At 44.9% G+C, this 144179-nt stretch overlaps 2 protein-coding genes across 7 annotated transcripts; one reads left to right on the top strand and one right to left on the bottom strand.

Annotated features, from left to right (window-relative positions):
* Positions 1 to 21858: 21858 nt before the first annotated feature.
* Positions 21859 to 47871, top strand: NFYB (nuclear transcription factor Y subunit beta). Of its 2 annotated transcripts, XM_040344259.1 has the most exons (8): positions 21859 to 22020; positions 30084 to 30177; positions 33692 to 33825; positions 37370 to 37429; positions 41566 to 41763; positions 43551 to 43632; positions 43786 to 43865; positions 47420 to 47871. In XM_040344259.1, exons 2-8 carry the CDS (start codon positions 30084 to 30086, stop codon positions 47450 to 47452), a joined length of 681 nt encoding a protein of 226 aa, XP_040200193.1. In that variant the 5' UTR covers positions 21859 to 22020; the 3' UTR covers positions 47453 to 47871. The 2 variants fall into 2 exon arrangements, with proteins under 2 accessions (XP_040200193.1, XP_040200194.1); XM_040344260.1 differs by lacking the exon at positions 37370 to 37429 and having other exon boundaries at positions 21864 to 22020.
* A 19293-nt stretch (positions 47872 to 67164) lies between these two features.
* Positions 67165 to 134883, bottom strand: HCFC2 (host cell factor C2). Of its 5 annotated transcripts, none has more exons than XM_040344254.1 (15): positions 134643 to 134883; positions 124860 to 125008; positions 121887 to 122047; positions 119494 to 119702; positions 117620 to 117704; positions 115682 to 115788; positions 115369 to 115554; positions 115031 to 115282; positions 110337 to 110434; positions 93396 to 93543; positions 88850 to 88914; positions 88448 to 88588; positions 86428 to 86607; positions 72470 to 72752; positions 67448 to 67544 (listed from the first exon to the last, which is right to left on the bottom strand). In XM_040344254.1, exons 1-15 carry the CDS (start codon positions 134806 to 134808, stop codon positions 67531 to 67533), a joined length of 2244 nt encoding a protein of 747 aa, XP_040200188.1. In that variant the 5' UTR covers positions 134809 to 134883; the 3' UTR covers positions 67448 to 67530. The 5 variants fall into 5 exon arrangements, with proteins under 5 accessions (XP_040200191.1, XP_040200192.1, XP_040200188.1 ...); XM_040344255.1 differs by having other exon boundaries at positions 67448 to 67541; XM_040344256.1 differs by having other exon boundaries at positions 88850 to 88908.
* Positions 134884 to 144179: the final 9296 nt, after the last annotated feature.

Here is a 144179-nt window from a genome sequence, read left to right as displayed (position 1 = left end):
AAAGCAGTGGCGGTTTGTCCATAGAGGGCGCTGGAGCGCCGCCCCCTCTGGCTCTCACCGCCACTGAGTCTAATAACATAGATTCATGCATTGCACGAATCTATGTTATTATCGCCGCTGCCGCTGTTCTATTCAGATGGTCGGCGCTCATGTCCGGCCATCTGAATAACGACAGCTGGTTGGCTGTACGAAAGTGCCTATCAGAGCCCTCGGGTCCCGGAAGCTTATACAAGGAACGCACTAGGAATGCACTCCTTGTATAAGACTGACAGGCGTCTCAGCCAATCAGGTTGGCTGGTTCTGGCTACCGGTAACCTGATTGGCTGAGACACCTTTCAGTCATCGAGGGTGGTAGAAGACATCGAGGGCATGGATGGCTGACTCCAGTAAAGGTAAGTGCCAGGCGGGGGGCACAGCGGCGACATCAATGGACACAGTGGCGACAATAGGCACAGTGGGGACAATGAGCACAGTGGGGACAATTAAAAGGCACAGCGGTGACAATTAAAGGGCACAGCGGTGACAATTAAAGGGCACAGTGGTGACAATTAGAGGGCACAGTGGTGACAAATGATGGCACAGTGGCTGTGTTCGATGGCATGGCACAGTGGCTGTGTTTGATGGCATGGCACAGTGACTGCGTTTAATGGCATGGCACAGTGGTGCAAATTGATGGCAGAGTGGCTGCGTTTGATGGCATGGCACAGTGGTGACAATTGATGGCACAGTGGCTGCGTTTGATTGCATGGCACAGTGGTGACAATTAAGGGCACAGTGGCTGCGTTTGATGGCATGGCACAGTGGTGACATTTGATGGCACAGTGGCTGCGTTTGATGGCATGGCACAGTGGTGACATTTGATGGCACAGTGGCTGCATTTGATGGGCACAGTGAGGCTGCAATTTTTTTTCCGTTTGCGTCCCCCCAAAAATTTTGAGCACCAGCCGCCACTGCTTTAAAGGTACAGTGCCTTGCAAAAGTGTTTTTTAATCTGAATTATATGTGATGGAACAGAACACAATAGTCTAAGTTGGTGAAGTAAAATTAGAAACATATATACATAAAACTATTTTTCAGAAATAAAAAAATTATAATTGGCATGTGCATATGTATCTGGTGCAACCAATTATCTTCAGAAGTCACATAATTAGTGAAATGATGTCCACCTGTGTGCAATCTAAGGCCACGTACACACGACCGGTCAAAACCGATGAGAATGGACCAAGGTTCAGTTTCATCGGTCCAAACCGACCGTGTGTACGGCCCATCGGTCTTTTGTCCTTCGGACCAAAATTGTAAAACTTGCTTTAAAATCGAACCGATGGACCGCTGACTGATCGGGCCAAACCGATGGTTAGTACACAAAAGCATCGGTTCAAAACCTGCGCATGCTAAGAATCAAGTCGACGCATGCTTGGAAGCATTGAACTTCGTTTTTTTCAGCACGTCGTGTGTTTTACGTCACCGCGTTCTGACCCGATCGGTTTTTGAACTGATGGTGTGTACACACATCAGACCATCAGGCCACTTCAGCGGTGGACCAATGAAAACGGTCCGTCGGACCATTCTCATCGGATGAAACGGTCGTGTGTACAGGGCCTAAGTGTCACATGATCTGTCGTTACATATACACACCTTTTTGAAAGGTCCCAGAGGCTGCAACACCTAAGCAAGAGACACCACTAACCAAACACTGCCATGAAGACCAATGAACTTTCCAAATCAGTAAGGGAACATGTTGTTGAGAAGTACAAGTCAGAGTTAGGTTATAAAAAAATATCCAAATATTTGATGATCCCTAGGAGTATACCATCAAATCTATCATAACCAAATGGAAAGAACACAACAGCAAACCTGCCAAGAGACGGCCGCACACCAAAACTCACGGATCGGGCAAGGAGGGCATTAATCAGAGAGGCAGCACAGAGACCTAAGGTAACCCTGGAGGAGCTGCAGAGTTCCACAGCAGAGACTGGGTGGCCAGAAGAAAGCCATTAATTTTTAGCAAAAAACAAAATGGCACATTTTGAGTTTGCGAAAAGGCATGTGGGAGACTCCCAAAATGTATGGAGGAAGGTTCTCTGGTCTGATGAAACAAGAATTTTTGGCCATGAAAAAACGCTATGTCTGGCGCAAACCCAAAACATCACACCCAATCCAATTTCTATCCCCACAGTGAAACATGGTGGTGGCAGCATCATGCTGTGGAGATCTTTTTAAGCAGTCGGGACTGGGAAACTGGTCAGGGTTGAGGGAAAAATGGATGGTGCTAAATACAGGGATATTCTTGAGCAAACCTGTACTGCTCTGTGTGTGATTTGACGGAGGTTCACCTTCCAGCAGGACAATGACATCAAACACACTGCTAAAGCAACACTTGAGTGGTTTAAGGAGAAACATGTAAATGTGTTGGAATGGCCTAGTCAAAGCCCACACCTCAATCCAATAGAAAATCTGTGGTCAGACTTAAAGTGGGGGTCCACCCTTAAAAATGTGTTATACTTACCAGAAATGGCTGTTGCTAGGCAGATTGTTCTAATCTGCCACTTCCTATTCCGTGGTGATCTTCTCTCTTCTCCCCCTCACGTTGCCTCCTGGGAAATGGGGCACGCTGTCTTCTGGGACCTGTGTGTGTCCCAGAAGGCAGCCGCCCATTCACAAAGCACTGCGTGACTTGCACATGTGCAGTAGGAAACGGGCAGTGAAGCTGCAAGGCTTCACTGCTTGTTTCCCTTAGTGAGGATGGCGGCCCTGGAACACTATTCGGAGGATGGATTGGCGGCGGGCGGCCGACATTGCGGGCACCCTTAACAGGTAAGTGTGCTTATTAACAGTCATCAGCTACAGTGTTTGTAGTTGCTGACTTTTAAAAAAAAATTACACAGCTGGACCTCCACTTTAAAGATTGCTGTTCACAAGCGCAAACCATCCAACTTGTTTGGTGCAGTTTTGCAAGAAGGAATGGGCAACAATCCCAGTGGTAAGATGTGGCAAGCTCATAGAGACTTATTCAAAGCGACTTGGAGCTCTACAAAGTATTGACTTTAGGGGGGTGAATAGTTATGCACATTTACTTTTTCTGTTATTTTGTCCTATTTGTTGTTTGCTTCACAATTTAAAAAAACATCTTCAAAGTTGTGTAGCGCTAATTATAAGTGAAATGGAGGATTGGGTATAATGATATTTAACCAATCATAGAAAAGTGTCCATATGAAACACATTGAAGTAGTCCATAAACATAAACTGTGAAAAATTGATACTAAATAGATCCTCAAAATTCAGTTCAAAGTGGATAAATGTGCAAAAAGCTTCAATAAAGAAATGATAATAAATCTTCATAGGTAAAAGATGTGTGAATCCAGCACCAAAGTAAATGGAGGCTTACCAGAAGCTGTGGACCCAGAATAGGCATATACCTAATGGGTCAATTGCGCTTAAAGTTGATGATACCAGCGAGGAGGTGAAGTCCAACACAGGATCAGGTGAAAGTCGGTTCAGAGGCACCTTGTATTAGGTTGTAGACTTGGGTCCATATGGAGGTTCAGACACTCAATACAACGGAAGTAGGAAAAAAAAGGCAAAAATGCACATAGTGTAAATCCGTTTAAAAGTTTACTTGGTAGCAAAATCAAAAAAAGGGGTTACACTCACATTTTCAGCACTGGTAACAGGCATGTAACAAAAAGCAGTATTGTCAGCAAATTCCCTTTTTGGAGTATCAATTTTTCACAGTTTATGTTTATGGACTACTTCAATGTGTTTCATATGGACACTTTTCTATGATTGGTTAAATATCATTATACCCAATCCTCCATTTCACTTATAATTAGCGCTACACTTTATGTTTTATTTTGTTTGTTTTTCGGAATTGATCTATTCTGTGGTGTTGGCTGCATTTTATAAGTTTTTCATAGTAGCGCGGTGTTTATCTATACTTCCAGTATAGTTATTTTCCACATCTTCAAAGTTGTGGCCATGTTCTGTAAATTAAATTATGAAAATCCTCAAAACAATCCATGTTAATTCCAGGTAGGTTGTGAGGCAACAAAACACGAAAAATGCCAAGGGGATGAATACTTTTGCAAGGCACTGTATGCCCCCCATACCCATCATCTGTGCTTGATTAGCTGATTAACTGCAGTGTAGGGCAGAGAAAACATTTGGGGTCTAATAGACCCCCATTCCTCTAATAGAGAAATGTGAATGTAGTGCAGCTGGTATTTTTGTGTATTTTCCATTCAGAAGTTTTGTAGTGCTGTCTATACGCTGTGCAAGTGATGTGTATGTAGCACCCTGTAATGGCTACCCGGGCTAATGAGAGGGTATCAGCCGTTGGAGAAGTCCTTTTCCCTGGCAAAGTGCGATATGCAAGTAAAACCAGTATCATTCCATCCCCAAGATCCAGAGAGAGGGAGAGTCCCCCTTCAAGAACGAGACAAGGCTGCGTTTGAAGGGTCAAACAAGACTGTTTTAATGGGACATTTCACCTAGCTTATATGTGCTTACAACTGTTACAGGAACAATGACAATCTCGGCCCCCCCTTCACACAGATACTTTGAAATAATGACATCTCCTTGAATCAATCAGTCTCTAGACGTTCCGGCACCGAGATCCACTTAACATGACCTGGCCGGGCACATTCCTTTCTCAATAGAATTCAATTAACCTTTAGAACAATACACACTCACAGATGATCACGTTAGCATACACCTGGCAGGAGGCTGTTAACTGGTAATACACAACAGAGAGTCAATTAGCATTTAGCAGTGAAAGAGCTCCTTCTACAATTAACCCTTTGAGCTCAGAATATAATGTGATAAATCCAATTGTAACAAGTCATGCAGTTCTTTGTAAGCAGAATAGTTCATAGGTCCGTTACACACCCTCTAGTGTACAATCTAGTTATGATGAAAATGTATTCTGACTCAGAGTAGCCTGTGTGAGTCTGCAAATTGGTTGGAGTTACTGTAGATCAGGTTAGAGGGCTCTACAGGTCAGGCCTCTGGTACCTCCCCCTGGTTCTAGATACTTGGAGAAGTTTCTAGAAGCTGATGGGTGGAGGCTGAGATCTGCATATTCATGGACATCTTGCCAATCCCCAGGCAGGAGGCCTGGCAGAATTGTTGGGTCAGCCCATAAAGTCTTGCCAGCAAGGGAGTTACTGTTGTTGGGTGCAAAATAGAGTTCTGAGGCTGTGTCGTGGAGCCTGGGAGGGGACCTCGGGGCTGAGGGGGCTCTGACTCCAGGCTGTAAGCTGAGGAACCTGAAGAGAGGGATCTCTATTACCCTTCATTCTCTTCTAGGAGACACCCTGGCTAGCATGGGAGTACCTGGACAGCAGAAGGTCTGAACAGCAGTCTTTTCCACAACAGCAGGATTTCAGGGATGGTGTGAGTACCTCTACACCCTCAATGCCTAATAGGGAGAAAATATATGAATGGGGTGGTGGTGCTGTCTGCCCCTAACCCCCTAAAGCAGGTAGGGTAAAAGAGGGCCCAGAAAAAGGGTCCAATAGTGTGAACTACTAATAAGTGAGCTTATTAAGAATATTCAGTATGTGAACATCCACATCAAATACCAGTGACTAAATATTGAAACAAATATATAATCATCAATTAATATAGTACTGTGACATATAAGTGAACCTGTATCAATCCTTATACAGGTGCGTCCAGTCCTACCAGCTATATACCAACCACAGTGACAGTCCCTTATTAGCACAATATAAAGTGTCATAAAAAACGTATTATCCAATGTGCCCTATCAAGGTATGTAAATAAGAAATATAATAAAGGTGATAATCATTAAATAAAACAAGAAAAAATATTAAACAATTGCGACCTCAAAACATCAAGGCTATATAATACATCGCATAGAAGGGAATGATTTTCTCTAGTAAATCGAGGAATAAAAGTTCTATTATTTCCAATCAGGACTTTATAGGTGCGGATTCTTGCAGTGAGGAGAAGTGTTCCTATACCACAGATGGTGGATTTGCAGTGGTCCCGGTGCTCCCCCACAAGGGTTCCCACTCACCAGATCCAACTACCCCACCAGGGGTGTATAGCATGTAGTATAGATATCCCAAGATTCCACTGCTCCAGGCCTCTCTTTGGCAAGTCAGAACCGTCCGCGATAGAAGCTTTCCAGCACCAAGTTGTATGGTAGTCCCTCAGAAAGAAAAAAGTTTGTCTCCCATAGTGTAGTACTCAAGTAAGGTTTATTGTGGCCATAAAATGCCAGTTAATACAAAATGTTGCGGCACTGTATAAACACAGTAGCGGCTCAAAGTTAAAAGATAAACAAAATAAAAGAAACTAAAACAAGTAAAAAAGACTGTTCTTTACAGTCAGGCTCATTTAAAACCATCTATCCGGGTATATGAAATCAGCGCCTATACTGGGGACTGCAGCGTGCGCTCCAGCTGCGTTCCACCTTGCGTTTACCCGGAAGTGACGTAAGTGCGCAACTCCGCCTTACGCGTTTCGTCATCAACGTCTTCTGAGGCGGTGTCACACACCACTTACTTACGTCTTGATAAGGGAAACACCGTGCAACAAGGACGCCCACTCCCCTGGGATCTGCCAATCAGTGGGGTCTGATGTTAGAACTCTATCCCCCTATTAAAGCTGATCAGGAACGGGATAACTTGCGGCCCTTGGAGTTATTATAAAGTTGCATGGTGATGCTCACCCTTCATATTAGATCATAACATAACTGAGCCATTAATACAACGTCTTTACGAGAAATTCTAGTGAAATGCTCCTGATTACAAAACATTTCCAAAATAGAGTGACATTGTTAACAATAAAAGAAACAGGACAGAAACGTCTGCTGTATATACAAAAAATAATTTTTGGACTACAGTTAACCTTAGGTGTAAAGGATCAAAAATAAAAAATGAAAACAAAAATAAAAAGAACAGTGAATATAAAATTGTACATGAGCAGGTTGCCTCCACCAGCATGCCCGAGTAGGGCCGCACCACATGTACATCACCAGTTGCTGCTGGTCACCCTACCAGGGTGAATTATATCCATCCCTCCCAGCCGACAGTAGCCCACCATAGGCGGCATGTGCGCACATGGGATGGATGGGAAGAATACTAAGTATACGGGAAAGGGGGACAAAATAAGACCGAAGAGAAAAAAAATCCAAGGACTATAGTGAGATAGAGAACTCATATGCCTACATATCTAAATCTAGGGACCTAGTGTATAGGAGGATATATTCTCTTATTGGGATCCCCCACCTATGACGCCTGTCATGTAGTGTGTTCTAGTTAAGGATTAGCTAGGAAACAGTTTAAGTCAATGTCCGGAATCAAACCATATGGTACCAAAGATCCTAAACGATATATCCAGCTAGTTTCATTTTGTGATATAGCTGTCTGTTTATTGCCTCCCCTCCAATTATCCTTGACCATATCGATCCCATAGAAAATGAGGCCAGTAGGATCTCTTTGGTGTACCTCATCAAAGTGATGAGACAAGTTGTGTTTTGGGAACCCTTTACGGATGTTTTTGATATGTTCGCGTATTCGGATACATAGTGGTCTGGTGGTCCTACCCACATATTGGAGGTGGCATGGACATTCTATAATGTAAGTAACATGAGTGGTATTGCATGTTATAAGGTCCTTGATTTTATATTCCCAATGGTCTGTTCGGGATTTGAAACTATTTTTCCTGCGTGGTTGCTTTTTACTAACCCTACATGCCAAGCACCTTTGGCACTTGTAAAAGCCTTTTAATTCGGGACAGATATTATTACATTGTGTACGAGATGATGTCTTATGCCGCGTACACGCGATCGGTTAAACCGATGAGAATGGTCTGATGGACCGTTTTCATCGGTCAAAACCGATCGTGTGTGGGCGCCATCGGTTATTTAACCATTGGTTAAAAAAAAGCAAACTTGCTTTAAATTTAACCGATGGATTCCTAACCGATGGGAAAAAATGATCGTTAGTAGGCACAACCATCGGTTAAAAATCCACGCATGCTCAGAATCAAGTCGACGCATGCTTGGAAGCATTGAACTTCCTTTTTTTCAGCACATCGTTGTGTTTTACATCACTGCGTTCTGACACGATCGGTCCGTCGCGCCATCGTGTGTAGGCGCGACGGACCATCAGTCAGCTTCATCGGTTAACCGATGAAAAGGGTCCATCGGTCCGTTGTCATCGGATGGACTGATCGTGTGTACGCAGCATTGGGGATGGAGCCCTTCTGTATATAAAGGTAGGTTTGTTAGGCAGAATTTTTTAAAGGGTGTGATCCTCTTTAAGGATTGGCCAGTACTTTTTGAGTAAAAGTTCAAACTCTTTATACTGTGTATTAAACCCAGTGATAAAGGCCATGCTTTGTTGGCTATTCGTTGTTCTACTTTTCTGTACCAATAGATTCTTTCGGTCCATTTTAGTGATCTCTTCTTTCAATTTCACCAGTAATTCAGAGGAATACTCCTTTTCTATAAATCTATCAATAATGATGTCTGCTTGGGTTTGGAAGTCCTCGACCGAATCGCAGTTTCTGCGTAACCTCAATAATTGCCCCTTGGGGATATTCACCTTCCATCTTGGATGGTGGCACCTAGAGATAGGGATATATCCATTGCGATCTGTCCCCTTAAAAAAGGTTCTGGTGTGCAGTGAGGTTCCATTTTTATAGATTTCCAGGTACTCAATGTGTTCTGGGTCACATTTTCCTGTGAAAGAGAGGCCGAATCTATTGGTGTCTAGTCCCCGAAGAAACTGTTGAAACTTATCAGCTGAACCATCCCAAAGTATCACTAGGTCGTCTATGTATCTCCGATACAGTTTAAGTTCTGGAATATTCTTATTGTAGATGTATTCTTCTTCCCATAGATTCATGAGTAAGTTGGCCACACTGGGGGCATAGCGAGCCCCCATGGCAACACCCTTCGTTTGAACGAAGTAGTTTTTGTTGTACCAGAAATAGTTACATTGCATTGCCATCTGCAGGCCTTCCAAGATAAACTGTATTTGTTTGTTTTTTTTACCAAACAAGGACTGGAGTCCAACAGCACCATCTGGTGGATGGGCCAAGATCGCCATAGGACAGGAGATCACACACTTGCCCAGGAAAAACAAAAGACACCCAGTGCTAGGGAACAGTACTGCAGAAAGCAACAAACTCCAGACCACAACACGGGGTAATTAGAATAAACAAAACCAATTAATAAATATATAAGGAAATAAAAAGGTAATGATATAATTATAGAGAAAGGTTGATGAACTAGTGTCAATTAATTTTTTTGGGGACACATAGGCTACAGTGATCATCCAGTCCCAAAGAAGATTGCAAGCGACCAACCAGCAGTCAGGAAAGTATTCCATAGCAACAGAATTAATCTCAATCCAAAAAATTGAAAAAGTGGAGAAGAAACTGTGTATATACAATTGAATACACAGCATTTAGAATACCAATGTGTTTTTATACAGTACTCCCTCACCAGCCTCAAGCTCTCGAGTTCCACCTTCTGAGATCCTGCCCCTCAGGCCTCTTTGCCATTCATCTTATTTTATGATGAACATCTATTGGTGCATATTACCTATATGTACACTTAATATACATTGTTCTGGGTGTGGCTATTTTCTGCATTTTGACAATGCAATTTGCCTTACATTGTGGTTGCAATGATGCGATTTTTGTCTTATTAGTCATATATCCTTTTTTACCCTTGACAGTGTTTTTATCTTGTGTACTGTGACCTGGCTTCCACACTCGCCCAGGAAATTGCCCCTCGGGGCCTGAGATATCCTTTGATTTGTGCCAGTCCTGCATTGGTAAGCTTCATATGTTTGTTCTTGTAGTGATATCCACACATAAACTCTGAAGTATACTCCTGAAGAAGCGGTCCCATCCCGAAACATGTAGAGGTTGAACGGACAAGGGATGAATATCGGACCCCCCCTCATGGATGGATACGCATCTACTCTTGCAGTTCTTTTTTCAGAGATTGAGGCTTGTGTGTACAGTCATTTTACTTCAAATTACTATTTTAATTATGTCTTGTCTTAATAAATTATATATTCTTTTTATATCTGCATATGTGAGTCTTTACCGTACCATGAAAGTCCAAAGTTGCCTCAAATTTTCTGCCATCTTTTCTTGAATTGATAGGAAGAAGGTACTGTACATTACTATATAATTATTATTGTGTTCAGTAGTGATAATTAACATACTCCCAGTATTACGGTATGTTTCCCTTAGTTTCCTCCCTTCGTAGCTCTACCCATGAGGATTCCACCACCACCCTTGCTCCCTTAGTTATGTCATCTCTCACATTCACTTGTACATCATTTTTGATATACAGGCATACCCCTCCCCCTTTTTTACCCTCTCTATCCCTGCGATATTGAGAATACCCTTGAATGGTTGCCAGCCAATCATGAGAGCTGTCTAACCAAGTCTCTGTATTTCCTACAAAATCTAAATCCTCCTCGTACAACAGTAGCTCTAGTTATCCCATGTTGTCCGCCAAACTCCTAGCATTGGTGAACATAGTTTAGACCGGTTGTATACTATTTCCTTATTGGGTGCTCTGGGGTTGCAAATAGGACTTGTTGCTATACTTACCTTGGGTTTAGGTGCTTTAGTCAAACTATTACTAATGCCCCCAATACTACCCTCTGGAATATGTTCCACACTATCTCTACCTCTGGACCACCCCCCCGTTGCCTAGTTTAAAAGCCCCTCTAACTTTTTGCCCATCTTCACTCCCAGCAGATCTGCACCTTCCCTGTTTAGGTGCAATCTGTCCCTTCTATAGAGCTGGTAACCGACTGAGAAGTCGCCCCAGTTCTCCAGGAACCCACACCCCTTCTTTGTACACCAGCTCCTTAGCCACTTGTTTACTTTCCTAATCTCCCTCTGCCTTTCTGGTGTGGCTCGAGGTACCAGTAGTATTTCTGAGAATACTACCTTGGAGGTCCCTTTCCTCAAATTAGCTCCTTGGGGCCTGATCCACAAAAGGGTTACGCCGGCATATCTACTGATACGCCGTCGTATCCCTGTTTCTATCTATGGAACTGATCCACAGAATCAGTTTCTCATAGATAGGCAGAAGATCCGACATGTGTAAGGGACTTACACTGTCGGATCTTAGGATGCAGTACCGCAGCCGCCGTTGGGGGCATTTCTCGTCGAAATCCAGCGTCGGGTATGCAAATTAGCACTTACGGAGATCCACGAAGCTTTAACGCTTCGTTTTTTCTCCGTAAGTATTAGTTTGCCGTCGTAAAATTAGGGCTGCTTTTACAAAGTGTAAAGTTAGTACACCATGTAAAAGTAGACCCTTCTTTCCCGCGACGCTGTCAAATTTATTTTTAAATTTATTTTTTCCCGCCGCATCTTTTTTTTTTCTCGACGCAACTTTTTTTACCCGGCGCGATTCACAAAATTCGGCGTAACATAAAACCGCGCAAAGCACGTCGGGAAAATAACGTCGGGAGCATGCGCAATACGTCCGGCACGGGAGCGCGACTAATTTAAATGGGACTCGCCCCATTAGATTAGGAACGCCTTGCGCCGGACGCATTTAAGTTACACCGCTCAAAATTTCTAGGTAAGTGCTTTGTGGATCGGCACTTAGGTAGAGATTTTGCGGCGGTGTAACTTAAATGTCAAAAGTTAAGTTACGTAGGGTTTTTGTGGATCAGGCCCTAAGTCCCTAAAATAGTTTTTTAGGACGAACTGTCTTCCTCTGACTTTGTCATTGGTGTCAATGACAGCTGGGTCTTCCCCAGTCCCTCCCAGTAATCTGTCCACCAGATCTGTGATGTGCCAAACCCAGCAGTAGTTATCCCGGCGGATCCCAAACCTTGTGTTCTAGGTATCCTGGACAATTTGCAGGTAAAGGAAGTTACAAAACAGACAATAGCAAAAGCTCTGTTCCAAGCACGCAAACGTATTCTTAGACACTGGAAGTCGAATGACCCACCCTCAACCAAGAATGGATAGCCCAAATGGGCAACATATTACACTTGGAAAAATAAATATTTCAACATAGTGTGCATTCAGGTATACTCCAAGTGGTTTGGTCCCCCTGGCTAGACTGGGCACCTGTTGAATTGGTCCTGAAAAGAATGCTATCATGATCATGTTTAACCAATATATTTGGTTGGCTGAATGGAGGTTGCGGGGGGGGGGGGTGAGGGACAGATTGGTTCTGGTTCTGAGTTTTGGTTCTGTTGGAATTAAGGTAATGTTTGTCTCTTGATCTATTGTCTCTGGTTGATGATTCTGTATGTTTTCTGTTTGTATTCTCAATAAAGCTTTGTGATAAATAAAAAAAAATACAGCTGCCCTTTAGGGGGTAGCACTACATCTAAAAGAAGTTAGTGTAGTTAAATCCAGTAATCGTGGTAATTATTTGGTGGGTTTTGGTCTTGATTCTAAGTTAAATACTTCCACTCCCAAAAATGTATTTTATATAAATTTCATTAGTTAAACACCTATAGGTAAAGTTGATTGTATAATATATTTAAATGTTTTGAAGCCAGTGTTAAAGCTTTCTGCTATATCGGTACATTTATACTACAACTCGACAATCAAAAGGTAACGTTTCTGTTTTATGCTCTTAGTCTCTGTAACTGGAGCGCCCCAGTCCCCCCAGTGCTTATATTATTTCTGCATGTTGGTAGGCAGTAAGTTCAAGTATAACTTCTTTGTGCATTTCTCACAGTTTATCAGCAGAAACCTTTCACTGATTGCTATGTCTGGCCCATGCAAGTCAGGTGATCGGGGTTCTGTGCCACCTGGACCGCTGTCAGGGTGGATGTGTTTCGTATTGCCTCAGGCTGCTAGGCCAGAAATCTAGGCCTATCCCAGGGACATCTGGCTGCTAGGCTATATGAGAGCCTATCCAAAAGCGGCGATTCAGAAGTCCAACCAGAAGCAACGATTCTGCTGGCTGTGGAACCAGTCATCGTCGGAAGTAGAGGGGAAGCTGTCGCCACTAAGGGACCATCCACCTTGCTACCGGAGACCATTGTGAGTAAGCTAAGGCCAGTACCAGAGCAGAATACTCGCCCAGGCAGGGACGGTAATGAAGTGGGAAAGCATCAGCAAGTGCCGAGTCAGGGACCAAGCTGGACAGCAGAGGTGACGCTTATGGAGCATCAGTGAGTGCCAAGCCAGAGACCTAATGTGTCAGTGGGGGTGAAGCTTGAGGAGTATCTTTTGAGTGCCAAGCCAGGGACCCAGCAGGGAAGCGGGGTTGACGCTTGAGGAAGATACTGAGTGCTAAAGTGGAAGAGCTCAGGGGATCCAGTGGCTAGTGGATCTGAAGTCTAGTGAAAGACTGGGAGCTCGTTGAGTGAAGACCCACAGTGAGAGAGTGTGGGGAAAGCTGAGAACTGTTCGTGTTGCAAATAGTTGAATACAATTGTAGTTAGTAACAGCTACAAGATTGCATCTACCTAAGGGTGTCTGGGCCCTAGCCTCTCTTCCCCAGTTCTGTTTAAGAGACAATAAAACTCTTTTTGCATCTCATCTTGCATTCCACCCACCATGCCTTGCAACCCACTCTACATGGAAGGATGTCAGCTGTCCCCAACTCTGGAGGTCACCATTAGGCCTTGAGGGGCCCCCGGACTTTGCTACACCTGTAACCAAGACTGACCATGCAAAGGGATAGACAAATACAGTAGATGAGTATCATGTGCTGGCCGTGCATGCTTGGACTTTGTTAACCAGAAGAAATAAGGAGATAAACAAGTAATTTTGTTTAATTTTACACATTAAATGCACATTACATTTAATATAATTAAAGTTGGTTTATTTTAATTCACTTTATTCTTAAATAGTTTATAAATTAAAAGGAAAAAAAAGATTACAATTATTCTCTGAATGATTTGCAAATGAGCAAACAATGAGGAACATTTGTAGGGGGCATAGGGTGGTCATCACATCATCCAGGTTTCCCTCCTCATTGGGTGCCAAGCAAGGGTCACGTCAGAGGCTTACCCTGGGGTGGTTTCTTCTGGGCTATGCTAGGTATCTGTAGCATGATCACTTCTACTACACATGAGGTATCTTTTCTTTTGTGCCACTTCTATCAGTGCCCTGGGATAAGGCTGAGGCCACCATGGGGGGGGGGGGGGACTCGACCTTAAGGCAGGCCTCTACTAAGGCAGGCCTCTTGCTGCTCATGGGTGCAGTTCTCCGATCCTCTCCCTTATGGGCTCACCTATGGGCACTAGGCCTCCATGCTTGGGGGCTCTTTTTCTCCACATTACTCCCAACTACAGGCTCCAGACCACTGTCCCTCTTTTACAACACAGGAGCAGTGGGTCGGACTCAAGGAAAACCTGTCAAAACCAAATAATCAGGAAAACATTAACTCGTATACAGCACCTATCTGACATATTTTTAACCTGCTTACACATTTATTAATAGTGGTGCAATGTGTGCACGAACAAGTGACATAAATGTTTTCATCACTTAAACGCTTTTTTTCTTTTATCAAATCAAAGTCCATAACAGATTTAGCACCTTTTCCTCGGAGGAGCAGAGGTGTTCAGCCCTGTTGGGAGCTTGTTAGAGGGCGCCCTAGTGTCCAGATTGTTAAGCCCATTTCCAGATTGGGGCCCATGCAGGGGTGGTCAACCAAGGCTCTGACTATGCCCTGCTGACTCTACACTCTACAAGTTAGATTTGCCCTAGGTCTGATCAGAAGTCAATGCAGTTTGTTCATGAAGCCTCCACTACTCCATAGTTCCAGATCTAGTCCACGGAGAATCCTGTTCAACATCTGAGGCCCATAAGAACATAGACACAGATGGTCCATATGTGCACCCAGAAGGAACTTCATGGTTACCACTGCTAAAGGACCCTTAGCCACTAAACCACCACTTATTTCTGAGCTGAATCAGAGGCTATGTTTGGCAATATATTGTCTGTAACAATTTCACTTTACATACTGTTTGTCTAAACCAAACACATGAGAAATATCTTGTTTTATATGCTTTTGTACTGCATGCAAAAATGTGTTTAAAAGTAACCAGTGACACAAACTGCACAAGGTATAGTCCAGAAATATTGTAGAAGTATCTCCAAAAGTTATGGCAAAATTTCAAAAGTATGGTTGCTAACTTATTTGATTGTCCCATTAGTCAGTGTCTTAAGAGGGTGCTGCAGTGTTCTGTACAATTACAAGTGCTATTACTTCTCCAGATCCTTGTGGAATCTGCAAGGGCCTCCACACCTGATAGGGCAGGACAAGATAACAGGGCAGTAACCCCTTGTTACATGCTACTGGTTTATTTAAGTTGGCCATAGATGGCTCAAATTTTTGTCAGTTTCCTGACGAATTGGCTGGAATTCAAGCCACGCATGGCCCTCAAAGTACCAACTGACTCAGCCAGGTGGAACATTATCTGCTGAACAGTGACTGCATTCTATGAGATGGACTGGACTGGGGCACTCTCCAATCTCAGTAGGGCGCTATCACTGGAAATATGTATTAGCCTTGGCTCAATAGTGCAAAGTCCTTGGAAATTTCTTCTTTGGGGCTGGGTTCACATATGTGCGGCCTCGGTTCACAGCATGGGGTCCAGTGCATTTCTGTTCCCCTGGTTTAGAGGCAATTCAGGTCCAAATTTTTGCCTGACTTCACACCTGAACTGGAACCAACAACACAAAGGTCCCTTTTGCAATACAGACCACGGCCACCCGAACCTGTGTGAACCAGCTCCATTGAGAGCAGGTCACATCCGCCTGTCATGCGTATTGGATGCGGAGTAACTTGCATCCAATTGGCATACTGTATATTTAAACCCAGCCCTAACCTGGCTGAGCTTTCCAATGGCAGCACAGTTGTATTGAACACTGCAGAAAAATCCAATCTACAAGGTTAGTTTTTTTTTCTCCATTTTAATTCAATACAATTTGTTTGCAATCTTCCTTTCCTTTTTCTTCAAATAAACTTTATTGATGATGTCATTCCAACTATATGAAAAATAAATCCTGAGCCCCCTATCCCCGTTGCTCTTTGCCCTACTAAGGCCCCGTACACACGAGAGGATATCCGCTGGAAACGGTCCGAGCATGCTAAGAATTTTTATCCGCTGGGAATCCGTCAGCTGGATTTTTATCCGCCGGGAAATGTCCGCTCGGACGTACACACGACCGGATCTATCTGCTGGAACTGATCCGCGGATCAATCCCAGTGGATAGATCCGGTCGTCTGTACGAGGCCTTATAGCCCTTAGCACAATTAATGACATGTGATCCTGATGTCAAAGGGATATAACTAGGCATAGAACTAGGTGGTCACCACCATAAACTTTGTCTCTTCACAGACGATATCCTTATCTTCTAAACTCATCTACACGTGTACAATATCTCCCATATTTAGGATTGCAACTCACAACGTCACTAACGGACCCTTTCGCAGCTAATTATCTCCCATTGCCGAAACAAGCCACCGGCCTTATGAAACAGTGGTCTTCTCTTCCCTTATCATGGGTAGGGCGGATCAATGCCAATAAAATGTCGATACTACCGAAATTCTTGTACTTGTTTAGAGTACTCCCCATACCAGTACCGTCATATTTCCTACGACTCACGCAACGCAGCGCAGAGTTACATCATTTATATGGAGCACTACCAAGCCCTGTATACCTAAATCAACGCTCTACCTTACTAAACTAAGCCGCGGGTTAGGCTTACCGAACTGCTCTTCCTACTACTAGGCGGCACAACTATCACAGCTATCTAAATATCACGCAACTGTGGAAATTCCCCTGTGGGTTGCTGTCGAATCAATTGACAGTGACCCCATCTCCGTGACCAATATGCTGTGACTCCAACCCAAAAATAGAGCCTACCTCTCCAATCCCATTACTAAGCATTGCCTGGCTACCTGGGAATAATTTAGGAGTTCCCTCAATCTCTAATCCCCACACAACCCCCTCCTTTCCTTCCTCAGGAATCCAGCCTTCTATCCTGCTTGGGAATCTCCACTGTCGTTCGCAGGCTGGACTTCTGCAGACCTGTTGTAACTGGACAAAGTAGTCTCTACCAACACTATTCACACATTTCCTACACAATGCGAAACCTTTGGGCTACCTAGAACCAAACTTTTTCGCTACCTACAAATTAAGATCCTTTCTCAGGACAGTCTTGCCACTAAACCAAATGTCACAACTCGAACGCATATGTAAGAGTGACCCACACATCGGAGGACTGATTTCACTCCTATACCAACACCTCAACACAATTCCCAACAAAGCACTACCATCTTACGCTGCCAAATGGTCGCAAGACATGGAATGCATATTCGACATAGCAGACTGGGACAGTATTTGGCTAGCCACCAAAACATCCTCCCCAAATTGCTTAGCACTAGAAACCAATTTCAAAGTTCTGGCACATTGGTACTAGAATAGCAAAATTTGTCCCGTCCTACCCAGGGACCTGCTTCCGAGGCTGCCTAGCACAAGGTACCTACATCCACATTAGGTGATACTGCCCGGTGGCCCAAGAATTCTGGAAAATAATATTCAATATGACCTCCAAAGCCTTGGAAACCGATATCCTTCCGGACCCAGCCAAGGCCCTCCTGAATCTTAAACTGGCTCAACTCAATGGACTCAATGACAGCTATTGAAGATGACAAAATCAAAAAAATCTGCAAGATCTGGCAAATTTTTAAGCATTGCCAATGGAGATTTTTAAGTGCCATAGTTTGTCGCCATTCCACGAGCAGGTGCAATTTTGAAGCGTGACATGTTGGGTATCAATTTACTTGGCGTAACATTATCTTTCACAATATAGAAAACAATTGGGCTAACTTTCCTGTTGTCTTATTTTTTAATTTAAATGTTTTTAATTTTTTCCAAACAAAATTGCGCAAACACAGTGTGACATAAAGTATCGCAATGACCACCATTTTATTCTCTAGGGCAGGGGTGTCAAACTCAATTTCATCGTGTGCCGCATCAGCATTATGATTGCAATCAAAAGAGCTGGTTGTATCTCTAAGAGTAGATGTCCAGCGCATCGCCCTCCCCTTACATTAGATGTGAAGTGCCACCCCACCATCAGAAGTTGAGTCCCCCACTCTTCCTTACATCACAGTGCACTCCTTTTCCTTATGCTGCTGCTGGCAAGAAGCTGGATGCTTCTTGTACTTGTTTAGAGTACTCCCCATACCAGTACCATCATATTTCCTACGGCTCACGCAACGCAGCGCAGAGTTACATCATTTATATGGAGCACTACCAAGCCCTGTATACCTAAATCAACGCTCTACCTTACTAAACTAAGCCGCGGGTTAGGCTTACCGAACTGCTCTTCCTACTACTAGGCGGCACAACTATCACAGCTATCTAAATATCACGCAACTGTGGAAATTCCCCTGTGGGTTGCTGTCGAATCAATTGACAGTGACCCCATCTCGGTTACCAATATGCTGTGACTCCAACCAAAAAATAGAGCCTACCTCTCCAATCCCATTACTAAGCATTCCCTGGCTACGTAAGAATAATTTAGGAGTTCCCTCAATCTCCAATCCCCACACAACCCCCTCCTTTCCTTCCTCAGGAATCCAGCCTTCTATCCTGCTTGGGAATCTCCACTGTCGTTCGCAGCCTGGACTTCTACAGACCTGTTTTAACTGGACAAAGTAGTCTCTACCAACACTATTCACACATTTCCTACACAATGCGAAACCTTTGGGCTACCTAGAAGCAAACTTTTTCGCTACCTACAAATTAAGATCCTTTCTCAGGATAGTCTTGCCACTAAACCAAATGTCACAACTCGAACGCATATGTAAGAGCGACCCACACATCGGAGGACTGATTTCACTCCTATACCAACACCTCAACACAATTCCCAACGAAGCACTACCATCTTACGCTGCCAAATGGTCGCAAGACCTGGAATGTGTATTCGACATAGCAGACTGGGACAGTATTTGGCTAGCCACCAAAACCTCCTCCCCAAATTGCTTAGCACTAGAAACCAATTTCAAAGTTCTGGCACATTGGTACTAGAATAGCAAAATTTGTCCCATCCTACCCAGGGACCTGCTTCCGAGGCTGCCTAGCACAAGGTACCTACATCCACATTAGGTGATACTGCCCGGTGGCCCAAGAATTCTGGAAAATAATATTCAATATGACCTCCAAAGCCTTGGAAACCGATATCCTTCCGGACCCAGCCAAGGCCCTCCTGAATCTTAAACTGGCTCAACTCAATGGACTCAAAATGACAGCTATTGAAGATGACAAAATCAAAAAATTCCACAAGATCTGGCAAATTTTTAAACATTGCCAATGGAGATTTTTAAGTGCCATAGTTTGTCACCATTCCAGGTGCAATTTTGAAGCGTGACATGTTGGGTATCAATTTACTTGGCGTAACATTATCTTTCACAATATAGAAAAAAATTGGGCTAACTTTACTGTTGTCTTATTTTTTAATTTAAATGTTTTTTTTATTTTTTCCAAACAAAATTGCGCAAACACAGTGTGACATAAAGTATTGCAATGACCACTATTTTATTCTCTAGGGCAGGGGTGTCAAACTCAATTTCATTGCGGGCCGCATCAGCATTATGATTGCCCTCAAAAGAGCCAGTTGTATCTGTAAGATTTGATGTCCAGCGCATCCCCTCCCCTTATATTAGATGTCAAGAGCTGCCCCACCATCAGAAGTTGAGTCCCCCACTCTCCCTTACATCACAGCGCACCCCTTTTCCTTATGCTGCTGCTGGGAAGAAGCTGGATGCATTGCTTGAAAGCAGAAAGTAGAGGTCTGGAGGAGGACCGGAGGAGGGCTGGAGCTCTCCTGCAGCTGCAGGAGAGGTGCGAGGGCCACATGAAATGGTCTGGAGGGCCGGATTCGGCCCACAGACCCTGCGTTTGACACCTGTGCTCTTTGCAGCACTTTAGGAGCGGTGCACTCCTAAAGCTCCCCTTCTCATTGAGGGGCTTTTTTTAACGCCAAAGCGCCTGAAATAACGCCCCAGTGTGATAGGAGTCTTAGCGGCGCTTTACCAGTGTTTTTCGGGCGCTGGCAGTATGAAAGGGCTCTGAAAGCACTCTGACATTCACATTGGGATTGCAGATGAGGCTTCTTTCAGGTGCTCTACAGGCGCTTTTCTTTAACACCAAAGCTCCTGAAGAAAAGCCCAGTGTGAAAGGGGCACACTTAAGCAACGGCACTTAAGTGCCGTTGCTTCAGTCAGTGCGCCGTTACCGGCGGCTCCCACGTGCATGCATGGGAATGGCGTTATCGCGGCTCCCGCGATACCCGAAAGTGATTCCCGGGAGAGATGTCGCCCTGTGGAGGGAGGTACGAGGACCGCTGTGGGGGCTTCGATTGTAAGGTAAGTAATTCATAATGAGCTAGTATGCTATGCATACTAGCGTATTATGCCTTTGTCTTGCAGTTTTTTTTTATAGGGTTTACAGCCACTTTAAGTGGTTAACTCAGGGGGGCCTTCATGGTTTATTTCACAGGGGCTCTTAAAGGGGTTGTAAAGGTACCATTTTTCTCCCTAAATAGCTTCCTTTACCTTAGTGCAGTCCTCCTTCACTTACCTCATCCTTCAATTTTGCTTTTAAATGTCCTTATTTCTTCTGAGAAATCCTCACTTCCTGTTCTTCTGTCTGTAACTCCACACAGTAATGCATGGCTTTCTCCCTGGTGTGGAGTGTCATGCTCGCCCCCTCTCTTGGACTACAGGAGAGTGAGGACGCCCACTAACACACAGCTCCTTTCTCTATCTACAACGTAGAGAGCTTTCTTGACTCTCCTGTAGTCTAAGGAAGGGGGCGAGCACGACACTCCACACCAGGAAGAAAGCCTTGCATTACTGTGTGGAGTTACAGACAGAAGAACAGGAAGTGAGCATTTCTCAGAAGAAATAAGGACATTTAAAAGCAAAATGGAAGGATGAGGTAAGTGAAGGAGGACTGCACTAAGGTAAAGGAAGCTATTTAGGAAAACAAATTGTACTTTAAAGCCCCTTTCACATGTGCGGACCGTTCGTCCGTTTTTTACAAGTCCGTTTACGGACTTGTAATGCATCCCTATGGGTTTGCAGATGTTAGCCGATGATGCATCCGCTAACGTCCGCAAAAACCCTATTTTTCTTCCGTTCGGCGGATCGGATGAATACGGACAGACGGTCCGTATTCATTTGATTCCCCATAGGGGAGAGCGGAAGAAAGACAGGGCGGTCTCTGCATAGTGTGTGGGGACCGCCCTGTCCGCCGACAGCTCAGCGGGGATTACGGAGCGATCCCTGCTGAGCCGACGGACACACACGGAGCGGACACAAAAACGGTCCGCTCTCCTTGTGAAAGGACCCTTACAACCCCTTTAAGGTTCTGGTAACACCACTGGTGTCATATACTGCCTAGGCTCAGGGTACAAACAAGGGAGGGCTCCCAAAAATAGAATGGCAGCTTTTGGAGAACTGGGAGTGCAGCGTTCTATGGTATGTAAAAGATCTTGTATTGCACCGTATTAATCGCGCCCACTGAACACGGGATGTCTATCGCCTTTGTGCAGCAGTAGTGGCGGAGGGGATAACACCTCATGGATAGAACAGCCGTACAGAGACGTGTGAGCCGTGCCTCCTACTCAGTAATAACCGCGGAGGGGGGCACCCGCTGTACAGAGAAGAGCGCAGCTGGGGGAAGGAGCCAAGGCGCTCCTTTCATAGCCGAGGCAGCTGAAGAGATGGAATCCATCGCCTTGGAACAGCCACACACGAGGGAGGGGCGCTCGGCTCATAGAACAGCAGCGGCTGGGCACTGGACTTCTGGCGGCATAGCTTAGCGCTTGCGCAGTGGCATCAGCGGAGGGGGGCGACTCCCGGCTCACGGAACAGCAGCCCTGGCTGACGAGCGGAGGGCGGAGAGGCTGAGTCCTGGAAGCGCTACTCCGCGCTGGGACTGGCTCCTTCGCAGCCATTTTCTGTCCAACCAAACAGCCGATTCGTGCAGGGAGCCAACCAGGGCCGCACTGGAGGTTTGTGCCTGGCTTCGGCCAATGATTGCTAACCGATTCCTCCCCGCAGCTCAAATGAAATGTCCGGATCCGGCAGTGTGTGTGACGCCCGCCTCACTCCCGTTCCCGAGGCAGCACCGAGCCGCCCGGTCTCTACGGCATGTCTATAGCCGTGCGCCCCTTGAACAGCAGCTGCCGCGCTTTGTCTGCCGAGCCCAGGGCCGGCCGCCTGCTTTACACACAGTACTGTGTGCGCGCGCCACAGGCTCCGGACAGGCCGCATACACACTGCCCGTCCTCGGAGGGCTCACTGACCGGGCTGTGTATGGCGGCCACCGGACCTGATAGAGGAAGGCGAGGCGGGCTGTGTATGTGTGTGACTGAGGGTGATGGAGGATAGCTGAGACTGGGGGAAGGGCTGTGTATGTATATATGTGTGCATGCCACACAGCCCTCCATACATGTATGTGATATGGGGGGGGGGGGGGCATGTTGTGTGTGTATATATATGTATATATAATCACACACAACGTGTAACCATCACACTGCCCTCCATGGGTGTATGTGATATCAGGGAGGGGTTTATATGTATGTTTTTTTTTTTTTACAATGTCATATTATATATTGCCTTCCATAGGGATGTGTTGTGTGTGTGTGTGTGTGTGTGTGTGTGTGTATGTATGTATGTATGTGTGTATATATATATATATATAATCACACACTCCTATGGAGGGCAATATGGCATTGTTAAAATAAAAAAAAATACACATATAAACCCCTCCCTCATATCACATACACCCATGGAGGGCAGTGAGATGGTTACACATGGTGTGTGTGTTTTTTTTTAAATAATACATTTTTTATTTATATTTTTTTTATATATATATATATATATATATATATATATATATATATATATATATATATATATATATACACACACATACATACATACATACATACATACATACATACACACACACACTTCTCACGCTCCCCTCCCATGAGTGTATATGATCTGAGGATGCAAGGTGGTCAATGAGGTATATGTATCTATATACAATGTATACAGCCCTCCTCTCCTCTATAGTGTGGTATGTGAGTCCAGGATAAATGGTGTTAAGACACCGACTCTCCTTCCCCATCATCCTCTGTTCCTGGCAGCAGTTTTCTCTGACATCCCGCTTGTTATGTTGGTTGGACACCACCGGAGTAATACAGTATAACACAAATATCACCACTGTTGGCAGTATAGCTGTCATTTTTAAAACCTGAAAATAACTTGTGTTTGTTTTTGTTTTGTTTTTTTCTTGAGAATAAGGATCTTTATCTGGGTGTGTTCGCTTTGTGAATGGAGCCTTTTGTGTGCTCATCCCACTGATCGCTTTCTATGCAAGTTCATGCAGCGGGCTGTACACTGCAAGGAGCATATACCTGCATCTGATAATGAGGCATCTGTGTCCAGCAGCCTGTACAACTCAACGATGGACTCGGATGTAGGCACGTCCAAGTCAGTACATCTGCACAAGGATGCATGAGTGGCGCTGAATACAAAAGGGTTGATTTACTAAAACTGGAGAAGCTGTGCGTAGAAAGCAATCTTCCTCCCAGGTTTTTGTTTTCAAAACTTAAGAGTTGTAAAGTCTCATGTTTTTTTATGCATTAAGGTGAAAAACCTTCTGTGTTACAGCTGCCTCCCTTTTTCTTGCTATGAGCACGAGCACAAGCCCAGCAGCTCCAGCCGCTGTCTCGGGTCCTCATTGGATAGATTCATAGCAGCAGGAGCTATTGGCCAAGTCCTGCTGTATGTGTCAATGGATGCAGCAGCAGGACTCAGGAGCTTGCCCCCATGGAAAGCTGCTCTCCGTGGGGGTCCCCGATGAGGTGGGCCAGGAGCGCTGCTGGGGGACCCCAGAAAAGGAGGATCAGGGCTTGCACAAAGCAGGTAAGTATAACATGTTTGTTATTTAACTGCTTGCCGACCAACCATCATTATACAGCGGCAGGTTTGCAAGGCTTCGCAAATTGCTGTAAGTTTACTATAGCCAATTTAAGAGCTATAGGGGCACGCACCGCCAGAGCTGATGTCCACCGGCGACCCATGATCGCTTCTCAGCGCCAGAACGGGGATCTGTCAATGTGAACAGACAGATCCCCGTTCTGTCAGGGAAGTAAAGAGATCTGCTGTTCCTAGTAATCAGGAACCGCAATCTCTCTCTTATAGCGTCTACAAAATACTCCATTGGGTCCTAAAAAAGTGTCCCACCCGTCTGATGCAGTATCGCAGTCCCGCTAAAAATTACTAATCGCCACCATTACCAGAAAAAAAAAATGGCATAGATATATCCCCTATTTTGTAGACGTTATAAATTGTTTTCTTTTCCCCCACAAATAGAGCTTTCTTTTGGTGGTATTTGATCACCTCCTGCGGTTTTAATTATTTTTTGCACTATAAACAAAAATAGAGCGACAATTTTGAAAAAGATGCAATATTTTAAACTTTTTTTTTTTTCTTCAGTTTAGACTGATACGTATTCTACATATTTTTGGTAGAAAAAAATCGCAAAAAGCATTTATTGATCAGTTTTCACAACATTTATAGCGTCTACAAAATAGGGGATAGTTTTATGGCATATTTTTTGACTAGTAATGGCAGCGATTTTTCTATTTTTTTTTTTTTTTTATAACTGCGACATTATGGCGGCCTCATCGGAAACTTGACACATTTTTGGGACCATTGTTATTTTCACAGCGATCAGTGCTATAAAAATGCACTGATTACTGTAAAAATGACACTGGCAGTGAAGGGGTTAACCACTAACTGTAGGGGGGATGGGATGTGCGTGACACCACAGTGATCACAGCTTCCGATTACAGGAAGCTGTGTACACTGTCCTGTCACTAGGAAGACTGGGGAAATGCTTGTTTACATAAGCATTTTCCCCCTTCTTCCTCACCGGGACACGATTGGGGGTATGCCCGCGGACATCGAGTCTGCGGGACCCAAGGTCGGGGTCACGGAGCTCCCAGCCGGTGCGCGCCCACAATGCCGGCTTCTTAAAGGGGGCGTATATATAAGTCCTTCTGCCTGTCCGTGCCATGCTGTTGACGTATATAGTCGTGCGCTGGTCGGCAAGCAGTTAATTGAAGTTAGAAGCTGGTTGTCTACTATGCATGGCTGCACCAGATTCTGAGTGTTCCAGTTTTAGTAAATCTTTTCTCAAACTGTCTATGGATGTAACTGCTCAGATGTGTATACAGCTTTGGGATCTGTTGACCTGTTATTAGTTTGTACAGGCTGCTAACAGAATGTTTCTTCCTGACAGTGTATGGCCCTCTGCAGCTATGTGAATGAGCCCTTAGAGGTACAGTATTGTAGAAGTGGTGCTGTGCAGCAATGATTATAAGAGATTTGTTCATGAGAATATTGCCAGCGGCTATAACCGCTAGCGATAATCACTGTGTTCTCCCAGCAGGGCAGCATTTCTAAACCTTTTTACCCAGTACAAAGCCTAGAAAAATTGTCAGGTTTTGTGGGACTCATGAAAATTTTAGATTTGAAGCTCCAAGTACATTAGCACGCTTAGCAAGTTGTAGATATAGAATAATTGCACCCTTTAAAGGGAAATGAAACCCATAATAGAAAAAAAATGTCAGTTCCTTGCAGAAGACCTGTCTCTTCTGCAATAAGACACGATAGACTGAGAGAAGAAGGCAATCAATGTACACTGAGCTGCATGTTCTGGCTGTGCCGGAATGACCGATTCCTGTGCGCATGCCCGGGATCACGTTATCCCCCCCCCCATTATTATGTGTCAAGCAGCCTTACATTTTTCTGTTGTGTCCCCCCCCCCCCCATCTTGTTTAACAAGTATCACCAGACGTGTTAAATCCCTCAGGGGACCCAGTGCACATAGCACTGGGTCCCTTTAAATCTGTGCAGTGGTTGCTGAGCAGCATGATTAGCTTGCCACCCCTCTCCCTGCAGCTTTCTGGTCATGCTGCTAGTGCCTGAGGAGAGGCAGCATGACAGTGCACAGAGAGCCTGCACAACTCCTTGCCCCTTACTTCACTGAAATCTGTCAGTAGGGACATCTACAACCCTCTCTTGTAATTGCGCTTGCCTCTGTCACCTTCTTTATAGTGAAAAAAACTGATCTCAAACCTGCCAGTTGCCTGCTATTTTGAAGGAGAGACTGGTGTAGTGGCATGTTGGCTTGTTTTGATTGATTGTAGCTGAAGAGAAATGCCATTGTTCACAAAAACACAAGCCTGAAACACCAACCGCCAGCTACTACTGCAGTCTCTCTCCTCTGAACAGTTGGCAGCTGTCTGGGTTCAGGTGTCTGTTGAAGCAAGCAGAAAAAGTAAATATTCCGAGTGGAGATAAGTTTTCTCAAGATAAAATGGAGCAACCCTACTTAACCAGGTTTTTGGTAGTCTACCTGTCATCCTGTCCAGCCAGGCATACACTTTTACACTCCTTGGAGACAAATAAAGCAGTCCTTGAGTTTTATTGAGAGGTATTAAACTTGGATAGGGATGGGGACGTTTGGGGTGCCCAAGTGATCATAACATTGCAATTTGGGACTATATATACATCATCTCCTGTACATCACTTCCTTGCTTCTTCTCTTAGGCCCCGTACACACGACCAAACGTATGCTGAAACTGGTCCACTTACCAGTTTCAGCATACATGTTTGGTCGTGTGTAGGCGCGAGCGGGCCGAATTCCAGCAAACATTTGCCCGCAGGGCCTTTTCCCAGCAGACAAATATTCCTGGACGTGTTTTAAAACCGTCCGCTGGAATCCTGCCCGCTCGGACATGTACGGTCGTCAGTACAGACCTACCGTACATGTCCGAGCGCCCGCCGTCCCTCGCATGCGTCGAATGACTTCGACGCATGCGTGGAAGCCTTTAAATGGCAGGCCCGTCCACATCGCCGCGTCGACGACGCGGACACGCCCCGCGTATTGTTTACGCGCAGACTTCTGTACGATGGTTAGTACAGCCATCGTACAGAAGCCCTCTGGCAGACATGTACGGTGAAAACGGTCCGACGGACCGGTTTCATCGTACATGTTTGCCCGTGTGTACCGGGCCTTAAGACTAGCAAGCACTGACTCAGCCAGGCCCAATGTAGATGCCCTTTGCAGGTAGGGACAGCAGGCCCTTTTTAGTGTAGCAACAAAAAAATAAGGTAGTTTTTTAGGCTACTGAGCCCAGTACCACATCTTCAGGCCTTGCCAGCCCTCCTGGCTGCAGCTGCCTCTCTCCACTGACCATGTTTCCAGAGTTCTCTCGCCTGGTTCTGCACCCATCTCAGACTGCAATCTTCCAGTCCTCTCAACTGTGCTTCACTCCTGGCTGCGACCTGTTGTTCCTCCTTGGAGATTTGCCTGGCAGTGCTCTCTCCTGCTGCCCTCTCCTTGCTCCTCTTGGCCAGTACACCTCTGTGTGATCTAGGAGGGTCCCGTCCGCACCCGAGCCAAGGCCCCTCCCCCAGACTGGGGAGCTCCCTCCAAGGCCACGACAGCCTAGCGCTCCATCTCCAACTTCTCCCGGAACAACTCCCCACAGCTCAGCTAACCCTGGGTATTTAAGGAGGCCTGCCCCCTGCCAATCCACCTGAGGTGGCTCCATCTCCGCTACAGCGTCTCTTTTCAGAAAACACTAGAACATTCTAGGATGAAGAAGGTCCTAGTGATGCCATCTGGGAGTCACCCAGCACTACCCTGAGCCACTCCCAGCCCAGATCAAAGCAAACCGGCCTAGCTGCCAGCCAGGCCTGCCAAATTTTACCTATTCTGCCAACAACCTATATACATACTCTAGCAACCTAGAGGGTGATACAGTAGGTTGTATGTCTTTTAATGGCATAGTTCACACCACTGCTTGCAGTTCCAGTAAAAAAGTAGGACATGATGAATTTTTCCTACACCGAACTGTACTGGAACGCTGTAAAAAGCATCAAAAACGTACTAAAACATGTGTCCTTTTTTTAAGGTTAAGAAAAAAGAGGGGGGGAAATGCAATGGAACGTGTTAAAAATACACATGCAGAAAAGCATCTGGAACGCATCTGGACTGCGTTTCTGTGGTGTGAACTGGCCCTTCAAGTGGTTAATTTTATATTACTGTTTTTTCAATAAAAAACATTAAAATAACAAAAGTAGCATGTAAATAGAAACCAGTTCTCGGATTGTCACTATGACAAATGCACATACATGAATAAGCAAAAATAACATGGTCTAAAATGGTTCATTTTAAAGGTAGTAGTATAGCCAAAGCCTTTTTTGGCTATACTTCTATGGATCGCAGGAAAGCAGTTTGTTCTACACTCCTGTGACCTGTTTTGACATCACAGACCCATTCCAGGCTCTGAAGAGATTCTGACCAATATAGTCTGGATCCACCCAGAACCCTGTACTGGCACCTGGCTCAGCTTCTCGGAGATCTGCAGAGCCAACCCCTCCCACCACCTCCACAGCCCAGCGCTTCAGTGAGCTCTGGAGGGGAGAGCAGAGAGCCATTGACTGACAGTCATGGCCCTGCTCAGAGCAGAGGGGGAGAACTGAGCAATTATCGGTGTTTGATTGCTTAGTTCTCATTACAGAGACAGCCGGGAAAAGATGCAGCATTGTATTGATATGCATCCACCTAGGTGACTATTTTTTTTATTTATTTTTTTAAAGCCATACTTCTCTTCTAAAGTAGAACTATAGGAAAAACTTTATTTAATTTTTTTTCCATTTTTGGATAGAGCAAGGGAGCATTATAACCCCCGTCATATTTTTTATTTTTTTTTTGTTTTGCCATCTTTCTTATTGCAGAGATTTCCCTTGATTGCCTGCCCCATAGCTAAGGAGGAAGTAATTTGTAAATTTGAATTCCTTGGGGGCCCCCAGGTCATCAGAACTAATGTTCCCATTCGGAAGATTTCCCTTCCATTACTTTTCTGGGGACAACCCAAAATGTGGTATTTTCTTTTACTTTCAAATGATGATGGTAAACAGGACAGAGAGAGTGAATCTCCTTATAGGAGAGTGCTTTCACACTGGAGCGGTGCGCTAGCAGGACGGTAAAAAAAGTCCTAGCAGCATCTTTGGAGCAGGGTGTATACCGCTCCTGCCCATTGAAATCAATGGGGCACCGCGGCTATATGGCTGGCAAAGCTCCTTGCGGTGGGTTTAACCCGCTCTTGGCCGCTAGCGGGGGTAAAAACCTGCTGTCAATGAGAGAGGGAGGGGGCAGGGCCGAGCCGTGGCCACAGAGCAGCAGCTTGGCTCAGGTGCCCCCATAGCAAGCTGCTTGCTGTGGGGACACTTTGTCAGGTGGGACTAACCAGGAGTGCTGGTGATGGACCCGAAAAGAGGAGGATCGGGGCTGCTCTGTGCAAAACCACTACACAAAGCAGATTTGTATAACATGTTTGTATTTTTTAAACAAAAGAAAAAAAGACTTTAGTATCACTTTTAAGTCCGAGGCCTTTTCTGACACTTTGGGGTTTATTTGCTAAAGCTGAAAAAATAAGGCTGACTTCTGCATAGAAACCAATCTGCTTTAAGCAGACTTTTGTTTTATTGCACAGAAAACAGTACCTGACCCTTTTTTGATGGCAGCACACTGCAAGGGGGAACACATGGCATGTGTGTTGTGGTGCACTGCCTGCTACTTTAACTACCAAAATGAATGGAACCACACCATAATGTGCAAATTCAAATGGGTGAATGGATACATGGAGCTTTGACTCGACTCGGTTGCCGAGAACTGCTGGTCTATGGCGGTACTCGCCAGGAGCAGCGAAGAGGGACCCGACAAGAGGAGGAACTGGGCTGCTCTATGCAAATCCACTGCAACAGAGCAGGTAAATATAACCTATATTTCTTATTTATTTATCTTAAAAGCGAGACATTTCAATCACTTTAATGCAATTTGGGGTCTCACTGAAAAGAGTAAAGGCTATGTATTTCTTCTGTCTACAAATTTCAGGGGAAAAAAACTCACTCATAAACATCTAACAACCCAGTTCATGAGTTATAGAAAATGGAGTAAGTGTATACATTTTACTACTATTTGCAGATGGACGGTGATAGCTCTACAACAGATACATCCCAGTTAGGAATTTCTGCAGACTATATTGGAGCAAGTCATTATGTGATTCAGCCACACGATGGTAAGTCTTCAAACCAAATATTATTCAGATAATTATGTGAATGGTGTACAGTGATATATATTTTTATTTATTTTTTAATAAAGTGGTTCTAAAGCCAGAAGGTTGTTTTTACCTCCCGATATATGTCCTGAATAATGTGCGCACTGTGGTTTAAGTTGTGTCGGGGCCAACTTATACAGTGTGTTGGATTTCAAGGGATAGATACCATTTACATTTTACTTTTGCTTACAAAATAGAGATTTCATCTGTCCAGGCCAGTGTTTCTCAACCTTTTTCCAGTCGGGGCGCCCTTGAAAAATATTTTCAGTCTTGAGGCACCCCTGTCCAAGACTTGGTTCACGTCGCTGTGTGTTGCGGAACACGCGCAAAATCGCGATCGTTCTTGACACACAGACAAATGCTCTGCTCTTTAGGGGTGCCATTAATTCTTAATGGTGCCCCATCCATTGGCAAACATGGGTTGCTTTTGTTGTGGCACAATTTAAAAAAAGGGTCCACACAGAACCAAGAGCTTGTTCACATGTCAGGCTGGAGGGGCAGTAAAACCACATGGTTGAGCTGTTTTTACCACCCCCAACTTTTGCCCCCTTTAGCTGCAGAGGCAACAGCTAGGGGTGTAAACATATTGTGGCTGCAGCTAGAGGTATACCCAGGGTGATTGGGGCTGCACTGCAACTACCCCGCAACTGTGTGCGTTGCATTTACGGGCTTAAAACAGGTGGTGAGGAGGCAAGATATGCCTCTTTACTGGCTGACAAATGCCCCTGAAAAGTGATATGAACACAAATTGCTTTTCAGAGGAGCAGCAGTCCTTGCTGCTATCTTGAACAAGCCCTACAAAAGTAGTTCTGATGGTACAGGAATAGGGGGGGTCAGGATTAAATGTAACATACAGACAGACAGATGCGCACGCACACAAACGGACACACGTACAAACACACACAGTGTGTGTGTCTGTGTGCGTGCGCATCTGTCTGTCTGTATGTTACTTTTAATCCTGACCCCCCCTATTCCTGTACCATCAGAACTACTTTTGTCACACACACTAACAGACATGTGTACACATGCACACATACACTGAAAGAAGAACTGTCAGAGCTGCACAACAACCAATCAGATCCAGAGTGCTGTAGCCATGAATGGAGGATGTGGGGTGTCAGTGACTGTGACATCTGGTTATTCATAGCAGAGTTCCCCCTCACTACCTTACCCTTGGCCTCGCAGTCAGCGCAGTACTTGTTGTCCTCCTCCCTCAGCATACGAGACAGGATGGCTTGGTGCTACTTATTCAGCTTCAGGGCCTTCTCCCTCTCTGAGCGGGTGGCCATGTCTGCGGGCAGGGGAGCAGTGTCGGTCACGGTGGCTCTACTCTTTCTTCTTCCCCCTCAGGGAAAAGCGCGCCAGGCAGAGTTCAGGACAGTCCCCGCAGCTCTCACGTCACAAAAGCAGTGCGTGTATCCGACCCTCCCATAGCAACCGGTGATGTATTCGGTTGGCAAGACGCGGTCGGGAGGCCCGCACAGCTTCCTGAGTACCGGGAAGTGAGTTTTACACAGCGGACCGGTACCGCTGTAAAGACAAATGCCCAGCAGTAGTGTTACAATATTTGGGGTCATTTTGCCGCGGCACACCAGGGGAATCTTCACGGCACATCAGTGTGCAGCGGGACATTGGTTGAGAAACGTTGGTCCAGGCACACACTACCCATTCTTTGGCACAGGCAGGGACATCGGTAGAGGAGGCATGTAGGACACCTTCAAGTGTTTGTTTTTTAAAAGCAAGGCCTATGTTTTGGCAGGAAAGTATTTGCCTCTCCTGTTGCTTCCCTGGAAGATGATTTGGGAAATTTCACATTAGTATTGCTGATATGTCTAGGAATCCTGAAGGAAACATACCTAATGCCGCATACACAAGACTGTTTTTCATGATGTGAAAAATGATTTTTTTTTTTATGTCATTAAAAACAATCGTGTGTGGGCTCCAGAGCATTTTTCATGACGTGAAAAATGGGCATTAAAAATTTAGAATGTGCTCTATTTTTTCCGCGTCGTTTTTCACATCATAAAAAATGGTTGTGTATAGGCTTTAACGACGTGAAAAAGCTGTGCATGCTCAGAAGCAAGTTATGAGACAGGAGCGCTCGTTCTGGTAAAACTAGCGTTCGTAATGGCACATTCGTCACGCTGTAACAGACTGAAAAGCGCGAATCGTCTCTCGCCAAATTTTTACTAACACGAAATCAGCAAAAGCAGCCCCAAGGGTGGCGCCATCCGAATGGAACTTCCCCTTTATAGTGCTGTTGTACGTGTTATACGTCACCCCCGCTTTGCTAGAGCATTTTTTTTTTACGATCGTGTGTATGCAAGGCAGGCTTGACAAGAATCGGGTTGAAAAAATCGTTGTTTTTTCTAGACCATTAAAAATGGTCGTGTGTACGCGGCATAATTGCCACCTTTTTGGATTAAGTTTTAATTATTTCTCCTCCTGCAATGTTGGAGGTGATCAACTTTTAAACTGAACAGAGGGAAGTGAAGGGAAATTTCGGAATCCCCAACACTAAAAGCATTTATCTTGTGCAAATTGTACAACTATATATGTGTGTCAGTTTAACTCCCATGAGAAGCTGCTTGTCCTTTATCAGCGAAGGCCTCACCATGGGCAAGAAGTGTTACTAAACCCACAACAACACTAATCCATCTGTATATGCAGTCATGCATGCTTGTTATGTTTAGACCCCTTTCACACTAGGGCAGTGCCACTACTTTTAGTTGCGCTTTAGCTCCGCTTTTTGTCCGGTAGTCGGGCGCTTTTAACCCCCTGCTAGCGGTCGAACAAAGGGTTAAAAGCACCCGTGTTGCAGCGCTTTGGCAGTGCTGCAAATTTATTTCAATGATCAGGGTGTTTTGGGAGCGGTGTATATTTCCTATCCTGCAAGCGCACTGCCCCAGTGTGAAAGCGCTTGGGCTTTCACACTGGGAGGTTTTTTTTAGGCGCCATTTTTAGTGCTAAATCGCCTCAAAAGTGCCTTCAGTGTGAAAGGGGTCTCGCTGTTGAAGGGGTTAATCCTCTGCATTGTGTAAAAAGGTTGTTTGATCCTGATCCTCCCTTTCTTCGACTGTGGGGCCAATCGGCACTGCCCAGTCAGGGGGCCAGGTCCTACAGCCTCATAAGACAATCGGAGTAGAATGAAAACTCCTCCTACAAGCTTTAACTAAGACACGGATAGAAGTCGTAGGACTGCTATATACCCCTAATGAGAAAGGGTATTTAGCAGTTTATATTTACTAATTTACTAAAATAATTAAAGTTCCATGCTCTGGGAACTGTGAGAGACAAGATATAGTGAATCCAGGGTCCTGGTTTTAGTAACACTTTAAAAGGGGTTTGCAGGTCTACCCAGCCTTTCCCATTCACTTTTCAGTTTACAAATGCATATTCCTACTAATATTGATAACTAATGTAATCCTTTAAAAGGGTATGTTTAACTTATTCAATTATTTTCTTTTTCTTTTAGGAGACACAGAAGATAGCTTAAATGACCCAGATGACACAAATGGCTCTAAAGAGACTTTCAGAGAACAAGATATTTATCTGCCAATTGCCAATGTGGCACGGATAATGAAAAATGCCATACCACAAACAGGAAAAGTAATGTCTACAGATTCCACTTTTTGTAATCTGCCGTACAGCCTAATTTTGCACCCTCAGTCAATGCTAAGCTTCAGATAGAAGAGGTGCGGAGTTGTTTAGATTATTTCCTCTGGAAACCACCTAGAGAAGAAAGCAATTTATTATTCCCATTTCACCACCTCTATGGGCAGAATTTTTTTTTAATTCAAGTAAATTTTCTTGTCACATGTGATCAGCTTATTCTAGTACACAATATATACACTGCTCAAAAAAAATTAAAGGAACACTTTTAAATCAGAACTCCTGGGATATTGATCTGGTCAGTTAAGTAGCAGAGGGGGAGGGGTGTATACAGAGGGGGTTATTATTCAGTTTCAGATGCTTTGCTGTTAATTGAAATTAACAGGTGCACTAGATGGGCAACGATGAGGCGACCTCCAAAACAGGAATGGTTTTTCAGGTGGAGGTGTCTGACATTTTTCCCCCTACTCATCTTTTCTGACTGTTTTTTTCACTAGTTTTGCATTTGGCTAGGGTCAGTGTCACTACTGGTAGCACGAGGCAATACTTTGACCCTATAAAGGTTGCACAGGCAGTCCAACTCCTCCAGGATGGCACATCAATACAAGTCATTGCCAGAAGGTTTGCCGCGTCTCACAGTCTCAAGAGCATGGAGGAGATTCCAGGAGACAGGCAGTTACTCTAGGAGAGCTGGACAGAGCCGTAGAAGGTCCTTAACCCATCAGCAGGACCAGTATCTGCCTCTTTGTGCAAGGAGGAACAGGATGAGCACTGCCAGAGCCCTACAAAATTACCTCCAGCAGGTCACTGGTGTGAATGTCTCTGACCAAACAATCAGAAACAGACTTCATGGGGGTGGCCTGAGGACCCAACGTCCTCTAGTGTGCTCTGTGCTCACTGCCGGACACTGTGGAGCTCGATTGGCATTTTCCATTGAACACCAGAATTGGAGCGTCCGCCACTGGTGCCCCATGCTTTTCACAGATGAGAGCAGGTTCATCCTAAACATATGTGAAAGGGTCTGAAAAAGCCACAGAGAACTTTATGCTGCCTGTAACATCGTTCAGCATGACCAGTTTGGTAGTGGGTCAGTAATGGTCTGGGGAGGCATATCCATGGAGGGATGCACAGACCTCTACAGGCTACACAATGGCACCCTGACTGACATTGGGTATCGGGATGAAATCCTTGGACCCATTGTCAGACCCTACGCTGGTGCAGTGGGTCCTGGTGCACGACAATGCCCGGGCCTCATGTGGCGAGAGCATGCAGCCAGTTCCTGGAAGATGAAGAAATTCATAATAGGGCTGCAGCTAACGATTATTTTCATAATCGATTAGTTGGCCCATTTTTGTTTCGATTAATCGGATAATAGCCTTAAAAAAAATTGCAGTTTTAAATTTTTTTGGGCTAATTTGTTGTTGGGCAGATTACAAAACACAAATTGCAGCAAAAACACATTACATGCTTTTCTGCAGCTTCTCCATTAAAGTATATTGAACCAAAAAAAACAAAATAGCACCGTTTTGCGTTTAAAAAGTCCTTGCCCTTTCCAAATACGCAGCAGCTGAAAAAAACTCATGGACGTGAACGTGTCCCATAGGAAAACATATAAATGAATTGTAGTGCGTTTCTGCAAAAAGCACCAAAAAACAGAGGTGTGACCCAGGCCTGAGATGTTTAGTAACATAATGGGATTAAAAAAACAAAAATAATTCCATAAAGAGCAAATAATCGCTACTGTAAGGGGTTCATTTTTTTTACTGTGGGACAGTGAAAGTAATATTTACAGTAGCGATTTGCTTTTTTGTACTATAAAGGGCTAATTTTTGTTTTTTAAACTCCATTACGTTACTGGCCAAATAATCGATTATGAAATTAATCGATTACAATTTTCATAATCGATTAGTTGTCGATTAATCGATTAGTTGTTTCGGCCCTAATTGATACCATTGAATGGCCCCCACGCTCGCCTGACCTAAATCCAAAAGAATACCTCTGGGACATTATGGGGGTTATTTACGAAAGGCAAATCTACTTTGCACTACAAGTGCAGTCGCTGTAGATCCGAGGGAAACATGCAAAGAAAATAAATGCATTTTAGCTTGCACATGATTAGATGATAAAATCAGCAGAGCTTTCCCTCATTTCAGATCTACCCCTCAGATTTACAACGACTGCACTTCCAAGTGCAATTTCAAGTGCACTTTGCACTTGTAGTGCAAAGTGGATTTGCCTCTCGTAAATAACCCCCTATGTTTCGGTCCATCCGGTGCCGCCAGGTTGCGCCTCAGTCTGTTCAGGAGCTCAGTGATGCTCTGGTCCAGATCTGGAAGGAAATACCCCAGGACACCATCCGTCGTCTCATTAGGAGCATGCCCTGATGTTGTCAGGCATGCATACAAGCACTTGGGGGCCATTCACACTACTGAGGACCATTTTGATTTGTTGCAATTAAATTTCAGCAAAATGCACTAGCTTGCTGCATAATTTTTTCACTTTGATTTTCGGGGTGTCTTTGAATTCAGCCCTCTGTAGGTGGGTCATTTTTATTTCCATCAAATGATGTGCCATCCTTTAATTCCTAACACATTAACCAGTCCATATCAGTATAGATATCCAGCATGAGATTTTTGTCCGTTGAGATCTGATATGTTTTCAAAGTGTTCCTTTCATTTTTTTTGAGCAGTGTATATTTCATAACATAAGCTTTTATGTTTGTTCCTGTCCAGCACTATGCAGTTGTTTACTATCAATACGTGTTTTTTTTTTTTTTTTCGCAAACATTTTGTAAGTGTGTGGCTTTACAGAAAAATTGTCTTCAGTGTTGTCTGGATATGGGATTTGTTATCTGAAACACATCGGTCCCTTAAAGTCCAGAAAGGTCAAAATAATTTTAGTATTTTGTAGATGTAGAAAACAGATCTGGGATTCAAACTTCCTAACCTAGGGATAATAAATCCCATATGTGCACTAGCTGTTTATCAGTGTTGTGTTCATTTAATTAGGCCTGTCAGTGTATCTGTTTTTTTTTGTTACATAATTGTATTCAGTTAATGTTTCTGTTAGGGGAAATTTTAAGGCTTAAATGGAAACTCGCTGTTGATACCCTTCAATGTAGCAACATGGAGCGATCCTCACCAAGGGTACAGTGTATGGTGGGCTGAATCTAATTATTTGGATGGACTTGCACTTTTTCAGAAACTGAAAGTTATAAAACACCTTTTTGTATCTTTATGGTCATGGTGTGATTTTATAATTTTTTTTTTTTTACCAGCAGCAAAAAAATGAATCAAAAAATCTAGTTTAATTTCCACTGAAGGGGTAGAAATTTCTTTGCTAAAAAGAAGACGCAACAGATGGGATTTTAATAGTTGCCTGTTTTGTATAGAGATATTTTGAGATGCTACTGCCGACTAAAAAAAAACTGAAGGATCTGTCTTTCTGTCTGTTTTCTATTCACTTACTGAGTTACTGACCCAGAATGAGTATACAAGGAAAAAAGTGTTGGGGTGTCTGAAATGCACATGCTTTGTTCCAGGTCAGTGACTCGCATACTAGTAGGATGATGATTATGACCCCAGGGCTTGAATGTGTGATGGTGAGATATATGCTGTCTGTCCCCAAATCCTGTAATGATTCTTGGTTGTATATGTACTTTTACTGGGGAAACGGTGTCAAGCCAGTTGGAACCACTACTGCCCATTTGTAGCCATCTAATAGACAGAACACCAAATATGTATTGCAGCTTTCTGCATATTGTCATACCACGATTCACCAATGAAATGTGATAGCACCATATCAGACTGACTCATCTGTAACAGATGTCTGGTTCCTGTTCTCTTCATTTAATAACCACTTGAAGACCAGACTTTTTCTGGCACTTTTTGTTTCCATGTAACAACAATTTTTTTATTTTTTGCTGAGAAATTACCTAGAACCCCGAACATTATGTATTATTATTATTATTATTATTATTATAATAATGGTGGGTCTTGCAATCTTTTTATGCCATACAGTATGTGCGCAGCGGTTTTCCAAAGCCAATTTTTTTGGGGGGGGGGGAAATATGCAAAAAAAAAAACACTTAACCCTTCATCTTTTATAATTTTACATAATAAAAATAATGTTGCAGAGTAAATGGATACCAAATATGTCATACTTTAAAATTGCCAGGTTGACAAATGACGTAAATGGGCGATACTTTAAAAAGCCTTTACAGAGGAGGTCTGGTGCTACAAGTGCAGTGATACCTCACGTGTGTGGGACGATCACTATTTGCATTTCTTCTTTCTATTTTTAATTTTGTACTGTTGCTTTTCAAAAATGTTTTTTTTTTTTTTTGATTACTTTTATTGCTGTCACAAGGAATGTAAACATTCTTATGACCGCAATAGGCATGCTTTTTTTTTTTTTTTTTTTTAAATGACACCGATGACATTCAGGTAAACCGGAAGTGATGTCAGTCCTCACTTCTGGTTTACCATAGCGGATACCCGATCCCGGCTTTGCTTGGATGTCTGACTAGCCAGCGGATGTGATGGCTGGTAGCTCGGGTCTACCCGTGGGATAGGAGAGCCTGATCGGAGTAAGCCATTGAAGAGGAGTTAGCCGCTCTGATTGCTATTACAAGAGAGCTGATCTATGGCTCTAAAAAAAATATATATGGTGCTGGGGTAATGGCTGCAGGCATCATCCCTGTAAAACCACTTGAAGACCAATGACGCACCAGGTATGTGTCTGGTCGGCAAGTGGTTTAAGTGGAACTAAACCACCCCCTATTTTACAGCCAAGGAAGCTGCCATCTTGGCCTCTGTTTGGTAAGCTCTAATGAGCAGAGCCATCTGATTCCTCTTCTACCAAATTGTAATGTAACTGTAATGTCTGCCTTTATTTTGTTAAGCGCTGCGCAAACTGTTGGCGCTATATAAAACCTGTAAAATAATATAATAATAATAATCTGCAGTTGCTATTGTGCTGCATATGTGAACAGTTCTGGTACCAGCTTTTTAATGGCTTGATGGGAAAGTTAAGAGCACAAGCAAATATGACAGTTCTCATTCACAGCGTGCCTTGAATGTAATGGTTTTAACCCTTTCACGCCGAGCGTACGCATATATGCGTCCTCGGCTTTCAGGGGTTGTACCGGGATGATGCCTGCAGCCGCAGGCATCATCCCGGTACCGTTGTTTAGAGCGGGCGATCGGCTTTCCAAACATAACAACCGATGCGGCTAAAAGCCGCTCGGTTGTTATGCCGGAGGAGCGGGAGGGGACATCCCCCCCCTCCCGCCGCCTCTCGCCGCTCTGACCGGGCCTCCCGTCCCACCGGGAGACCCGATCCACGATCCGGCGCCTCCAGCGTCTCGGCGCGCTCTGAAACAAAGCCGTAAACGGCTTTGATTCAGTGTGCGCATTGAAACCACGGAAGCGGCGTCATGACGTCACTTCCGGGTTTCTCGGCTGCCAATGGCGCCGGATTTAAAAAAGTACACAGTATTCAGAATCGCCGTTTTCGGCGATCTGAATACTTTGAAGTGCAAAGGAGGGCTCGGAGGTCTTTTAGACCCCGATCCCTCCATAAAGAGTACCTGTCACGACCTATTGCTGTCACAAGGGATGTTTACATTCCTTGTGACAGCAATAAAAGTGATCAAAATGTAAAAAAAAAATGTAATATTAGAAAAAATAAATAAATAAATAAGAAAACAAAAAAAAAAAAATTTTAAAGCGCCCCCCTCCCCGCGAGCTTGCGCAGCAAAGAAAGCGCATACGGAAGTCGCGCCCGCATATGAAAACGGTGTTCAAATAACACATGTGAGGTATCGCCGCGATCGTAAGAGCGAGAGCAATAATTATAGCACTAGGCCTACTCTGTAACTCTAACCTGGTAACCGTAAAAAAAGTTTAAAGCGTCGCCTATGGAGATTTTTAGTTACCGTAGTTTGTCGCCATTCCACGAGTGCGTGCAATTATAAAGCGTGTCATGCTTGGTATCTATTTACTCGGCATAACATCATCTTTCACATTATGCAAAAAAATTGGGCTAATTTTACTTTTTCATTTTTTTTAAATTCATGAAAGTAAATTTTTCCCAAAAAGTTGTGTTTAAAACACCGCCGCACAAATACCGTATGACATAAAATATTGCAACAATCGCCATTTTATTCTCTAGATTCTCTGCTAAAAATATATATATAATGTTTGGGGGTTCTAAGTAATTTTCTAGCCAAAAATATGGATTTTAACTTGTAAACACCAAATGTCATACATAGGCATAGGCATGAAAGGGTTAAGGAATGGTTAAATTCATGGTTTATTTCCACTTTAAGTGGGTTAATGTTGGAAAGCTTATAGTGCGCCAACTGACCTTACACTCTGCTGTGTACGGAAAAGACTACACAATATTGCAGGATTTGTGACCCTAGAATTACCACGGTGGCTGACAATGGTAAAGCCCAATTTTGATATGATATGATATAATGTAAATTAACCACTTAAGGACCCCCCACTGTATATGTACGTCCTCTTTTTAAACATGGATATCTCAGTAACGGCAGCAGCTGCTGCCACAACTGAGATATCCATGTTTTCAGCTGGCGGCCGTGTAAACGATAACGGCGGTCTCCGCGGCGCATTCGCCGCGAGATCGCCGTTATCGGTGGCGGGAGAGGGGCCCCCCCTCCCGCCGCTTTTCCGCGCCCTCCGCCGCTTACCGGAGCCGTCGGTAGCGGCGGAGGAGATCCGATGCTGCCGCCTTGTGTGTGAGGACTTGAGTGAGGGCAAGATGGCCCCCACCCGTCCTCATAGCTCTGCTGGGCGGAAGTGACGTCAAAACGTCAGTCCCGCCCAGCCTCTTAAAGAGACAATTTTTTTTCTGTAATTTTTTTAAATGACAAATTTTCCTTTTTTTTTTTTTTTTTTTTTTTTGCATTTAAGCCTAAATATGAGATCTGAGGTCTTTTTGACCCCAGATCTCATATTTAAGAGGACCTGTCATGCTTTTTTCTATTACAAGGGATGTTTACATTCCTTGTAATGGGAATAAAAGTGATCTTTTTTTTTTTTTTTTATATTTTAGTGTAAAAAATAATAAAATCAATAAAATTAAATAAGAAAACAAAAAAAAAATTTTTTTAAAGCGCCCCGTCCTGACGAGCTTGCGCGCAGAAGCGAACGCATACGTGAGTAGCGCCCGCATATGAAAACTGTGTTCAAATCACACAAGTGAGGTATCGCCGCGATCGTTAGAGCGAGAGCAATAATTATAGCCCTAGAGCTACTCTGTAGCTCAAAAAATGCAACTTATAGAATTTTTTAAACGTCGCCTATCTAGATTTTTAAGGGTAAAAGTTTGACGCCATGCCACGAGCGGGCGCAATTTTAAAGCGTGGCATGTTGGGTATCATTTTACTCGGCGTAACATTATCTTTCACAATATATAAAAAAATTGGGCCAAATTTATTGTTGTCTTATTTTTTAATTCAAAAAAGTGAATTTTTTCCAAAAAAAGTGCGCTTGTAAGACTGCTGCGCAAATACGGTGTGACAAAAAGTATTGCAATGACCGCCATTTTATTCTCTAGGGTGTTAGAAAAAAAAAATATATAATGTTTGGGGGTTTTAAGTAATTTTCTAGCAGAAAAAAATGTTTTAGTCTTGCAAACACCAAATCTGAAAAACACCTGAGGTCTTTAAGTGGTTAAATGCACATTTTTAATACTTTTTTTTGTTTTCAGATAGCAAAAGATGCTAAGGAATGTGTACAAGAATGCGTGAGCGAATTTATAAGCTTTATAACCTCTGAAGCCAGCGAAAGGTGTCATCAAGAAAAACGAAAAACCATCAATGGCGAAGACATTTTGTTTGCCATGTCTACCCTAGGGTTTGATAGCTATGTGGAACCATTAAAATTGTACCTCCAGAAATTCAGGGAGGTTAGTATGGCTGTTTTTTTATTTATTTTTTTTCTTCTCTTTACTGCTCTACCGAATTTGGCTCCCAAGGTTTTTTTTTTTTTTATGAGGTGTGGATTACACCCTGATAATGCAACATGATACTTTCCATGACATATACATTTTACCAGGTGTGATCTACTGTGGCCATAGATTGACAGATATATATCACTAGGACAATGCTGGATTTCTTAAACATTGCAAGAAGAGCACAGTAGCACAATCTCCAATGATCTTGATTCCTGAGCTCAGCGCTCAGGAATCAACAATTGAGGTCTTCTATGCAATGTGATGTGTCATACATGCATGTGAAAATATAATACTTATCATAAATCACATAAAACCTATAAATAGCAGCCGCTTAAAAGAATCATAAATTAAAAAACAATACTCGGAAAAACACTCTAAAAATGTCCACATAAATATTGTAGCCGCGCTCTTGTCAAAAGTTGACAAGCTTCCTTATGTAGTTCATAAACAGGGAAAAAAACAAAGGCACGTAAGAGTTCAGTTTCTAGCTTTGTGCAGTGATTGGATGTATGTAGATCACCATTCACCCAGAGATACACCTCATGGAAAAGAAGCCCCCTTTTGGGGATGCACTCACAACAATGCAAAGTATAGTACGCTACTCATCAAAGTCAGATCCTCTTCCCCTTCCACAACCCTAACATGTTTTGTCACTTCCTGACTTTGTCTGAGGGCGCCATTTTGAGAGATCTTTATTAGCTTGGCCAGATAAAATGTAGGCACATTGGATTGTTTCTCTCAGAAAAAGAACACAGAAACAGAACACATTTTCCAGGAACTATCAGGGTGCAGTGCTTTTTCAAATACATATTGACCTAAATTTATGAAGAAATCTTTATTTTTTTTTGTGCTAAAAACAAAATGCAGTGGTGATCAAATGCCACCAAAAGAAATCTCTATTTGTGGGAAAAGGTCATACGTTTTACTTGGGTACAGCGTTGCATGTCTGAGCAATTGTCAGTTAGGCCTTGTACACACGAGAGGATATCCGCTGAAAACGTTCCACGGTGGAATACATCGGCGGTGACCTGGCCGCGCCAATGACGCGGCGACATGCACGACCCTGAAGGTAAATGCTTCCACGCATGTGTCGAATCATTACGACGCATGCGAGGGATGGGAGCGGACGGACTGATCCGGTGAGTCTGTACAGACGACCGGATCAGTCCGCTAGACTGGATTCAAGCGGATAGATTTCTTAGCATGCTAAGAAATTTTTATCCGCTGAGAATCCGTCGGCTGGATTTTTATCCGCTGGGAAATGTCCGCTCGGACGTACACACGACCGGATCTATCTGCTGGAACCGATCCGCGGATAAATCCCAGCGGATAGATCCGGTCGTGTGTACGGGGCCTTACAGTAATGCAGTGCCGTATCGCCAAAAATATGCCTGGTCATGAAGGGGGGTACATTTTCCCGGAGGTCAAGTGGTTAAAAAAATATTCCTATCTGTACTACTCAACCTGTATAATTCTGAGATAATCAAGGTAAATGTGTCGGCAATAATATATAGAGCTCTTTTGGCGTTTAGTGTATATTAATTTTAGGTTTTAACACTAGACTGGAAATGTTGTATAAAGAACTGTACATATTTAACAGGAATTATGCAATCAAGTGTTTGCTTTCTACTCCCGTGTAGAAAGCATTAGAAAGACAGAGCTATTTTACATTAGTGAAAACAAAACATTTTGCGACCTCTTTAGCCACATAAAAAAATATTTTTTTGGTTTACTCAAAGGCAATGAAAGGTGAGAAGGGTCTCGGTGGAACGGTCACGGGAGGAGATGGTCTTGGAGAAGAGCTATCGGAGGATACCTTTAGTAAGTACCTCACTATATAAATGGAAGGGATAGTACTTGTAATATTACAATGAACAAATATTTTAAATACTCTTGTCAGATTCACATATTTATAAACTTTGAACTGAAGCAAGATATATAGGAAGACTAATATGCGTTGTGTTTATTTTACAGCGGGCCAATTGCCAGCAGGCTTGATAACTACAGATGGACAGCAGCAAAATGTTATGGTGTATACAACCTCATATCAACAGGTACAGCCTTCACCAAAGGGATTGTTTTATTTTTTACGTGATATATTTTCCAAATATTTGCCTCGTTTTTAGGCAGGCAAATATGAAATATTGACCTTGAGTGCAAAGGAAGAGCTTTGGGCCCATTTTTTTTACCAAACTAATCTTAAAAGCTTTACTAAAAAGAGGAAATTTAAAAGAAAACCACTTCTGTAGTGCTTTCTCATATTGCTTTGTTGTACCAGTGTCAAAAGTGCACTTGTATTAAGCATTTTCTTTCTCATCTATAGAGTGACATAGGAATTCAGATAGTCAAAGGGGATTGGGCATTGCATAGGCCAGCCCCCCAGTATAACGCCACCTCTATTTAGGACGTCTTGACTGTATCTGAATTCCTTTGTCCCTCGATGGGATGAGTATGAACATGGGATCTTTGTACTTACTGTAAAATCCATATTTGTAGTCCATTGGGGTTGGACATCCTCCCCTTTTTTGTGTCTTTTTTTTTTTTCTTCCCCCCCCAATGTCCTTGGTACTGTTATACCACAAGACTGGGTAAGGCTAGGTTCACACATCAGGGAGTGTGTGCTAATCTCATGTTGACACGCAGACAAAACGCACCGCTCTTTGGTAGATGCATGGGCATGCTATTATTTCTTAAAGGTACGCCCCATGTATCAAAAAATGCTGTGTGGTCACTGTTTTAAAAAAATGGGATGGGGACTTTCCACCGTTTGCGATAGGTACAGTAGCCCAAATAAATGAATGGGCTGCTGTGCCCACACAAACGCAGCACACAGGACCTGTGTATCTAGAACACATGTCAAACACAAGGCCCATGGGCTGAATGCAGCCCGCCAGGCCTTGTCATATGGTGCTTGCACCCAGTTTTGCAGCTGGAACGTGGCGGAACTCCATTCCACCACCTTTTTGCTCTCCCCCTCTGCTCTTGCTCCCCACTGTCACTTGTAAACACAGAAGCCTGTGTTTAGAAGGGACAGCTTTGCACAAACTCACAGTGGGGCATGGTGGGGACAGATATCTGGAATCTGAGCGAGGGAATGATCTCCTTGTAAGGCGAGACAGAGCTGCCTACACAGGGAGGAGGTACTAGAGCTGAATACATGGTGGTAGAGCCGCCAATGCTGGGAAGTACTAGAGCTGGGTCAGATAGGAGAGAGTATAAATGCCAGGAAGATCTGGGGGGGGTTTGCATAGTGCACCCCTAAACTCTGAAGTTTGTGCATAGGGCACCTCTGGAACTTTACTCTGCACATAGCGCACTCTGTATGTCGAACACCACAGGTACAACCAGCCTTTTGAGGGCAAACGTACTGCTGATGTGGCTCGTGGTGAAATTGAGTTGGACACCCCTGATCTAGAGCAGCGTTTCTTAACTCCAGTCCTCAATAATTTGCTTTTTATAGCTCTTGTTACTGTTCGTTAAGAAAATGTAAATACTGTATTTATTGGCGTATAACACTCACTTTTTTTACCCTGAAATAGAGGGTAACCTGTGCCTGCGTGTTATACCCAGGGGGCCGTGGAAAGTTTCTTTCCTGAAACTTCCCTCTTAAAGTTGGGGTGCGTGTTAATCGCCGATAAATACGGTAATTGAATGCACATATTCCAAGCACGTGTGCGTTTTTTTTTTTTTAAATGTTGTGTTAGCATGAATTATGAGCATATCACAATCTTGCAGCATGTAGTCTTTTAAAGGCTCATGCACATGGGGAAAAAAACATTTTTATAGGTCTAAACGTATAGTTTCCAGGCTGCCCATGCATCTGGCTGTGTAAAGATTGGCAAACTTGTGTTGTTCAGATCCATTAACACTTTCGCTGCCAGAGCCTTTTTTTAAATTTTCTGCACATGTTTAATCACTCTGGGATTGAAGATTGCATTAACCCCCAAAACACTATATACGTCATGAAATCGGACACCCTAGAGAATAAAATAGTGGTGGTTTCGATTTTTTTTTTTTTTCTTAATGCCACACGATATTGCCGCAAAGGTAAAAAGTACACTAAAGTTAATTTTAGGGCACACAAATGCAATAATTTTTTTTTTTTTGGGTGACAGATTCTTTTTAATGAGACATCTGGGGTCTAAAAAGCCCTGGATGTGTCCCGTGCTCCAATGAATCTTATGTAGTGCAGATCGCACTGCAGTAGATCCTTTCCTAGCCATGCAGGGGGACCCAGACGCGATGCCGTAAAAAAAATGGGGAGGAGAACCCCCCCCCCCCCCCCTGTCAGGTTCAACATGGCAGCAAAATGATTAAAGGAAAATGGTGGTCCAAAAGTTCTGCCTAAGGATTGTATTTTTATTTAATGGTTTTTTTATTGAAGGTTTTATCATAACAAAATGCCAGAAGACAATGGCACATTACAGTACATAGCTTATGTTATAACAGAGATCTGGAGTTATTCGTCTAAAAACAATGCCAACATATCATAGCCTCTCAGCCAGACTATAGTGTCCGTGGTTGTGCTGTCGGCCTTGTGTCTGCCCGTATGGCAGCCAGGCTTGTATACTACCGCTGCGCGGGCCCCGTGACACTCATCTCCCCGGGCGCCCCTCTAGGGTTCACACTGCGCCTTGGGAGACAAGGCCCCGGAGCCCCACGCCGCCCCATATAGTAGCGCACGGCCTATGTGACTCAAGGTGTCTGCCTGCAACTGCGCATGCAGTCAATATGGGTAAATATCACTTAATGACTAAAAGCACTGCTCACTGCTAAGGATTGTATTTTATGTTGCATGCATGTAACATTTACATGGGCACAGCACAAATGCACTCTATTGGAGCTTTCCCTTGCGTCTTAGCAACAGATTCAGAGTGGATTCATTCAGTTTCCACGTGCATCCTTGCAACAAAATGACTCCAGGGGGCAGCAACTGAAGTATACTGGGAGGCTTAAGCCGCCTGTGTTCTAGCAACAGGACTATGCTAGGCTTCAGAAGCCGCCTGCATCCTAGCAACTGAAGGACACATGGCTGCTTGAGATTTCTACCCCCTAGCAACATTGGGCAGCTTCTTTCATAAAATACCTGTGTCCTAGTTACAGAAAGCCATTCATGTTTCCACACTGTATGCATGTAACCATGTGTAGCATGCACTTTTTACAGTTGTACCTGTACCCTAAATGTTTGCGATGCACTTGTGTAAAAGACACCAAGTGAAAATCGCATCAAAGTGTGTTTAACTTTGATGTGAATGGAGTTATCCATATTTGCCACTACATGTTTAGGCCCTGCTTATGCTGATTTTCTTATCCCACTAAAGAGATGTGTCTGAAAACAGACCTTGTAGTCTCTAATGAAGTGGAAGACCCACAATGCACATAGTAGCCCTATGTCCTCTTTTGCTAGGCTGTGACTTAGAATTTGGCTAGATTTCTGTCTATGGTAAGAAATGGGTACTTTTACTAAAATATAAAAAATGGTGTTGCTTCCATTTGCTGTATTGATTCATGTTGAGCGTGATTTGCAAGTTCACTTAAAATATTAATTTAGATTGAAGTAGTTTGCGTATACCACAACCTTTCCTAATATATCGTCCTTTATTTGCAGATATCGGGTGTTCAGCAAATCCAGTTCTCCTGATTTTTAAAGAAATGCTTCTATCTGCAAACTTGAGTCAGGAAGAAAGCTATATGTATTTGAATGCCATGTTGGATTGCAATGGAGTGAGAGTTTTTTTATTTTCTATTTTGTTTTTGTTTTAATTTAACTTTTTTTGTATATTAAGTTGCTGTAATGTAGCTTCCTTGGGTGTGTTGCATAGGGTGATGACCTCCACCTTTTTTGTGGTTTATTTTCCCCTCCATCGATTTTAAGTATTGGGTTTTAAAACTGTTAGGGTTTTTTTTTTTGTACAAGAGTTGTTTTTCTGACTCCTGTATGCATTGTAAATTAATGATTTATTACTGTCTGAGATTTTTTTTAGACAGTTTATTATTTTCATATTGAACCATGTAACTTCTTTTTGTAAATCAAATAAAAGAAATGACTTAAAAGTGTAATGTATTGATTTTTACTTTTCATGCTTGGTGGCTTTTGCATTGCACTTTTTATAAAGTCTGACCCTAAAAATGATGAGCCTGCTGTTATGTAGGTGCTGTGTAGTGTTACTAGGAAATCTGACTGCTGAATCATTCCTCTCACCCTAGGTTTCAATACAGTTCTATAACGCACAGGATTTTTGACTTGCCTGTAAATTCCTTTTCTTAAGAGTACAGGACACAGGCATAGTCATAGACACTTGGGTAGCTGCGTTTTTTCTGTAGCATTCATTTTCATTGACAGGGACTTAAACTGGTCAGGACTGCAAGCTCAAGCATCCCCATCCCATGATGATACCACCACACATGACAATTTGCACAATGGCTACAATGTTAACTGTTGGTCTTATCGGAAAGGAGAACTTTTTTTTCCCCCCCAATAGCTTTACCCTTTTCACTCTTCCATAAGTCACAGTTCTGGTTGCTTCTCTAATGCCCTCGTAGAAGTGTGCGTGTATAACTTTTTAAGTAGAGAAGAGTTAAAACTAGTGTTGCCCTGATACCAGTATCTGTGTCGCTACTAAGCATTTGCACAAGTACTTGCTCCGATACTAAAACCAATACCTTTTTTTTTTTTTTTTATTTATATTTTACGATTTCATCCAAAGATCCAAATCGCACTGATGTAGCATGACTTCAAAAGCTTTGAAATTGCGCTACTTTAGTGCAAATTTTGTGCAAAAGCTGCCAATCGGTGTTCTTTGGACCTCCCGGCTTCATTGCGGCTTGCCATTTCATTTAACAGCACTCAATGCAAGTCGCAATGAAATTGCAAATGGAGTGCGACTTGTCATGCAATTTTTGAACTGATAAATCTCGCTGGTGTGAACCATAAAATGCTTTCAAGGTAACACACTGTATCTTGGAAAGAAAAAAAAATACAAAATAAAAATAAAATGCTTTCAAGGGCAAAATCGGTATCGGTAAGAGCCCTTTGATACTGCCAGCACAGGGGTGACGGCAGTAAAGCTCCGCTGGTTTTAGCGCCACTTTACCGTTGTTTTAGCAGTGCTTTTCGGAGTGCTTTTAACCCCATGCTGGCAGCCAAATAAAGGGTTAAAAACTCCAGCAAAGCGCCGCTGCTGAGGTGCTTTGCAGGCGCTGCCCATTGATTTCAATGGGCAGGGGCGCTTTAGGAGTGGTGTATACACCGCTCCTAAAGTACCTTGAAGCTGCTTGCAGAACGTTTGATGTCCTGCCAGCACAGCACCCCAGTGTGGAAGCACTCTGGCTTTCACACTGGGATTGCAAATGAGGCTTTTTTCGGGTGGTTTACAGGTGATATTTTTAGCGCTAAAGCGCCTGGAAAAACGCCTCTAGTGTGAAAGGTGTGTAATTGCTATCGGCAAGTACTGGAGAAAAAGTATTGGTACTTGTACTCGGTCTTAAACTGGTATCTGTGCTTCCTTCGTTTAAAACTCTTGTCAGTTTTTTTATTTTTGCAGTTTATGTATTGGGGAAACAGACATATAACAGGAAGCTAGAGAATATCCCAAAATGAAGGGAATTCCCCTCTAAGGCTACTTTCATACTGCCAGCGCGGAGGCATCGGCGGTAAAGCGCCACTATTTTTAGCGACGCTTTACTGTCATTTGCGGGGCGATTTTAAACCCCCGCCAGTGGCCGAAAAAGGATTGACGCATTAAGATAAAAAGCCTTCAGTTTGCATTAGTCCCCCCCTAATACTTACCTTATCTCTATCAGAAATGTCCATTTTTTTTTTTTTTTTTTTTTTCTCTCTCTCTCTCTCTCACTCTCTCTCTCTCTCTCTCTCTCTCTCTCTCTCTCTCTCTCTCTCTCTCTCTCTCTCTCTCTCTCTCTCTCTCTCTCTCTCTCTCTCTCTCTCTCTCTCTCTCTCTCTCTCTCTCTCTCTCTCTCTCTCTCTCTCTCTCTCTCTCTCTCTCTCTCTCTCTCTCTCTCTCTCTCTCTCTCTCTCTCTCTCTCTCTCTCTCTCTCTCTCTCATATTTTAATAGGGGGGGGGGGACAAGACTTTACAATCTCTTTTAAAGTGGAGGTTCACCTGAATTTTTTATTTTTAAAAGCCAGCAGCTGCTGACTTTAAAAAAAATGGACGCTTACCTGTCCAGGTCGCTCGCGACGTCGGCAGCCAAAGCCGAGCGGTAGCTTGGCTTCCCCCACCGCCATCCTCGGTGAGGGAATCGGGACGTGAAGCGTTGCGGCTGCACAGCCTGATTCCCTACTGCGCATGCGCTGTCCTCACTGTGCCCCCGCTGTGTTCTGGGAGCAGTGTGTTTCCCAGAACACAACGGGGGGTGACACAGAGGGGTGGGAGTCTATACCAGGAAGTGGTGCAAATACCTGTTTTATACAGGTATCTGCACCCCTAAACAGTGTGAAATGTGACACCAGAGGGGGGGAGGGTTCCGAAAAGCAGAGGTTCACTTTTGGGTGAACCTCCGCTTTAATTATGGATTTTAAGCAAACGTGTACTTTAGCCATACTAGACAAATGTAAAAGGTATAATAACCCTGCCTATAAGGTCGTCTAAAATGGAAAACAGGAAACCCAAACCACAAAGATTAAAAAGCCCCTCCGTCTCATCCTCACTTGTGTTTTTTTTGTTTCCAACCATCCAGGAGTACACTTTTGTAATTATAGGGCCCCCTAAGGCTGCATTTACACAGGGGGGTTTGCCATTATTCTGCCCGTGATTTCAAAGCGCCGGGACAATGCCATTCTTTTGAATAGCTCCTAAAATCACGGTGGCGTTATGAAGTTTGACCCCCCCCCCCCTCCTCCTTCCCTCCACAAGCCTTCAGAAACACTTCACAGGTCCCAGAAGGCTATGGGCCATTCACAAAGCAGTGCAGTAGGGAACTGGCTGTAAAGCTGCAAGGCTTCACTGTCAGTTCCCCTTAGTCCAGGATGGCGGCACCAGCACCTGATAGCGATTGAAGAATCGGCTTGGGCGAGGTCACCGCTGCATGCCTGGGCAGGTAAATGCTCTAATATTAAGTCAGCAGCTACAGTATTTGCAACTTGTTTACACTCTAGCGCTGTTCTGTTCCATTCTCTGATTGCCAAAAAAAGGCAGAGGCAGCTTCTGGGTGGCATTGGGTCAGCAAATACTATAAGGCTGCAGGAGTGGAGGACATGCTGCTGTGAGTCCGAGGCTGTGTACAGGGCTCAGAAAGCAAGTCTTCTAAAGTATCACCCTTCTATGGAGCAAGTTGGGGAGCAATGAAACCTCCTGGGCAGGCTAGATTGGTGTAAAACCGGACGTGTGTATGTTTCCTCGCAATGTAAAATAGAGAACCTGCTCTCGATTTTTTTTGTCGGGATTCCCAGCGTTTTTTTTCCCCACCAGATCTACTGCTTGCCTATGGGAAACACTGCAAGGCAGTGCCGATGGAACATACACATGGCCGGGATTCCCGGCCAAAGCTCCATGGCAGTTTTCATGCCGGGTTCTTGGCTTTCTTCTCGGTTTTCTTTACAGACTTTTTTACCGCTGAGAAAACCGAGCATGTGTACAGGGCTTTAGTCTAGCTTATTAAGACTGTGGAGGTTGTCAATTGAGGCCCCTTTCACACTGCCCAACTTGGAAGTCATGCGATTTCAGGGAATGCCTGTGTAAACTTGATCTATGGACCTCAACTCGCATCCAAGTCAGACCAAAGTAATGCAGGGACTACTTTGAATCCCGTCCGACTTGAAGTCGCACAGTAATGAATGGTCACCTTGGGGTACGACTTGTCATGGGACTCTGATGTCCAAAGTGGCACAAGTGTGAAAGGGGCCTTAAGTTTTCTGATTTCATACAGCAAGCTTTATATGAGAAATATATCATGCCTATAACTGGATTAGAGTCTTCCATTAGCATAGGGGTTTTTATGAAGTCTGTGTGGTGGAATGCTTCATCAAACTGATGTGCTTGGATTGTACAATTTAACAGTTTGTGGTGTCATGGCTGATTCCCTTATTTCCATTCATGGATCCACATTTCTCCCGATATCTTTGCTGTCCCCTAGTGATTAGAAAGAACATTCAGGAGCAGAAGTAATTTTGATGGCTCCATGGGTTTAAAAATGGAGCTGGGTCTCAACTCTCCGCCATGGGGGCAGTAAGATGTAAACGGACTGCCTGTCCATTTAAACCAAGGGTGGCCAACCTTTTGAAGAGCGAGGGCCACTTAAGCAACTTGGTAACCGGTCGTGGGCCACAATGAACGGAGCGGGTGGATGGCAGCCCACTCTACTCTTTTTTTTTTTTTTTTTTTTTTTGAGGATCGGATTGGAGGTAGGCGTTTGTAAATGGACTTTTACATCTGCCACTCCTTAGATGTGAATAAAGGGTCCAATTGGGTTGGACTGACTGTAAAAAGGGGCCTAAGGCTGCTTTCACACTGATGCACTGTTGTTTACCCGCAGCACGAGTGCAGCACAGTTCACCTGCAGGTTAGCTGCACTTCTATTATAGCCTGTAGGTGTCGTGCACTTTCAGAAAGCTCACAGGTAATAACAGAAGTCTATGGCTCAGTGCAGGTAATACCCAGGTGCACTGCTCTGCAGCTGCGGATTAGTTTAAAAGTAGCCCAGTAACCACTGCAGAACAGATATGTCCATATATACACTGTGATTTTAGTAATAAACTTACCTTAAGTAACAGTATTCTATCCCAGAGCAGGAGGTCACGGGCCACTGTTTGGGAACCCCTGATTTACACCCTACTGCTATCTGGTCTGCCAGACGAATAGGGAAGGGATCCCCAATCGTCTGTTTTTATGAGATCACACCGGGTGTTAACAGACGCGTCTGTTGACAACCATCGTTCCATGGTGGAGACTGGACAGTCTTATCGGGTCTGTCTGAAAAACTGATTGGCGGACCCGATTTGTCCGCTAGTGTGAAAGGGGGCAGAAGGGTGCAGGTCGTGGCCCTTTTTTTTATTTTATGGAAATTAGACTGATAAAGCTCTATTCAACTTTAAGTCTTATATAGTGGTCCCATCTATGGTTCAGTGCCATGCCCTGATGGATTAAACATTATGTCAGCATTAATCAGTACTTTTTACCCGCTAGAATTAGGTCAATGAATGCATCAGGAAAAGGAGGGAAGAAATCTCCAAGTATGGTCATCAAGCCATGCTTTCAGGAAGCGCTACCCTTTGGAAATGTTGTCCAGAACTAAGGTGTTCCTCCTTCCCCAATACGATTCTAAGAACCTTCCAGGACAGCCTCCATATTTCCTGTGCAGATCTTTTTGCTTTACAGTAATTGAGTTTGACATTGTTGCATTTTAATCTAAAAATGTCCCTTGTGTACATTGGTGGAGATTTCTTTACTTATAACAACTAGGGGGCGAGGGCTTTTAAATCTTTCTGGTTTGCGTTTCCTGTTGAAATGCAGAGCCAATCATCTCTCAAGTAGCTGTCCTGGAAGATTCTCAGAAATACCATCACCAGAAAATGGAACCTTGGTTTTCCCCCACACCCTGCTGCCAGAATATCCCAACTTCTCTTAGTGCTAGTTCCATCTTCTTAGAACCCTGCACATGACTCAACAATCTGGCCCAGTATGACGTTACATAGGGAGTAGGCACATTATGAACGGTTTTGTGTAGATCGATGACATAAAAGCCCTGCTGTGCAGTGTGATCTAGGCTGCACCTCATGTAACACACAGCATCTAGTTAACTGTCTTATATTATTTCTATTTAGGTAGTTTCCGTTAACCTCTTGCCAACTGTGCTATAGCCAAAATGACAGCTACAGCGTCTGACATCCTTCCAGAACCAGATGCCCCCGAGGCACGCTCTGTGATTGCTGTGCCTTTGGACACAGCTGATCACAGATTGAGGTAAGCGGCCAATCACAGCGGCCCTTTACCATGTGATCAGCTGTGTGCAATCGCAGCTAATCACATGTAAACAAAAGCCGGTTATCAGCATTTCGCTTCCTCAGCACTGTCACTGTGAGAAAAAGGAAATCTGCTAATCAGCTATCCTGTGACAGGGCACATTTACTCTGATCAGTTTTCTGCTTTCACTACATCAACTTAAAGAATAGCATGTTCATTTGCTGCCTAATACTGTATATCTCATCCACTTTTAGAATTGAAACAAGATGATTTTTTATTTTTACCGTCTGTGGTCATAATGCTCTAATAATCAGTGTAGGTTACTTCAGTTATGTGCTAGCTCCACCTGACCGCTTCAAAATGTTACTAAACCCAGGACCCTGCATTCACTATATCTGGTCTCCCACAGTACATGGAAATGCAATTATTTTAGTAAATATAAACTGCCAAATACCTTTTCTCATCAGCAGTATATTGCAATCTTGTAACTTATATCAGTGTCTGGTTGAAGCTTGTAGGAGTTTTCATTATCCCCTGATTGTCTTATGAGGCTGCATGACACCCTGACCCTCTGTCTAGACAATGCTGATTGGCCTTGTGCTAATCACATGCACTCTCCCAAGATTTTTTATTTATTTTTTTATAAATTCTCTAGCAAAACACATCAAGCTGAGCAGATAGATTGGGGACTGTGGGTTTAGTAACACTTTGACATCAGCCCCGGGAGGTTTTACCCCCCCTTAATGACCAGGCCATTTTTTTGCGATACAGCACTGCATTACTTTAACCGACTATGTCACACAGATATACTACAGCACAATGGCTCTCCTGCATGAAATCCCATATGGGTACGTCCTTCCCTTTTTCGACCACCAGGGGGCACGCTGCACAGAAGAGATCCGATGCGTGTGGGTGGTGGGAATGATAGCTGCCGGCCACACACACGATTGCGCGCACGAGAACTTGTGTATGTAAACTCACAAATCTCTGTGCTGTCGGAGGAGAGGAGCCATATCGTTTGTTCCTACTATGTAGGAAGAACAATATATGTCTTCTCTCCTAGTCAATCCTATCCCCATACAGTTAGACCACACTGAGGGAACACACAATTAACCCCTTCCCTGACAGTTACATAGTAATCAGTGCATTTTATAGCACCGATCACTGTATAAATGCCAATGGTCCCAAAAAAAGTGTCAAAAGTCTCCGTTCTGTACATCGCAATACTTCTAAAAATCGCAGATCACCGCCATTACTAGTAAAAAATAAAAAAATGCCATAAACCTTTCCCATAGTTTGCAGACACTATTAGGTAGATTCAGAAAGCGTTAGGCCGGCTTATCAGTAGATAAGCCGACCTAACTCAGAATCTACGCCGACTTATGTTTAAGTTTATTCTCAATCAGAGATACACTTAAACACATCTAAGATACGACGGCTTGCGAAATTCAAATTTTTTACGTCATTTGCGTAAGTCGTCTGTGAATCGGGATTTACGTAGTTTACGTCCACGTCGCAATCAATAGGCCCGTGCAGCGTACTTAGCCGCAATGCACACTGGGAAATGTAGGCGCCCGGCGCATGCGCAGTTAAAAAAAAAACATCAAAAACGTAAGGTCAAGCCCCATTAACATAAAACATGCCCCCTTACACACATTTGAATTAGGCGCCCTTACGCCCGCCCGCTTTAGGCTACGCCGCCGTAACTTAGCAGGCAAGTACATTGTAAATCATGTACTTGCCTAGCTAACTTACGGCGGCGTAGCCTAAACACGCTAAGCTACGCCGCCACAAGTTTAGGCCAATGTGTGTGAATCTAGCTATATAACTTTTGCGCAAACCAATCAATATGCGCTTATCATATACGCGTAGCAAAAATATGTAGAAGAATATATATAGGCCTAAACTGATTAAGAAATGCGTTTGCTAAACAGGAACACAGATCTGTCTTCTTACAGTTAAAGCACCCCCCACAGTTAGAAAGCACTCCCAGGGAACACATTTAACCCTTAGATTGCCTCTGATGTTAACCCCTTGTACAACCCCCTGTACAATGATAGTGCTTATTTTTTAGCACTGTATTGGTGTCACTGGTCCCTAAAAAAGTGTCCAATTTAGAAAAGAGAATCCAAAAAATATCCCATAGTTTGTCAACGCTACAACTTATGCGCAAACGAATCAATATATGTTTATTGGGGTATTTATTAATTTTTTAGCTAAAAATATGTAGCATATTGGCCTAACTTGATGAATAAAGTTAGATTTTTTTAACTTCTTTTAAACATAAGATCTCGGTTTTCTCTTATCACAGAACAGCGATCTGCTTTGTTTACATGTTCTGTCTGCCTCTGGAACGACCGGCGGGTCTGTCGGACCCGCCGAGTCCAAACATAGCGAGAGCGGGTCGCACGTGCACACCCCAGACCCTAAACAATCAATCACATACAGGTATGTGATTACGCACTAAAGTTCCGCCCTGCTGCAGTATATGTACGTAGGAAAGACTTTAAGTGGTTAATAAAGGTTCCCCAGTATCCATTTTGAATAGCAGGATAAGTATTTGAACAAGGAGAAGCTCAGGATTGTATAATGCCCAACTGGAGATGAATGTGCTCCACGTAGATAACCCATAAATCAGTTACACCTGACACCCCAGGACTAACCACGTTCATCGCCTGTGCCACATCCTCTATTTCCTTCTAAAATCATCTTTTTTTCTCCCCCACTTAAAGGGTAACTCCACTTTCATGGGGGGAAAAAAGCTAATAAAAAAAATGTATCTAGCATATACAATTGTTATACGAGCAATTTTGTAATTGATTGTTATTAAAAATTACCTTTCCAGTCTGCAGCGCTGTAATCGTCTCTGAAATTCAATTCAATATGGCTACCTAGAGGCATTATGTACAGTTTTTCTATACTATGTTTAAGCACCTATGATTATGTACACCAAGCATGTCCAAAGTCTGGCCCGCAGGCCAATCGCGGCCCACGTTCCGGACGGCCCGCTTGGTCATTTTGACATGTATATCTTTTGTGGCCCCCAACAATTTCTCGAGCGCCAGGGGCCACAAAAGAACTACATGCTGGCTGCCGAGAAGGAGGCGGAACGAGCACCGTGCATACAGGAGTATTTCCCGTTTACACGGCGACCTCTAGGAGAAATTCCCATCTCCTGCACTGCCTTGGACAAATGTCCATCACAGGAGGCGGGACTTTCTATTAAAGAGGCCGCCAATAAAGCATGAGTTTCTCCTGTATGTCTGTCGGTGCTCGTCCCGCCCCCTCCAATGCTGCAGATGGGCATGAATCAGGCTGCAATGGTGAGTCTGCATTCATGGCAACGGCACTTGTGAGGCTGCATTGATGATCAGTGACCCTTATTTTGCTTCACAATACGCCAAAATGGTCGGCCCTCACGCATGTTCACTTCATCAAATCTGGCCCTCTTTGAAAAAGGTTTGGACACCCCTGATGTACACCTAAAGGAATGCATACCTTGCTACTTTCCTCATTAGAGCCCTGCAAGTACAACAGCTGATAGAAAATTATAAAGTTGCTCCGATTCACATTTACATTGCTCATAAACACAGACAGCTGTTTCTTTAGAACAACAAATGGCAGGAATCTGCAACACTGTTTGTTTAAAGTGTTACTAAACCCAGGCGCCTGCATTTACTATATCTGGTCTCCCACAGTACACAGAACATGGAAATTCAATTATTTTAGTAAATATAAACCGCTAAATACATTTTCTCAACAGTATATAGCAGTCTTGTAACTCCTGATTGTCCTATAAAGGATGCAGGACCCCCTGACCCTCTGTTTGGACAGTGCCGATTGGCCCTGTGCTGATCACATGCACCCTCCCAAGAAAAACTATCTAGGAATACACACCAAACGGAGTATGTGCAGCTTGTCCCCTAGCTCTGTTCTATCAGGAGATGGACTGGGGACAGTGAAGGAAGGGGAGGATCAGAGAAAACAGGATCAATCAGCCTTCTATACACAATGCAGAGGATTAACCCCTTAGGTTCCACTGTTGTGGGTTTAAATCCTTGTAATGTACAAATCACCTAGAGGAGAATTATTTCTTATCAGCACAAAAGTGGAGTTTGCACATTGTTAGTCCATTTCACTCCTGACACTTTGCCTCAACAACAAAGCCAACTCTGCATAGTCCTGAATTGTATTTGGTCAGTTGGGCTGCCTTGATAAAACATTGATTTAATTATTATTAAAACATTTAAGAAAAAACAAACTATTTCAACACTGTGATCACGTAAACAATATAAAGCAAGTTTATTTAATACAAATATGGCATAATATTTCAAGCATTAACTTTGCAAATGAGTAAAAGAATCTTAGAAACCTTTATTGGTCATATGAAGAATAACAAATCAAAATGACAACAACAGTATATAAATATTTGTCAGCTTGAAAAAAAGAATATTTTTCTGAAATGCATGGTCATTGAAAGTGCCAATCAGTAAATGATAAATCACATATACCCTGTATACAAAGTAAAAATAAAATGTGTAAGGCAACATACAGCAACAAGTAACAATAAGGTTTACTATATACCCTCAAAATACCCTGATTCAGTGATCTGATGCTTTGTAGAATTGTTCTCCATATGCCCATAGCAGCAAATCATACATGAAACCCCAACTCTCACCTATTTTATAGTTTATTACAGAGTACGGAAAAGTTGGAACCCCTGAATTTGTATTTCTGTCTGCGGAGATTCCCTTCCTGTAAAAGTGTCAGATGGAACAGAAAGTAAAAAAAAAAAAAAAAAACTCTCCAAAGAGGTTCTAATCCTCCCTTTATCTATAGATAGAGATATCTACGGTGTGTGTGTATATGTATGTGTGTATATGTATGTATGTATATGTATGTATGTGTATATATATATATATATATATATATATATATATATATATATATATATATACACACATACATATATATATATACATACATATATATATATATACACACACACACATACACACACACACTTGAGTTTGGTTTCAACTTTCATAGCTGCTATGCTGGAATATGGTTGCAGTTTTTAAGCCAGCTACTGGATTTCTGGATGTTTGTGTGCAAATTAAGCACATAGGTCTTCTTTGAAGAAATTATGGTTATGAAGTAATACTTTAATAAGTTCAAGACAACCATAACTGATATTTTGGATCCCCCAGCCAGTACTAGAAATGAAAAGCAGCTCTGGTTGCAATACTCACCTTCTCTTCAATGCTCTCCCCCACCACAAAATGTCCCAAGTCTTCTGCATTAGGAAAATGATTGAAGGAAGAGAAACTATCTCAAGATAAATCCTGAAGGTTCTTGCCACATCCCAGAAATATCTGAAAAAAAAATAGAGGGAATGGCCCAGGGATGGTTTGGGGAAAAAAAACAAGATTTTCTTGCCCATACTATCCCTGGAGCATTCCCTCTATTTTTTCTAAGTCTTCTGCATTGAATGGCACCCATAATATACTGCGAGTGTCCTGGACCAGCCACGTAGGGGGAAGGGGGCATCACCACAGCAACCAGCGCTTAGTGCAATGATGTAGAAGCCATCATTACCACTCTCTGCAGTGACGTTCTAAAGAAGACCCTGTGCATTACCTCACCATCTTGAAGACTTCAGAGAAAGGCAAGTATAAGAAAATCGTTAAGGCGAGACTGAAGCCTGGAGTTAAAGTAGAACTATAGGCAAAACTTTTTTTTTCATTTTGGATAGAGTAAGGAAGGGTTATAACCCCTGTCAGATATTTTTTTTACTCATCTTTGTGCCATTGCAGAGATTTCCCTCCACATCCTACATAGTTAGTCAGGTTGAAAAAAGACACAAGTCCACCCAGTTCAACCATTAAAAATAAAATAAAATAAAAAATAAAATAATAATATCATACAATCCCATATACCCAACTCCACACCCACACTTGATTCAGAGGAAGGTGAAAAACCCCAGCAGAGCATAATCCAATTTGCTACAGCAGGGGAAAAAATTCTTCCTGATCCCCCGAGAGGCAATGGGATATTTCCTGGATCAACTTTACCTATAAAAGTCAGTACCCAGTTATATTATGTACATTTAGGAAAGAATCCAGGCCTTTCCTAAAGCAATCTACTGAGCTGGCCAGAACCACCTCTGGAGGGAGTCTGTTCCACATTTTCACAGCTCTTACTGTGAAGAAACCTTTCCATATTTGGAGATAAAATCTCTTTTCCTCTCGACGTAACAAGTACCCACTTGTTCTCAGTGTTGACTGTAAAGTGAATAACTCAACACCAAGTTCACTATATGGACCCCTTATATATTTGTACATGTTGATCTTATCACCCCTTAATCTCCTCTTTTCAAGAGTGAATAAATTCAGTTCCTCTAATCTTTCCTCAGCTTAGCTCCTCCATGTCCCATAGCCAAACAGGAAGTGAGAGGAAATAAAACTGGAAGGAATTCCTTGGGGACCTCCAGTTCTCCAAATCTAGTGTCCCCATTGGAAGATTTCCCTTCTACTACTTTTCTGGGGACAATCCAAAATTTGGGATTTTCTTTTACTTTCATTGAGAACGGTAAGCAGGACAAATGGAGAGGGTGAATCTCCTTAATGGGGACACACAGCAATCAAAACTGACAGTTTTAATCCCTCTATGCTCTATCCAAATTATAAACAAAAGTGTTTTTCCTTTAGTTATACTTTAAGATCTACCTTTACCTAAGCTCTAGGTGGAAATATAGAACAAACAGGATCCCCAGACAAATAAACCTGGTCCCTAGCTGTCTAAAAAACAAAACACGTTGGTGTGTTAATCAGTTCTCTAATCTTCACCTAGAACTGAAATACGAAACTTTGGTGGGTTTTTATGCTGTGCCCCAAGCAGCTTCATGTGGTACAAGTGCAAGAATGATCCCTCAACTGATGGAGCATACCAGAGGCTTAATAACTCTGATTTTCAAAGCTTGGATGTTGATGGAGAAGGGGTTGGGAAAGAATGAGACATCTCCATTACCAGCTTATCTCTGGAATGGTAGGTTGTGGGGGACTTAGACATCAATGGGGGGAGGGGGGTCATACATAGCCCCCTTTACTCCAATAAGGGCTGGAATAGTTTGCTGGGCAATTAAAAACCCATAAGGTAACCTGACACAAGTAATAAAGTCTTGTGCACATGGTCATGTGCATCAAAACTGCTTTTTACGAATGCTAAAGCATCTGGGTGAGAAGCATCTTTGAAGGAGCTCAAAAAAATCTTTAACCCCTTTAGGCCTCTGCAACCCATAAGTGTGATGGCAAAATGCTGGGCTTCAACGCATATATGCCTCACCTGGCAGGCAATGTTTATGTGCTGGGAGTGCGCTGCCGAAAATGGCTCTTGGTTCCGAGAAGACATTGGTAGCTGGCGAGACTGGCTCCCAATAATGTGACCACTGTGATAGCCAATGGTCACTTGATCGCCAATCCTTTCCGCCCCCCTGAGCGCAACTTTTAAAGGGGACGCAAAGGGGGGTGGGAATAGGTTAAAATGATCCTAAAAAGCATGTGCCAGCAAGCTCTTCTACACAAGCCCTAAGGCTGGCCATAGAGGGTTCAAATCTCAGCTGGTTCTGGTTTCCTTACTTCCTATGTTACTTTCTTTGATTAGACACACATCACAATCATCGTCACAAACAGAAGACCACAAATTCCTAACTTTACAATGAATTCACAACTAAAATTGCACATTGAAATGGTCAATTATCCTAAATGTATAGCTGTTTTGCACTATACATGCTTTTAGGAATTGTGTGTGTGTTTAAAAACAGCAGCCACACTGATTGTACATTACGGTCAACACTCGTCAGTTGCAATTGCATACCTACATAGAACACAACTACACGGTGTTACTGCATGATTACTTGATGAATAATTCCTTTGACATGATTACTTAAAGTCAGATGACTGGACAATTGTAAAGTGCTGTAAAATAAAAAGCCCACATGTGCAAGCTTAATAACGTTTATACAAGTGCAAAGCAAGCTTGACGCTAAACCTATAGTAGCAAACAACATTCCCTCAGCATAAGGAGTAAAGATGGCTTTGTAAACACTGACACGTAAGGCTCACCAGCAAGGCTTGCATTCACGACTACAGAACAGCAGCATCACTGCACACACAAGCTGCATGATATACAATGCAACTAGTACAATAGAAATATGTACGGTGATCACTAAGCCACTTCAACTGTAGCACTAACAACAAGAGTACAAGCTTCTGTACAGATGGAAGGAACACTGGCAATAAAACAGCAGTGAAAAGTGCATATTTAAAAAAAAAATAGGTCAGACATTTTTACCCGTTGAAGACGAGTCTGTAAAGCAACATGCATGAGTCCCCCTCATCCCACAGCCGTTCATATCACCTTGGTGGGCTAACACTTCCCTATCCAGTAATGCATTTTGTGCACCATTGTCGAGAGTTCCAAAATTTCCCATGCAGCTGACGCCAACCAAGTGAAATGGGGAAAGGAGGACCCATGTGAAGCCCACTGCCCACTTTTCTAATATTAACCTGAAAATATTTACCACATCTAGGACCTGCCAAGTCTGTCTTTAAAACCAAACGTTGAGCACATGACCTCATTCTAGCAAATCTATATTGCTACGATATATACTTTACAAATGTTTACAAAACTCGGAAGCAAAAATACATTTTCCGTAGCCGATATAAATGGCTACGTTAAAAACAATAACCTCTGTGTAAATATAAAATATACATTTACAGACCTCACATACAACTTTGTTATTGCAGAGGAGATTTCCTATATAGTGTTCAAGATCTGCCCTAAGCTAACTGTGCAGATGATATGATAGGATGGTATGCGTGTTAGATGTCCAACGGAACGTCTCAATGGAAACTAATTACCATATAGAATCTATATGCCAAAATGATTCACATTAAAGTCACACAAGTATCAATATACAATATAAAATTGTGTATTTGAATGACTTCATTTCTTGAGCGATGTAAAATATGACTAGCAATTTTCTCCAATTTATTTTGGAATATTTGAAAATCTATAGGCCTGCACATATACAGGCTTCAGTATGTGAAAGACCAGTGCGTGTACGGCTAGCTTTTAGGCTCCATTCACATCAATGCGTTTTTTCATGCTTTTTGCATTTTTTTTTTTTTAACATGGGTTCCTAATGAAACATGTTCACATCAATGCATTTTGTGCCTCTGCGTTTTTGGAAAGGGTCAGGGACTTTTTTTTTAAATGGACTTCAATGGAGAAGCTGCAGAAAAGCACGTAGTGTGTTTTTACAGCAATTGAGCCACGATTTGCATTTTTAAATGTGCCCGACAACAAAGTTTCCAAAAAGTAAAGCTTAGCAAATGGACAAAAATGTGGAAAGCACAGCAAAAAAACACTGCAGAAATGCTCAAAAGCAACATGCATAGATGTAAATCGAGCCTTACACAGTATTGGCAAAGCTTTCAGCTAGTTTCTAATAAATTTGTTAAAACCTTTAGGAAAAACTTCAGGAATGTTAAATAGCTCAAGGCAGAAAACCATGGTTGGGGTGGTCAGTATCTGTGCACATCATACATGCACATTATGACATATTTACCTCTGGGTGTGCCCTCCTCCAGCAGCAATGAGCTTCCCACATTAGTCAGGGTCCAGAATAAAAACAAAATTAAGATTTTTTTTGGGGGGGGGGGGGCAAGAGACTTGTAAAAAAAATTCTACCAATAGCCCCTACCCTGCTGTGAATTTTTTGTTTTAAGGTTTACTTATGCTCTAAGCTGCTACTAGGCTTCAGGAGGATTTTAACAAGATTAAAGTGGTTCTAAAGTCAGAAAGTTTTTTTACCTTAAAAGGGTTGTAAAGGCTTGCAGATTTAAAAAAAAAAAAAATCATGTCATACTTGCCTCCACTGTGCAGCTCGTTTTGCAGAGTGGCCTTGCTTGTCCTCTTCTGGGATCCCATGGCGGCTCCTCCCCCTAAGAGCTAACCCCCTCTGGGAAGCGCTCTCCCAGGGAGGTTAGCTTGCGGGCGTGCTCCCGTGCCATACAATCGGCTTCCATTGGATGTGATTGACAGCAGTGGGAGCCAATGACTGCGCTGCTATCAATCATCCAATGAAGAGCTGACAAGAGCTGGGGGAAAGCAATCTAAGAGGGGGATCGTGGCTGCTCTGTGCAGCGAAGTATATAAAAAAAAAAATCCTACTTACAATCACTTTAAAGTAGTGCTGAAGCATACTATAACATGCTTGCTCCTTGTTTAGTAGGCACTTGCAATAAAGTGTTTTTTTTTTTCTTTTTTTTTAACTACAAAACATGTTATACTTGCCTGCTCTATGCAATGGCAATGCACAGAGCAGCCCAGAACTGCCTCTTGTGGGGTCCCCCAGTAGCGTTCTCAGCTCCCCCTCTTCATTGTGCACCCATAGCAAGCTGCTTGTCATGAGGGCACACCTGCAGGCTTGCATCAAATACCTGTGTGTGTCCATCAACATGCACAGTCTGGCTCTGCACCACCCCCGCTCCCTGGTGAGGGCGTAATATAAATTACCGGGACATTTTTTATGTAATGCAGGAAATGCATTGAGGTAAAATATGCCCCGTCTTTAGAACCACTATATTTACCCCCAAACTGCAGCACAAGGTTGGTTCTAAAAGTTTGAACAAATCTGCTTGAAGCTTGCTGAATACTCATCTAGTACATACAGGCTTCAGATACCTGCAGATTTCCAGATTGTAATCAGCAATAACCGTCTACAGCTCTCTCTCATGACAGCTTTTCTTTAAGATGAACTATGGGTGAGGAGTGATTGCAGTGATACATTTGAAATGCTAAGCAGCATACTTCAAATAATGAGAAAAAAAAACAAATTCAAGTGTTTCATGCTACGGATAACATGTGTACACTAATAACTTTCATATTTTAAGAAAGCCAAGATAAATAAGTACAGAAAAAGCCTTTAAATATGAAAGATGCACACTCTCCCCAAAATACTGTCATGGAAATCCAAGATTTTGCCTTCTCTCTATACAATTATAACTTTCTCTGTCATTAACAATTATCAGAAACTATGCATTATCTATACCTGTATAAAAAACACATTATAGAATTAAGTATGTATTTAGAAGTAGAAATATATAATCCATAATGCCACAACTTTAATGCACTTGTATGTTCAGAATGAGGGACATATTGCTATACAATGTTACCATTTATTTCCTAGCACTATCTCTATCTTACTTTTAAATGGCCCTATCATAATATATGTTGGGGAAGAGGAGGGGTAACATTTTGATAACGTATTAGGTTTGATTACAGTAACTACATCTGTAATTCACAAATACTGCTAACATTTTCAAGTATAACTTGGAGCTCATACACACAGGTGGCAAATCAAGCGGCTTCTTGGTGGGCATACAACAACCCCTATTTACATATTATTGGAGCATGCACTGCTGTGCACTTTGGCAGACACAAGAGATCACCTCTGTACTAATTGTGTCCTCTGAAATTCATGGCAACACTGACCTGTCCTATGTATTACATCATGAGCAGGCATGTCAAACTCAGATAAAACAGTGGCCCAATTGTAAGGCTTAAGGCTTGGTTCACACTGCAGCGATGCGGGAACCCCGCAAATCCAGTACATGTTCCTGCGTCACACTGCCCTATGAGAACCGCTGAGACTGTCTATACAAAGTTAATGGACATCCCCAGATCGGTTCGCATATCGCATTGGGAATTGTCAATTCGGACATGAATCGGATCATGCACAGCAGTGATGCACAGCAATGTCTGATATCGTAGCAGTGGGAACGGGCCCTACCTACTTAAAAGATGAGTTCACCAGAACAGGAGTAACATATTCCAGCAACCCCCCTCATCCATGACAACTGGCAGGGATTCTTCCTCCCTCCCACATTCAAAGTCCGCCCGCACAGCTGCAAAATTCATTCACAGAGATCTGTAAATTAAGAAACTACAAGCCCTGTCTGCCACTGCGGCAGACGAACGTCTTAATGGACTGCAAGGGCACGGACGAGCACCCTCGTAGTCCACCGACTCCTACTCCAGCTTCTGACAGAGGTATGGGCAAGAAAGCTGGAGGACATGTCTGCAGGAGCTCGACTTTGTACCCATCATCCACTGATTGTGGGTGCAATGCTTTGAAGGCTCCTGTAGAAAAAATAAATGCAAAAAAAAATTGCATTTATTATTTTTTCTTGAAAGGTGAACTTGGCCTCAACTCCAAAACAGCATTCTGACACCTCAGAACTTTGCATTATAGTAAACATTTCACTTTATAATATTTAATAACAGAAAAAAGGGCCATAAGAACCCATAATAAAGTTTGACATGCCTGACCTAGAGAAAAGGAGCATTAGGTATAACATGGGTCAGTACCGTCAACCTTAGTAGATATCAAGCTGCATCTGTGAAAAGCAGCTCAGTAACATGTATATACCTAAAGTTACAAGAGTTTGTGGTACGCTGATAGCGCTAAAGCACCTCTGGTGAATATAGAATTCCTTATAGTGAGCAAAGCCCACTTTACTGCAATTTTCTATAACAGACATGTTTTTCCTTGAAATATTCACTTAAAAATGTGCTCCGTCTGACACAAAGGTACTGCTGGGCAGTGTAGTGCACAACATACCAAGATGTTTGTCTGCTAAGCAAATTGATCCACTAACCTTAGTTAATAGACTGCCTACCTAGATTTCATAGGACATCAGTTTATTCACTGACAGGCAATCAGTTTTGATACAACAATTAAACTGATTCTACAAGATACTACTCTGTATAAATGGGTTTTCCAGCTAACTTCCCTGAAAATTCCCCAAGAAAGCCCCTTCACCTCTGTTTTACCGGGATAGGGAGATGCGAGTTCAGATTCCATTGGCACCAGCCATTCAGCAAACACAAACACTTGTGTAAGTGGCTGGTCTCCTGAACACATGGATACCACAATGGATCACACTGGGGTTTTCCTGGGATCTGTCTGGGATGAAGCATTAGAAATTCTCATTTTGGTTGGAGATCCCATTTAAACTGCACAGTCCAGTAAAAGCCTAGTTAAGAACATTGGATTAATGATTTTGTCTGTACAACTCCCAGAATAATCTGGTATACTGATTTGACCATACTGATGCTCTATAAATTTAGCGCTTTATAAATTTTACCAATGTTTCTTTTTGCATACAACGTATTTGATAAAAAAGGCTATTTGAAAAGTGCAAGTAATTTAACACACACTCTTCTAGAAAAGTAAAATGCCTAAATGAACTTTATACAATTCCCCTTGCACATTCCTTAATGATTTCATGCTGAAGTATAGGCACCGAGCCCCTGCAGTCAGGGAAGTGCATTGTGCCTAAAGTATTGCACTGTAACCGTCAGTCCATCCCTTTTACTCTATTTTATTGCTTAAAACTAGATACTCACAAATACGTATTAAAAAAAAATATGGAAGTCAAAGCCAGTTTCCAGTACAAAGAAACTGTACTGTGTAGTCCCACCTGAGTATGTCACTAATCCTTTGCAAAAACACATGAATAAAAGTATATATTTATATATGTATCGCTTTACAACAGGTAGCATAATGTAAAAATAAACATTCTGAAATTTACAAAATATTACAAAAAGTAAAACATATAGCTACACTTAGTACACGCTGAAAATGATTCCTTTTCAGTTACATTAGTGGAAAACATCCATTGAAAGTGGCACTTTGCTGCTTAATCTTGCCAAGGCGCTTCCACAAGGCTTTTCACGTTTTCTCTGCTGTAACAAACCATAATGTATTAATTAACCACTTGATGCCCAGGCCATTTCTGACATGCATTTCTCACAGTGGATATAAAATGTCTACACACCCCTGTTAAAATGTCAGGTTTCTGGGTTGTAAAAAAATTGAGATAAAGATAAATAAATAATTTCAGAACTTTTTCCACCTTTAATGTGACCTGTGCAACTCAGTTGAAAAACAAACACAACGAAGACAGTCATCATCAAGTGAAGAAAATATGGCACAACAATTACATTACCAAGGACTGGACATCCCTCCAAAATTTATGAAAAGATGAGAAGAAAACTGGTCAGGGAAGATGCCAAGAGGCCTACGGCAACATTAAAGGAGCTGCAGGAATAGCTGGCAAGTACTGGCTGTGTGGTGACAACAATCCCCCGTATTCTTCAAATGTCTGGGTTATGGGGTAGAGTGGCAAGATGAAGCCTTTTCTTACCAAGAAAAACATCCAAAGCCGGCTAAATTTGGCAAAAACACATCTGAAGTCTCCCAAAAGCAGGTCTGATGAAACCAAGGTTGAACTTTTTGGCCATAATTCCAAAAGATATGTTTGGCGCACAAACAACACTGCACACCACCAAAAGAACACCATACCCACAGTGAAGCATGGTGGTGGCAGCATCATGCTTTGGGGTCATTTTTCTTCAGCTGGAACAGGGGCCTTAGTCAAGGTAGAGGGAGTTATAAACTGTTCTAAATACCAGTCAACATTGGCACAAAACCTTCAGGCTTCTGCTAGAAAGCTGAATATGAAGAGGAACTTTTCAGCATGACAAAGACCCAAAGCATACATCCAAATCAACAAAAAGAATGGCTTCACCAGAAGAAGATTAAAGTTTTGTAATGTCCCAGCCAGAGCCCAGACCTGAATCCGATTGAAAATATGTGGAGTGATCTGAAGAGGGCTGTGCACAGGAGATGCCCTCGCAATCTGAAAGTAAAGAGTGGGCAAATATTGGCAAGTCAAGATGTGCCAAGCTGATAAGACTCTTACCCAGAAAGACTGAGCGCTGTAATAAAACAAAAAGGTGCTTCAACAAAGTATTAGTTTAAGGGTGTGCACACTTATGCAACCATATTAATTTATTTTTACTTCCCTCCACCTAAAAAAGATTTCAGTTTGTTGTTCAACTGAGTTGTAGTTTTTGGGTTACATTAAAGCAGAGAGTTTCACCCATTTAAAAGTCAGCAGCTAAAAAAAAAAAAGTGTAGCTGCTGACTTTTAATAATCAGACAGACACTCACCTGGTCCCACGGTCCAGCGATGCTCCTCTCCGCGGCCCCAGCATCCTAACTGTGGGCGCCCGGCTGTGGCTTCACAGCTAGGCGCGAGGCGCTCTGCGAGTGGCCGGGCAATCTTCTGGGACCTGTGACGTGTCCCAGAAGATTGTGATCTTCCGTCCGGCACCAGGGGAAGAAGTGGGAGCTGGGTGACTGTAAAAACAGGGTACCCGCTCCCCCACAAAAAAAATGACATGCCAAATGTGGCGGTCACCAGCACATAAAGCAGAAGTTCCATTTTTGGGTGGAACGTCGCTTTAAAGGTGGAAAAAGTTCTGAAATGATTTATCTTTGTCTCATTTGTTTTTACATCACAGAAACCTGACATTTTAACAGTGTAGACTTTTTATATCCACTGTACATGTAAAAATCAGCAACTTTTTGCTAGAAAATTACGTAGAACCCCCCCCAAACATTGTATATATTTTTACGTCACACACATTATATGTGCAGCCATTTTTAAAATGCTATTTATTTATTTTAAAATGTATTTTAATGCACATAAACACAATATAATACCTATTTTTGCTAAAATATAAAAGATGATGTTGTGCAGAATAAAAAGATACATAGATAAATAAAAAAAAAAAAAAGATACCAAAATGTCACGCTTTAACTAGATGATGCATTGTACCCAAAACTCTAAATAAACTTTTCCCACAGAGCTCCTCACTGTGCTGGAGATGCCAGAGGGAGGAATGCTCATTGCTCCACATCTTCTGGTCCTGTGAAAGTCTCAAAGAGATTTGGTTTCAGGTTAAATATCTGATCTTGAAATTTAAATTCAAATGCCGGACGACGATGCCACCTTTCTGTTGCATCCAACCCCACGTTATTGAAACGCTACAAGTGCTCCCTATTGTTACATCTGCTTAATGCTGCCAAGGCATGCATTCTATTATTTTGGAAGCAAGCTATATCCCCGTCCCATTAGGACCTGGTTCACCAAGACAAACTAATTTAAGCTGATGGAGGAACTCATGGCGATGGCGCACCACAGGGAGGAACTAAGGTACGGCAATGGAATCTCTCGCAGAGGTTCAAATGGAGAAGCCTACAAAACAGACAACACCAAGTTAAAGCCTGATGGAGTCAAAGGGGGGCCGCACAGGCATCCCACACAAAGGTTAACAAGGAATGAGACATGATAGGAGCCAGAAACATCCCACACCAGACTGCAGAAAGCCAAAATGCACCCAACAACATACTGTTGAGGATGAAACTTACAAGCCTCACACCAGGCGAAGTAAGCCTTCTATGTACAATGGTACACCCTTCCTGGGGGTCAATTTCTAGCCTTAAGGAGAGTAGGGATAGACAGAAACACCCCTATCCCTCAGAATTTGGGTTCAAATAGCCCTGCTGTTAAAGCCAGCAACCATAAAGCAGAATGGAAGATTGGACACTGAAACAGTAAATCTGGTCAATCTGGAAGAGCCAGTAGCTTGTCTTTCAAGATTTATGATGGCTGTATTCTTTTTGGCCAGGCAGGCACTAATTCCAGAATGCCCTCCACAATAGGTGAGGAATAATCTGCAGTGGAGGGAAACAGATCAGGGAAAACTGGTCCCAAGTCACAAGGGCATCTGTTGCTTGAGGATCCCTGGTGTGGGAAACAAAATTTATCTAGTTTGTTGTAGAATCTGGATGTCAAGACCTCCCAATCTGGCACCACCACCGCAGACAAATCTCTGCAAAAACTTTCAGGTCAAGTGGCCATTCTCCTGGTTAATCTATTGATGGATAAGAAAATTCTCCTGCCAATTTTCCATGCCAGTAATGTGCATAACGAGAGGGCTGGAATGTGATGTTCTGCCCAAGAGAAGATCAGGTCTGCAACTTCATGTCCCTTCCATGACAGTCGATGAATACAGTCATGGCATTGTCCATATGCAACCTGATTGTAAACCCCTGAAGGTAGAAGGTTGGAGATAGGTTATCCATAACTCCTTCCCAGACAACAGGCTGACAAGCGTCATCATGATCTTTAAATTCATAGGAAGGAGGGATTTCCCAGTATCCATCTGTGTGGATATCCACCAGTCCAGAGTCAACCTGGTTTTGTAAGTCAGATGCATATGTAGAGTCAAGGTCTTCTGATGTCTATCCCATACCGCAGAATACTGAGCTGTAGAGCTCAGGAATGAGACTGGGGATTGCAACAAAAGGCAGCTACCATTTTCCCCAGCACCTTGATGCAGGTCTGAATTGAGGGACTTTTTCAGGGACTTTACCTGGGCATTTTTTTTTTGTGGATGCAGCACTTTTGCCTGCTCCATGTTAAGCACTAAGATTAGGTACTCCAGATGTTGCGTTATATGCAACGCTGACTTCTGGATGTTTAGCACCCAGTTGAACAACTCTAGGACTTTTAGTAATGTCTGCTGGACAGTTTTTGAGTCAAATTCTCCCTGAGCAGTAGGTCATCCAGGTAGCTTTCAATGGGAATATCTTGAGCCCACACTGTGGTGCTTTGGACAGGTCAAAGGGTAATGCCACAAATGGATAGAGTCAATCTTCCACTGCAAATGGCAGCAAAACTGGAATAACAAATATAGACATCCTTAATATCCACTGCAACTAGGGAGTCCACAAATAGAGCAAAGCAATCACAGATCAAGGGGACTCAATCCTGAATATCTGTACTTGCAGGAACTTAACACCCTTAAAATCCAGAATAGGCCAGATGTCTCCGTTTGGCTTGGGAACGGTTTACAGGTTGCAATAAAAGTTGAGACCGCTCTCCAGCCAGCACAGGAGTGATGATCCCCTGGTACAACAGTCTTTCCAGGATCACAAAGAAAACAAACACTCTTTGTTGTGGATTTGAAGATATCCTTGAGCGCATAAAAAATGGAAGGGGAAGATGTAAAGCTCTAGTATCCAGTCTATGGATACGACGCTGCAGATCCAGTCATCTGTTACATCTGGAATGCAGGAGGCTATGAAGGCCTATAAGCATCCCCCTCCCATGCAAGCACAGGGCGCCCCTTCACTGTGAGGAGGATTTGCCTCCAGAAAGAGAGGATTTGGGAGTCCAGTTTTTCTCACTAAACTCGAATGGAGGCTTCTGCTTGGAACCCGAAGGTTGTTGCTTATGAAAGGAACTCTTCTTGAATTTTGAAGGTTCCACTGGTGTCTGTCACCTTTGCCTTCTCCTTAGGGGAACCAGTGATCGCCCTCCAAGTGCAGCCACTCAATTTGCTTCTTGCAGAGAAGTTCTACCAACCAACACTTGAGGCATAAGATCCATCTAATTTGAAAAGCCCTGCTGTTCACTCTAGAAAGCGGATGTGTGGATTGTTCCTAGGAATCAACCCAGAAGCTCCTTAAGGCTTTTAGATTGTCTAACAGGAGCCGCCTGAAAACAGGATCTTCCAGATCAGAGTCTCAGGAACAGGGCATATGCTTCACCCAAAATTCCCACTGCAGGTATGGCAGGCTGCAGAATCACTGCTATCAGAGAGGAAACCTAGACGAGAGCTTCTAATCCCTTATGTGATGCATCTTTGAAGACCAAGGGAGCCCCTTTGAAAGGCATTCCTGCCTTTTTTGGCCACTGTCCATTCACCTGAAGGTGGCAGAATAATATTCATATAAAAATTGTTCCTGTGCTTACCTTGAAGCCAGCGCACTTGTATAGCTGGTCCATAACCCTTTTCATTCTTTGCAGAAATCCTGAAAACAACAGCAGGTCGGGAGCTGCAGTCAACGTGAGCGTTTGCCAGCTGAGCAGAGGTTACAGTGCAGGATGTCTTCACACCACTGTAAATCTTCATGAATGCCAGCTGGTTCTGAGCCTCAGGAAGTGAAGTGCGTATAGCTAAGAAGGCAGAATATTCTAAAATGTTTCCCGTTGGTGAAGAAGGGGTTTCCCATGAAATATGGACACAGTCTGCACTCTGAAATAATTACACACGTTGCATTAGATAACCAGAATAAATTCTTTAGGAAAGCTTTCAATCAAGCAAACGAGGTGCAATCTACAGTGGCAATGTCATGGAAGAAACATCTCTTAAGCTTGTGGGGATAGATAGACCCTGTGCAGCCAGAGTGGACCAGAAGCCCCACACTACAACTACAAAAGAGGAAAGCGGGGAGGCTCTCTGAACATGTAAAAGACCCAAATGGCTCATGAAGGACGAGATTGATCTGGCACCTAGGTCCTATTCCCCGCAGGCCAATCCATTTTTATGCTGAAACTTTTACTAACTGCCAGCGCAGGAGTTTAATCATTGGAATATATATACACAAACTTAAGTGGGTAATTCAACACTACTCTTCTAGGATTTCCCTGTGTTTCTAGAGCATTTTCCAATTTTATTGGTCCTACCCCGGCTTAGAATACTCTGACGATTCATAAAAAAGATAAGTGAAAATTACTGCATTTCTAGAGTTGATAGGAAAAAACCAAGTGTGGCCAATTACAACTACACTGAGAAAAAATATGCCTCCTTGCCTCAGACCTACTGTGCCTAATGGTACATATGATCCCGCAAACAGCATTAGACCCCATCTACCAAGGTATAGTTGAGAATAACTTCCACGGGCCGTCTCCCTTTTACTCCCCCCATTGTGTTCCCAGTGGAATGCTGCATTGCTACAGACCATCTGGAACTAATCTGTCATCATAAACGTTACATTTTTTTAAAATTAATTACATTTTTACATTTGCTTTTGTATGGTATCCATTAACTCGGGTGATTATACAAGAGACAGTAATGACAATGTTGTGGGTAGAATCCATGTGTTTTATGAAAAAATAGGATTTTTATAACAGCTTACCTGTAAAATCATTTTCTTGGAGTACATCACGGGACACAGAGCTGCATAGTAATTACTATGTGGGTTATAGGCCTACCTTTAGGTTATGGACACTGGCACACCCAAGACAGGAAGTCCCCTCCCCTATCTAACCCCTCCCAAACCGGGAGTACCTCAGTTTTTGTAGCAAAGCAAGACGTTTTCCCAGAAGAGGGGCGAAAGCTCTGTGTCCCGTGATGTACTCCAAGAAAAGAATTTTACAGGCAAGCGGTTATAAAAATCCTAATTTCTTCATTTTGTCCACAGTAGACTTGGCCCAAACAGCGCTTTTTTGTATGGTTGCTTCCGATTGTACACATAGTAATTACTATGTGGCATGTCCCAAAGCAATGCCATCTGAGGGGAGGGAAACACCAAATAAACAGGGTGCCCATCAAACGTGAGGACCTATACTGCCGCCTGCAGCACACTGCGCCCAAAGGAGATCATCATGCCTTCTTATATCCACCCAATAGAATCTGGTAAATGTATGGACTGAAGACCAAGTTGCGGCCTTGCAGATCTGAGTCATGGAGGCTTGGTGATGTACTGCCCATGAAGCACTAACTGCTCTGGTAGAGTGCGCTCTAACTTGAAAAGGTGGAACTCTCCCTTTCAAACGATAAGCCTGAACAATAACTAGCAGAATCCACTTGGAAATAGTATATTTCAATGCTGCCTGCCCCTTCCAGGGACCTTCTGGCAGCACAAACAAAACATCAGTAATTTGAATCTGAGCAGTTGCCTTCAGATAGACCTCAACTGCTCTTACTACATCTAAAGAATGCCATGATTTCTCTTCCACAGAACAAGGTTCTGGAAAAAAATTAAGGGAGAACAAGATCTTGGTTCAAATGAAAGCCTGACACCACCTTAGGTAGAAAGGTTGGATGTGGACGCAACACTACCTAATCCTTGTAAAAAATCAAATATGGCTTTTTACAAGAAAGTGCAGCCAATTCTGATACCCTTATAGCAGAAGATATAGCTACCAGGAAAACCAATTTTCTAGTCAAAAGAACTAAAGGGAACATGGCGTTAAGGCTCAAAAGGCTGCTTTTGCAATGCCGACAGAACCAAATTCAACTCCCATGGACACAAGGGTGACTTGACTGGTGGATTGATCCACGTTACCCCTTGTAAAAAGGCCAGACCCAAAGAATGCGAAGCCAGCAGTCTTTGAAACAATACCGACACGCAAAGACCTGACCCTTGATAGTACTCAAGGCCAGCTTTATTTCCACACCCAATTGTAGGAAGGCAAGAATTCTACCTAGGACATCCTTTCAAGGATGTCAACCCTTGGTTTTGCACCAAGACACATATGCCTTCCAGACTCTATAATACAGTATATGACTCTGGAAGCCAGTTTCCTTGCATTACCAGGGTAAATACTACCGACCCAGAGAGCCCTTGCTTCTTTAGAATGTGGGATTTAATAGCCAAACCATCAAATTTAGAGTTTGTAAGGAAGGGTGGAATATCGGACCCTGCAAGAGCAGGTCTGGACAAAGTGGAAGGGTCCATGGGTCCCCCAAAGCCATATTTACGATTTCTGCATGCCAGGACCTTCTGAGCCATGCCAGGGCTACAAGAATCACAAGCTTTCCTTCCACCTTGATCCTGCAAAGCAGCCGCGGTAACAGCTGAATAAGGGGGAACACATAAAATCAGTGAAAACTGATCCCAAGGACTTACCAATGCATCTGTCCCGGATGCTAATGGATCCCTTGTCCTTGACACAAACTTATTAACTTTCTTGTTGAACCTGGATACCAACAGATCTACATCCGGGGTCCCCATCTTTGACATATGGCCAGGAAGATGTTGGGGTGAAGAGACCACTCCCCCAGGTACAACTGCTGGCGACTTAAGGAGTCCGCCTGCCAATTCTCTATTCCTGGATGGAAGACCGCAGCAATGCAGGGAACATGCCTCTCTGCCCAAGCCAGGATATGGTTCACCTCCCTCTGGGCTGCGTGACTCCTGGTGCCCCCTTGGTGATTGATATGGGCCACTGCTGTGGCATTATCGGACTGAATCCTGACAGGACAATCCTGCAACCTAAGCGTTCACACCCTCAGAGGCAGGCGTGCCACCCAAATTTCCAGGATGTTGATGGGCAAAACCTTCTCGATTTCGGACCATCTGCCCTGAACAGCCATCTCTCCCTGGACTGCTCCCCAGCCCAAAAGGCTGGCATCTGTCGTAAACCACCTTCCAGGTAACTGGAGTGAAAACTTCCCCTTCTGCAGATTTCTGGGCACCAACCACCAACTGAGGCTTTGACGTACACCCTTGGGGTCAGGCACATTGGGAAGTCCAGAGCTTGGATCTTCTTGTTCCAGGCGGAGAGGATACGGTTTTGTAACAGTCTTGATTGAAAATTAGCATATGGAACAGCTACGAATGAGGCCACCATCTTTCCTAACAACCTTGTGCAAAGGCGAACGGAGGGATCCTTCTTCGTCGATCATCTGGACCAGCTCTCTTTCGGACCAGAGGCAAAGGTCAGCTCTATATCTATGACCAGACCTAGATACTCCAGCCTCTTTACTGGTTGTATGGATGACTTCTCTAGATTGAGAATCCAACCCAAGTACCCCAGTTACTTGACTGTGCTGAGGACACCCTGGTTCAAGCAGGCCACCGACTGATCTACCAGCAGCAGATTGTCCAGATATGCTATTACTGCCAGGAGCGGGGCCAGAACCATTGTAAACACCCGGGGTGCAGTAGCTAGACCGAAGGGCAAGGCTACAAATTGATAATGGTGCTGCTCCACTTCGAACCGCAGGAATCTTTGGTGAGTGGGGAAGATAGGCACATACAGATATGCATTTTTTATGTTGATTAATGCTAGCAGTCCCCCCCCCCCCACCCCGTAAGGTGGAGACTACCGATCGGATTGAGTCCATGAGTAAAGAACGGATATTTAGGAATTGATTTTAGACCCTTAAGATCCAAGATAGGTCTGACATCCCCGTTTGGTTTTGGGACCATGAAGAGATTTGAATAAAATCCCAATCTGTTTTCCTCCGTGGGAACCTTTACGATCACCACTTGAGACAACAACTGGTCTAGTGCCAGAAACAGAGACCTTCTCTTTACTGGATCTTTGGGAACGCTTGATCTCAGAAAACGTGGCTATAAAAAACACTCGCAAATCTAGTTTGTAACCTACAGACACAGTAGAGATGACCCATCTGTCCTAGATCTCCTTTTGCCAAGTTCCAGAAAACTGCAAAAGCCTTCACCCCACTTGATCGAGCGGGGGGCGCCCCTTCATAAGGAGGCCTTGTAGCTCTGTTTAGTAGGTTTCCGCCCCCAGGACTTCTTGTGTCTCTGGACTTGACCTTGAGCTTTCCCTCTTGATCCTGATGGCAGAGGCCGTTATTACTGCCTAGAGGCTGACGTCCCTGGAGCTGGAGAGGAAGACCGTTTAAAAGAAGGACGCCTACTCCTTTATTTAACTGATAAAACAGTACTTGAAATCCACTTGAAATCTTTTGGATGCATTTGTCCAGATCATCCCCAAACAACGGTACCCGTGAAATGGAAAACCAGCCAAAAGCTTCTTGCATGGCATCTTGGCTGACCAATTTTTCAACCACAGGATTTCGCATATGCACCAACAGGAGCGCAAGATGCGAGGCCTGATGAATAGAATCCTTAATAGCGTCAACTGCAAAACATAATGCCCTTGGCAGGTCAGACAACCCTTCACTTGATCTTTTAGGGATTGACAAATGAGCTACAGCACCTGCCATAGAGAAAGAGGATTTCAGTAAAGATTCCAGCCTCTTATCTGTTGGATCCCTGAACATCTGAACATTGTCCACTGGACAAGTTAGACTTTTATTCACACAGGAAATAGCCGCGTCAACGGCTGGCACACTCCACCTTTTGGCGAATTTCTCTTCCATGGGATAAAGTACAGAGAATTTTTTAGGAGGAAGAAAATGCTTATCTGGATGATCTCAATCCTCATATACAAGTTGTTCCAGCAAAGGATGGACCTGGAAAGGCTTGCATGGCTTTTAAAGAACCTAAAGAAGAAAACGGGTTTCTCAGCCGGCTCTGTTATGGGCAATTTAAATGCTGAACGAACCATCTCGTTAAGGGATTGCACTAGCAATTTTTCAGATTGCGAGGCTGAAAAGGGGTTCTTCCACAGTTGATTCCTCGGAAGAGGAATCATCAGTCTGTTCCTCTTCCTTATCCCCTGAGGGGGGATTTATCATCTATTGGCCACTGTTGCTCTGCAGCTTGAGGACTCGGAGCAGGAGAGGGGGACCTACCGTGCTTCTTTTAACCCCGGGAAGAGAATGCGATTAAAGTCGCTAACCGCTCTTCCAAACCTACAAGGGCTAAGGAAAGAACTTCCTCAGTAACATAGGCAGGGGCTGGGAGGTCAGAGGCAGCTGCAACACCTGACAGTTCCAATGACCCTGGTCAGCCACATCTGTTTTTTTCCAGGGAGGATGGCACTGTGGAGGCATGGCCAGGATCCTCTTAACCTGATGGAGAAGCTTTCAGAGCCTTTTTTGAGGAATTTGCCCCAGTTTTAGTATCCTTTGTCCCCGAATTCCTGGAACACATAGTACTAAGCACAAAAGTAGAGGTACTATAAAAAACGCATCCACTGCCAAACTATAGTCCAGTAAGAAATGCTGCTATCCACTGTTCAGCCTGATGCAAGCAACTGTGTCACCAGGAGTGCCTGTATCCACCACTCACGTGCTCCCAGCGTTCCCGTGTTCTCGTCAGCTTTACACCTCCAGGTGGTTTGTTTATATGGGAGACCAGTCCTGCGCCGTGTGAGAACGAGGCCCCCGGCCACACATATGCCGCCGCGTTAAGCCATGCCCCTACTCATCTCCCTAGAATGCCCACCAGTGTTTTAAAAACTGATTCATGCAAGCGCTGCTTGGGACTGGCGTGGGGAGAGGAGGGAGAGCGAATTCCCAGGACCCCTGAGGGTAGGAAAACCGAGCACTTATAGCCGTTCTGAAGGTTGGCAGTGCGCTGCTGCCAGGGAGGGGCAGACCGCATATACAGCCTGTTGCTCCACCACAAATCCCCCCCTGAACATCTCCAAATGGCTAGACTGCACCCAGGAGGAAGCCTGCACAGAAGCTTACTGAACTCAGCAACACACTGAAGGTATGGAACAGGTATGCTACTTACATACCCTCTTCTAGTGGTGAAAAACGGGCATGACACATAACGTTAAAGAAGAAATCCATAAGTGAACTCACAGTTCCTTAAGAATCTTCACTTACCGCTCCCGCTGCAGGATTCTGCTGCTGAAAAACATTCAGACCCAATCTTCACCCATCACGGTGGGCCATGTCAAAGACCTTCAGGGACCGGGGTCCTCTTAGGATTTCCACTCCTTTTTAGTATCTGGTGGATAACCAAAGTACTGGTTTCCTGGGTCCAGCTCTCCGAAGAGAAACATTACAGGCAAAACCTCACTCTTCTTTTCCCGAGGCCCGGGTACCATCCACTTTGGTCTCAATGGCACTTTGGATGGATCCGGTTGCATAGCTAGCTTGATTCCGGAGGATTCTCCAGCGGAGCTATTCAAAGTACTTCTTTAACCGTGACGAACACCTTAGACACTGGTGAAAAAACTGAGGTACTCCCGGTTTGGGAGGGGTTATATAGGGGAGGGGACTTCCTGTCTTGGGTGTGCCAGTGTCCATCACCTAAAGGTAGGCCTATAACCCACATAGTAATTACTATGCAGTTCTGTGTCCCGTGATGTACGAAAAAATAGATTTTTAATACAGCTTACCTGTAAAATCTTTTTCTTGGAGTACATCACGGGACACAGAGCGGCATATTCATTACTATATGGGTTATATGGAGTACCTTCAGGTGATGGACACTGGCAATCTCAAAAACAGGAAGTGCCCCTCCCTATATAACCCCCTCCCATAGGAGGAGTACCTCAGTTTTGTAGCAAGCAGTATGCCTCCCAAAATGGTCCCCAAAAGAGGGGTGGGAGCTCTGTGTCCCGTGATGTACTCCAAGAAAAAGATTTTACAGGTAAGCTGTATTAAAAATCTTTTTCTTTATCGTACATCACGGGACACAGAGCGGCATATTCATTACTATATGGGATGTCCCAAAGCAATGCTTACAATGAGGGGAGGGAGAACATCTTCCTAAGACAAAAGGATTTAATTTAGAGATATACTCAAATCATAATAAATCCAACTTAGTTGAGAAAAAATAAATTTTTAAATTTAACTCAAAAGGGAGCCCCCCGGAATCCGAGGGTCTCAAACTGCAGCCTGCAGCACTGCCTGCCCAAAGGCTGTATCCGTATTCCTTCTTACGTCCAACTGGTAGAATTTTGTAAACGTGTGGACAGAAGACCAGGTTGCCGCCTTGCAAACTTGAGCCATAGAGATCTGGTGGTGTGCTGCCCAGGAGGCGCCCATGGCCCTAGTAGAATGAGCCTTTAATGATAACGGAGGAGGCAACCCTTTCAAGCCGTAGGCCTGAGTGATTAACTGTTTAATCCACCTCGAGATGGTGGATTTTGCAGCTGCCTGCCCCTTCTTGGGCCCATCCGGTAAAATGAACAACACATCTGTTTTCCGGATCTTCTCTGTAGCTTTAAGATAGGCCTTCATGGCCCTGACAATATCCAAGGTATGCAGCAACCCTTCCTTTCTGGAAGTAGGTTTAGGAAAGAAGGATGGTAATACCAAATCCTGGTTTAGATGAAAACTGGATATAACCTTTGGTAGGAAGGAAGGATGAGGGCGGAGAACGACCCTGTCCTTATGCAAAATAAGATATGGTTCCTTACAGGATAAGGCTGCCAGTTCCGATACTCTTCTGGCGGAAACTATGGCGACCAAAAATACTAACTTCCTTGTCAGTAAAACCAAAGGAATTTCAGCCAACGGCTCAAAAGGTTGTTTCTGTAAACTTGACAGAACAAGATTTAGATCCCACGGACAAAGCGGGGATTTAACTGGAGGATTAATACGTAAGACCCCTTGAAGGAAGGTCTTAAAGCGGGGGTTCACCCTTAGAGGGCACTTTTCCCCCTTAGAATCCTGCTCGTTATTACTAGGGGAATCGGCTATTTATTTTAAAATATGTGCAGTACTTACCCGTTTACGAGACGCATCCTCTCCGTCGCTTCCGGGTATGGGCTTCGGGAATGGGCGTTCCTTCTTGATTGACAGGTTTCCGAGAGGCTTCCGACGGTCGCATCCATCGCGTCACGATTTTCCGAAAGAAGCCGAACGTCGGTGCGCAGGCGCAGTATAGAGCCGCACCGACGTTCGGCTTCTTTCGGCTACGAGTGACGCGATGGATGCGACCGTCGGAAGCCTCTCGGAAGAATGTCAATCAAGAAGGAACGCCCGCTCCCGAAGACCCATACCCGGAAGCGACGGAAGAAGATGCAGCTCGAAAACGGGTAAGTACTGCACATATTTTAATATAAATAGCCGATTCCCCTAGACCGAACGAGCAGGAAGCTAAGGGGAGATTTTTTTTTTTTTTTTAAATGGGTGAACTCCCGCTTTAACTAGCGAGTGGGTGGCCAGCGGCCGCTGAAACCACACTGACAAAGCTGAAATCTGTCCTTTGATTGTGCTTAATGCCAGTCCTTTATCCACTCCTAGCTGGAGAAAACTTAATACTCTATCGATGGTAAACTTGCGAGAAAGCCATCGCTTGGACTCACACCAGCCTACATAGGCCTTCCAGACCCTGTAATAAATCACCCTAGAGACCGGTTTCCTGGCTCTGATTAGGGTAGAGATTACTTTCTGTGACAGACCTCTACCCCTGAGAATCAGGGATTCAGCTTCCAGGCCGTCAAATTTAGATGCCGTAAGGCAGGGTGGAGGATCGGACCTTGCGATAGCAGGTCTGGCCGTAGAGGAAGAGTCCAAGGGTCTCCCACTACCATCTTTAGGATTAGTGAATACCATGCCCTTCTGGGCCATGCTGGAGCTACCAGGATGACTGGTATGTGCTCCACCCTGATCCTGCGCAGCAGGCGGGGTAGTAACTGGAGCGGGGGAAATACATAAAGTAGTCTGAACTGATGCCAAGGGCAAACCAGCGCATCGGTTCCGCAGGCCATCGGATCCCTTGAGCGGGATATGAACCTGTCTAGCTTCTTGTTGAGTCTTGATGCCATGACGTCCACGTCCGGCACTCCCCATCTCTGGCAGAGTGTCTGAAAGACCTGTGGATGTAGAGACCATTCCCCCGGCAACAGAGTCTGGCGACTTAAAAGTCCGCCTGAAGGTTGTCCACTCCTGGAATGAATATCGCCGATATGCAGGGCACATGAGCTTCTGCCCATAGGAGAATCAAGCTCACCTCTCTCTGAGCGGCTTGACTCTTGGTTCCCCCTTGGTGATTTATGTATGCCACTGCCGTGGCATTGTCCGATTGAATTCTCACCGGGAACCCCTGCAACTTGGACGTCCAAGCCCTGAGGGCTAGTCGAGCAGCTCTGAGCTCCAAGATGTTGATGGGCAACTGCTTCTCTGGCTTTGCCCAAGTGCCTTGGCGAGTGCAACCATCCAAAATTGCTCCCCAGCCTGTTAGGATGGCGTCTGTGGTTACTATCTTCCAAGCCACTGGGCTGAAAGACTTCCCCTTCAGTAGATTCTGAGGGTCTAACCACCAACACAGACTTTGTCGGACTCTTGATGAGAGCGGCAAAGGGATATCTAAGGCCTGTGGCCTCCTGCTCCAGGCTGACAGGATGGCTGCCTGCAGGATGCGAGTGTGGCTCTGGGCGTACGGTACCGCCTCGAATGTGGCCACCATCTTGCCTAGTAACCGCATACATAGGCGAACAGTTGGTTCCTTCTTGCTTAGAACCAGTAGAATTAATTCCTTGATGGCTTTGACTTTTATCAGAGGCAGAAACACCCTCTGTTGTTCTGTGTCTAATCTCATGCCGAGATATTCCAACTGCCTTGTGGGCTGGAATGCTGATTTTTCTCGATTTAGGACCCAGCCGAACCTCTCGAGGTACTGAACTGTGAGGGCCACTGCTTGTTTCAAGCCAGGAGACGAGTGATGTATGACTAGGAGGTCGTCCAGGTATGCTAGGATTGTGACCCCTTGAATCCTTAGATTGGCTAGGATTGGAGCTAGGACCTTCGTGAACACCCGGGGGGCCGTAGCCAACCCGAAGGGAAGCGCCATGAATTGGAAATGACGTAGAGCCACCGAGAAGCGTAGAAATCTTTGATGTGGCTGGTAAACTGGAACATGAAGGTAAGCATCCTTTATGTCTATGGATGCCATAAAATCGTCCTTCTGAAGTGCGGCAACTGCTGACCGCACGGATTCCATCCGAAATGAGCGGACCTTTAGGTATGCATTTACCATTTTTAAGTCCAAAATTGGCCTGACATCGCCGTTGGGCTTTGGGATAATGAATAGGTTGGAGTAGAAACCTAGCCCCTGTTCTTGGACTGGTACCTCTACTATTACCTCCTGAGAGAGTAGATGATTCAATGCCGCTATTAATGCGGCTCCCTTCTTCGGATCGTTTGGTACTCTTGACTCCTGAAAATGAGGAGGAGGAAACTTTAGGAAGTCTAGTTTGTAGCCTGTAGCCACGGAGGACCGTACCCATTTGTCGGGAATGCTGGCCTCCCAAACCTCTGTAAAGAGACGCAGTCTTCCCCCCACCTTCGAGGGTGGGGGCGCCCCTTCATAAGGCCGGCTTGGGGGCTGGCTTTGCTGGCTTGCGAAACCACTGCTTCTTGCCTGCGCCGGCCTGTCCCTGCGACTTGTTAAAATTTGATCTTGCAGGAGGCCGTCGATACTGTTTGGTATTGGAGGGCCCCTGCCCAGGGGAGTACTGTCGTTTAAACGCAGGCCCCCGAAACTTCTTCTTGGTGGGCAAAAGAGTACTTTTTCCGCTTGAAATGGTCTGGATGTATTTGTCCAGGTCTTCTCCGAAGAGTCGTCCTCCATGGAAGGGGAACCCTACCAGGAGCTTCTTGCATGGGGGCTCTGCCTCCCAGCTCTTTAACCATAAGAGTCTTCTCATATGGATAAGGGATAATGATAGACGTGACGCTTGCTGGATCGAATCCTTAATCGCATCTACCGTAAATCGTATGGCCCTAGGGACGTCCGAAAATTCTTCTGCCTGCTGGGCAGGAATAAGTTTAAGCATCTGCTTAGCTTGATCCGATAATGCTTGCGCAACCCCAATTGCAGCCACAGCTGGCTGCACTACTGCCCTTGCAGTAGTGAAGGAGGTTTTAAGTAGCGTTTCCAAGCGTTTATCAACCGGATCCTTGAACACCTGTATGTTTTCTACAGGGCATGTTAAAGACTTGTTTACACATGAGATGGCTGCGTCTACAGCCGGGGCTGCCCATCTCTTGGAAAATTTCTCTTCCATAGGATATAAGGCAGAGAATCTCTTTGGTGGTACAAAGATTCTATCTGGCTTGGCCCAATCTTGGAACATAACTTCCTCTAGTAGAGGATGGATCGGAAAAACCGCATTGGTTTGAGGCGCTCTTAGTGAGTCCAAAGCTGAGACCGTTGATACTTGGAGATCTGGTACTGGCAAGTTGAACGTCCTATGGACCAAGTCTGTTAAAACTTGAACCCACCAGCTCTCCCCTTGGGAGGCTGCGCCAGATTCCTCCGTACCCGGATCCTCGATCCCTGAACCTACTTGGTCCTTGTCCAAGAGGTCTTCCCATTCCTCTGCGGAAGGGACCTCCTCATCTGAGGGTTCACGCTCGGGCGACGGAGATCTATTCCGTTTTCTGCCCCGCATAGCCTTGGCTATCATTTTTTCCATTCTTTTTTCCATCTCCTTTAGAGAGGTGGACAGTACCTCGTCCGTGACCACCCTAGGGTTGGACTGACCCATGCCAGCTCCAGCCCCAGATCCCGATGGTCTCACCAAGGCTCCTTCTGGGGAAAGTAGCGGTAAGACTTTGTCCGAGACCCCGGACCCTCTGGGGGAATCCCCACCTTTTGTACCCTCCGAACCAGATGCCATGGTACAATACCGAGGTACGCCCGCTACTTAATGGTGTTTGGGAAAATAAATAGTTGTTGCCCACAAACCCTTTCTGGGGAAAAAAATGCCTTTCCTTATTAATCTTGGTTTGTTTCTTTTTTTTTTTTTTTTAAACCAAAGAAAGAAAAACCATTCTGTCCCCCTTTAGTAGTATTTGCCAATAAAAACTGCTGAAAAGAAAAAGAAAAAAGAAACCCTATCTTTAGGGTGAAAGACAGTCTTTTTGAAGACTGTAATACTTTTCTTTGGCCACTGTGTGTCCTCGGCGCCCCACTCTGCCGCTCTGGTCCTTCCTCTCTCAGTTCCAACACATCACTGAGCTGGGAACTCTTTTGGAAGGGCCGCCCCTTCCTTTTACCTACGGGCCCGCCCTTCCCCTTCAGAAAAACGGCGCGAAATTGCGCCCATATCACGGGGACGCGCGCGCGCCCGCCCGCCGGCGGGGGGGGGGGGAGGCCCACACGAGGAGGTCAGAGGCTGATCCTGCCGTCCAGGCCAGGATCCACAGAGCGGCATTTATTTTTCTGCAGCAACCGCCTGGACCTCTCTGAGCAGGCTTGCAGGTAAGAGCATTCACTCTCTACATAAGAAACCTCAATAGATTCCCAGGGGCTTCTCTTAAGAGAATTGTCACTATACACACAGGCCCTTTTCAATGCTACTAGCACCAGTTGAAATACTACCAGGGAGGTCACAATTATGGGGATTATACACATATAGAGTCATCCTATCTTAAGATATGTGACTCACCTTGCCAGATGCAGCGCATAAACCATAGGCATGTCCCGCTGTGACCTTCCCCCAGACAAAACCTGCTGCGAACCAAGTTCCGCAAGTTTCCCCTTCACTTACCTGCTCCATGCCGCAGGACTTTGCACAGCAAGAGGTCCAATCTTCCCCCATCTCCGTGGGGCGTCTAGACCTTCAGGCCCTGGGTTCCTATGAAGGATCCACTGTCCTGGGCCCATATAGCACCCTGGCAACAGAAACATTAGGCCCCCAAAGGTTTCTAAGTTCTGGGCCCAGAGTCCAGCTCTCTGTGACAGAAAGCATTATGGGCTATACCCCAATGGTTTGGGGTCCGGTTGCTGACCACTTTAGCACTGAGGCCTTTGGACAGAACCGGTTAGCCCACCTTAATCCCAAGGATGTGGAGGCAAGCTAAACCATGACCAACACCTAAGACACTGGCGTAAAAACTGAGGTACTCCTCCTATGGGAGGGGGTTATATAGGGAGGGGCACTTCCTGTTTTTGAGATTGCCAGTGTCCATCACCTGAAGGTACTCCATATAACCCATATAGTAATGAATATGCCGCTCTGTGTCCCGTGATGTACGATAAAGAAAAGAAAATGGAGCAAACACTTCAAGTAAAGGTTGACTTCAATCTTCAAAACAAACAGAAGAGAAATAGGGCAGTTCTCACATGCCAGTGACATATTCAAGCACAGGCATATGTCTCTCCTTCTGTTGTACTCAGTGAGATAACCATCTATCTATTATTAGACACCATATTGTAATGAACTGGAAAGGGACTGGGTATGCTTATGTCAAGGTAGGTTTGCTAAACTAAAAATGATATACTTAGTAAATGTTGCAGGCTCTCCTGAACCAACAAATCATTTTTCATATGTGTGGTCAGAATAATTTTTTATTTTTTATTTTAAAGAATACATTTTGTTAAATTTTTTCAAGTATTTTCTTAGAGTCTTACCTTAGTGACTTTTACCGATGATGGAGCTCCAGGAAATCCAGGAATGCAAGTCTTAAACTCACTAATTTTACTGAAAGAACCAATTCCATATCCATTAATTGCAGCAACTCTAAACCTGTACACACTCCCAGGACTGAGTCCATGTTTCTTTAACAAAGTGTAACAAGGTGCATCAGCATCCTGAGGAAGAGAACCAAGAGTTTTTCAGTCCTTTAGTTTACATTTAACAAATTTAAAAGTATAGGATAGGGTGGGGACATGACTTACATTTTAATATCTATTGTTTTATGTATATGTTGTTTTTAAATGTCACTGTGTAGCTGTGTTATGTCATCTTAAATTCTTATACGTGTAGAGTGCATTATGGGGTTTATTTACTAAAGCTGGAGAGTGCAAAATCAGACTTACTTCTGCATAGAAACCAATCAACCTCTAACCTCCACTTGTTCAATTAAAGTAATTGTAAAGGCAAATTTTTTGCCTATAAAAATAACAAACATGTTATACTTACCTGCTCTGTTGCAGTGGATTTGTACAGAGCAGCCTGGGTCCCTTTTCTGTGATCCTGGCCCCTTCTTCCTGTTCAGTGTCCCCACAGCAAGCAGCTTGCTATGGGGGCACCCAAGCTGAGTCACAGCTCCCTGTGTCCAGACACGGAGCCCCGACCCCTCTCTTCCCGGATTGGCTAGCTGAATTTGATTGACAGCAGCGGGAGCCAATATTGCTGCTTCTGTGTCTCAGCCAATCAGGAAAGAGAATCTCAGACGGCTGAGACACTCGTGGACAGAGAGGGACCTCGGGTAAGTGTTAGGGGGGCTGCTGCACACAGAAGGCTTTTTATCTTAATGCATAGAATGCATTAAGGTGAAAAACATTCTGCCTTTACAACCCCTTTAAAGCTTTAGCAATAAAACCTGAAAGCTGATTGGTTTCTATGCAGAAGTGAGCCTGGTTTAGCACTCTCCAGCTTTAGTAAAGAAACACCATTGTGTGTGCCTGCATTTTATTTTATGACCTTATAATGGCAATACAATTTTTAATCCATCATTAAAAAAAAAACACACACACACATGCGCACGCACACAAACACGCACGCACACACTAGCCACTCTGCATTTAACAGTTGTAGACTGCCATACATAAAATATGACTGCTAGGCAGTGTAAATTTTGACGTCAAATTTTGATTTAGTTTTAGTCAGTCTTGACTAAATGCCATTTTAGTAATTTTAGACATCTAAATTGTTTTATTTTTAGTCACATTTTAGTAGACTAAAATCTCCAGTGTATTTTAGTCGACTTAAATTTCCAGTACCCACTTGAACTTCTGCTTTCCTTGGAGCTCTGCCTATCTGTTAAAGCCCCTTCACCCTCACTCTATTGGCAAGCTGTACTGGCTAAAAGACGCAGGCTCCCGCTGTCTGGGAGTTCTAGAACAAACCATAGAAAAGGAACTTCTCTGTCGGATTTGTGTCTGTCTGGATGGGATATGGTGAGTGTTTTCCCTCCCAGCAAGGTAGCAATGCTTAGCACTGTGTAAAAATAACATCCTCCCCAGTTTTTTTTAAGTTGTACTTCTGTTTGTCAAAAAGTAATATTTTTGTGTATGAAATTTGGTTTCATTTATAAAGACATTATTTATCACAATGGTTAAACCTGTGTCTATAGTGCACGTTCAAACCTTAATACCATAAATAAACATATTATTCATTCAATTTTTACTCCAGGGAGTATATGAGTTTGTAATTAATTATTTAAGCATTTCTCTAGAATTGCCAATTTAACTAAATCCCTTTAATTTTAGTCGACTAAATGAAAATTAAAATTGATTTTCATCCTAGTTTTTGTCAATTGACTCAACTCGAATTAGAATTTTTGTTTAGTTTTCTTCATTGAAAACATGCATCTGACGAAAACGATGTTGAAAATATTTTTGACAAAATTAACACTGCTAATAAGCCTTAGAGAGATACATTCAACTTACAGACAGAAATTGTACACATCTGACGTAGACACACTACCTTGCTTGAAGTGCCCTGGTTCGCGTCTGGAAGCACAAAGAAGTGACTGACAACGGCACTATTGGTTTGGAAGATCCCAACATCATACCACTTCCTCTGGCCATTCTTTACTGCAGACTTTTCTGTAACCTGCCCATTTGCCTGTCAGCAAAGTAAAAATTCTTCAGTTTACCCATTAGAAGTGTTATTATCCATTTCTAGGAAGAGATGCATGCACGTGTTAGGCAAATTGGCATAGTCTCCAGAATGAAGGAGCAGAAATTATCAAACTTTTACTTTTTCAAGTGTATCAGTGACCAGTAATTCTGAATTCAATTTAATTAAATTTTGCCTTAAAGAGTCAAAACAATGGTTCTATAGACTGTGTACTTGATTCTCTATTGTTAACAGGTAAAAACTTACTAGAGAGCTCTTTGACTGGGACATCACTTTCTCACTTGTATGTAAAGCCGATGTGGAGCCTGTAACTATAAAGAAAAATGTCTCAGTAATTATGAAATATAACAGTTTAACTTACTTGTATACAAATAAAGTGTACCAAAAACTTCAGTCTGATATTTGTTTTCGGTGTACCAAATGCTCACATACAGTGACTGTGGGGACCATTCAGCATTATTTACAACTTACAGTGGCTTGAAAAAGTATTCATACCCTTAAAATTTTCCAAATGTAAATGTATTTTATTGGGATTTTATGCGATAGACCAACACATAAGTAAGTGGAAGGAAAATGCTAAATGGTGTGCATTTGTATTCAGCCCCCTTTACTCTGATACCCCAAACTAAAATCTAGTGGAACTGATTGCCTACAGAAGTCACCTAATTAGTAAATAGAGTCCACTTGTGTGTAATTTAATCTCCGTACAAAGACAGCTTCTCCATCCAATCTGACAGAACGAGATATTTTGCAAAGAAGAATGGACAAAAATGTCACTCTCTAGATGTGCAAAGCTGGTAGACATACCCAGAAAGATTTGCAGCTGTAATTGCAGTGAAAGATGGTTCTACAAAAGTATCTACTCAGGGGGGCTGAATACAAATGTACGCCACACTTTTCACATATTTGTAAAAAATTGGAAAACCATTTATAATTTTCCTTCCACTTCACAATTATGTGCCACTTTGTGTTGGTCTATCACATAAAATTCCAAAAAATACATTTAAAATTTTGGCTGTAATATGACAAAATATGGAAAATTTCAAGGGGTATGAATACTTTTTCAAGGCACTGTAGGTTTCTTGATGGGTTGCCATAAGTTCTCCTTTGGGAACATGTAACATGTTCCACCCATACGTAGGGTGGAACATGTAACATGTTTTCACTCCTGCAGCGTCTCCCTGGTCCCCTGCATTTAGTGACAGCAAGCAGGAGATATCCCCCCGCTCAGGGTCACTATTAAAGAAAAAAGAAAGAAGTTTGGTGAATGAGATACTACAGACAGCCCTTGTGGCTGTTGGCTTGTAGTTCTCAATGAATTACCAGGGCGCCGTTGAGCACTCTGGTAGTTCGTTGGCCCGGATTCACAAAGCAGATACGCCGCGCAAGTGCAAATATGCGCCGTCGTATCTGTGCCCCGTACCCACAAACTAAGATACGCCTAAAAATGGGTTGGGGGTGGGAAAGAATAGATATATGGCTAGGAGACATAGCAGGCACTAGGCACCTTCGGCTATACAAGCTGAGAATATAAGTAGTATTGTGTGAAATTTGCTGTTTTTTTTTTTGCTTATTTTTCTTTGCTTGATTTGTATGCTGTAACACTGCTATTTGTTTAAATATCTGCCTGTCGTACCAAGCCATTTTAAAATCAAATAAAAAACAAATGGAGAAAAAAAAAAAAAAAAAAAAAAAAAAAAGAAGATACGCCTAAAAATAGGCTTCATCCCGCCGACGTAACTTGCCTACGCCGGCGTAGGGTGGGCGCACATTTACGCTGGCCGCATGGTGGCGCTGCCATTGATTAGCCATTCAAATGAGCAAAATGAGGAAAATACGGCGATTCACAAACCTGCGCCCGGCCGACGCAGGCTACGAGAGCTGCGCGTAAGTTGTACGTCCGGCGTAAAGTTAAGCCCCATAAAGGAGGTGTAACTCAGCAGCAGACATGTAAAGGTCTGCATCAGGGAACAGAAGCCGGCGGTTTTTACGTAGTTTACGTTGAACGCGTGTCTGGATGGGCGTAGATTACGTTCATGACGTAGGCAGTCATCCGGCGTATCTTAGGTAGTTGTTCCGACGTGGTTATGAGCATGCGCACGGGGATGCGTCCACGACGCATGCGCAGTTTGTTCAACATAATTGTCTGGCTCTCCAACCATCATTTGCATGGGGTCACGCCTCATTTGCATGGCTCACGCCCACTTCCACCTACGCCGACTTACGCCTTCGAAACCCAGCGCAGATTAGGCAGCATTGGCTTTGTGAATTCCATGCTTGCCTCTCTGCCCTGCGTCGGCGTAGCGTGCAGGAGATACGATACGGCGGCATTAAATGTGCGCCACTGTTTGTGAATCTGGGCCATTGTCTCTACATACTGACAAGTCTGCAGGAGTCCTGTGTGGCACCCATGATCTGTCGATTGCGGATGCAATGCTTTCCAAACTCCTAGTAAAGGTGAACTTATCCTTTAAAGCACATTTCCCTTTGTTTCTAGAAACTCTAAATAAAAAATGCACATAGGAGGCGAGGAGAATCTGGCCTATCCAAGGGTCAGTCCATATCTAATATTTCAGTTTAAGGTACATTTAATACCTTATATCTTAGCAATTATACTGTACTTTAATCAGATACAAGATGTATACAGATTGGTGGCCATAGACATCTGCTTTTTGTAGTACAACATGAATATGTGTTTTTAATGTATAGGTGTATGTATCCAGGATTATCATTTATTACCAACCCTCCTAGAGAGTATATTTGGTTTTCTGAACAGTAAAACCTTGGTTTGCAAGCATAAATCATTCCAGAAACATGCTTGTAATCCAAAGCATTTGTATATCAAAGCATTTTTTTTACAGGGTATAAAAAGAGAAGAGGGGCACCTCTAAGTGTAGCAATAAGTTGCTAAATGTTGTACCTTCATTAAATGTAACCATATTGCTACACTTATGCCCTGTACACACGATCGGTCAATCCGATGAGAACGGTCTGATGGATTTTTCCATCAGTTAACCGATGAAGCTGACTGATGGTCAGTCGTGCCTACACACCATTGGTTAAAAAAAACGATCGTGTCAGGACCCGGTCACGTAAACCACGTATGACGGCATTATAAAGGGGAAGTCCAAATCCAATGGCGCCACCCTTGGGGCTGCTTTAGCCGATTTTGTGTTAGTAAAAGACGATTCGCACTTTTCTGTCTGTTACAGCGTGATGAATGTGCTATCTCCATAACGAACGCTAGTTTTAACAAGAACGAGCGCTCCCGTCCCCTAATTTAGTCTGAGCATGCGTGGATTTTTAACCGATGGATGTGCCTACAAACGATCGTTTTTTTTCCAATCGGTTAGGTATCCATTGGTTAATTTTAAAACAAGTTTCAAATTTTTTAACCGATGGATAAATAACCAATGGGGCCCACACATGATCAGTTTGGTCTGATGAAAACGGTCCATCAGACCGTTCTCATCGGATTGACCGATCGTGTGTATGCGGCATTAGAGACGCCTCCCTTCTTTTTTATACTCAGTTGTGCCATGACGCTACTCTTATATCATGCAAAATCTTTTAAAAAAAATGTTGCTCATCTTGCAAAACGCTCTCAAACCAAGGTTTTACTGTATTGATGAATGCTAGTCTAGTCTTACAACAATTATTTAATTTATCGCCTATCCCATGAACCAGAAAAAAAACGAAATTACCGTATTTATCGGCGTATACCGAGCACTTTTCTGCCCTGAGTTTGAATACTGCACCGGCATATACCGAGCGCAGTACACTCATGTATAGTCGGGCAGTCTCGACTCCTCTCGCGCTCACGTCCTGGACTATACACGTGTACTGCGCTTGGTATATGCCGGCGCAGTATTCAAACTCGGCGCGGGAAAGCGGGAAACGAGCGGGGAGGACGCCGGACCCGACGAGGCCGCCGATGGACGCCGCGTAAGACACCAAAACTGTAAGTACAAAAATCTTTTTTCCACCGGAATTTCGGGGCAACTTTAGGGGTGCGCACTATACCCCAATAAATACGGTACCATTAAAATAACATTCCTGGGGAGGTGACCATTGCTGTAACAGCCAATGACATGTAATAATGTTTCATTTAACATCTGCAGGTGGCATGTTCATTAAAACTACAAATTGAGAATGAGATCATCTCCGCTTGAGGTGATAAAAACAAACATTTTACATCAACTTTCATAGCTGATGTGCTGAAAACAAAATACTGTTAACTGCAAATACTGATCGGTCATGCAAACATTTTTTACTTTGTACCTTTATACACATTTCAATACGCATGCAATGTTAATGTCCACCCTGCAATTCAACTGCTTTGACAGACAAATGGCGGAGAATACAGTATGTGAAACTCATTTAAAACCTTCACGTTGTGTACTGAGTGTAGTTTGTGAAGTTTTATCTCTAACAAGTGCCCCATTTGTCCAAATCATGCACATCATTCAAATTAGATGATGTATGAGGACCTAGGACACAAAGTAAATGACAACCCATTAAATGTGTTTTTGGATCCACTAGATCATCAAACTGACCATTCACAACGCAATGTAAAACCTTTTTAGGTCTATGCTTCACGCCAAGCCATGGTCACAAAAGAATGTTATTGACTCTCTGGATCTGATACCTTTACACTTTTTTGTCAGGAATACTGAATATCAATTTTATACAACATATGCAAGATACAATTTAAATTCTATATGTATTTATTACAGAAACATTATAGAAGACTAACATTTGCACTTGGAACATACCAATACTTTATTCCTACCTGCTGTGTTAGGCCCAGATGAGTCTTGTAATTTGCCATTTAATTCTACAGTCCCACTGGAAAGTGCTTGTTTCTCTGTTAAGGTTATCTTCATTCCAACAACACCATGGTCAGTAGCAGTGGACTTTACAGAGCTGGGTGTGGAATTCTAGTTCAGTAACAAAAGAAAGTTCATCACATATAAAGGAAATATTTGTCAAGAAGTGTAAAAGTGCCATTAACCGGTTCATGCCTGGCCCATTATACAATGAGGGCGGGGCGTGACCACTCTTGTTCAGGGAGAACATCATATGACATCCTCCCATTCTTGCCGCTCATGTGTTCCCTCCCAGGATCGGTGGTGCACTGTGTTCCTTGGACACAGCGCATCACCGATCAGGGTAAAGAGCCAATGACATTGGCTATTTACCATGTCATCAGCTGTGTCTGATCACATGTAAACCAATGTCGGGTATTGGCATTTCCTTTCCTCACCGCTGTCACGGTCTGAGGAAAGGAAAGCTGATAACTGGCTTTCCTGTAACAGAGGAACATTTACAACGATAATCAGGGCACTAATCATCAGTGAAGCCCCATCAGTGCACATTATTGAAGACGAAAAATTACTTATTTGCAAAAATTTATAACAGAAAATGAAGAAGAAATAGGATTTTTAAAACAGCTTACCTGTAATATCCTTTTCTTGGAGTACACCACGGGACACAGAGCCTAAGTCTTTACATAATGGGTTATATGCTCACCAGAGGTGATTGGACACTGGCACAACCAATCAGAGACAGTTCCTCCCCAAATATAGCCCCTCCCATCCGGGAAGTACCTCAGTTTTGTAGCAAAGTAATAAGGTCTCCCATAAGAAGGGTGGGAACTCTGTGTCCCGTAGTGTACTCCAAAAAAAGGATTTTACAGGTAAGCCGTTTTTTAAAAATCCTATTTTCCATGTGGGATCATGACGGCGTGCGCGTGCACGTGAGGAACGACGCGCTCACGGGTGGGGGTGTGTGATGAGCTAAGGGGTTGTTGGGAGGAAGGACGGACCGCGCCGAATGAGGGGGAGAGACGCCAGCTTCCCTGCAGTCCCCGTGCAGCCCACCGCTTACACAACACCAGCTCTGCACATGTTTACCAAACCCGCTCCTACCGCGGTGTGGTGGGGTCGGCGGGTCAGGACACGCAGCGCAGGACAGCTGAGCTGGAAGACGGACACGGGGACGCATGGGAGCCACGACCATCAGCCTGGGAAGGTATGGTAAGCTGGGCAAGCAGCTGGAGGACGGCACCTGTCATCCACGATCAGACCGTACAACTACACTGATGTGAGTATGTGGAACCAGTGGGTCTGCTGAGCCTAGAGGATCCATCCCTGCACCTCCCTTCTCTGATGTTCCAGATAGAGAGGTACTCTGTAAGCTGTGAAAAATTTCAGTTGAAAAAGATGCAGAAAGTCTGTTAATTATAACATGATTGAACTGATTGAATTCATTTAACTCATTGTGGATGAGATTTACCACACATTAAGTATATGCTGCGCTGTGCATATTAAGTGTCAGGTATACTGGTGTAAAGCGTGCTAGTCAAATGTGACCTGCAATACATGAGGAGACACAGTGTAAATTACCACATGAAAACGATAGCGGAAGATGTTTGAAATTTGGAGCTAAGAGGCTGTTGGTGCTAAACGATCCAGATTCACGGATTTAATGGGAAGACAGGGAGGAGGAAAACATTGTGAACTGTCTGGTATAGCTCCTTTTCTATTTTTGGCCGAACTGAATTACATACATCGGAACTGAGGGAAAAAAAAAAAAACCCCAGGTGCTATATATAGGCCAGGCTCATATCCTGGTCTTGTTAAATCTTTTGGAGGCTGGACGGGTGTGTACCCCCTCCACTTTGGACCCTTCGTGTCTGCACGCCCCCTCCTTTCCTGTAGAGAGCTCCCAATTTTTTTTTCTCTACCCTAGGACATGAAATACCGGGAAAAGGACTGAGAAGGAAGTTCATAGTAAACCTACCCTCCCCCTATTATAAAACTTCTATATTAAAGGAAAATAGGGGATCTCCGTCTGACCGTAACTTTGGCGGAGGGAAATATTACTCCCCGGTTATGACTAGGTAATTTCCTGAAACAGGAGACGATTAAATAAACAAGGGAAGAGGTCTTAAAAATTCACCTTAAAAAAAAACACATATAAAAAGAGGAAAGAAAGAAAGAAAAAATCTCCTGTTCCACCCATCCCTGCTTTTCACATGAATTATCCCAGTCCAACGGAGTCTCTCTCCAATCGCCAATTCTCTCAATAATTCGAAAAAGGAGGTCAAGCTGGGGAAGAGAATTAGAAGGAGAGAGAATAATATGAGTAGATCAACAAAAGGGGGGCCCCCAATTACCCCAAGCAATACAACAGCAACAAGCTCAATAAGACCATTTGTGACCAGAGGGGAAAGCCCGCGTGCCCCCGGGGGCCAGGGAACAATGAAGCAACAACAACAACAAGTAAATAAAATTAAAAAGACTGATAATAAGATACCCCAGAGTGACATTTCCAGAGAAACATCCATAGAATTAGGAGAGGAAGGGCCCATGGGAAGTGGACTGAAAAGTAGTAGGACGGAAGAACGAAGTGCAAATACACAGTCCCCTTCAAAGGGAGAAATGGCAGAGATGCTGCTAAAATTGGAAAATGCGATAAAGGGGGAGATACAGAACTTACGGGCAGATTTTGGTCATATGCTCTCCAGAATAGAAGCAGCAGAGGAACAAATTGAGAAACAAGAACAGGAATCAAACTCACTAAAAATTCAGATCGATCAGATCCAATTACAACAGAGGCATATTCTCTACAAATTAGAAGATCAGGAAAATAGAAATCGGAGACAAAACCTGAGGATCAAATCAATACCAGAGAAGAGGGGTGAGGATCTCAGGGCAATCATGCAAACGATATTTAACCCTGTACTAGAAAGAACAGTAGACAACCCAATCAAGATCGAAAGGGTACATCGAGTAGAAAACCCGAAAAGAGGGCCCCCAGAGCGAACAAGAGATGTTATAATAAGATTCAGATTCTACGAAGAGAAAGAAGAAATATGGAAGAAGTTGAGGGGGCAACCCCCGATAGTTTTTGAGGGGGCTGATCTCCGGATATTTACCGATGTGGCCCCAGAAACTTTGGAGAGGAGATGGTTGTTAAAACCACTCCTAAAACAGATGATCGATTTAAATATCAAATATAACTGGGGTTTTCCAGCATGTTTAATTGGGACAAGAGAGGGAAGATCTGCGACCTTGAGATTCCCCGAGGACTTAAGTGAATTCTGCAGGAAACTGGACATTCGGATCCCTGACTTGCCGGGGTGGGGGGGGGGGGGAGTGACGAGGGAGAGGGGGGTCTCTTCTATGAGACCCCTCATCCCGTTCCTTCTCTTACCCACCCGGCTCCGACTTAGGCAAAAATCTGTCTCCTTAGGATCCCTTTCGATGGTGCCCTTCTCTCCTTATTTTCTCTCCATCTGTTCTGGGAGACGAGGGGACACATGCTGGACACAGGGGAGGACGATCAAAACTAGGCCCTTTTTCAAAAGGATCAAACTCACCCGGGGTTCTCCTGTTTGTTAAACCGGGATTTGAGAGGGGAGATCTGCTGTGTTAAGAATTCCCGAGGACTTAAACGAGCGTTGCGGGGAACTGGACACTCGGGTACCAAATTTTTCGGGTTGGGGGGGGGGGGGGGGGCTCTATTCCGAGGCCCCCCTGTCCTCTCCAACTCTCCCTATCCAGCTCTGACCTTTGGCACATTGTGCCACGTTAGGACCTTTCTTTTGAGGGCCCCCTTGGTGTGTTGTGCCTTCTTTTATTTATTTATTTTTTTCTTTCCCCCTGGTCTGCTTCCGGGACCCGAGAGGGCCTTGGGCGGTTACGGGGGAGATGATTGAAGATTGTTCCCCACCTCCCCTATCTAAATGATAGAGGGGGGGGGAGGAAAACTCTAAACCTTACCCAGAGCGATCTGGACAAAGACATGGTAGTTGGTTCAGGGGTCTTTAATAGACCAAACGGGAGGGTGGGAGGAGGGGAGGGGGGAGGGGGGAAGAGGGGGGAAGAGGGGGGAAGGGACTGAGGGGGGGGGGGGGGGAAGATGCCCTGTCTCACCTGGACAACTAGAAGAGAGCGTAAACCATAGAAGGGAAAATTGTAGATCTAGACCGAGAAAAAAAAAAAAAAAAAAAAACGAAGATGCCAGTAATTAAATGCCTCTCATACAACGTTAAGGGACTAAATAGCCCATACAAGAGACATAAGGTGCTGAAGGAACTGAAACATTATAGGGCAGATATCGCATTCCTACAAGAGACCCATCTGACAATAGGATCAAACGTAAGGATGTACTCACCAGACTTTCCCACTTGGTATTATGGAGATACTATCTCCAAGAGGGCTAGAGGGGTCGCAATTGGGGTAGCCAAGGGTATTAGGTTTGTGCTTACAGATAGACTAATTGACCCAGAAGGGAGATTCCTCTTTTTGAGAGGAAAATTGGAGGAGGAAGAGTATACCCTTGTAAACGTATATGCACCTAACATCTCCCCAATGAAATACATATTGGGAATTTTAGGGAAATTAAAAGACTTCAGTAGGGGAAAGATAATACTAGGAGGAGACCTAAACTTCTGTATGGATCCGAAAGTGGATAAATCACACCGGACATTAGAAACTCAGGATACACAATTAAGAAAGGCCAAAGCTAGCTTACATAGAAGTCAGTTAGTGGATACATGGAGGATTTTTAATCCTAGTCAGCGAGACTATACTTTTTATTCCCAGGTGCATGGTAGTTATTCTCGGATCGACCACATCTTCGTTGATCATAGAATGCTGGAGGGGGTGGTCGAGACGAGAATAGAGCCCATGACGATCTCCGACCACGCGCCCATTAGTATATCTATAAAAATCTCGGGCAATCAAAGGCCTTACCAAAGCTGGAGATTAAATGAGGAACTACTGATTGAGGAGAAAAGCGTAACAAGGGTCAAAAAAGAACTAGAAGAATATTTTAAGATCAATGAGACTGAGGAAATCTCGGCGGCTACCCTATGGGATGCCCACAAGGCAGTGATAAGAGGGGTTTTGATCTCTGAAGGAGCAAGGAGAAAAAAGGAAGCGATCAGTAAAAAAGTAAAATTAATAGACGAGATTTTCAGCCTAGAACAAAAACACAAAAAAGAAGGTAAGCAACGAGATGTATACCTAACCCTTGTTAACAAACAAAATAAACTTAAAGATCTCATGGATCAGGAAACAAGAAAAGAATTCAACTCAATAGCAAGGGAAAGATATAGGTGGGGAAATAAAACAAACAAACATCTGGCTCGGTTGGTGAAAAAAAAGAAATCAAGGAATTATATTGACAAAATGAAAAATGAAAAATGAGAGGTTGCCCATACAACAAAAGAAATCGCCGAAACATTTAGATTATACTATGAAAAATTATACTCAGTAGAACAAAAGATTTGGCAGATAGGAGAGAAAGAAAATAAGATCACAACCTTTTTAAAAGAAGCAAGACTCCCAAAAATCAGTCAAATCGATGCCGAGGGGATGGATAGGCCAATCACGGAAAATGAAATCAAGTTAGCATTAACAAACTCAGCCTCAGGTAAAAGCCCAGGCCCAGACGGCTTTACAGTAATGTACTACAAAAAATGTAAAGAGATACTATTACCAAGGCTATGTAAGTACTTTAACGGCCTCGGGAAGGGGTACAAATTAAGTAAGGAGGCCTCAGAAGCAATTATCACTGTCATCCCGAAAGAAGGCAAAGACTTGGAAGGATGCTCGGGCTACCGGCCAATATCCTTGCTAAACACGGATATAAAACTGTTCGCAAGGATATTGGCCGGAAGAGTTAAGCAGGAAATGAATAAATTAGTGTATCCAGACCAGACGGGTTTCATCCAGGGGCGAGAGGGGAGAGACAACGGTGTCAGAACACTCTTGATTATCCGGAAATTGAGGACAATGGGGTCCCCAGGTCTACTCCTGTCAATAGACGCAGAGAAAGCGTTCGACAGGGTAGACTGGGGACTCATGCTTTCTACTTTAAAGGAAATGGGGTTTGGCCAGGGGATGATGAACTGGGTGGCTGCCCTTTATCAGTCCCCTATGGCCAAAATAAAAATAAACGGCAGCTTCTCGCAAACATTTCAAATGAAAAATGGAACGCGGCAGGGGTGTCCATTGTCACCACTGCTGTTTGTGTTGTCAATGGAACCCCTGCTAGCCAAGATTCGCAACAGCCAAAAAATAAAAGGGATCAAAATAGGAGAGGAGGAACATGAACTTGCAGCTTTTGCAGACGACGTCCTCTTCTATTTAACTGAACCCAAAACATCAATTCCAAACCTATTAAGCCTTTGCTATGAATATGGAGAAATTTCAAATTTCAAATTAAATATCACCAAAACGAAGATTATGAGTATAAATGTTAGTAAGACAGAAGAAAAATCTCTGAAAATGAACCATCGTTTCGCCTGGGTCAGCGAACTTAAATACCTGGGGATCTTGTTAGCCAAATCAATTAAAAAAACCTATGCGATAAATTTTATCCCATTGTTAAACGAAATTAAGAAAGAGACAAAAAGGGTGGAAAACAGAGCAATATCATGGATAGGACGAATCAATTATTGCAAAATGGTCATTATGCCAAAGGTCCTATATAAATTCCAGATGATCCCCATAGCCCTCCCGAGAACGCTACTCTCAGCCCTTAACAAATTAATTATGAATTTTATATGGAAGAACAAGAAACATAGGATATCTTCCCAAACATTAAGGCAACCAAAAAAAAAGGGAGGACTCGCCGTTCCGGATGTTAAGAGATACTACGATGCGGTTATATTAACAAGGGTGGTGGAGTGGGCCAGAGTCAATAAAGAAAAAAGGTGGGTAAGTTTAGAAAATGAATTATCACAGGCAAGGTTAGATAAGATAATTTGGAACCCCCCCAAATTCAGGACACTGGACATAAACCTACACGAGATAACAAAAAAGGCACTGAAAACATGGGACATAGTATATAAAAAAATTGAGAAAGAATATAACTCACCTCTCATAGCACTGAAAAACAACGATTTTTTTGCACCGGGTAAGACACAAGTGGGGGGGCATTGGATTAAAAAAGACACTGAACAACTAAGAGACATAATGAGCGAGGGTCACATTAGAACACTGCAGGAGCTAAAACTTAATAAAAATTTTATGGAAATCAATGAGTGGAGGTATCAGCAGCTAAACCATTTTATTCAAGGTCTCCCCCACCCTTTGAGGTCAGGAGACCAGCTGTCAGATTTGGAAAAAATCTGTACCACAGAAAGATCCAAAGGTATTGTTTCAAAACTATATAGGATCCTACTGAAGATGGGGGAGCCGGGTATACCCCCATTCATTGAAAAATGGGAAAGGGAATTGGGCACACAGCGGGATAGGACCACAATAGAGAGAATGTTGGCTCTGACCCACTCCTCCGCTGTGGATAGCCGCACGGCGGAAATGTGCTTTAAATGCATTGCCGGTTGGTATATGACACCGGATAAATTAAAACAATTTAAAGAGGGGCAGACAGGGGACTGCTGGAGGGGCTGCAGTACACTAGGAAATATGGCACACCTTTGGTGGGTGGGGATGCCCTAAGATAAAAGAGTATTGGGAAAAAATATTGGGATGCGTGGAAGAGATCACAAAGAAAAAGATAAAGATGGACCCATGGGTTGTTTTATTTCACGGGGGAGAAGAAGGCATTAAAAGGTACAGGGAATCACTGATACCGCACCTCCTGAACGCCGCCAAGAGATTAATCCCTAGAAGGTGGCAAGACCCAGACCCCCCTTTAATTTGGGAATGGATCGACGCGGTCGAAGAAACATACAAAATGGAAGAACTGAAAGAGGGTTTAGAGGGCAATAATATCTTATTAAGCACAAAATGGGAAAACTGGAGGATTTTCAAGAAAACTTGGAGTTACGCAGAAAAGCTAAGGGAAGAATTTTAAATGCTCCCCTAGAAGAATATTAGAAAGATCTACAGGTCTGAAGAGAATGTCAAAGGTGAGACAGGGGGGGGGGGGTAAAAATTTGAAATGGTCAACTTTTTTTTTTGGCATTTTTATTTGCTCTTTTGCAAACGGAGGTACATATGGGTTTATGTGGGTTTATTTGTATATGTGCATGTTACAATAGCATATGTATAAAAAAAAAAAAAAAAATGAAATCAGAACAAAAAGGAAATAAAATAAATAAATAAAAAAAAAAAAAGAGAAACCCATATAAAGAAAAGCGACACTAATGATGCAAAACCAAAATAGAGATGCAATGGGCTGGTACGCAGAACATGAGCATAAACTCGCACTCTATGAGGTAGAGTCTGAAGTGAAAGAAAAAAAAAAAAAAAATCCTATTTTCTTTATTGTACACCACGGGACACAGAGCCTAAGTCTTTACATAACGGGACGTCCCAGAGCAATGCTCCATATGAAGGGGGGGGAGACACAGATCAAGCAGACCGCCAGGGACTAGAAGCTCTATACCACTGCCTGCGGCACACTTCGCTCAAAGGCGGCATCCTCCTGTCCTCTCACGTCCACCTCATAGAATTTGGAAAATGTGTGGACCGAGGACCAAGTTGCAGCTTTACAGATCTGAGTCACCGAAGCCTGGTGGTGCACTGCCCATGAAGCACTTATCGCCCTGGTTGAGTGCGCCTTAACAGAAAAAGGAGGAGTCTTATTCTTTAAACCACAGACTTGAAAAATTGTCTGTCGGATCCACCTGGAGATAGTGGATCCCGATGCTGCTTGTCCCTTTTTGGGACCATCTGGCAAATTAAACAAAATATTTGTCTTGCGTATCTGAGCGGTTGCCTGCAGATACACTCTCTAGATCTTGTGAGAGCTGTAAAGGTGTAACAACTTTTCCTCCGCTGTCTGTGGATTTGGAAAAAAAGAAGGCAGGACAATGTCCTGATTTAAATGAAAAGCCAACGCCACCTTAGGTAAAAAGGCAGGTTGGGGTCGTAGTACAATTTTGTCTTTATGACAAACTAAATAAGGCTCCTTGCAAGAAAGAGCTGCTAATTCCGATACTCTTCTAGCCGAAGAGATAGCAATCAAAAAAACGCCAATTTCCTGCTTAAAAGTATCAGTGGAATGTGGCGAATAGGTTCAAAGGGTTGCTTCTGCATCACATATAATACTAGATTCAGGTCCCATGGGCACAAGGAAGACTTGACTGGCAGATTGATCCGTAGTACCCCCTGAATGAAGGCCCGCACTAGGGAATGACATGCCAGTGGTCTCTGAAAGAAGACTGATAGACCTGATATTTGACCCTTAATGGTACCAAGGGCTAATTTCATATCTACTCCTAGCTGGCAAAAGGCAAGAATCCTGCTTATGCCATATCTTTGAGGATTCCATTTGTTGGTTTCACACCATGCAACATATGCTTTTCAGACTCTTCAGTAAATCAGTCTGGAGGCTGGCATTAAGAAGTGTAGAAAGCACTGGGCCTGCGATCCCTCTCTTCTTCAGAATGTGGGTTTCAGCAGCCAACCGTCAGACTTAGCGTTTGTAAGGAAGGATGGAACACTGGACCTTGCGACAGAAGGTCGTGGCGAAGCGGAAGCTTCCAAGGTGTTCCTAACGCCATCTTCATGATCTCGGCGTACCAAGATCTTCTGGGCCAATTTGGGGTCACTAAAATTACAGAGATCTTTTCCTTTCTGATCCTGCAGAGTAGCCTTTGTAAAAGGGCTATGGGAGGGAATGCATAGATCAGTAAAACTGATTCCATGGGACCGTTGGCGCATCTAATCCGTAGGCCAGAGGATCTCTTGTCCTGGACACAAATTTGTCTAACTTCCTGTTGAACCTGGAGGCCAACAGGTCTACATTCGGGGTCCCCCATCTCTGGCAGATGGCCTGAAAGATCTCAGGGTGGAGAGACCACTCTCCTGGTAAAAGTTGCTGGCGACTCAGATAGTCTGCTTGCCAGTTTTCTACCCCTGGAACGAAGATTGCAGACATACAAGGCACAGGTTCTTCTGCCCATTTTAGAATGCGATTCACCTCCTTCTGGGCGCCCTGACTGCGGGTGCCTCCTTGGTGATTGATGTAAGCTACTGCTGTAGCATTGTCGGATTGAATCAGAACTGGGTGACCGTTTAACCTGCTTCCCCAGGTCTTGAGGGCCAAGTACACTGCCCGTAATTCGAGTATGTTGATGGGCAGACTTTTCTCGGTTTTGGCCCATGTTCCCTAGGCTGAAGCTTCTTCCCACACAGCACCCCAGCCCATTAGACTGGCATCTGTAGAGATCACCTTCCAGGTGATTGGGAGAAAGGATCTTCCTTTCCGCAAGTTCTTGGTCTGTAACCACCAACTGAAGCTTTGGCAAACTTGTGAGGACAGGCGCATGGGTAAATCCAGAGCTTGGATCTTTCTGTTCCAGGTGGCTAGAATGCTGCCTTGCAGTAGTCTTGAATGAAACTGGGCATACGGAACAGCCTCGAAAGAGGCTACCATCTTGCCCAATAGTCGCATGCAAAGGTGGATTGAAGGTCTCTTATTTGCTTTCACCTTGTGGATCAGGTCCTTTAGTGACTTGATCTTTGGCTCCATTAAAAATACCCGGCTTTGGGCTGTGTCTAAGATCATGCCCAGATAATCCAGCCGTCTTTGAGCTTGTAGAGAGGATTTTTGTAAGTTTATAATCCATCCTAAGTGCTCCAGATATCTTATCGTGATGAGCACTGCGTGGTGCAATCCTGCTACGGATTAATCTATTACAAGTAGATCATCTAAATAGGCTATTATCTTTATGCCTTGTGCTCTGAGATTGCTCAACAGAGGAGCCAGTACCTTTGTGAATACCCGGGGTGCTGTAGCCACCCCAAAGGGTAGAGCCACAAACTGAAAGTGTCGACCTTCTACCGCAAGCCTTAAAAATCTTTGGTGAGCGGGATGGATAGGCACATGTAAATATGCGTCCTTGATGTCTATGGACGCAATGAATTCCCTGCCTTGTAGGGTGGCAGCCACTGCTCGAATGGCGAATTTTCAGAAACTGATTTAGCGATTTTAGATCCAGAATGAGCTTCGAAACTGAGAAGATGGGATCTCTCTAAATTTCAGCTTGTACCCTAGGGATACAGTGGATACCACTGACAAAGCCGTCACCCCACTCGGCCGAGCGGGGGCGCCTCTTCATGCAGAGGCTTTGGGGTTTTGCTTGTTGGCTTTGAACCCCACTGCTTCTTGTTCCTCTGGCCTTGGTCTTCCTTTGCTTTTGTGGTTGGCTGAAAATGCCGTCGCCACTGGCTGGACGTAGCTTTACCCGGAGCTGGGGAGAGAGAACGTTTAAAACAAGTTTGCTTGCTTTTCCTCTTCTCTGGTAGCAGTGTAGACTTTCCGCTAGATATTTTTTTGGATGCATTTCTCCAAATCTTCCCAGAAGAAGCATTCACCATGAAACAGAAAACTTGTCAGAAGCTTTTTGCATGGTACCTCCGCAGACCAATGTTTTAACCAGAGGACTCTGCGCATATATGCACCAACTGCATTGTAAGGCAAGATGCTTGCTGGATCGAATCTCTCATAGCATCTATAGTAAAACATAAGGCTTTAGGCAAATTTTCCCATAATTTGGCCTGTTCTGGAGATAACGCCTTTAGCCCCTCTTTTACCAGGTCCTTGGGGACCTGACACATACCCACTGCAGCTACAGCGGGTTGTGCAACTGACCCTGCCAGCAGGAAGGAAGATTTCAGTAAAGATTCCAACCTCTTTTCTGAAGGGTCCTTAAACACCTGTACATCATCCACTGGACAAGGCAGGTTCTTGTTTACCTGCAGTAGATGCAGCTATTTCTTGTGTAAACTTAACTTCTTGGTAAATTCCTCCTCCATGGGATAAAGAATCTCAAACTTTTTTGAAGGAGAGAAACGCTTATCTGGATGTAACCATTCTGCGTAAATTAGCTTCTTTAACAACGGATGAACTGGAAATGAGCTTGAACTCTACAGAGATCTTAACAAGCCCAGAGAGGAGACAGGTGAATTAGATAACTCCGAAGATGGCAGTCTGAATGCAGTTCGGACTGCTTCCGTATAACATTGTACCTGCGATCTTAGCATCTGGGAAGCGGAAAAGGGTTCCTCCGATACCCCTGAACCGTCTGAATCCTCATCCCTGTCCTCTGCAGGTATAGCTTCATCCTCCTCCTTTTCTTCCTCAGATTTTTCTGACCAAGGATCTAAATTTAATGAAGGGGATCTGCTTCGCTTTTTGGCCCCTTGTGAGGATTTAGCGATTAAATTAGCAATCTTTTCTTCCAACTTTTCCATGGCTGCAACAAAAGTGTCTTTAGTGACATATGCAGGCCCAGGTGTCACTGGAGAAACTCCTGATAGTGGCAAAGGTTCCTCCTGTATAGGCAAATCAAGGCTTACAGGGGAAGAAGGTACCGAGCAGGCACGGCTAGATCCCCCTATCTCCTGCGGCGTTGCTTTTTTGCTCTTAGCCCCTGAACCTTTCCTAAGGGAAGCCATCTTACCAAGCCACAAGCCGAGGTACCAAAAGCATATACTAGTGTGCTCAGTTTAGCAATCTACATTAAGTATGCAACCTAAACACACAGTTTCATGCTACAGAGTAGGTGTCTCTTCTCTCTCTGGTAGTGCCCCACCAACCACCTAGAGCTTACGTGTCCCCCGAATGCCGCTGTGTTCCAAGGGAAGAGCTGCCGGCCTCTGGGATTGCTTTCTGGCTTCTCCTGGGCGCCATTTTTAAAATAACAGCGTGCCCGCACACATGCGTGCTCCCAAACCCCCTCCGCCCCCACTGCCGATAAAGTGCGAGCGACCTAGGGCAACATGGCGGGTGCCTGGGGCGAGGGGGAGCTTCCCCCTGCTTGTTTGGACTCTGGGGTCCTACCTGCGTTCTGGAGGAGAGAAGCAGTGGCCTTCTTTGCAGAGCTCTGCAGCGGAGGAAGTGTGCTCGTCTTGCAGACTGAGGGCCAGCTTCTGAAAGGACTTACGACGGCGCAGCGCCATTTACGCCGTCGTAAGTCCTAATCCGACCCGTCCTATCTATGCGCCCGATTCTTAGAATCAGTTACGCATAGATATCCATTAGATCAGACAGGCGTAAGTCTCTTACGCCGTCGGATCTTAACTGCATTTTTTTTTTTGGACCGCTAGGTGGCGCTTCCTTCGAATTCCGAGTCGAGTATGCAAATTAGCTAGCTACGCGCATTCCCGAACGTACGCGAGGCCGACGCAGTAAAGTTAAGTTTACGTTAGGCTTTTCCCGGCGTATAGTTGCCCCTGCTATATGAGGCATAAGTGCGGCGTACCAATGTGCGGCGTACTTTGGAGCAATGCACACTGGGAAATTCCACGGACAGCGCATGCGCCGTTCCACAAAAACGTCAATCACGTCGGGTCACAGTAGTTTTACATAAAACACGCCCCCTTGATCCAAATTTGAATTAGGCGGGCTAACGCCGGCTGATTTACGCTACGCCGCCACAACTTACGGAGCAAGTGCTTTGAGAATACAGCACTTGCCCGTCTAAGTTGCGGAGGCGTAACGTAAATCGGATACGTTACGCCGCAAAAATACGCCGTTCTACGAGAATCTGGGCCTGACACTGTACAGAGTGAGGTGAGTAAAACCCAGCTGTTTAACTCCCTCTAGTGGTCAAAACGGAGAAGACACCGTACTCAAAATTGTAAAAAAAGGTCTTTAAAGCGGAGTTCCGGCCACAATTTCACGTTTTAAATATAAATACCCCTGTAATACACAAGCTTAATGTATTCTAGTAAAGTTAGTCTGTAAACTAAGGTCTGTTTTGTTAGGTTGTTACAGCAATTAGATACTTTATAAATAGAAATTGACTGGGGCCATCTTAAGTGTGAACATCATGAAGCCAGACTGTATGACTTCCTGGATTTCAGCCTTGCAGATCTCGCACACGCTCAGTGCTGCACAAGCCTTTTAGACTCTTCTGATGGAATGCTGCCACATTTTGACTTTATTGATCGGACATTATTGCTTTTAGACTCTACTGATGGGACGCGGTCACATTTTGAATCCTTTTGAAGGAAAGCTGTCACATTTAAATGACATTATCAAGTCAAATGTAACAACACTTTAAAAGTATTTATGTGAATACTAAGCAGCCACAATCATATCGTGAAGACTTTATGAATCAATGTGCAGTGGAGATGCAAGGTTTTTTTATTTTGCTGTGATGGCACAAACTTTACCAAGCATCTTCTCCCTACCATCAGCCTTGGAGACGATGTGCAGCCTCCCTGTAGCAGCAGCAGACACCGGGGGTGCTTCGCACAAGACTGATGGTGTGTTGGGAGTGAATGACAGCGGTGCCTTGTGTAAGAATGTGAATGAATGAAGTGTTGCTGGGCAGGTCTCTGTGTATAAGGGCATGGATGACGAAACTGATGCTGTGTCTGGATCTCTGAAGGCATCAGCCTCCCTGCGGTCGGACAAGGGTTAATTCCTCTTGTATCGTCCTGGCTGATTCCAGCCAGGACGATAGGAAGCAGCTGTTTTTTGTGAGCGGGGGTGGGGGGGGGGGTGGGGGTGACCGGGGGGAGGGAATGTATCTGGTCACACAGACACTGGAGGAGATAGACACACACGCTGCCATAGCTGAGCATCTGTGATAGAGGCAGCCTGAAAAACATCTCGAGCGAGTCTGCTCACACTGCACTGAAGAGGAGCCTGCGATGGCATATAGCAGCAGCCCTCCCCCCCCTGCACCGCAGAGACAGGACCCCCACACCTTACTGCAGAGTCACAGCAGCCAGCTCTACATGCCATCGCAGGCTCCTCTTCAGTGCAGTGTGAGCAGACTCGCTCGAGTTGTTTTTCAGGCTGCCTCTATCACAGATGCTCAGCTATGGCTTCAGTGCACTGCAGAGTGTGAGCAGACTCGCTCGAGATGTTTTTCAGCTGCGGCCGAAGTCCCGCGATACTTCAGCCCAGCCTCCTGGGATCGAGGACAAACATCTCCCAGGAGGCATACATAGCAGCGCTCCCGCCGCGGCGGCAGTAATAAACTCACGGCAAGAACACAGTGAGTTTTCAAATAAAAAAAAAAAAACATGCCAAATGTAATTAAGGGGCAGTGTTAAATATAATGGTATAAACTTGAAAAAAAGGGTGGAGCTCCGCTTTAAACTCCCTTTTCCTTTTACCTTTATCCCCGCCGCAGGTTTTTCTGCTGAAAAAATTCAGACAGTACCAATCTTCACCCATCTCGGTGGGTTTTGTGTGCCAACCTTCAGGGGTGTGGGTTCCTAAAAGGAGACCTCTTCCCTGGGCCTTGTAAAAAAAACTCTGATCAAAGCCTTTTAGCTGCAATAGCGAAAAGTGCTGAACCTCAGAGCCCAGTCCTCCGAAGAAAGACTTTACAGGCAATGCCTCATGCGTGAGGCCTGGATCTCATCCACTTTGGCGTAAAATTTAGCGTCTTGGATGGACCCGAGGGTCTAGCTCCTTTTAGCCCCCAGGGGGTCTCTTTAGCCAAGCTTCCCTTAGCACTTCTACACGCGTCCTGCACCTTAGACACTGGCGAAAAAACTGAGGTACTTCCCGGATGGGAGGGGCTATATGAAGGGGAACTGTCTCCGATTGGTTGTGCCAGTGTCCAATCACCTCTGGTGAGCATATAACCCATTATGTAAAGACTTAGGCTCTGTGTCCCGTGGTGTACGATAAAGAAAGGTCCCCCCCCCCCAAACTTTTTCTGTGTCTTTTCTTTAGTTTAGCAAAAAAAATTAAATAAAATAACCCAGGGGTGATGGAACACTGTACTACCAAGAAAGAAGAAAACCATCGGTCTAAAAAAATAAAAAATTGTAAAAATGTAATGTTGGTACAGAGTTGCATGAGCACGCAATTGTAACTCAAAGTGCGACAATGCTGAAAGCTGCTGAGGCTGTCAATCACAGGCTGTGTGCTGGAGCTCCCTCTCCTGTCACCTTTTTTCTTTTGGTGTCAGGAAAACTTGTCAGATGTGACTCCTGCAGATAGCAGAGAAATTACACTTAAAGGGGTTGTAAACCCTTGAGGTTTTTAACCTTAATTCTATGCATTAAAGGTGAAAAACCTTTTGTAGTGCAGAACCCCCCCCCCCCCCCCTTTACTTACCTGAACCAGATCGTTCCAGCGACGGGGACAAGCACATTGGGTCCTCATTGGATAGATTGATAGCAGCGGGAGCCATTGCTGTCAATTTCAGTAACACGAGACAGGGCCGAGTCCTGCTGTCTGTGTCAATGGACGCAGCAGCAGGACTCGGGAGCGCGTCCGCACAAGTGCCCCCATGGAAAGTATGACATTTTTGTTATAAAAAAAAAAAAAAGGTCCGGATGGATGCCTGAGTGTGTGAGAGTGTGTTGAGGGTATTGTTCTGTACCTATTGTGTAGCCCTACTTGACATGGGTATCTATGGTAGGAGGCCACGTTTGATCCACTTGGGCTACCCTGGAGCAAAGGTTGTTCTTGTTCCTCCGTTGAGGGACCGGGGTACTCTTTCTAAGGGAGGGAAGTACTGTTGAATAATATGAGCTGGTTGAACTCTGCGCCATAATATGCCAATATTGTACCGTTTAATGTGCCTTTCCTTTTTGATGACTAACTGCAGAAAACTAATAAACAAAGTTAAAAAAAAAAAAAAAAAAAAAAAAAAAAATGAAAGCATGCTTAGAAACATTTTAACAGGTTATTTTTTTTGTACATGCATACGATTTTATTGAACCCCATATAGACAGACATTGGCACAAAGCCAAATTAGTGGCATGGCACAGACATAGATATGGCCTGAAACCTGTAAATCATTATAAACTTATTAGCCACTTACCTGGCTAACTGGTCCACTGCTGCTATTCTGGTGACAAGTGTCCACTTTATGTTCAGGAGGAAATATGCAGCTCGCAGGAGATACTTGGCCAACTGCATCTATAATATTAGCAGGGACATGGTCATTCTTGAAAACATTAAATTACATGTAAAACATATGGTCTCATGAGTCTAGTTAAAGTACAGCAGCCAGAAGCTGTGCAATGGGCTGAATTAAAGTGTTTATCACCCTAATGCCGCGTACACACGATCATTTTTCAGCATGAAAAAAACGTTGTTTTAAAAAAATGTAATTTAAAATGATCGTGTGTGGGCTTCACATTTTTCAGGTTCTGAAAAACGACATTTTTTTTTCCTTGAACGTGCTGCATTTTTTAACGTTGTTTTAAACTATGTCGTTTTTCAGGTTGTAAACAATGATCGTGTGTGGGCTAAAACAACGTTAAAAACCCGTGCATGCTCAGAAGCAAGTTATGAGACGGGAGCGCTCGTTTTAGTAAAACTACCATTCATAATGGAGTAAGCACATTCATCACGATGTAACAGACAGAAAAGCGTCAATTGTCTTTTACCAACGCGGAATCAGCTAAAGCAGCCCAAAGGGGAATAGAACTTCCCCTTTAGAGTGCCATCGTACGTGTTGTACGTCACCGCGCTTTGCTAGAGCATTTTTTTAAAACGATGGTGTGTGGGCAACGTTGTTTTAATGATGAAATTGGAAAAACTAAGGCCCGGATTCACAAAGCACTTACGCCGACATATCTCGAGATACGCCGCGTAAGTGTAACTATGCGCCGTCGTATCTGTGCGCCATGCCCACAAAACTAGATACGCCTGAAAATAGGCTTCCTACAACTGACGTATCTTGCCTACGCCGTCGTATCGTGGGCACATATTTACGCTGGGCGCATTTGCCGCTCCCAATGATTTTCTATGCACATATGAAAATGCGGGAGATACGCCAATTCACGAACGTAGTTGCGCCCGGCACATAATATACGCGGTTTGCGTAAGTCGTACGTCCGGCGTAAAGTTATTCCCCATATAGGAGGCGCAACTCATGCAAAGGTATGGACCAGGGAACACAAGCCATCATATCTTTTGTCGTTTACGTCGTACGTAAATATGACTAGGCGTAGGTTACGTTCACGTCGTATCTTAGGGAGTAGTTCCGACGTGATTCTGAGCATGCGCACTGGGATGGCGCATGCGCCGTTCGTTTTAAGTACTTCTATGGCGCTTGGCCCATCATTTGCATGGGGTCACGCCTCATTAGCATGGCTCATGCCCACTTCCACCTACGCTGGCTTACGCCAAGGAAACCCAGCGTATCTTTAGGAGCGAGTCCTTTCTGAATCCAGTGCTTGTCTCTGTGCGCTGCGTCGGCGTAGCGTATATTAGACACGCTACGCCCGCATAAATATGCGCCAATGTATGTGAATCCGGGCCTACGTTTTTTCTACATGCTGAAAACGTCGTTTTTTTTCATGCCGAAAAATTATCGTGTGTACGCGGCATAAAAAAAAAAAAAAAAAAAAAGAAGAAGGATCCTGTTTCATTAAAGCATGTTATACATGTGCTGTGTAATTTGGCCCTTTCTATCACCTGAAATACCTGGCTAATCCTGCCCTCCCCCTTGTAAACTGACCATGGTATATCATGCCTGCTGAGCCCTGACACTATGGTCAGTTTACGCGCGTCAGTCATTTGTTGCTATCTGCAGCTCTCCTGTGTCTCCCTCTGCCTGTCAGCTCTGTCCACTCCACGATCCTCCCACCCTACTGCTTTCATAATACAACAAGCTTGCAACAATCCCCTCTGCTATGTTAAATAATGTGCCCAGTGCATTTGTTTAAAAAAAAAACTGCCGCTGTGTACCTGATTTTAGAGTTCCCATTGGCGCTCACGTGACCGGCTGCCTCTCTCCTCTCCTCCTCCTGGCTAATGTCAGTGGGAGTTTCTCAGCCCCGCCTGCTTTGCTGTCAGCTTGAGAGAGAAGAGAGGCGGCCGGTCATGTAATTGCCAATGGGCGCTCTGAAACCAGGTACACAGCGGCAGTTAAAAATAAATGCACTGGGAACATTATTTAACATAGCAGAGGGGATTGTTGCAAGGTTGTTGCATGGCTTAACAACTTCTTTAAGCCATACCGCAGTACACTGATGTGTCAAATTACAATGTCAGGACAGGAAGATCTGGTACTCTCAAGCATGAGGCCAATTGTGCTAGCAAGTACATTTTAGAAATACTCTCAGAAGTCAAGCAATAACGGAGTATATATACATACACACAGTACTGTAAAAAATGTTTTAGGCAGGTGAGAAGAAAAGCAAGAATGCTTTCAAAAAAATATATATTTTATATTGTTCATTTTTTTATTTTATTTACAAAAGGCAAAAGTGAGCGAGCAGAAGTAAAATGTAAATCAAATCAATATTTAGTGTGACTACCCTCTGGCTTCAAACCAACATCAGTTCTTACACTTGTACTATGTGTACACTTGCAAAGTCAGGGATTTTGTAGGATTGCTTCCCTCTGGATCAACTGTAGGAATAGGATTGTGTATATAGGATTGTATAATCCCCCCCCCCCCCTTTATTGGTTGAACTAGATGGACTTGTGTTTTTATTTTTTTTCAACCAGAACTACTGTTTGTAAATATGTATTAGAGTCAGATGTACGATCAATTATACCAGGGAGGTGCTAATGGTCATCAATTTCATATGTAGGTTGAAACACAGTCATTAAACAGAAACAGCTGTGTAAGAGGCTTAAAGTGATACCAAAGTCTCATTCTTTTTCTTTAACAATAACAAACATGTTATACTTGACTGTTCTGTGCAGTGGTTTAGCCCAGAGCAGCTGGATCCTCCTCTTCTCAGGTCCCTCCCTCCTGCTGAGTGCTCCCAGAGCAAGCAGCTTGCTATGGGGGCACGGGAGCGGAGGTGCTGCTCTGTGTGTCCATTCAGACACAGAGCAGGGGTTAAGCTCTGCCTCCTCTCTCCCCTCATTGGCTCACCAACTTTGACAGCAGCAGCAGCCAATGAGAAGGGAGAGTCCCGGGCAGCCGAGACACTCCAACATCGCTGGATTGTGATGGGCTCAAGTATTGGGGGGGGGGGGGGGCTGCACGCAGAAGCCATTTTATCTTAATGAATAAAATGCATTAAGATAAAAAAACATCTGACTTTACAACCACTTTAAAATTAAAATAAAATATGGTGAGAACAAGCCAAACTATGTTAATGGGTGGGGTTGTGGAAGACAGTTTCATGTCACAGGTCATACACCATGGCAAAACTGAGCACAGCAACAAGACATAAGGTAGTTTATACTGCATCAGCAAAGTCTCTCCCAGGCAAAGATTTCAAAGCAAATTGGGATTTCAAGGTATGCTGTTCAAGCTCTTTGGGGACCCGGTATTTTTCAAACCGGGTACCCCTTCCATAGACTCCCATGTTAAATGGTAATTTGTCCGTTAAATTGGGGACCCGGTACCGGCCGGACGTAGGTCCCCTGGACCCGGAACTTGGCACACATTTCTCCTCTACAAGTGTACAAAGTTTGTTGTCTGGGGGGGGGGGGGGGGGGGGGGGATCTACGGCTGGGGAGCACTGATTTTTAAAAGCCGGGCACCACTTCCATAGACTCCTATGTTAAACGTCAGTCTAGTCATGAGTGAGGCATGGGCACAGTGAGGGATGCACATGGACACAGTGAGGCATGCAGATGGACACCCTAGGCTTATACTCGAGTCAATAAGGTTTCCCATTTTTTTGTGGTAAAATTAGGTGCCTCGGGCTTATATTCGGGTCGGCTTATACTCGAGTATATACGGTACCCGATTCCCCCATCCACAGACTTGATGTGGATAGGGAAATCCTCCATGCTGAGCTACTGTGTTATGACAGCGGGATAACTTTCCTGGCAAACATGTTCAAAGGCTAGAGGCTAGCCAGTGTGACAATTACTGACTCAATCAATACACTGAAGAGGTGAGTATAGCCACAAAGGGACACATTTTTTTAGCTGCAGGATTACCAAGTGAATTAAAGGGAGAAGCTTGAAAAGAAAAAAAAAAAGGCGGCCACCACATCCAAGGACCAGTAAGCAGCAATATATTACATTTTTGTAAGCCTCCGAGTCTGTGCATCTTGGAATCAGAAATGATTCATAACTACTGATTTCTCTACATTGGCAGAATGAATGTTAAAATGATGGCTGCTCCGTCATATTTCAGAATTCTGAAAGCGGGGTTCTGCAGCAAATCTACCATCCACTTTCAGTCATGGTAAATACCGTAAGTAAAAAAAAAAATCCATGTGCATTTTTTACATAGTAGCCTGCAAAGCACCGCACCTGCGATCAGTGTATCACGGGTGCAATGTCAGACTCCTGAAGACACTTCATACAGCTCTCTGCCTTATCTTCTTATGGGCAGACAGTTACTCAGCTGCAGGAAGTGTCAATGGACTATGATGACGCTGGTGCTCTTGTAGTCCATCGAGAGCTACAATCAGTCTGCTGCGGTGGGAGATGGCACTTGTGGGTGAGGGCCTCAGGTGGTGAAGGGGTGGTGGTGCATAGCAACATGTTACATCCCAAATACTGGTTTAACGTGTAACATGTTGCTAGAGCTGAACCTGTACTACTTTTTCCATGTTACTAAAACATATTTCTCAGACTATAACTTACTTTCTTCCACATTTTGCGGGTATGAAATTCCACTCTGAAGTAAGTGCAATGGAGCTGCGTATGGCGAAATGCAAGAACTCTGTGTTGAAAGTTCACTGAGGTGGGCAGGTTTTCCAGAACATGGAGACACCGGTAATTCAGGGCTTAGCTGCAAAAGATATCTTTCAACAGTTGGCAGTTCATCCCATTTTACATGAAAGGCGTTTGTGGTAGCCAGTATTAGCTGAACTTGTGAAGATGCCGACGGCTTCTCTGAAAAAGACACATATAAGTGATTGCATCCAGGACTTTAAAGTAAATTGCTACAAGATGACCTGTATCAGCCTGGTGTGTCCTACCTGTGTCAATGTACCAAAGGTCTTTGCAACACACTTGGTAATTCCATGCCTTTTTGTAACCATCCCTTCCACTCCAAATGTACAGGCGTTTTCCAACTGTGACTGCACAGTGTCCAGCTCTGGGTCTTGGCCAGTTACCTTTCTCATCTGAGCTGTCTGCCATCAACATGGTCCACTCCATGGATTCTGCTCAACAAAGTGAGACACATACAGTCAAAATAAAAATCACCTTGCAATTATATAAACACGAAAGCATGCTGTATACTGCATATCTAGCTACCAATAAAACTATATAAAAATCAATTATACACACCAAGATCTAAGTAGTAAAAAGAGTTAGTGCACTTCCATTGATTCTCTTGAGCAGACGCGCTGTCACCATTTTCACTTTGTGGAACCCAGCCACCAAATATATACATTCTAAAATAGATCAAACTATGAATTAGGATAGAAAGAACGAACACTTCACAAGAAATATCCTATGTTTTTCTCTCATATAAAATTATTTCAAAGGGAAACCAGATTACATTTAAAGACATTGAGCAACAGAAGACAAAACACAATACAAAAGATGCAATGAAATTAGACAAACAGCTTTTTTTCTTTTCCAGTCACATAACCTTATTCAAGCTGCATAATCTCAAATTTACCAAGCAATAATAACTAGCTCAAAGTGAGCCTGCTCCAGAATGGGTAGAGTAGACCCGACTCGCAGAGCAGATACACAGAGAGCGGCTGAACAATGTAACAAAAGTGAAATGATTAGGGAGGTATGCACTTAGTGGGGAAGTGAGGTTAATGGAGAAAGATGTACTGTGAACAAGGGCTATCGGGGAGGGGATACCCTATAAGTGAAGGCTAAGGCGGTCAGTGAGTCGTGTGCTCTGAATGGGGGCTAAGGTGGGCAGAGAGGGACTCACCCTGAGTGGGGAAGAATGAGCTGTGAGCTGAGTGGCAGGGTAAGGTAGGTTGAGGAAGGAATTCTCCAGCTCCTCCACCGCTCTTGCCCATTGAAATGAATGGGCAGCACGGCCGTACTGCCGCTGCAGCGGCGCTTTGCGGGTGCAGAGGTTAAAAGCGCCCCACTACCGGCCGAATACCTCGGCAAAAATCTTGGTAAAGCCCAGCTAAAAATAGCGCCGCTTTACTGCCGGCGCCGCCCGCTCCCCAGTGTGAAATCAGCCTAAATGTCTGTGGGAATTTGTGCCCATTCTGCCAAAGCCACATTTACATGGTCAGGTACTGATGTTGGAAGACAAAACAGGCTTATTGTTGGTGTTCCAGTTCATTTTCAGGATGCTCAATAGGGTAGAGGTGGTCATGGCTCTGTGTGGGTCACTTGAGTTCCTCATCAACAAACTATGGGGTTGATTTACTAAGGCAAATAGTACACTTTAAAAAGAGCAGTTGCCCTCTGCAAGAGCAGTTGCTCCAGAGCTTAGTAAATTAGCAGAAGCTCTGCTGACTTCCATCATCCAATCATGTGCAAGGAAAAATTCAGTTTTTTTTTTTTTTGTTTTCCTTGCACGTGATTGGGTATTCTTTGCAAAGTGAAGCTTTACCTCATTTACTGAGCTCTGGAGTAAGTGGACTTGCAGAGGGCAACTTCACTTGGCAAAGTACACAGTCTATTTGCCATTAGAAAATCAACCCCTACGACTTGATAAACCTTGCTATGTGCATCTCAACTCCATACTATGAAGGATGCCCACATACCTTGGGCCAGGGGTAGGCAACCATAAAGAGGTGGAGATCTACCTGAACAACATGGAAGAAGTCAAAGATCACCGGGCAGAGTGTCGCCTCCTCACACCCGATCTAAACCTTTAAATTTGTCGCAAACACATGCATTGCGCCGCAATCATTGGTTTAAATCAGGTGACGAGGAGACAACATATTGCCTCCTCACCACCTGTCAAATACACCCAGATTGCTTTTCAGAGGAGCAGCACTGCCTGCTGCACTTGGAATGAGCTCTTAGTATCATTTGGCAGCAGCACTCTTAGGACTCGTTCAAACAGAAAGTTGGGGTGGTGGTAAAACCCTGCGGTTGAGTCGCGGGTCAGCAAGCCCAGACTGCGATCTACCAGTCACCGGTCCGTGATCTACTGGTAGATTGCGATCCACAGGTTGCTGACCTCCCGCTTTAGGCCATATTGTAGATGTATGAATATGTATCTATATCATGGTCATATGCCATTTATGTATAATTTCAGTAAAGAAAATTATATATATTATTAAAGGGACATACCTATTCCCTATCACATTAGCTGTGTGCAGGCTTCTAGGTAAAGGTGATACCCCTTTAGCTTCTGGACTATTCCAGGTCATAGTTTCTATAAAAACAAAATTAAAGACAAAATGTAAAAAAAGAAAACAAAAATTGCAATTATGTAGACTTATTTACCTAGTTATGTGTGGAGTGCAGTAAAATGCTACTTTGTTACTAATCGGTCTCAATCACCATGACACTCAAACCTGCATCTTTTAGAGGACATTTCTACAAGCATATAAATGCATGTAATGATTTTTTAAGGTGACCTGCATTTAGAGAAAATTAAATTCTGTGCATCCAGGATTTGATTTTATTCAACATCTTAGATGCGGCTAAATGCAGGTCAATGCGTGTAAGGCTCGAATCACATCTATGCATGTTGCTTTTGAGCATTTCTGCAGTGCTTTTTGCTGTGCTTTCCGCTGTTTTTTAACCACGGTTTTACCGCAATTTGCATGTTTTTTTTGTTGTTGCTTTTGTTGGCCCCCAGATCCCACCCCCCATGTGAATAAGTATTAAATAATCCAGTATGAATTTCATCGGAGACCCCACAACGTTTTTTTTTTTTATTTATTATTATGGCGTGGGGTTTCCCCTCAAAATTTCAGTCTGGTATGGCTGGTTGAATTTTAAGCAACCAGCTGTATTCAATGTATGGAAAGCAAAAAAACACAAATTGCAGCAAAAACACAGTACTTGTGTTTTGGATGCGGGTCTATTACGTGCAAAACGCTGCATGCTGCAGAAAAAAGTCCCTGACCCTTTCCAGAACCCCTGAGGCTCAAAAATGCATTGATGTGAATGTCTTCCATAGGAACCCACGTTAAACAAAATGTCCTGCGTTTCTGCAAAAAGCATGAAATACGCATTGGTGTGAATGGAGCCTAAATGTTTCTAAACGCACCTAAACCTGCTTTTTAAGCAAATTTCACCTAAACGCAGGAAAAAAAAAGGTTGTTCAACTCTCAGATGACTTCTCCTGCATTTAAGCCGGCCATAGATGGAGGGATTTTTTTCCTGAAACCACGTGTTATCAACACTGACTGTGTTGATGGGGGGTATCCCTCCCATAGAACCATAGTGTTCTCCTGACAGGGGAAGCCATCCGGCCAGACGAACACACAGTGATCACTGCTAGCGGCTATGGCCAATGGCAATAATCGCATGAAAAGTCTGACAGGCTGGTTGTACCCAAGTTGATCAATCGATTAACCTGGGTACATTCAGCCTGCCCATACATGGTTCTAATCATGGCCGGTCCCTGCTGAACTGGACGAGATTCCAATTTTCTATGACTGGTTTTAGAAAACTTAAAACACAGGAATACCACGTGAATGAGGCCTAAATATTTAGCTGAAATCTAAAACAAAAAATAAATAAAAAGGCTGGCCATACGTTATACAATATTCCTATTCAATTACCTTTAGATTTACTTTCAATTATGTAGTGCAAGGGCCTGTCTGAGTGCATACAAATTAAAAGTGTTTAGGTTTGACCTCAAATTATATTGTTTTGGTAAATATAGGAAGGAAAACTGTACAAAACAAGTGTATAATGTATGGCCAAGCCATGTCAGGACTGCCCTCCCTTGTGCTCCTCCTGCTATGAACTGATGCAGCTACGTTCTCTTATTTTCTAGAGTGCATCTGTGCAAAATGTACTTCTACCATTTACTTCTACCATAAGAACCAGTAACTAAAAGAAAAAAAAAAAAACCTAAGATAGGTGCTCTGGTTTAGCAAAGGCTACATAACACCTAGCAGGAGAGCTATTCAATTACATGCTTACATCTAAAAATTTACATTTTCTCGTATATGGAAAATTTGAATAGAAAACCTTTCAAAGCTCACCAATGTCGAGCTCCCACAGGTCGTCAAGACGACATCCAGACATTCCTCCAAAGATGTAAAGCTTAGCTTTCCGATTATCCTTTCTGCTGTATATGACAGCTGAGTGGGACTCTCGTGGACATGGAGAAGTTCCTTTGGTCTGTGGAATATTCCAGCCAACCACTCCACTTCCTGGACGCAACTCAAGTTCATAAAAATCGTTTAGGTACCTAATTTGTAATAAATATATAATTAGGGAAATAAATTGGTAGGCTCCTCACAAAGCTACAAGTTTGATAAAAATAAAAGTTCACATGCAAAGCTTGCAGTGCCTTTTTTTTCTTTCCCAATCATGTACACATCTTACTGCTGCCCGACCAATCTCTGCTAAGTCCGTATATCTCCTCATTCAATGTAGAACTATATATTGGAAGGTTTAGGGAAAACACCAACTTTTACAAGTTAGAAGAATACTTGGGCAGAGCTTGATGTTTTAGCTTGTGCAAATAAAAAAAAATATGACTTGCTTTGAAAAGGTATTATTAAGAACTAAATGAAGTCTTTATAAATGTATATGAAAGCTGCAAGCACTAGTACTAAGGTTCTGAGAGGTGGTTGTTTTGCAGCGAGAGGATCACACAGTTGGCATGTAAATGTTCAAAAGCAGCAAAATGTAAAGCTCTCTCCAACCCCTTCCCTCTGCCTCTCTTTAAATCATTAAAGTGGTTGTAAAGGCTGAAGGTTTTTTACCTTCTATGCATAAAAAGGTAAAAAACCTTCACCCTGAGTTCACATACGTGCATTGAGGGAACCAGCGCGATTACAGTGCTGGTTCCAGTATTGCATCCCTCCCACACACAGTTCACACTGCCTCCTGGGAACTGCTGTGGGAAAGTTAATGACACCCCCAGTTTAGTTCACAGATCGCAGTGCGAATTGTAAACTTGCATGCAATCCAATTCTAGTGCAGGGAAAAACAAGTTCCTGCACTATTTTCTGTGCGAATCCAATGCAAGTTCAGCCATACAACTGTATGGTGGGACTCGCATTGCTCAGAGATCGCATTTGATTGGCACCTGCGGTGCAGGTGCCAATCACATGCGATCTCCGAGATCTTGCTAGTGTGAACCCAGGCTCAGTGTGCAGCTCCCTCCTAATACTTACTTAAGCCTGATGTTGATCTAGCAATGTGCTTGAGCCACACGCAGATTGTAACCACTTAGTCTGCAGTCTCTCTTTTGGATCCTGAGAGGAAAGTCTATAGAAAGTATCCATATCTCGCAGGCAGTGACATGTACACCCAAAGAAGCCGCCTGTGCAAGGAGAGTTGCAAAAAACTCAAGACCTGAACATCTCATGACTATTATTTTGAGCAAAAGGGGAACTTCGATACGTTTTTTTTTTATGCCAGCAACTAGTTTTAAAGGCTAATTGGGGGAGGGACAGCATAGGAGAGAAGAACAGCCCAGAGTTGGCCCCTTTCACACCAGCGGACCAATCAGGTCCATCTGTCCGTTTTCCAGGAGGACCCGATCGGACCAGCCATTGTTCTCTATGGGGCAGCAGATGTCAGCGAACATGTGTCCGCTGTCACCCGCCGGCATCTGATTCAATCCAATCCCCTAAAAACAGCTGGATGGGGATATGCTTGGCACTTATCCAGCGGATCAAATGGTAATTGGATGAAAACGGACCGCCCCATAGAAAACAGTGGACCTGTCATCCGCCTGCTCAGCAGAGATTAGCGCACAGTTCCCTCGCCGATCAAAGAGAAAAAAATCCAGCACCACGACGGCTCAGAAATATAACAAATATGATTTTATTAGATCCATCCATTAAAAGGAATGAAAGGCCTATGTAAGAGGCTGAAACGCGTAAACTTTTGTTACAGGTATCGATTCCTTTTAATGGATGGATCTAATAAAATCGCATATTTTTGAGACATTGTGGTGTCGGATTCTTTACTCTTTGATTGGATGTTTGAATGTCTGAGCACTGGGGCCATCCGAGCACATGAGTCTCTATTTCATCTTACCATCAAGAGCTATTTTGGGGTAGCAGCAAAATTTCAATAGATGCACATCCCCCGCTGAGCAGGCGGATTCGTTTGGATGGATTATGCCCCGAGTGAAAGGGGACTAACAGTAAAATAGAAGACCTTTTCCATACTGCATAGTGAGGTACAACTCACATCAGTTAATGATTTTGAGTAAAAAATATACCTCAGCAAGCAGAGGGACCTAAAAGCAGCACTGCAAAGACAAAACAGTTCCATATATCTTCAGCATAAGTCGGAGGTCAAGGTGTGCATTACTAGCCTAAGAATATGGCCCAAGTTATACAATGAAATATCAAGACCTCATTCCAGAATAATACTCTGTCAGCAACTATGCTTATCAGAAAAACATCTTTACCTGGGAATATTGTTGTTGGTGTCCTCACTCTCGTTGGCCAGGCCACCAAATAAATAACATTTATTACCATGGAGAGAAAAGCTGTGCCCTATTCGAGGACAAGGCAGGGATCCATTAGATGAAGGTTGAGGCTTCAATTTCCTCCACAGCCAGCGACTTGCCTGAAGAGTAAACCAACATTCTATTTACTCGAATAAAACACATGAACATTTAACACGCATGCTTTCATTTTGTATGAAAACAATAAATGTGGCAATACTTTTTTTTAATAACATTTAATGAAGAATTCAAGTTACTAGGGTCAACCTTTATATTTTATTACAAGTACATATGACAACTCCACAGATACGTGCACCAAAAAGCAGGTCTATAAACGTACACACACTCCGTGATCTGACTGTATATGCCTGGATTCTGTGAACATTCTTTAAAGGTTTAGTTCACCTTTACAAAAACGCACACCATGCTGTCCTATATGGGTATAGAAGCATAGTGTGGTAAACCTACCTTCCTGCCAGGGTTCCCTTTCAGTCCAAAGGAATCATCACAGGCTGTGAAAGATTTTAAGAAGGTTTCTTTTTAACATCAAATTTGGCCCACATTTTAGCACACTGTGCTGCTTTACCCATATGGGTCAGCATAATGTGGTTTTTCAGAAATGTGAACAAAGGCCCGGATTCACGTAGCACTTACGCCGACGTATATACAGATACGCCGCGTAAGTGTAAATGTGCGCCGTCGTATCTATGCGCCGTGCCCATAGAACTAGATACGCCTGAAAATAGGCTTCCTCCGACCGACGTAACTTTCCTACGCCGGCGTATCTTGGGCGCATATTTACGCTGGCCGCCTCATTGCAAATGAGTGAGATACGCCGATTCACGAAAGTACTTGCGCCCGGCGCATTAATATACACGGTTTACGCAAGGCTTACGTCCGGCGTAAAGTTAAGCCTCATAAAGCAGGTGCTGTTAAAGCTTAACATGACTTAACAGTCATGTTAAGGTATGGACCAGGGAACAGCCGTCGTATTTTACGTTGTTTACGTAGTAGTACGTGAATAGGGCTGGGCGTAGGTTACGTTCACGTCATAGGCAGTGATTCGACGTATCTTAGGGAGTATTTCCGACGCGATTCTGAGCATGAGCACTGGGATGCGTCCACGGGACAGCGCATGCACCGTTCGTTCGGCCCATCATTTGCATGGGGTCACGCTTTATTTAAATGGATCACGCCCACTTTCACCTACTTTGAATTAGGCCAGTTTACGCCGAAGAATTTACGTTACGCTGGCGCAACGTTGGGAGCAAGTGCTTTGTGAATACTGTGCTCGCCGCTCTGCGCTACGTCGGCATAACTATGCTCCGAGGTACGAGAATCCGGGCCTAAATCTTTCACACAGGCTTTATCTTGTATAAGAGCAGTGTAAACAGCAAGATTTGACAAAGCATTTGCAGAACTTTCAACAAGCTTTGTTGAAGCTTTTAGGCCGGATTCACACCTATGCATTTTTTAGTGCATTTTCAGTTTTGCAGAAACACGCTGCAGTCCATTTAACATGTTGTTTTCTCCCATGGATGTAGTTCACATCTGTGCATTTTATGGAAAGGGCCAGGGATTGTTTTAATTTTTGTATGGTTTTATAGACTTCAATGGATCAAAAACATGCATTGAAAAATGCATGGAACATGCCACCTGCATAGGTGTGAATCAGACCTTAAAGTATTGTACAGCTCCAGTTTGTGAATGTTAAACACAGATCCTAATGGGGTGCTGATTGCCACTTTAAAACAAGCTGCTAGCAGGCTTCATCACTTCTAGAAGCTTGTTGAAAGCCTGCTAGCAGCTTGCATAAAGTGGCAATCAATACTTCCATGAGGGTCTGTGTTCAACATTTACAAACTGGAGCAGAAAAGTACTTTAGAAACTTCAACAAAGCTTGCTGAAAACTCTGCAAATGCATTGTGAAAGCTTACTGTCACATTGCTCTTATACAAGCCTAAACCTGTGTGAAGCAGACCTTAAAGGATGTTCACAGAATCTAGGAATGTATTGTCAGATCATGGAGAGTTTGTATATTTAAAGACCGTTCCCCCTAATGCCTGATGGTCAAGCCTGCATGGGGGAAACACTGATCAGCCTGAACAGATTTTCGGTTTATGTCATCACAGGCCAGTCTGCAGTACTTCCCCTCTCCTTACCCCATGCAAATGTTTGTTCAACTACTTACAATAACAACTGCTGTAATTGGAATATAGCGCCATTATTCCGCCGAGCATTTTGGGTCCCATTCCTATTTGAATTGAAGTTTCTTCCAAGAACCGCCGTCCCACCCTGTCAAATGTTTTTTCGGCATCTATTGACAGTAAGCATGCTGGGATGGCGGCCCTTTGAGCATATTCTACCAATGTACATGTTTTCATTATATTGTCCCTTGTTTACATCCCCTTTGTAAATCCTGTTTGATCTAAATTTATATGTTTGGGTAAAACTCCTAATTTGACGACAAATACATCCCCTCTTCTACAAGGATACAATCATTTTATCAACAAGCATTTTATGTACTTGCAGAAAGTGTACTGAGCACTGAGAAAAATAAAACTAATGCAGACATCCAAGAAATGTTATTCTGCAAAATACTTTTTTTTTTTTTTTTTAGGGCCTATTCACATCAGAATGTGGTGTGGGAAACACGCTTTCCGTGCGCGTTCAAAATGCACTGCAGATGCAATCTGCAGCGGGTGTCAGTATTAAGTCAATAATACCCCAAAAGCTAGATCACGCTTGCCCGCATCGGATCGCATGAAATGGAAAATGAATGGGCTGAAATCGCACTGCACAGAACTGCATGTGAATCTGTGCGCTCCCAGTGTGAACTGGCCCTGAAATACACATAAATATATTTCCCAGACAACTAATCAAATATGAAAATGAAGATATTAGAGTGTCATAGAAACTATATCCTTCTCTTACCTGCAATTCAAATAGATCATTGCTGTATCTTCCATATTCCACCATTCCACCAAAAACCAGAATCCTTGTCCCATCACAGACAAATCCATGAGCAGCACAACCTGGAGGAATATCTCCCCTCACTGCTGGGAGGAACCACTGATTTGTAACTGTTGAGAAACAAATGCATATAATTAAGAAAAATATCTTATATTATGCTTCTACCAGGTGAAATAATCACTGTTATCTTGGGATGTAGAAATGGATACAGTAACCTTGTAAACACTGCATATGCTTTAAAAGTGGAGCATTGTTATAGCATTATATAATACCCCATGTTAAAACAGAACTTTTTAATGTCTGTATAGCTTTAGGGGAAATGTGGGAAACTAAATAGTAAATGTCATATAAAATTAACCAAAAAAAAAAAAAAAAAACACAAAGCACTTTGGGTTTTCTAGATCAAGAGCAGGGCTTTTGTCACAAAAAAAGCCAAATAGACCCTTTCATAACACTACAGTTTACAAGCCTGTATGTTTCTTAAAAGATAAATACAAAATTATACCTTCAAGAGAAGGACCTTTCTCACAGTCAAGTCTCCTAACTCTCCTGTTGCTTGCCCCATCACAAGCTGTGGTACTTCCATCCTCCAAACTGCATGTCTCTTCTGCAATAGGAAGCCTGCCTGCTCACCGTTTGTGACAGCAGAACTTTAGTTTCACTTTCAATGCTGCTCATCGGACTTTAACCACTTTACCTCCGGAAGATTGTACCCCCTTCACGACCAGGCAATTTCTTGCTATGAGGCACTGCACTGACAATTGCGCAGTCATACAATGCTGTACCCAAACAACATTTATATCAATTATTTCACACAAATAGAGCTTTAATTTAGTGTTTTTTGATCACCTGTGGGGTTCTTTATTTGTTTTTATATAAACAAAAAAAGGCTGACAATTTAGAAAAAACTAAAAAGTATCCCAAAAAACAACAAGTGACTAGTGCTAATAATAATATACGCCGGTAGAGAGATTTTCCTGCTCGTTAGGTGGGGGATTCCCCCAGAGATTTATTGGCGCGCAAGGTGGGTGGATTCCTCTGCGTGCCGGGTGGGGGGATTTCCGCAGGGATTTCGCTGCGTGTCGGATGGGGGATTTCCCCGGGAATTCCTTTACGCGCCAGGTGGGGGGATTCCCACGGGGATTTTGCTACACGCGCTGAATGGGGGATTCCTTCCCGTGAGATAGGGATATCCCAATGCATGCTGGGTGGGGGGATTCCCCTGCGCGCGCAGGATGGGATTCCCTCTGGGATTTCCTTGCACGCCAGGTGGGGGATTTCCCACAAGGATTTCCGTGTTCGCCGGGTGGGAGATTCCCCCGGGATTTCCTTTACGCGCCGGGTGGGGGATTCCCCCGGGATTTCCTTTACACGCCGGGTGGGGGATTCCCCCGGGGGTTCTCCTTCCCGTGAGATGGGGATTCCCCTGCGCACGCAGGATGGGGGGGGGATTTCCCTGCGTGATGGGTGGGGGATTCCCCTGTGCGCCAGGTAGGGGATTTCCCACTGGGATTTCCGTGTTCGCCGGGTGGGGGATTCCCCCGGGGATTTCCCTGTTCGCCGGGTGGGGGATTCCCCCGGGATTTCCTTTACGCGCCAGGTGAGGGGGGATTCCCATGGGGATTTCGCTACACGCGCTGAATGGGGGATTCCCTTGGGGATTTTCCTTCCCGTGAGATGGGGATTCCCATGGGGATATCCCAATACATGGTGGGGGGGATTCCTCTGCGCGCGCAGGATGTAGGGGATTTCCCTGCATGCTGGGTGGGGGATTTCCCTATGCGTAAGGTGGGGGATTCCCCCGAGATTTTCCTGCTCGTTAGGTGGGGGATTCCCCCAGAGATTTCTCGGCGTGAGGATTCTTGCAGGGATTTTGCTTCACTGCTCGTGAGGTGGGGATTCCCCTGCACACGCTGGGAGGGGGATTCCCCCGGGGATTTCCCTGTGTGCTGGGTGGGGGGGAATTCCCTACGCGCCAGGTGGGGGATTACCCTGAGTGCCGGGTGGGGGATTCCTTCGGGATTTCCTTTACGCGCCAGGACAGGGGGGATTCCACGGGATTTCCCTGTTCGCCGGGTGGTAGGATTCCCCTGCGTGCTGGGTGGGGGGGATGCCCCCCAGGGAATTTCCATGCACGCGCTAAGTGGGGGATTTCCACAGGGATTTCCCTGTGTGCACGGGGTGGGGGATTCCCCAACGTGCATTAGGTGGGGATTCCCCCGGGATAGACCAGCTGCAGGACTCCCCAGGGGATTTCCCTGTGCAATGTGGGGATTCCCCTGGGATTTCCTTGCATGCTGGGTGGGGGGGGAATTTCCCGGGTGGGGGGGGATTTCCCTTTGCACACTAGGTGGGGGGTTTCCCTACACAAGCTGGGTGGGGGGATACCCCCGGGGATTTCCCATGTGCCGGGTGGGGGATTCCCCTGCGTGCGCCCGGGTGGGTGATTCCCCCGGGGACATCCCAGCGATAGGTGGGGTATTCACCCGGGGATGTTCCTGCGAGCGCTAGGCCGGGAGTTTCCCCAGCGCGCCGCATGGAGATTCCCCATGGGACATCCCAGTGCGTCGGGTGGGGATTCCCTGCGTGCTGGATGGGGGGATTCCCCGGGGGTTTTCCTTCCCCGCGAGATGGGGGATTCCCCCGGGGATATCCTAGAGTGCCGCGTGAGGGATTTCCCTGCGTGCTAGGTGGGGGGTATTCCCTGTGTGCTGGGCGGGGGGGATTCCCCCGGGGCTGTTCCTTCCCCGTGAGGTGGGGGGATTCCCCCAGGGGTTTCCCTGTGTGCTGGGGGGAATTTCCCCGGAGGTGTTCCTACCCCGCGAGGTGGGGGATTTCCCTATGCGTCGGGTGGGGGATTCCCCCAGAGATTTTCCTGCTCGTTAGGTGGGGGATTCCCCCAGAGATTTCTTGGCGCGCAAGGTGGGTTGGTTTCTCTGTGTGCCGGGTGGGGAGATTCCCCTGCATGCCAGGTGGGGATTCCCCCGGGGGATTTCCTTTACACACCAGGTGGGGGATTGCCGCGGGGATCTCCCTGTGCACCGGGTGGGGGATTCCCTCTGAGATTTCCCTACGCGCCAGATGGAGGATTCCCCCAAGGATATCACAGGGATTTCCCTGCATGCTGAGTGGGGGATTTCCCTGTTCGCCGGGTGGGGGATTCCCCCGGGAATTTCCCTACACGCCGGGTGGGGGATTCCCCCTGGAATTTCCCTGCAAACGCTGGGAGGGGGATTCCCCCGGGGATTTCCCTGTGTGCTGGGTGGGGGGGAATTCCCTACGCGCCGGGTGGGGGGGGAATTCCCTACGCGCCAGGTGGGGGATTCCCACGGGGATTTCCCTGCATGCGGTTGGGGGATTCCCACAGGGATTTCCCTGTTCGCCGGGTGGGGAATTCCCCCGGGATTTCCCTGTTCGCCGGGTGGGGAGATTTCCCTGCATGCCGGGTGGGGGATTCCCCCGGGGATTTCCTTTACGCACCAGGTGGGGGATTCCCGCGGGGATCTCCCTGTGCACCGGGTGGGGGATTCCCTCTGGGATTTCCCTGTGCGCCGGATGGAGGATTCCCCCAAGGATATCACAGGGATTTCCCTGCGTATTGAGTGGGGGATTCCCCCGGGGATTTCCCTGTTTGCCGGGTGGGGATTCCCCCGGGATTTCCCTGCTCGGCGGGTGGGGGATTCCCCCTGGGATTTCCCTGCACACGCTGGGAGGAGGATTCCCCCGGGGATTTCCCTGCCCATTAGGTGGGGGATTCCCCCAGAGATTTCTCGGCGCGAGGTGGGGGGATTCCCGCAGGGATTTCGCTGCGTGCTGGGTGGGGGGGGATTCCCTGCGTGCCGGGTGGGGGGATCCCGCGGGAATTTCCCTGTTCGCCGGGTGGGGGATTTCCCTACACGCCGTGTGGGGGAGTCCCCCTGGAATTTCCCTGCACATGCTGGGAGGGAGATTCCCCTGGGGATTTCCCTGTGTGCTGGGGGGAATTCCCTAAGCACCAGGTGGGGGATTCCCACGGGGATCTCCCAGTGCACCGAGTGGGGGATTCCCTCTGGGATTTCCCTGCGCGCCGGATGGAGGATTCCCCCAAGGATATCACAGCTTGTCGGGTGGGGGATTCCCCCGCGTGCCGGGTGGGGGGGGAGATTTCCCTTGGGATATCCCTTTGCGCACTAGGTGGGGGTTTCCCCTGCACAAGCTGGGTGGGGGGATACCCCCGGGGATTTCACACGTTCCGGGTGGGGGATTCCCCAGGGGACATCCCAGCGTTAGATGAGGGATTCACCCGGGGATGTTCCTGCGAGCGCTAGGCCGGGGGATTCCCCAGCGCGCCGCATGGAGATACCCCATGGGACATCCCAGCGTGTCAGGTGGGGGATTGCTCCGGGGGTTTCCCTGCGCGCGAGGTGGGGGGATTCCCGCAGGGATTTTGCTTTGCGCGCTGAATGGGGGATTCCCTTCACGTGAGATGGGGATTCCCCGGGGATATCCCAATGCATGCTGGGTGGGGGGATTCCCCTGCGTGCGCTGGATGGGGGGATTCCCTTGTGCGCTAAGTGGGGAATTCCCCTGGGATTTCGCTGCACGCCAGGTGGGGGATTTCCCTGCGTGCCAGGTGGGGGATTCCCCCGGGGATTTCCCTGTGTACTGGGTGGATTCCCCCAGGGGTTTCCCTTCCCTAGAGATGGGGATTCCCCGGGGATATCCCAATGCATGCTTGGTGGGGGGATTCCCCCGCGCGCTGGATGGGGGGGGATTTCCCTGTTCGCCGGGTGGGGGGACTCCCCCGGGGATTTCCCTGTTCGCCGGGTGGGGGGGATTCCCACGGGGGATTTACCTGCGCACTGAATGGGGGAATCCCCCGGTGAGGGGTTTCCTTCCCCGGGGATATCCCAATGTGTGTTGGATGGGGGGGGGGGATTTCCCTGCGCACACTGGATGGGGGGGGTTCCTTGCGTGCTGCGTGGGGGGATTCCCCTGGGGATTTACCTGCATGCGCTGAATGGGGGGGATTTCCCTGCGTGCTGGGTGGGGGGGGGGGAAATCCCCCGGGGATTTTCCGTCCCGTGAGATGGGGATATCCCAATGCGTGCTGGGTGGGGGGGGTATTCCCCCGGGGATTTACCTGCACGCGCTAAATGGGGGGGTTCCCGGGGGGTTTTCCTTCCCCGTGAGATGGGGATTCCCCGGGGATATCCCAATGCGTGCTGGGTGGGGGTATTCCCCCGGGGATTTCCCTGCATGCGCTGGATGAGGGGGCACAGGGATCCCCACCCCTTGCACACTTGGGCAAAGTTCAGGGACCACCCCCCTTCGCACATGCGGGCAAGGCTCAGGGACCATCCCCCTTCGCACACGCGGGCAAGGCTCAGGGAGGGCCTTTTGAGAGTGGGTCCCTGAGCCTTCCCCTCTTACACACAGGGAAGGCTCAGGTGGGGGATTTGTTCTATATGCCAATTATGTGCATTGATTATATTTATTTTATGTTATAAGCATTATATCATGCGCAAGTCTTTTTGACTATTAATATACACATTCGCCAGCACACCAAGGATCCTTTAAAAAACGTCCAAAAATGTTATGCATATTAGCGATCCAGAAAAAGCAACGTTTCAAGGTCGCGCAACATCTCTTCGTCAGGCAAAAGATTTTTGACTATTAATTCATTATTATTATGAATTGTTACAAATGTGTTCAGATGATTTGGCATGTTTAACCACTTCCATACAGGGCACTTACGTACCTTCCCGCCCAAGCCAATTTTCAGCTTTCAGCCATGTCGCACTTTGAATGGCAATTGCGCGGTCATGCTACATTGTACCCAAACAAAATTGGCGTCCTTTTTTCCCCACAAATAGAGCTTTCTTTTGGTGGTATTTGATCACCTCTGCGATTTTTTTTTTTTTGCGCAACAACTAAAAAAAGACTAAAAATTTTGAAAAAAAATTAAGTTTTTATTTTTTTCTGTTATTTTTTTGTAAATAAGTAAGTTTTCTCTTTCAATTATGGGCACTGATATGGCGGCACTGATGAGATGGCACTGATGGACATCGATGAGGTAGTACTGACGGGCACAGATAAGGTGGCACTGATTGGCGGCGCTGGTATGCGGCACAGATGGGCACTCATAGGCGGCACAGATGGGCGGCACAGATGGGCACTCATGGGCGGCACAGATGGGCACTCATGGGCGGCACAGATGGGCACTCATGGGCGGCACAGATGGGCACTCATGGGCGGCACAGATGGGCACTCATGGGCGGCACAGATGGGCACTCATGGGCGGCACAGATGGGCACTCATGGGCGGCACAGATGGGCACTCATGGGCGGCACAGATGGGCACTCATGGGCGGCACTTATGGGTGGCACTGATGGATACTTATGGGTGGCACAGATGGGCACTGATAGGTGGGCACTGGGCATGGATGGGCACTGTGGGATGACACTGATGGACACTGTGGGGTGGCACTGATGGACACTGTGGGGCGGCACCTATGTTGCCAGTCAGTGCCCATTTGTGGGCACTGATTGGCATCTTTTATTTTTTTTATGTTTTCTTTTTTATTTTATTTTTTTGTGGCATTTTTTTTAGTTTGCCCTTCCCTGGTGGTCCAGGGTGGGCTTCCCTGGTGGTCCATGTGGCGATCCGAGGGGGGGCTGCGCTGATGAACAATCAGTGCGAACCCCCCGTCAGGAGAGCAGTCGTTCGGCTCTCCTCTACTCGCGTCTGTTAGACGCGAGTGAGGAAGAGCCATCAACGGCTCTTCCTGTTTACATCGTGATCAGCCGTGGTTGGACATGGCTGATCACATGGTAAAGAGTCCCCGTGAGAGACTCTTTACAGAGATCGGTGTTGCGGGGTGTCAAACTGACACCCCGCAACAACGATCGCTGCGATGCGCGCCCCCGGGGGCGCGCAGCGGCTCAGAATCCTGAAGACGTCATATGACGTCCAGTCAGAATTCTACAACCACTTTGCCGACGTCAATCTGTCATTGGCGGGCGGCAAGTGGTTAAATAGGATCCTGACAATATTTTTTTAGTATTAAATCAGTATTGTTATTCATAATGACAGGCTTCATTTAAAGTCCCAATTTTCTTTTCTTCCTTTACAAACATTAGGGATCAAGGCCCGCCATTATATATTACCCTAGGTTGTGCCAGGTCACATTTCCTTAAACAAGATAGTCACACACAAATATGTTGCCTTCTCAGATGACTGGGAAGCAGGTTTGGCATCGTTGGGTGGAAAGGCGATGATCTCAGCAAGAGAAATTTGGACACACGCACTTTTCGCTGTGGCACGCTATGCGCACCGCATTACTTCTCTCCTTGAGACACCCAAAGAGGTGTTTGTGTTTGGCTTGAAGAAAAGATGGTAACCCGGGGAAGGATCAGGGACTCCTCTCATACATGGGGAAGGCTCAGTGTCAGGGGCTCCTCTCATACACGGGAAGGCTCGGTGTCAGGGGCTCCTCTCATACACGGGGAAGGCTCGGTGTCAGGGGCTCCTCTCATACACGGGGAAGGCTCGGTGTCAGGGGCTCCTCTCATACACGGGGAAGGCTCGGTGTCAGGGGCTCCTCTCATACACGGGGAAGGCTCGGTGTCAGGGGCTCCTCTCATACACGGGGAAGGCTCGGTGTCAGGGGCTCCTCTCATACACGGGGAAGGCTCGGTGTCAGGGGCTCCTCTCATACACGGGGAAGGCTCGGTGTCAGGGGCTCCTCTCATACACGGGGAAGGCTCGGTGTCAGGGGCTCCTCTCATACACGGGGAAGGCTCGGTGTCAGGGGCTCCTCTCATACACGGGGAAGGCTCGGTGTCAGGGACTCCTCTCATACAGGGGAAGGCTCAGTGTCAGGGACTCCTCTCATACAGGGGAAGGCTCAGTGTCAGGGACTCCTCTCATACAGGGGAAGGCTCAGTGTCAGGGACTCCTCTCATACAGGGGAAGGCTCGGTGTCAGGGGCTCCTCTCATACACGGGGAAGGCTCGGTGTCAGGGGCTCCTCTCATACACGGGGAAGGCTCGGTGTCAGGGGCTCCTCTCATACACGGGGAAGGCTCGGTGTCAGGGACTCCTCTCATACACGGGGAAGGCTCGGTGTCAGGGACTCCTCTCATACACGGGGAAGGCTCGGTGTCAGGGACTCCTCTCATACACGGGGAAGGCTCGGTGTCAGGGACTCCTCTCATACACGGGGAAGGCTCGGTGTCAGGGACTCCTCTCATACACGGGGAAGGCTCGGTGTCAGGGACTCCTCTCATACACGGGGAAGGCTCGGTGTCAGGGAGCTCCTCTCATACACGGGGAAGGCTCAGTGTCAGGGACTCCTCTCATACACGGGGAAGGCTCAGTGTCAGGGAGCTCCTCTCATACATGGGGAAGGCTCAGTGTCAGGGAGCTCCTCTCATACATGGGGAAGGCTCGGTGTCAGGGGCTCCTCTCATACATGGGGAAGGCTCAGTGTCAGGGAGCTCCTCTCATACATGGGGAAGGCTCAGTGTCAGGGAGCTCCTCTAATACACGGGGAAGGCTCGGTGTCAGGGGCTCCTCTCATACACGGGGAAGGCTCGGTGTCAGGGGCTCCTCTCATACACGGGGAAGGCTCGGTGTCAGGGGCTCCTCTCATACACGGGGAAGGCTCGGTGTCAGGGACTCCTCTCATACACGGGGAAGGCTCGGTGTCAGGGACTCCTCTCATACACGGGGAAGGCTCGTGTCAGGGGCTCCTCTCATACACGGGGAAGGCTCGGTGTCAGGGGCTCTTCTCATACACGGGGAAGGCTCGGTGTCAGGGGCTCCTCTCATACACGGGGAAGACTCGGTGTCAGGGGCTCTTCTCATACACGGGGAAGGCTCGGTGTCAGGGACTCCTCTCATACACGGGGAAGGCTCGTGTCAGGGACTCCTCTCATACACGGGGAAGGCTCAGTGTCAGGGAGCTCCTCTCATACATGGGGAAGGCTCGGTGTCAGGGGCTCCTCTCATACATGGGGAAGGCTCAGTGTCAGGGAGCTCCTCTCATACATGGGGAAGGCTCAGTGTCAGGGAGCTCCTCTCATACACGGGGAAGGCTCGGTGTCAGGGGCTCCTCTCATACACGGGGAAGGCTCGGTGTCAGGGGCTCCTCTCATACACGGGGAAGGCTCGGTGTCAGGGGCTCCTCTCATACACGGGGAAGGCTCGGTGTCAGGGGCTCTTCTCATACACGGGGAAGGCTCGGTGTCAGGGACTCCTCTCATACACGGGGAAGGCTCGTGTCAGGGGCTCCTCTCATACACGGGGAAGGCTCGGTGTCAGGGGCTCCTCTCATACACGGGGAAGACTCGGTGTCAGGGGCTCTTCTCATACACGGGGAAGGCTCGGTGTCAGGGGCTCCTCTCATACACGGGGAAGGCTCGTGTCAGGGGCTCCTCTCATACACGGGGAAGGCTCGGTGTCAGGGGCTCTTCTCATACACGGGAAGGCTCAGTGTCAGGGGCTCCTCTCATACACGGGGAAGGCTCAGTGTCAGGGACTCCTCTCATACACGGGGAAGGCTCAGTGTCAGGGTCTCCTCTCATACACGGGGAAGGCTCGGTGTCAGGGACTCCTCTCACCCAGTCCTATGTGCTCTCTCAGCTCTGTGTACAGATAGGTATACCTGCAGACAAGTTGAGTGTGCACAGTGCTCCGCCATTGTAGATAACGGGAAATGCTCAGGCCCTGATCCCTGTCCCCTCCAGGCCTCCCCTCTCACCCGTGTTATAGACGTGCAGCTCCTCCGCTATGCCCTCGTTTCCGCCTCCAAAGACAATCATCAGCTCCCGGATGGCCACAGCGCGATGCCCGTGCCGGGAATGAGGGACCGGACCGCTGGCAGAGGTCATCTGCCTCCAGTTTAGTTGGATGGGATCCGCCGCCATCAGATCCCGAGCCGCCTCCTCCGATCCTCCATCCCATAATGCAGCGGGGCGGCGGGGTCACTAGCAGGGCGAGCAGCGGCGGGGTAGGCGGGGACTCCACCTGTGGCACGGAGGAGACTTGTCAGGGGCGGGGCTATCCGCCGGGATGGACCCAATCAGCGGCTGTATGTGAATGTACCCCTGTACTACTTCCCATAGAGAACAAGCGAGTTTGCTTTGTACAAATCAATTGTAAATAGTTGTTTCTTCTAATGCAGTAATGTTACTATGTATATAATGTTGAATTTTAAATAAAGCTTTTTTGAAAAAAAAAAAAAAAATTCTGCTGCTGGCAGTACAGTGTAGGTGGTCCCCATAGGTTAAAGCGGGGGTTCACCCGAAAAACTAATTTTTAACATTAGATTGAGGCTAATTGTGGGAAGCGGCTTCCGGGTATGATCTTCGGGACTGGGCGTTCCTATTTGATTGACAGCCTTCCGACCGTCGCATACAGCACGTCACGAGTTCCCGAAAGTAGCCGAACGTCGGTGCGCAGGCGACTCGTGAGGCGATGTATGTGACCGTCGGAAGCCTGTCAATCAAATAGGAATGCCCAGTCCCGCAGACCGTACCCGGAAGCCACGCAGAACATCTATCTCTAAAACGTTATGTACTGCATTGATTTAAAAAAAAACACCCGATTGTGCTTCCCACAATTAGCCTCAATCTAATGTTAATTTTTTTTTTTTCGGGTGAACCTCCGCTTTAAGGTGACCAGATTTTTTAAATTAAATCCAGGGACATATATATTTTTTACTAGTAATGTCGACAATCAGCGTCATTCTGCCCGTCGCGCCACCCGCTTTGCAGCCTCCTCAAGTCTCACTCTCCAGGCCCCGGCTACTACTGGGTGGAGAGCGGAGGAAGATCACTCCGACAGGGAAGGCAAGGAGATAAGCAGGCAGGCGGCTGGCTGGGACTTGAGCAAGGCAGAAGAACATGTGAGCGGAGCTGAATGGGCATGGACCCGAAACTGAAGAAATATTCCCTCCACTCCGACCAACACATGATCATCAGAAAGGGGAGGGGACAGATAATGGAAAACAGTACACCCCCTAAGCTAGTAGGAGCGGGGGGGGGGGGGGTGTATTTCAGAATTGTGTTTTTTTTTATTCTGCACTGACTGTCCTTGAAATTGCACCAGCCCCTGTTCAAATCCAATCTGGGGACAAAACCGGGGACAGACTTGGTACGGAAACCGGGGATGTCTGGTGATCCTAGTTTAGATGTTGATTTTTGAAAGCATCGGCAAGCCTGCTGATCTCACAGGTTTTCTAATCCGACAGAACACCGCTGCTTTCAAAAATCAACATCTAAACATTCAGACAGACTTGTAAATACTGTATTTCACGATATAAGCAGGGTTTACTGTTAAAAACGGTGGCGTCACTAGTGTTGGTGTCACCTGGTGCGGAAAAAAATGGTGTCACCCCCCTGTCCACCAACTATAGTCCCTCCTCAGTACAGACCCCCCCCCCCCTCAGTACAGACCCCCCTCCACTAAGTACAGACCTACCTCCATCAGTATAGACCCCCCCCCCCCCCCACTAAGTACAGGCCCCCTCCCTCAGTACAGATAACCCTCTGCTAGTATAGACCCCCCTCAGTACAGACCCCCTCACTAAGCACTGACCCCCTCCCTCAGTACAGACCCCCCCTCATCAGTACAGACACCCCCATTAGTGTAGAATCTCCCCTCTTAGTGCAGACTCCCCCTCTTTAGTGCAAACCCCCCATCAGTATAGAATCCCCCCTTAGTACAGACCCCCCATCAGTATAGAATCCCCCTTAGTTCAGACCCCCCCATCAGTATAGAATTCCCCCCTTGGTACAGACCCCCCATCAGTATAGACACCCCCCTTAGTACAGACCCCCATCAATATAGACTCCCCCCTTAGTTCAGACCCCCCATCAGTATAGACACCCCCTTAGTACAGAACCCCCCCCCCTTAGTACAGACCCCCATCAGTATAGACACCCCCATCAGTATATACACTCTCCATCATTACAGAATCCCCCCCTTCGTACAGACAACCCCCCATTTAGTGCAGACCCCCGCAGAATAGACACCCCACTTGGTGAAGACCCCTCCATCAGCATAGGCACCCCCACACGCATGTCCTTCTACTTAAAGAGGAAGTAAACCCCCCCCTCCCAAAAAAAAACTGGAAAAAAACCCGCAAGAGAAAGGCATAATTGTGTCACTTACCTGAGATCGAAGCCCCCGAAGCGCTCCTCGTTCCCCTCCGCCGCCATGTCCCCTCTGATCGTCTTCTGGGTATTGCCGTTCCAGCGCTGTGATTGGCCGGAGCGGCGATGACGTCACTCCCGCGCGTGTGCGCGGGAACGGCAGATCCCCGTGCATGCATGCGGGACCGGCATTTTTCCATTCAGAAAACCGGCACGCTCAGTGCGCATGTGCTGTTGTCTACGGCGCGCATGCGCTGTAGACATCGGTGCAGTGTTTTCTGAAAATATCTGCTTAACTGTGTAGGTTTAGGAGATATTCCTTGCATCTACAGGTAAGCCTTAATCTAGGCTTACCTTTAGGTGCAAGTTGTCACAGTGGGTTTACAACCACTTTAAAATAGAGTGTAAGTACAGTACAGACCTCAGAACAGTGCGGCCGCGGACGTGTACACACAGCGGCGTGTGTCCCTCAGGCTCCTCCTCCTCACTAGATGTAAACAAAGAGGAGGAGGCAATGGGTGGCTTCAGTCCGCTCCGTTGACACAGCGAGGCGCAGATTAGTGTAGGGCCGCCTGGCAGGTGTCACCCGGGTGCGACCCGTACCCACCTAGCAACGCCTCTGGTTAAAAAATAACAGTGAAATGTATAACTCTGTTGGGTGTAACAAGATGTTCTCTTGCCACCTTCTCACTGTATGTTTACTGTGGCCGAGTGTGGGGTGTAGCAATATGGCTGCAACGGAACATCACTTCCGTTACACATTCTGATGAAACACCGGTCTATCGCCTCTACTTCTCATATAAAGTAATCAGAAGTCAGTTTCTGGGGTCAGCAGTGTGTGTAATACAGAGACCCCACCAGGAGAGACTACCTAGAGAGCTGGCATGCTTGGACTTGTAGTTCATACACAGAATACTCCATAGAGGTTTATGGGGACATGCTGGGACTTGTAGTTCATACACAGAGATTCCTCCATAGAGGTCTATTGGGGCATGCTGAGACTTGTAGTTCATTCACAGAAAATCTTCCATAGAGGTCAGCAGCGAGCAACGGAGCGGGCGGGACAGTCAGCACTCGGCAGGTGATCGGGCTTGCCGGCCAATCAGCGGGCAGGGGAGCAGAGAGATGAGATCATCTCTCACTGCCCGCCCTGCATCACTGCAGTTCCGCCCCCACTGTGCGGGCAGCAGAGAGATTACATTATCTCTCTGCTGCCTTCCTTTACTCAGGAAGTGACAATCTGCTACGTGTGGCAGGTGACGTGGCAAGTGACGATCCGCAATGTGTGGCAGGTGACGTGGCAAGTGACAATCCGCAATGTGTGGCAGGTGACGTGGCAAGTGACAATCCGCAATGTGTGGCAGGTGACGTGGCAAGTGACAATCTGCAATGTGTGGCAGTTGACGTGGCAAGTGACAATCCGCAATGTGTGGCAGGTGACGTGGCAAGTGACAATCCACAATGTGTGGCAGGTGACGTCATGACAAGTGACAATCCGCAATGTGTGGCAGGTGACGTGGCAAGTGACCATCTGCTATGTGTGGCAAGTGACAATCCGCAATGTGTGGCAAGTGACAATCCGCAATGTGTGGCAGGTGACGTGGCAAGTGACAATCTGCAATGTGTGACAGGTGGCGTCGTGGCAAGTGACAATCTGCTACATGTGGCAGGTGGCAGTGACAATCCGCAATGTGTGACATCGTAGCAAGTGACAATCCGCAATGTGTGGCAGGTGACGTCATGGCAAGTGACAATCCGCAATGTGTGACATCGTGGCTAGTGACAATCCACAATTTGTGACATCGTGGCTAGTGACAATCCGCAATGTGTGGCAGGTGACAATCTGCATCTGGTGACAGGTGACGCGGCAAGTGACAATCCGCATCTGGTGACAGGTGACAATCCGCATATGAAGGCATGTAAAGTGGCAAGTGACACGCTCGGGGCTCCCACTGATTCGGCATTATGGTGAGTTGAACTTCTACATACATGTATAGAGCCATGACAGGTCCTCTTTATACTCCTATACATGTTGTGACAGGAAGTCAGGAAAATCTGTGGGTGTTGTCACAGACGGGAGATACATTTCTGCCTTGTTTATAATACAATACACCAATTATTATCGGGTGTCGGCTGCAGAAGTAGCCAGAAAGGTTGAAGGGCGTTGGAAAACTTCAGCTGTTCAGAATGAGGCAAATAAGGCCTCTATAAGTAATCCTGAGGCTTTTTGAGTGAAGGAGAGCAGTGAACAGAAATACTTCTGAAGAGGTGAGGTGCTGTTGCTTTTTCTGTGTGATAAAAATCAAAAAGACTATTTGTTTTCTGCTGTATGACCAGCAGTGTCTGCCCAGCAGTAGGCTGTGCCAGACTCCCTAGATAGGTTCCTGTGTGGTGAAGGTAGACGCCCCAAGTGGCCAGGGTTTATTTTATGTTTGATTTTGTTTATGCTGTTTGGATGCTTGCAATTGTTTCCAGCAAGATGGAAGAATAAACCAAAATCTTTGTTTTCAACCGCCTTCGACTGCCTGTCTGTATAAATTCAGTGTGTAGTGAACCCATCCAAGGGGTCACACACTCCACTACCGAGCTAACCCCTTACAATGTATAGAGTCATGACAGGTCCTCTTTATACTTCTATATACATGTATAGGGCCATGACAGGTCCTCTTTATACTTATATGTACATGTATAGGGCCATGACAGGTCCTCTTTATACACCTATATACATGTATAGGGCCATGACAGGTCCTCTTTATACTCCTATATACATGTATAGGGCCATGACAGGTCCTCTTTATACTCATATATACATGTATAGGGCCATGACAGGTCCTCTTTATACTCCTATATACATGTATAGGGCCATGACAGGTCATATTTATATTTCTATGTACATGTTTAGAGCCATGACAATCTCATCTGCACAGAAAGAGGAATATCATTTACAATTAGCATTGTTTAAAAAGAAATTACCTTTTCCAGAAGCTGCCCCATCAAAACTGCCCCATTATATTTCCCCATCAAAACTGCCACCATCAAAACTGCCCCATCATACTGCCACCATCCTATTGCCCTGATCAAATTTGCCCCATCAGAACTGCACCATCATATTGCCACCATCAAAATTGCCCCATTAAAATCTGCCCCATCAAAAATGCCCCATCAAAACTGCACCATCATATTGCCACCACCAAAATTGTACCATCATATTGCCCCATCAAATTTTCCCCACTGATCAAAACTGCCCCATCAAAACTGCCCCATCCTATTGACCCATCAAATTGCCCCATCAAAAACTGTCCCATCAAATTGCTCCCATCAAAATTGCCCCATCCTATTGCCCCCTTCAAAACTGCCCCATCAAAACTGCCCCCATCCTATTGCCCCATCAAAACTGCCCCTTTAAAATTGCCCCCATCAAAACTTCCCCATCCTATTGTCCCATCAAAGCTGCCCCATCGAAAACTTCCCCATCATATTTCCACCATCAAAACTGCCCCTATTAAAACTGCATCACCAAAATTGCCCCATCACACTTCCCCATAAAAATTGCCCCATCATATTGCCACCATAAAAACTGCCCCCATAAAAACTGCACCATCAAAATTGCCCTATCATACTGCCCCCACCAAAATTGCCCTATCCTATTGCCCCATCAAAACTGCTCAAAACTGCCCCATCAAATTGCCCCATCAAAACTGCCCCATCCTTTTGACACATCAAAACTGCCCCATCAAATTGCTCCCATCATATTGCCCCCATCAAAAATTGCCCCATCCTATTGCCCCCATCAAAACTTCCCCATTACAATTTCCCCATCAAAACTGCCCCCATCCTATTGTCCCATCAAAACTGTCCTCATCAAAAACTTTCCCATCATACTGCCCCCATCAAAATTGCCCCATAATACTGCCACCATAAAAAATACCCCCAGTTTGGAGGCCGGTAGGCTTTTTTTTACAATTGACAATTTTTTATTAATTTCTGCGGTTACATTACAAAAACTATAAACCTCAGTCAGGTGTAAATAAAAACACAAAGGGGAGAAAGAACAAAAAAGGTAAACTCTACTATTTTTTTTTTGTTCTTTCTCTCCCTTTGTGTTTTTATTTACACCTGACTGAGGTTTATAGTTTTTGTAATGTAACCGCAAAAATTAATAAAAAAATGTCAATTATAAAAAGAGCCTACCGGCCTCCAAACTTCACAACCTGATCAATTACTTAATGTCGATCGACAAGAGTGTAAATGTGTAAATTTACTCTGATACCACTAACTAAAATCTAGTGGAACCAATTGCCTTCAGAAGTCACCTAATTAGTAAATATGGTCCATCTGTGTGTAATGTAATCTCAGTATAAATACAGCTGTTCTGTGAAGCCCTCAAAGGTTTGTTAGAGAACCTTAGTGAACAAACAGCATCATGAAGGCCAAGGAACACACCAGACAGGTCAGAGATAAAGTTGTGGAGAAGTTTAAAGCAGGGTTTGGCTTATAAAAAAATATATATCCCAAGCTTTGAACATCTCACAGAAAATTGCTCAATCCCTCATCTGAGAATGGAAAGAGTATGGCACAACTGAAAACCTACCAAGACATGGCCGTCCACCTAAACTGACAGGAAGGGCAAGGAGAACATTAATCAGAGAAGCAGCCAAGAGGCCATGGTAACGTTAGCGGAGTTGCAGAGATCCACAGCTTAGGTGGAAGAATCTGTCCACAGGACAACTATTAAGCCTCATACACACGATCGGACTTCCATCTGACTTTTCCATGGATTTTGGTCCGAATGGGCATTGGCCGTGAAATTGTTCTGCATACACACGGCAGGATTTCTTCAGCCAACTTTTCAGCCAACCATAATTTAACTTTTTAGCCTAAAAGCAAAATGCTATGTGTTTGGCGGAAAACTAGCGCTGCACATCACCTTCAACACACCATCCTCACCGTGAAACATGGCGTTTAGAGTTATGCCGCGTACACACGATCGGAAATTCCAACAAGAAAACAGTTTTTTTTCCAACGGACAGTTGGCTCAAACTTGTGTACATACGCACGGTCACACAAATGCTGTCGGAAATTCCGACCGTCAAGAACGCAGTGACGTACAACACGTACGACGAGCCGAGAAAAATTAAGTTCAATAGCCAGTGCGGCTCTTTAGCTTGATTTTGAGCATGCGTGTTTTTTTTGCGCGTCGGAACCAGCTCTCAATCTTTAGTTGGTGGAAATTCCGACAGCAAAAGTCCGATAGAGCATACACACGGTCGGAATTTCAGTCCAAAAGCTCACATCGTACGGTTGTTGTCGGAATTTTCGATTGTGTGTATGCGGCATTAGGGTCTGCAAAAGACTTGAGACTGGGGCTGAGGTTCACTTTCCAGCAGGACAACGACACTAAACATACAGCCAGAGCTACAATTGAATGGTTTAGATCAAAGTATATTCATGTGTTAGAATTAGGGTTGTCCCGATACCACTTTTTTAGGACCGAGTACAAGTACCGATACTTTTTTTCATGTACTCGCCGATACCGAATACCGATACTTTTTTTTAAATGCAGCCACGTGTCCCCAAATGCAGCCTTGTCCCTTAATTCAGCCATGTCCCTAAATTCAGCCATGTCCCTAAATTCAGCCATGTCCCTAAATGCAGTCATGTCCCTTAATTCAGCCATGTCCCTTAATTCAGCCATGTCCCTAAATTCAGCCATGTCCCTAAATTCAGCCATGTCCCTTAATTCAGCCATGTCCCTAAATTCAGCCATGTCCCTTAATTCAGTCATGTCCCTTAATTCAGCCATGTCCCTAAATTCAGCCATGTCCCTAAATTCAGCCATGTCCCTTAATTCAGCCATGTCCCTTAATTCAGCCATGTCCCTAAATTCAGCCATGTCCCTAATGCAGCCTTGTGTCCCCTAAGACAAAGCCAAGTCAATCCCCCCCCCTCCCCCCGCCGCTTCCGACGTCTAGTTACTATGCGCTAGGGGAACACAACAGCTGTCATTTGCATTTGAATAGCTGGGTGTTCCCCCACCGCACCATCATGTATAGCCCCTCCCCCTTGCCCAGAAACTTTGATAGACAGGTCACCCGTCGTATCAAAGTGCCCGGGCAAGGGGGAGGGGCTATACATGACGGCGCGGCGGGGGAACACCCAGCTATTCAAATGCAAATGACAACTGTTGTGTTCCCCCCAAAGATGCACAGACAACATGCCAACCCTCCTCAGGACTTTTCCACCGGTAGAAGCAGGGACATAGAACTGTAGGGGCTTGAAGAACAACCAGTCATGCCAGTAGAGGAACTTAAGAGAAAAGGAAGTGGTAGCTGGTATGCGTATGACAGCGTGTTCTAGTGTGCATGTATGTAAGTCAGTGTGAGTGTGTGTATGTATGTGAATAGTTGTGTATGTATTTGACAGTGTGTGTTTTTGGAATGCCTGAGAGGGGTACTGCTGTGCCATGAATGAAGGAGTTGTAATTGAAAAACAAACTGAAATCTTTTAGGGGGGTGGGGGGGAGTAAAACTAAAATAATGTGGTTGCATAAGTGCGCACACCCTCTTATAACTGGGGATGTAGCTGTGTTCATAATTAAGCAATAACATTAAAAACTCACGTTAGACCCCTTTCACTCTTAGGGCGTATTGCAGGCGCTATAGTGTTAAAAATAGCGCCTGCAATCCACCCTCAAACATCTGCTCCATGTGGTGCGCTAACAGGACAGTAAAAAAAGTCCTGCTAGCCGCATCTTTGGAGCGGTGAAGGAGCGGTGTGTATACCGTTCCTCCACCGCTGCACCCATTGAAATCAATGGGACAGCGTGGCTATACCGCCCGCAATGTGCTGCTTCAGCAGCGCATTGCGGGCAGTTTTAACCCTTTCTCGGCCGCTAGCGGGGTTACCCCACTGCATACCCGCCCATAGCATCGGCGGTAAAAATAGCTGCGTTTTACCGCCAACGCTATGGGTGGCTCAGTGTGGCAGGGGTCTTAAATAGGAGTCAGTACACACCTGCTATCATTTAAAGTGCGGATCTAGCTAAACTATACAGTGTATAAATATATATACAACACCTGGGATGCATATATATCCTCTAAACACTGTAACTTTAACTGACTAGCCTGCCGGCCTGCCTGCTC

This window comes from Rana temporaria, chromosome 3 (assembly GCF_905171775.1).
Source record: "Rana temporaria chromosome 3, aRanTem1.1, whole genome shotgun sequence".
Taxonomy (NCBI): domain Eukaryota; kingdom Metazoa; phylum Chordata; class Amphibia; order Anura; family Ranidae; genus Rana; species Rana temporaria.
Note: the sequence above shows the minus strand (reverse complement) of the source record. Positions and strands in the feature narration are given on the sequence as shown.

What these genes read in the sequence shown, in the direction of transcription:
- NFYB (XM_040344259.1), top strand. Translation starts at nt 30,084, where the DNA reads ATGGACGGTGATAGCTCTACAACAGATACATCCCAGTTAGGAATTTCT. An exon ending in CAGGGCTTGAATGTGTGATG is followed by an intron (nt 37,430 to 41,565) that starts GTGAGATATATG and finishes TTTTGTTTTCAG; the next exon opens with ATAGCAAAAGATGCTAAGGA. An exon ending in ATACAACCTCATATCAACAG is followed by an intron (nt 43,866 to 47,419) that starts GTACAGCCTTCA and finishes CTTTATTTGCAG; the next exon opens with ATATCGGGTGTTCAGCAAAT.
- HCFC2 (XM_040344254.1), bottom strand. Translation starts at nt 134,808, where the DNA reads ATGGCGGCGGATCCCATCCAACTAAACTGGAGGCAGATGACCTCTGCC. An exon ending in CCCGCAAAATGTGGAAGAAA is followed by an intron (nt 110,435 to 115,030) that starts GTAAGTTATAGT and finishes CTAATATTATAG; the next exon opens with ATGCAGTTGGCCAAGTATCT. An exon ending in ATCTGGGCCTAACACAGCAG is followed by an intron (nt 88,915 to 93,395) that starts GTAGGAATAAAG and finishes TTTTCTTTATAG; the next exon opens with TTACAGGCTCCACATCGGCT.